The 136,354-nt window shown below is 35.1% G+C and overlaps 3 protein-coding genes across 6 annotated transcripts; all 3 read left to right on the forward strand.

The window, feature by feature from the left end:
- The first annotated feature begins 9,134 nt into the window (after window positions 1–9,134).
- LOC129265607 (protein PALS1-like) lies at window positions 9,135–40,636 on the forward strand. 3 transcript variants are annotated; one of them, XM_064101603.1, is made up of 17 exons: window positions 9,135–9,657; window positions 10,206–10,352; window positions 20,150–20,259; window positions 20,757–20,814; window positions 26,788–27,593; window positions 29,610–29,739; window positions 30,288–30,496; window positions 30,978–31,052; window positions 31,723–31,863; window positions 32,547–32,708; window positions 32,969–33,052; window positions 33,607–33,806; window positions 34,329–34,465; window positions 34,667–34,825; window positions 35,691–35,893; window positions 39,113–39,223; window positions 39,840–40,636. In XM_064101603.1, the coding sequence occupies exons 2-17, from the start codon at window positions 10,226–10,228 to the stop codon at window positions 40,014–40,016; spliced, it is 2,889 nt and encodes a 962-aa protein (XP_063957673.1). In that variant the 5' UTR covers window positions 9,135–9,657; window positions 10,206–10,225; the 3' UTR covers window positions 40,017–40,636. The 3 variants fall into 3 exon arrangements, with proteins under 3 accessions (XP_063957673.1, XP_063957675.1, XP_063957674.1); XM_064101605.1 differs by having other exon boundaries at window positions 9,178–9,598; window positions 10,159–10,352; XM_064101604.1 differs by having other exon boundaries at window positions 9,401–9,657; window positions 10,159–10,352.
- An 11,942-nt stretch (window positions 40,637–52,578) lies between these two features.
- On the forward strand, window positions 52,579–64,460 carry LOC129265152 (WD repeat-containing protein 20-like). 2 transcript variants are annotated; one of them, XR_008584919.2, is made up of 5 exons: window positions 52,579–52,861; window positions 56,029–56,214; window positions 57,670–58,821; window positions 60,423–60,513; window positions 61,761–64,460. XR_008584919.2 is itself a non-coding variant. In XM_054903150.2 (4 exons), exons 1-4 carry the CDS (start codon window positions 52,616–52,618, stop codon window positions 61,800–61,802), a joined length of 1,626 nt encoding a protein of 541 aa, XP_054759125.1. In that variant the 5' UTR covers window positions 52,579–52,615; the 3' UTR covers window positions 61,803–62,932. The 2 variants fall into 2 exon arrangements, 1 of the variants encoding a protein (XP_054759125.1); XM_054903150.2 differs by lacking the exon at window positions 60,423–60,513 and having other exon boundaries at window positions 61,761–62,932.
- A 12,049-nt stretch (window positions 64,461–76,509) lies between these two features.
- Window positions 76,510–117,644, forward strand: LOC129265151 (uncharacterized). Its single transcript, XM_054903148.2, has 18 exons — window positions 76,510–77,176; window positions 85,060–85,186; window positions 94,571–94,698; window positions 98,306–98,354; window positions 98,756–98,995; window positions 99,350–99,464; window positions 99,981–100,145; window positions 100,945–102,330; window positions 102,876–102,975; window positions 103,815–103,998; window positions 105,704–105,822; window positions 107,296–107,371; window positions 108,411–108,542; window positions 109,568–109,619; window positions 110,118–110,261; window positions 111,571–111,714; window positions 112,192–112,266; window positions 113,057–117,644. The coding sequence occupies exons 2-18, from the start codon at window positions 85,112–85,114 to the stop codon at window positions 113,191–113,193; spliced, it is 3,321 nt and encodes a 1,106-aa protein (XP_054759123.2). The 5' UTR covers window positions 76,510–77,176; window positions 85,060–85,111; the 3' UTR covers window positions 113,194–117,644.
- Window positions 117,645–136,354: the final 18,710 nt, after the last annotated feature.

The raw sequence follows: 136,354 nt of genomic DNA on the forward strand, positions 1-136,354 counted from the left end.
TTCCTCTTTATGTGAGTTTGATTCCTTCCTGAACATGTGGAATTGCCATGTTTTGTGATTCAAGGAAGAGTTTTCTATTTGGCAAATCTGCCACATTTTATAATCTATAATTCCATATAATATATAAAATACAAAAAGAGAGTGAGTGTGTGACATCATTGGCTCTCTCGTTTGCATCATGGAGGTAGACCTCCATGTTTGCATTATATATCTCCATGTATGTGATGTGCACATGTAGACCTACATGTTAGCCTAACTTTTGTGAAAAATATGTTAAACTTTTAAGTGTTACTTTTTGATGAAATTTCCAAAATTATACTTGTTGATTTTTCTCTATTCCAGGGCTCCACACTAACCCTTTTTTTTCTACTGGTCCAACTTGTTCATGTTGGACCAGTGAGTAGATACCCACTTTTTTCTATTTTTACTGGTCCAAACCTGAATTTTTCTTGTCCCGAAAAATAAAGAAAAGGATAAAAAAAGGACTTGAATTTAGTTTTTCTGTCTTTTATTGCTATTACCGGTATTGCCCCCTAAAAAACATACAAACATACAGTACACGCACAACATAATTCATGAGAGAAATCTAAGAGAGAAATTTTGTTAAGACACCAGAGCCATTTTGATAATTTACAAATGATGAGAAAATATCATTTGTATCAGTTTGATATATAAATAGATACTGAATTGAATTGAATATATATTTTACTGGTCATGTCGGACCAGCAAAGCTGGCTTTTTCTGAAAAAGTACTGACCCGGCAGCCATTTTTACTGGTCTGAGACCGTCAGACCAGTGCCAGTGTCGCGCACTGTCTATTCATTCAAATAAACTATTAGTAGGGTTGGACTTGACCTTTAATACACATTGCAAATCACATGAAGTAAGTTGTTAAAAATATGAAATGCTGTAACAATGACTATTATTAGTAAAGGGCTAAAGTGCGTATAAAAAAAAAGTTTACACTTAGAAAAAATCCTGTAAAATTATGCATTTGTAATATCCTGAAGATTTTTCCACATCTTAACATTGGTACAGATCCATGTAAGCAAATGGCGATATAACTGTTGAAAAATATTTCCGCTTAAGTGAGCACCACTTACTTTTGAAAAGTTAGTGAAAAATGATTTGCGCAGAACTTTGAAATAGTTAAGCGAATTAAAGTAGACCTTAATCATGAAGAACACGTGGAATTTAGCTAGCGAAATTGATATGAAGATATCTTTTACCTTTTTCAACTTTGCCCAAAACACTTCGAAGAGTGCATTGCGCCCCACACACCGAGGCCGTTGTGACGATATTTGCTTTACACTGAGCTGTCAATTACATGAAATGGCTTAGGCTTGATTTTCATTTTGTTAATCATTGTCAAGCTTGGGAAAAGTGTGGAGAAACGAGCATTAAATGAAAAATGAAATGTAAACCCACTTTTAATGACAAAAACTTAGTGAAAAAATGCTGGAGATGTCTGATATAAACTTTTGTTCAGATTCAGTTATGTCCTCAGATTCAGCTGGCACAAAAAGGGTAAAGGTTGTGCTTACTAAGTGTTGAAATTTCAATTTGGGTGGCAAAGTTGTTACAAAATGCTTGAATGTATCCGTTTTATTTCAAATGACTAAAAGTACAAGGGAAATGTATGAAAAATGTTTCGCAGGGTAAGTTTGATTTTGCCCTTTCCCCGTGACACAGCGTGAAAACAAGCATTTCTGCGCAAACAGATTTCTATAAAGAAAGCCAGTGAAAAATATTCAGCTCTTTATTGACTCTGAAAAAGATCGTTTTATGATGTAAAAAAAAATCAAAAGTGGATTGGTGCATCTTTAAATCCATGAAATGGTCATTTATTTTGCATATTTCCTGGAATTTTTTAAAAATTAGTTAAAAACTATCAAGAAAATTAAGAATATTCACCTCTCTCTTGTCTTTTCTTCATCATTTTATGATGTTACACTCGGTCAATATTTTTTTATCGTAGTCCCGCATGTAGACTTTCATGGGGTTTTTTCATGGTGTTGCAGCATTGATCGTTGATCGTATCATTTGATTGTTTTACACTTGGTCAACATGAAAGTCTACATGTGGGACCACAATAATGAAAAGCATTTACTGAGTACATCATCATAAATCAGAGTAAAGAAAGAGAGTCAAGAAAGAGCTTAATATTCTTCATTTTTTCAGTAGTTTCCAACTATCAAAACATTTTCAAGGTAATATGGAAAATAGATGGCCATTTCATGGATTTTTGCAAAATGTGAAATTTTAGCCACTTTTGGTGGGGTTTTTTGCAAATTGCTCAAGTAGCGCATGGGCAGTCATTGCACACATAGAACGTAAGATGCGATGGCACGGTTTTTCAAATGAGGTACCTGGCGATAAATTATTGGTAATTGGCGCTGTTTTTATATCAGTTTCCACTGTTTTTTTTACTGGTTTGACATAATCTGAGAGATAGTTGTGATTATCCAAATGATATTGAAATTTGAGGGTCTACTGATATTTTATTTCCAAAACAACCACTTGCCCGATCGGGCAATTGACTTTGAGAAATGCTTGCCCGCACGTCATTTTCACTTGCCCCGGGCAAGCGGTTTTGTCGCGCCCTGATTCTGTCAAAACTTTTACTTTTATTAAATAGATGAGACCCAAACCCAAGATTATATGTGAAAAAATTACCCACATGTTGTATATTTTTTAATTCCCAGGGCATTGTCAAAGTGTAAACTTTTTTTATATGCACTGTATAGGAAATTAAAGATAGATAAAGAAAGTGAATGAATTTGAACAAAGATACTGGGGAAAGTGTAATATAAACTACAAAATATTATTAACTTAAACTTTTTTTTTTATAATGATGGAGATACCAAGATTTATGATTTACACATGATGTGTACACATGTGAAACTATAGCAAGAATTTAAATGCCAAGATATTGAACTTACTGTGTATACATGTAGTTCTAAATGATAAGCAGCCTCCATAGCTGACATAATCTCACCCAGAAAGTCTTCTGTCAAATTGAGATTAAAATCTAAAGTAGACTCCACCCGAATTGTGATGAAAATTAACTGTCACTATCCAAACAAATCTGCAATAGAAGTGATTTTCTCTCTCTCTCTTTCTCTCATATTACTTGGGTAGATTTATTTGTTAGTTTGTTGCATCATGGTATTTATATTGAATACTTCCTTTCTAGGGGTAGAGATGATTTGCATGGAGGCTAAATGTCTCTTTTCATGAATGGAATTCATGCAGGAAACATATATGCACTATAAACACAAAAGCCCCTCTTAAAGAAAAAAATGAAGTGAAAAAAAGTATTAAAGAAGCTGAAAGAAGAAAATACTTGGTAGTCATAGCGAAATGGAAATTGGCATGTAAATTATAATTATTTAATGTTCAATATTGATAGTTTCACACTGTCTGATTTCCAATGGAAGGAAAGAAAGACAGGCTTGATTAAGAAATAACCTATTTTGCCAGTATTAAAGGGGAATCCAACACAAATAAAAACTTGTTTTTAGAGGAAAAGCAAAACCAGACAAGTTGGTAGGTTTGAACAATATCTGATACACAGTAAGAAAGTTCTAAATTTTAAAAGTTGTGATAATTGGTAATCACTATTTCCATGAAGACTTCAAATTGGCTGCTTATGTGATGTCATCTACATGTAGCAGCGTTGAAAATAGACGGGAGTGACAAGCGATTTCGCTCTCGCTCTCGCAACTGCCTAAAACTGTTTAAGTACCGAGCGACTCCCAACATGAAAATCACTCCCGCCCATCCAGTCTCCCATCCACGCCTGCATAGTAGCCAGGCCAGTGCAGCTGCAGTTTTTACTTCCATGCATCACCGCTTTCTGACGTGTTACTGAGAAAATTCCTATCCAGTTCATTGAAACTCCAATATCCCTGGGTACTATTTTTTAAAATGCTGCGATGTAAACATTGATAGTGAAAAATTGGCTCTTTTCTTGCTTTTTGAAGATACCATCCTGAATTTGCTATAGAAAATAAGTTTGTGAACTCAGGACAAAATCACAGATTTTTGTCTCACCTTCAAAGCAGAGTGAGACTACAGTGCGTATAAAAAAACGGGACAGTTTTGAAAAGTCTATAAAAAATTTGTTTCAAATCATTATATCTATATTTTGATGTTAATAAATGCTCTGAGATCTTATCTTTGAAATGCCATTAAAAAAAATAAATTCTGTTCATGCTTGAGCAAACACGGGACGTTTTTGTCGGGGGTTCAAAAAGAGGCTTGTGCCAAAATGGCAGAAATGAGAAATTTGATGATTAGACCTTTTGCTAATCAGCAGACTTCCTTTTAATCTTTTCATTACTTTTGCCATAATGTTCGAATTATGCTGTCAAATTTCATTTACAAATTTATTTATTTACCTGAATTTTTTTTTTCATTTTTACTTCTTTTACCTTGGAATTTCCTTAATAAGTAAGAAAAGAAGACTTTTCGTCAACCAAAGTACGAAGATTTGCATTTTTAATTGGGAGAATTTGTAATTATTCAAACCCTTTTATTATGTGAAACAAATTATGTTATTGTACCTATAAAAGACATGAATCCTATATTCAAGGGGTTATTGAATCTTTCACCAAGTTTAATTATGTGCTTGACAGGACAAACCGGAAAGGATTCAGGTCTTTCAATGGCAATGGTGTATTGAGTCAATTTGAAGAAGCAAGATATGGCAGATCTGGTAAAATGTATTAAAAAGTTGTGAAGGGAGCAAGCAAAAATTTCCACTTTTTTATCAAAATCTCATTTTTTTAATGCAGTAAATGATATCATATTTCACTTTCTATTTTTTCTGTTATTTTCCTTTCCACTTTTTTTTTCTTGGTCATGATTTTTCTGGGTTTTTTTTGGTTTTTTTTTTTGGGGGGAGGGGGGGAGCACCCCGAGCCCCCAACCATCAGTATGCCACTGTTCAAAGGCACCATAACCCTTGTAGCACACAATGAAAGGATTTGAAGAAATAACACGCTCTCCCATACTTCGGTTAACAAAAAATTGTTCTTGTCTAAAGAAGGAATATTCAAAGCTAAAAGAGAACATATTAAAAAGGAACAACAACAGAACAATTCAAGCAAATAAGTAGATTTGGGAATGAATTTTAACCGCATAATTCAAAAATTATGGCAAAGATAATGAAAAGGTTAAGAGGAAGTCTGCCGATTAGCAAGAAGTCCAACCATCATATTTATCATTTTATGCCATTTTGGCGCAAGCCTCCTTTTTAACCCCAGACAAAAACATTCCGTGTTCGCTCAAGCATGAACAAAACTAAATTATTTTTTATAGCATTTGAAGGATAAGACTTCAGAGCACCTATTGACACCAAAATAAAGAGATCATAATTCGAAACAAAAAATTTATAGACTTTTTATACGCACTGTATAGGCGCCGCTTTTCTGACGGCGGCAGCGGCGTCAACACCAAATCTTAACCAAAGGTTAAGTTTTTGAAATGACAGCATAACTTAGAAAGTATATAGACCTAGTTCATGAAACTTGGCCATAAGGTTAATGAAGTATTACTGAATATCCTGCCTGAGTTTTGGGTCGCATGACCAAGGTCAGAGGTCATTTAGGGTCAATGAACTAAGACCATGTTTGGGGAATCAACATCAAAATCTTAACCTAAGGTTAATTCTTGAAATGTCATCATAACTTAAAAAATATATGGACCTAGTTCATGAAACTTGGACATAAGTTTATTCAAGTATTACTGAACATCCTGCCTGATTTTCAAGTCACATGACCAAGGTCAAAGGTCATTTAGGGTCAATGAACTTTGGCCAAGTTGGGGGTATCTGTCGAATTACCATCATAACTTTGAAAGTAAATTTATGGATCTGATTCATGAAACTTGGACATAAGAGTAATCAAGTATCTTTGAACATCCTGTGCGAGTTTCAGGTCACATGACCAAAGTCAAAGGTCATTGAATTTTTGCCATTTTGAAGGTAATTATTAGATTGCTGTCATAACTTTCAAAGTTTATGAAATGTGGATATAGGGGTAATCAAGTATCAGTGACAAGTCTTAGGTCGCATGATCAAGGTCAAATGTCATTTATTGTCAATGAATGTAGTATTGTATCATTATATATGAATGTTTTTTTTTGTGAATAATTATTTTATAGTAGTAGTAGCACTGCTGCTATATTGAATCGCGCGATGCATGTGAGACTGCCAGAGGCGCTCCACTTGTTTAATTTTAGCGTATATTTTGGCGACCCCACTTCCTAAATCTGAACAAAGCCACTGGGTGCTCTGGAAATATGGCGCAATTTGAAGGGCGAAATTAGGATTTTTAGCCGGGATTTTTGGTAACAGTCAGTGCCTGAGCATATGCATGTAATGGCGCTAATACGTTTGCATACCTTCCTGTGTTGCAGTGATGGTTGGCTGTGACCTGTGCTGTGTTCAGTGGCTGCACAGGCATAGGCCTTGATTAGCTTGTGAAGTAAGTTGAGGTGAAACATGTTTTCTTCCTCCATGATTATCGACAATTGGAATTGTTTTAACATGTTATGGTTCAGTCAAGCAGGTTCATATTGTCAAATCTGTAAAAAAATAAATATTGGAGAATTCGAACAATAAAAAACAAAAGAAATAGTGAGTGATGGACATCATCGACTCTCTGATTTGCATGTTGCCGAGTTGTGCATGTAACTGTTTTTGGAAAAATAAGCGAAACTTTGAAATGTCATAACTTTCTTATTTTACATCCAATTTTGATGAAATTTTCAGCGTAATTCTTGTTTGATTTTTCTCTATTGATTCAAATCAACATTTTTCTGGGGTGGACTTGACCTTTGATAATGAAATAAGTTGCAGAATTGCAGCAATGAATATCTAATGCATTAAATCACTTGTCAATCCAATTTTTCAGTTCTTTAGAATAAAATTGAATAAACCTAATTTCATATTTCATAATAAAATACAAAAAAAACAAGTGAGGATATGACATCAGCAATTTGCTCATTGAATATTCATGAAGACATGCGGTGATGGCTTGAACCGGAATAATTCAAATCATTAAAATGCCATAACTTTCTTATTTCTTGTCTGATTTGATCAAATTTTTAGTGTTTTGTTTGTCTGATTTTTCTTTATCTGTTTATATTATATTATTTTCAGCCTGGAGCATCCCTTTAAGGATCTAAATTTTAAAGCAGCCATAACCTTATTCCTTGTCCTATTTCTAAACAAACTTTCACCACTCTGTTTTATTTATTTTTCTCCTTTCCAACACAACATGTTATGACCAAGGCTGGATTCCCCTGAAAATTCCCTGGTTTTGCTGAAAGGGTGTGTAGGATGCATTATTTGGGGGCGTCGTGGTCTAGTGGTTATGACTTGTTTTTCACTTTGAGGGACGTGGTTCGAAAGAGATTTACCCACATTGTGCTGCACTCAACCCAGGTGAGGTGAATGGGTACCCGGTAGGAAGATATTCCTGGAATGCTTGAGCGCCTATATGGTGGCTCGGCTACAGTCGAGGTGATAATTATGATACCAAGTGTTAAACGCAGTAGAGTATTTATATAGTAATATAACTGGGCTATATAAATGGTCCATATTACTATAGTATTGTATTGTATTTATTTTCCGTCAATTAAAACAATAATGATATATATTTACAATCATAAAGAAAAGATCTATAAAAAGACAGAGGGATTGCCCTCCTCAGCGTTGATAATACATCAATGCTGTTCTACAGAGTACAGAGGGGTCCCTAACAAATATAAACATGTAAACATATAAGCAGGATAGGAAAAACTTAGTTGACTTACAATGAAGACATTAGTATTATTAATATGTTGAATTAATCTATCTCATGGCTCCCTCACAGGCCCCTGAACATACCCCAAATGTTATGAAATTACTGGACTTCTGCCTTCTGGGCTTAATATAAAATATTTATATTGCTCTTATAGGTTTCTCATGACAATATGAATCCCAATTACTCAATATGAATACTGTGTCTTGCTCTCATATTGTTATCACATAATATACAAATAATAAATGTTTATGAGTGCAATGGACAGAATACTTCATGAGGTGAAAGATGAAATGATCATGCAATCATCATCTGAATGGATCATTATTTCATCTTTCACCGAATGAAGTATTCTGTCCGTTGCACGAATGAAAAAAAAAATCATTATTTGGTTTATATGACACCTAAATTTGTTTAGAATAATAGTATTACGTGCAAATAATAATATTTGTAAATGTTAGACATGTATATTTTTGTAGAGAGAACAAATTGTCATTCATTTCTCATAAAAGGTCAAGACAAACTAATTCAACACCAGCTGAAACTGAACTTTACGTCAGTGGCTAATTTTGTCGAAGGCATCTTGGTAAAGGGTCACACTCTCACATTTTAGTCAAGATTAGAAAAGTGTAGTGGCCATATTTTATTTATTTTTTGTCATTGATTCTTTTTAAAAATGTGATTTTTGAGCATTTTTCTTACTAATTAAGTGCTTGGATTTTAGGAAGCCATATTAGACAAAGAATATTCTTAAGCTTTAGCCTATTCTATCCTTGCATCCTTGAGAACTGCTTTAATAATGAAAAAAATGCAAATAGTTTTTTTTTTGACACCCAATCAAAGTACATTGTAAATGTCACATTTCCAAATTCCAACGAATGTATATTCCCCTCATCATACTTCATCGCTGTTTTCATGCATACACATTCTTATCATCTAGTATCGAATTGGAACAGTATATGCACTGACATGTACATGTAGGGGGGGGGATTTACCAGACATTATAAGAGGCTTTAATATGTGATAAAGTTGCATGTAAGTTAATCCCACTGAAAATCATCTGGAAAGTAAACAGGAACAAAGCTGTTTCTGTTTCCTTGCTACCTGTAGCCTGGCCTATATACACATCCAAGCCAGATTGATGCAACACTCAACAGGCCAGGGGGAGGGGCTTGCGAACTAATATCAAGAGTCCTTATGAGTGTATGCATATCGTATCTCGCGGGTGTATGGAGGGAGATTGTGGTTCCATACTGTGAGTGTATCTTTACGTTCCCAAGTCAGACTCATAAAAGCTGGCAGTGTCACTGAAGAGGTCATTCTGCCCATTCTACAGAAATATTTTCTATACTGATGGATAAACTTTGTTTGTTGATGAGTTTCTGTTGGTTGAAAAAGGATCCTGCGCATTCCTTGGAGTTTTTGCAAACAATAGTGGTGGTGGTACTGGACCATAGCTAAACTCTGATTATTCTTTTCTTATCATATTGTTTGCCATCCCATTCCTTATTTTGGGGAGTATCATAAAGTCTTCAATCATAGTAGAGAGTGTCACTGTAAATGATCTTTCTGTAAATACATCTACCAACATTCCAGCTCTACATATTAGAGGAGTGATGTTCCATTGATTAGATAGACCTGCATCCGATGTGAAAGATGTACAGGAGTTTTGAACCTGAGATAGCCTAATAATGCTTTCTTCTTCTTAGTGTGCTCAATTGCTGCTTGACCTTGTTATTTGCTCAAACAGCGCTGATCATTTGGGAAGACATATCTTGAGACTGAGGGTAGGAATCAATATCCTGTCAGCCGGTGCAAGTTCATGGTTGAATGATGGACAAAATAAGTATATCCTCAAATTACGTGCTTAATTTCTGCTCAGACCTTGGTGCTTGTGCAGCTGGCGATGTATAGTTCAATGAGAATCTTCCTGACAGGACACTTGATTAATTTCTGTTCTAGCTTTATTAATCATGTTAATTAGGTTACATATTGGCTGTGCTCTATCTACATGGTAGGAATACATCTTTATCAGGATATACATGGAGCTTCATCTTATTTGACCAATGATAATACTCTAGTCTTCAGTGGATTGCCATTTGTCAAGTGTGCTCCTATCTATAAAACTGCTCTGTGTTGCATAAGTTTTTTTTAATTGTCTATTGAGGGATTTAATTTAACGCAAAGACGACCATGGATTTACATGTATTTTGATTTTGTAATCATTTTGGATTTTGTTCAGTGTACTCTTTCATTGTGTGGGTGCTGTAATTGTTGGCAATAACAAGAATAGATTCAAGCCTACTCTGCAGTACTTACTACAATTCTCTTGGAGATATTTTTGCAGTGTTGATGAAATAGACTCTGATAATCAGAGGAATATTAATTTTGAAGTTTCTGAGGAGTATAATTGAATGATGGGTGTGCCCATAGAATCCAGTTCCCCACCCACCAATCAAAACCACAGGAAGAAAATGATGGACATAGGAGGATACATGATCATGCTGGCTGAAATGAAGAACAAAAAGATCAAACTTTATGGTAAGCCCATTATAGTGGTCTAGACTTAAGTGGTTTATGTTTATCTCTTGGAGTTTACTTCTTTACTTTTTTTTTTTTTGGGGGGGGGTCTCATTAGCACAGGAGAAGAAGCAAGCAATAGATGGACACTGCATTTGAACAATAATTAAAAAAAATATTTGATCACCATCAAATGGTAATTAGATTATCATTTAAAAGTTACTAATGTCAAAATTGACTCCAATTGAGATTAAAAGTTATTCCAGGTCAAGTGTTAGGATACATGGATGAGAATAGTGTTGATGTCCACTGATCAATAATGCATGTCAAAATCATTGATTTTTCACTTGAACATGAAACATACACTGCATGAATTATGTCAATGCAAATAAGTTTCACTTCATTTTACAAAGTCTTGGCCTGTATGGAATTAATGATGCTGACGTCACACACTATTTGTCTTATAACTTTTGTATTTTATTACAGTTCATTCCTCTTTTTCCTTTTCACATGTTTCCCCTTTTCTGTATCCAAATTAAAATCAAACTTTGATCTTTTATTTATGAAATTAGATCCATCTTCCACCCTTAATAATTTCATTAGGGCCTACAGTTTTACAAGTTTGCTTATGGATGTCCCATCATATTTCTCTGACTTCAGTTAAGCTATATAATTAGTTTACTTGACCGAATGTATAGCTACAGGTGTATGGTGCTTGTTTACTTTTTATTCGTTTGTGATTTCATTATTATGCATTTATTCTAGTGGGGTTTTTGTATGTGAAAGAAATAAATGTCAAATGAGAAATATGAAAATAAATGAAATGAAATGATCATGTAGTCAGGTATTTCATTTTTTTTTACAAACCAAGTTAATTATTGGATGCACATGCAAAATAGAATCATTTCAAATTATAAAATACAAATGATACAGTGACTGTTTGACACCATTGGTGAGACAAACAGTCATTATTTACCTCCAAGTGAACTCTACATACCCAGACAATTGATTTATTTTGTTTTGCGCAAACAGTCAAAAAGTCAGGGAAGTTCATGCAAACTCACTTGAGCATGTCAACTGAACTTTCAAAACTATTTTTTGTATTTTTTTCTATTCACTCATATCTGAATATTTTACTTACAAAAGGGATTTGTGTATTTTCGTAAAGGCTTCTGTATGTAAGACGTTTATAATTATTTATTATCATAAATGAGTATTTGACAGGGAATGGGGGCATTTGTTCAATAGTCTCACTCAAAGGTCAGTCAAATCTTTGATGATATGGTAGTACTGTAACTCTTTCATGAATTCAAATAGTCCGGATTGAATACAGATCAGAATAATGCGGCTCAGCGATATGTCTGTCTTGCATTTATGAAGTCAGAAATAGTGTGCATTATTTTTTTAGTGCAGCAAGGGAAAGAAGTGTGGCTTACAATAATACCCCTTTCAAACTGGCCTCTTCATTTTTCCCCGGCGAACTTCTCCGGCACGCATTCCTCACTTCCCCGGCGAAGAAAAAAATGTACCCTTTCGCACTGACATCTCTTCCCCGGCGAAAGTGGATGGGTGATTTCCTCGGGCGGAAGTAAGTGCTAATGAAAGCGCGCGCTTTTTTTAATTTGAATTTTAATCGTACTCTTTCTTTATCAATTGCAGATACCTAATTCATTTTAACACTGAAGTTTTGAAGATGACGGCTGGTTAACACTTCTCAGCAGCTGCTGCTGATCAGCTCACTCAGCATGTCCATGCAGAATTAGAACGAACGAAAAGAAAATTGTAAACATTGCTTCTTACTGATTACAAATGGTGTTTTAAAAATTACAACATATTCTAGAAATATTAGAAGCAAAAAAAAAAAAGAATCAAAGTATTTTGATATTTTAAGCGCATTTTCAGCATATAATATAATGCTCTTATGATAAATATCGTTAGTGAAAAAAAACAGACTGTATGTTCGAGGGTATTTAACTCTATGGAATGATCGAAACACTCATAAAGCGTGGCCTTCTACATTTAGCCACGGAAATAATAGCTAGCGCGCGGAATCTCAGTTCAGGGCATTTCGGGGAGGGAAAAAATGACCCCTGACGTCATTAAAGAGGAGAAGTTCTCTGGTTTGCTTTCATACTGGCTGTTTCACCGGCGAACTTCGCCGGGGAAACAGTTTCACCGGCGAAGTTCTCCACCTGTAGAGGTGGAGAAGTTCGCGAAGTTCTCCTGTGTACCTTTCATACTGGACACTTTCCCCTTCGCTGACGAACTTCGCCGGCGAAAAGCACAATATGAAAGGGGTATAAGTCTTTGATGCATAATAACCAACCCCCAAGAACCTTACGATCCTCATCATCTAATCTCTAACAAATTCCAGTTGCTAAGAAATCATGGGGGGGGGGGGGAACGGGCCTTTGCTCACGCAGGGCCTAACCTGTGGAATTCTCTTCCACAGAGTTTGAAAACACAGACTTCAGTGACCACCTTCAAGGGCAACCTGAAAACATACCTGTTTAAGAGTGCTTTTTGATTGACATTGACTTATTGTTCAGACATGTATGTAAATAGCTTTTGTTGTTTTTCTGTTCTGAAGTGCCGTGAGCATCTAAATCAAGATGGAAAGTGAGCTATACAAATCTCATGTATTATTATTATCATCATGGTAAATCAGTGCAGTGCCTGCATATTGGAAACAAGACACAGAATAAGTGACATAATTTGAGAATCCCATTCATGAATTATTAAAGAAATCAGGTGAAATGCATATTTTTTTCATTTTTTGATTTGATTTGATTTGATTTCTGCATTCATGATGAATATGCAACATAATACCCCCATCTCACTCGGAAGGCGATCGTGGCGACCATGGCGATCTGTGTAAATCCCGCAAATCGTAGCAGAATCTTCCTCGAATTCTATTTTTAGCCTGCGAGACGATTGCACTGCAACTTCTATGCGACCGACCTGCGCTGAAGGCGATGGTAATACGCTGAAAGTACGACGATGCCACTTTCTTGCGACGATTCGAGGCAGATCGTACAACGAGGCTCATACGCTAATTAGGACCTCGGTACGGTGGTGCTACGAATGAAGCGATTATATTACGTTCATGATGGGCTCTTGAAACGATTTCAAGCAGTCGGCATAGTAATCGCGGCACATGACACATTTTTCAGTCAATTGCCAACCTCCGACCAACATGGATGTCCAGAATTTGGTTGGACTTATACATCTTGGCATTCTAAAAGAACATCAGTTAAAAGTTGAATGCGAGGACGGGAGAAGGAGGAGGCCAAAAAGATACAGGGTCCGATCCTGGCTGTCACCTAAGTCATAATATACAATATTTCTAAAATTTCATTCAAAAGATGTCGATGAGCCTAATAGTTAATATGAGGGATGCATCAAGAATTTCATAAAAGAGCATAAAAATCTTTGATATTCTGTTTATTTTTTTCCACAAAGTTTGTCACTCAAAAATATTTGGTAAATTCCTTTCAAATTTGCTGACAAGAAGTAGTCTACTGATGTGAGAGCACTCATAAAAAGGGAGGGGGAGGGGGGCACAATGCCAGAATCTCCCTAAAGATTGCCTTTCCCAATCAATACATTAGTGATCAAATCATTAACAAAATTTGATGTTGTCTACTGTCACTGGTTAGAATTCAATTTATTTTCAAAACATAATCAATTTATTTATTTCTGCAGAGGTAACCCATTTCGTCATCAAGACATGTGAGCGTCTTTTTTCTCTTTCCAGCTGGCTCAGCAGTAAGATTTTCATCCTCCTCCTGTACCCCCTCCTCTTCCTCCTCTACATCCTCCTCCTCTACCACTACCATAACCCCTTGATCTTCCTCTTCGACCGCCAGCCTAAGAGGGGTAGCTTGGGCAGCTTTCCCTTTTCTGGTCCTTTTTCTGGGAGGTATGTTTGAAAACGCCGTGGTATCGCCTCGTAATCTGTTGCAAATATGATAATCCGCCACAATCGGCACGGCGTTTTATAGCAGCGCGGACGGTTGTTGCGCAATCGCTGCCCAGTCATCAGCGGCGCAGCAAAAGCGCAACGCAAACGCCTGTAGCGGGCTGAGAACGTGTGCCACATGCCACCCAAAGAAGGAAGCGTCGTGGTGGAAGCTGTGAGAAGCGTATCGAGCGCAAGGCAGTCGCCTTGTAAACGGAAGCAGCGTAGCAGAATTGTCTTGGGAACGGGCCTGAAAACCACAAGCGATCGGTGCCGCTTTTAATGCGCTTATACTACGCTTTATGCGTTGGGGCTCCGTTACAGCTACGAATATGTCGTTTGTAATACGCTCATGACTCGATTGTGATGCGCTTTAGCACCTCCGCGATCTCGCTACATAAGTTTTGAACATGTTCAAAATTTTGTGGCGACCATAAAGATGGTGGCGATCCTTGCCGCTTCAGAAAAGATCAAGGTACGACGGAGAAGATTGAAAAGATCAAGGCACGATCAAGCTACGTTATACCACGCTTTGTCGATTTTTGACGATCGCAGTGGAATCGCCATCTAGTGAGATGGGGGTATAACAAAGGTAATGCATATTTAACAAAACAAAACAATAATACAAACAATATTGAGTCCTTTTAAAAGCAAAACCCAAGTAATGTGACATTTTCGGGTCCCTTAACCTTTCTTGAATTGAATTAAGCTGCATCTGATGCACATCTGCAAATTCATGAAATAGGCATTATTGAGAAATACTTTTATGCAACAACTCAGTAGATTATTACATAATCCCCTGTTACAAATATCATAATGCACACACAATTCACACATCATTTTTTGTCTCGGTGAGACAGCAAAAGTAAGACATAGTGCTGATTTTCCAACCAGTGACAGTAGCATTATCAACATCAATATCATAACCAAGGTTAAGATTTTGAAATGTCTATCCATATTCCATTTAAACTTATTTTTTCTTTGGTAAGCTGGATACTATTGCTGATTGTTGTAGAAATTCAAGAAAAATACAAATTGAAATTTTATTATCAATGCTTGACAGAGTCTTATCATAAATGCCTATAAAAATAATGGACTTTGGAGTCGCTGACATTTGGACATTTCAAGAATGATTAATTGATTGCATGATACAGATGAGATTGTGGGGGATGTTCCACTTGTTTTTTTTTGTATTGTGTTGATCTTCTTCATCATCTTCTTTGTCTTCTTCACTTTGTCACTCAAAAATATTTGGTAAATTCCTTTCAAATTTGCTGACAAGAAGTAGTCTACTGATGTGAGAGCACTCATAAAAAGGGAGGGGGAGGGGGGCACAATGCCAGAATCTCCCTAAAGATTGCCTTTCCCAATCAATACATTAGTGATCGAATCATTAACAAAATTTGATGTTGTCTTCTTCTTTTCCTTCTTGGTTGTCTTCCCCTTTCTCTTTTTTTCTCTTATGTTTTTCTCCCTCTCTGGTTTTCTTCTTGTATTTCACCTCATCAGCTGTTTGATGCTTCAATGATATTAATAGCAGCAGTTGCAGGAGTAGTAGTACATGTAGCATTCCGATATAGTTGCATTACAAAGTCTTCACAGAAATGATATATGTACTATTGTACTGTACATGTATATGATTACACAGATCTAACCATACTTAACAAAAAAATAATGTCCTTGTCTCTTCCAATCCCTTCTGTTTGGTCTCCTAAATGGTTTGCTCATTAGTGTCACCAATTACAGCTTTAATTGCATACATGAGGGTTAATTATTGACTGGGGTAATATCCTGACCAAACATATGCTCATAAGTCCCTTTTAAATCAGTTCTTGATTTTTGGAAATAGTATTATTTAGATATATTTTGCATGGAATGTATCTTATCAAAACCTGGTTAAAGCTTTGATACATGTAAAAGGTCAGTTAGGTGAATTATGCCGAGTATCATCTAACATGATAATCTTTAATAGCAATTTGTGATGCTCTTTTATCAACTATCAAGATATCTTTTTTCAACTTTTCATTCTCTGTAAAAATTCAAATATTCAGATCTTGGATATCTAGCACCCTCAGCATTTTTTTTATACGCCCGTCCTAGACGGGACGTATTACAGACCTGCCAACCAGTACGTTTTTGCCGTATTTAGTACGTTTTTGCAACCAAAATACGGCAGTATGTTTTTTCTTAGAAAAATAAGTTTTTTTAATTTTTATTTTTCACTAAATCGTAATTTATTGAGAAAAATAATCTCTATATGTCTCTATTTTATAAAACGTACACAAATATGGTTATTAGATCAATGTAATTTCAGGTAACTTATTTTTTTTTCAATCATTTTGTTAAAACCAGGGTGAAGATATACACATGTTTTAATGGTTTTTTTTTCCATCTGCAAGAGCAGTGCGCATTTTAGCTTGCATGCAGCTTGAGCGCCGTGATGAGCGAGTGCGCCAAGCATTTTATTATTAAATACACTTTTTTTGGGAAAAATACAGTTTTTCATTCCCAGAGGTTGGCAGGTCTGCATATTTATCTCACATGGTAAAAATACTGATTTTTTGTCAAAATACTGATTTTGGGGGATAAGAATACTGAAAATGCAAAATACAACTTGGCAGCTCTGGTATTATGGTATCACGCTCGGTGTCCGTCCGTCCGTTAACTTTTCCTTGTAAACGCGATAACTTCAGTTTGACTTAACCTAGGCTCATATAATTTGGTGTGTATAATACTAGCATGGATCCCAGAAAGCCTATTGATTTTGAGGTCAAAAGGTCAAGGTCACAGTGACATATTTTCATCTTACCCTTCTGCAGTCCTTGTAAACACGATAACTTCAGTTTAATCTAACCTAGGATCATATAATTTAATTTGGTGTGTATGATACTAGCATGGATCCCAGAAAGCCTATTGATTTTGAGGTCAAAAGGTCAAGGTCACAGTGACATATTTTCATCTTACCCTTCTGCAGTCCTTGTAAACATAATAACTTCAGTTTAACTTAACCTAGGCTTCTATAATTTGGTGTGTATGATACTAGCCTGGATCCCAGGAAGCCTATTGTTTTTTAGGTCAGAAGGTCAAAGGTGAAGTCGCCACCTTCCACTTTTCTTGCTTGACCAATAACTCCATTTTCCGCATTGCAGGCGGGCGTATTATGTGCTCACCTTAGCGACACTCATGTTCTTTTATTAAAGAGGCTTTTATTGCACTTTCTTACAAATATAGTGACTGGAAATGAGAAAGCTTTACAATTTTATTATCAGCTTCGTCTATAACTTTGTAAGGCATCCCCATTCATAATCAAGTAATGAATGTGAATAGTGCACTGTAACATTGTTTAAGCCTGTCACTCAAACAACTACTGTTTGAACTTTTTAAACAACTGTTTAAACTTTATATAAACATCTGTTTAAACAAGTTGTTGAAAAAGTTTAACCAATTACAAAAATGTTTAAACAACTTGTTAGAGTGACAGGCTTTCATTTGGGTGAATTTACCTAACTAAAGACAGGCTTTAAAAACTGCCTGTCAACCCCCATACAGAGCCCAGTTAGTTGGGGGTTTGAAGTTGGGGGGTTTCATATACCTATCCTCCAATTAGCCGCCTAATAGTAATGCGGATAATTCAATAAATATTGCGTTCACAAACTCCGAAAATTATCCGCATTATTTTTACGAGCGCCCGTCCTGAAAAAGGCGGATAATCGTCATGACAACTGGACACGCCCCCTCCGATGCGGTTGTGTTGGAAAAGGGTGACCTTGTGACCGCACCATGGCAATTATCCGCATTATTTGGAAATATGTTCATAAACTCAAAATCTTGTCCCGATGCTGCTATTATGCGGATAATTGCAGCATCAAAATAATGCGGATAACTCTGGTCCTCCTCCGATTTTACGACCAAATTATGCTGCTATTAGCCGCATAATTGGGTTTATGAAAGGGGTATATGTCTGGCTTGCCATGTCAAGTGGCTGAACCTGGTAGCCTGGTATTTGGTGCTGTGTATTATTGGAAACAAAAGTTAGGGAATTAGGCATGATGAATCATATTTTAGTAATAACTGCAGAATAGGAAGGACAGGCGGTATCTCCCTTGTTTCTAATGTAATTTTCTGTAAACTTTTCCTTGCTCAGCTCTGTCCTTTAATGCTCCTAAAACCCTGTGCACAAAATGTGATGTGATTGCACTAAGATCCGATTGGAACAATTTGCCAATTGCATCTCGGTGCATTTGCATTGCAGGCCAGCTCTGCAACGCCCTGCATCTCCATGGTGCCTCCTCCATGCACTGATGCAAGGCCAATTCGATGAACATTTTTTTTCTGTCTCGGATTTGCAATTTCGCCCCAGATTTTGGGTTACAACATGCTTATTTCAGATTTTTAGACTTGAATATCAAATTAAATTCAAAATTTGAGATCTACGTGTATACTTGACCGATAAGCATTGTTCAACCTCAGCTCTGAAGCAGTTACACCAATCAGGCCAGTCGAATAAGACGTCATTTTCCAATTTACTATAGGTGGTTTCAAACCGCCTCGATCATAAGAATCCCCGTTAAATTACGAGAACTTTTTAAGGCCAAAAAATACCCATTAATTATTCCTGCATTCACACCGCCCCGAAACATACCCTTCGGGATAAGTTCCTGAAGTTACGAGCATTCGCAGTATGGTCTGATAAGCAAGCGAGGCGCGATATTCAAAATCACTAGCTCAGCAGCCACCCAAGGCGCCTGCGCCCAACTACACGCTGGGCTAAAAGTTCCCGTAAATTGCTATCACATTGCCAAAATACCTGCGACCTTGGATAAATCCCCGCGAAAGTTCTAGTAATTTTGACAAGTACCTACTATTTAGTGGGTATTTTCTTTCGGGGAGATTACGCGTAATTTGCTTTCACATTTCCAATATTACCTGGTATTTTAAATACCTGGAACTGACAAGGTCAGGTCCGAGCTGGTAAGCGATATGTCTTAACTGCAGTTAAATTAGTTCAGTAAGAAATTGGTGGTGTAGTGCTGTTGTGAATTTGTTTTAAACCTGATTGTGGAGATTGAAAACTGGTGCTGATGTTTTATTTTTGCCCCAAAACTTTTGGATGGTTCACGGTCAGCTCCACTAGTACCATACAAGAAAATCTTTGCTATATGTGCTATTACTCCTATGTATTTTGACTTTTAATTATTTTAGAGTATAATGCACATGAATATGATTATTTTTCCATCTCAAATCGATGCTACAACATGAATCTCATTTAAATCCAAAGAAACATACTAATTTTGGTGCTACCAGATTCTGACTATACTTTATGAACAGCATGTTTGAAGCAGAATTGTTTCATTTCTTTCAGTATTTAAAGAGAAATTCCAGTAGTTGCAGTAAACACTGATTTCATGAGAAAGTCTGCAAAACCAGGCTTAATTGTCAGTATATCATCGAGGATCTAGATCCCAACACAGATAAGCGCGCGTGTATAATTGTAGCTTTGAGCGTCGGGCCCGACGCTCTACCCGAATCCTGTGCTTATTTGCTGATTTCTCAGCAATTACACAATTTCTTCCAGAATCCTTTGGCACATGCGTTTTATTTATACAAACAGACACTTTGGTGGTAATTTCATTGGATTCTGTACGAACTCATTTTGATATCGTTACCAAAACTAGCATTTACCTTTAATGTGACCATTTCAGGATGCTTGATCTAGCAGAAAACATTGAAGATTGAGTTTATTTACATATATAGACAGACATCAAATTTTGATATTTTGTTGGTCCAGATTGATGGTGGGTGAGAATTTTATTAGCCCCTAGCCTAGGCTTGATATGAGTTTTCCTTTATTTTACAGGTTCTCCAGCTGATCGAGCAGATCTTGAAATTGGAGATGAAATCTTAGAGGTTAATGGAAGATCATTAGAAAATGCAACCCATGAAGAAGTTATTGCACATATTCATCAGGTAAGTTTAGTCTTTTTTTCCACTTCTGATCAACACTGAAATAGTCCTCAAAGCTCCCCCCAGAAATTCCTAATATCAAGTATGGTAGTTTGGAATTATACACCATATACCAGTAAGTTGCATGCATACAATACCATTTGTCACAATTTTTACTAGATCACCAATTAAAATGCTGATAGTCTATAGTGAATTCAATTTTAAAACAGCCATAACTCCTTTTCTTTCAAACATTTATCATGGTACTTTTCTTTTTCTTTTAATATTTTTCTCCTTTAGACGAATCATGTTATTACCAAGGTTGGATTCTACTTTAAAATATTTTCTCTTGAAATTATTGATCATTGCAACTACTCAAATCTTGCTTTTAATAAAAGTTCATGAATTCAGTGTGATGTTCCCATGTGTGTAAGATCACAAAAAGATTTGATGTTCATTTGGGGTTAATTTTAAGAATATAATTATGTTTGTATTATTCCTCTTACTTGTATGTTTTACAGTGTGTAAAATCAAGAACAATAAATCTGCGAGTTAAAAGGAGGACCATAAGAGATGGAGGTAAGCTAAACATGATTTGTTTATTAATTTGCAATGAATGTTTTTAACATGGATAAAATTGTTGTCAAATATTCCATTGCATTGCATGATATACAAGATGAACATTGTGGTTTGTTGAGCTGAATGAATTGAATAGTTGAATCTGATACCCACATACCAGTATCCTCAATATTTATGCCCTCTACCACTTTTTGAATCAGTACCTCACTTTGCACCTCATTGAAGCCCAAGGGTCCCATTTCATAAAGATTTACAACTATTGTAACTTTTTATGAAATGGGTTCCAGATTTGAATTTCTATTGAACTTGGGACATCAGGTCAAAGTCATGGTCAGTAAAACTTGGCACTTGTCCAAATATCCCCAAACAGCTAGATTTGGAACTTGTTCACATGGTTAGAGGCATTAAAGCACATAATAAATTTTGTAAAAACTTATTGACTCAGGATCCTCACTGAAGGAACCTGCAAACGGGAATATAAAATAGCTACAGAGGGGGTACTTTACAATCAGTAGAAGGACATAGTTATCATGAAATGTGTGGTTTCCTGTTTGATAACAGTGTAATGGCTTGTTGTACAAAGAGTTGTAATTAAATGCAACTAAAACATCAAACAAACTTCTATTGCAACCAATCAAGACCATGTACTGTATTTGTGACTTGCTTGTAATATTTTGAGTTTTTGTAAGTGCAACTTTCTACAGCCCCCCCCCCCCCTTCCTCCCTCCCCTCCTGGGGGGGGGGGTGTCACTCTCCACATGGCCTGCTACGCACCCGCATCCAGAAAAAGCGTCGAAAAGGGTCCCGTTTCAGGCACTCAGGCGTTGTCGACGTCTTTGGCAAAAAGGGTGGCATTTCAGCACCATTTGCTGGTAAATCGCCTTTTAGGGTAGCCTTTTCTCTCTCTCTTCACGCCATTTAGGGTTGCTAATTTGGTTATGAAGATGACGCCATTGAGGGGTGTAAATATGGATAGATCTACGCCATTTAAGGATGCAAATTTGAGAAGATTCGGGAGCAGACCTAAGCCATAAACACCATGAAGGGTGTGATTTCAAGGGATATAAAATAATTCTCGCACACGCCGGCCAGCGTATCACTTATGAGAGAATACCCCCATACAGTATATAGTCTCTAGTCTTACACTCTGCTCTATACTATAGGCAGCACGCCTAGGGTTTAGGCCTTTAGTCTGTACCATTTTGTTTGATTCATACCGGGGATTCCTATGATTTTTTTTTAATTATCAATTTAAAAAAAAAGAAGACATATATAGAGGTTTACTTAATGTATGTATTTTCAAACACATTAACTGGTATGGATTCCATTTTTTCAAGTTTTGATGAAACTGGTAAAACGAATGGTAATAAGTGATGCATCAGTCAGTCAAGGCAAACAACATTTTTCACTTGCATTCATGAATTTAGGCTAAAAGATGGCTATTCAAAGTGGCTAAGAGAGGTGTCATTGAGAGTAAATTATGCTGGCCTTACTTGCAATAATTTAAAAAAAATGCCTGGAATTTATACCTGTTGTATGTAACATCAATTTAACATCAGTAATCAGTATGGTATCAAATTAATCAATTTCGATGTGTTTACGCCACTTAGGGTATCGAATTAGGGGCTTTTCCCTGTTAACGCCACTTAGGGTGGCTTTTCTCATGGGTTACGCCATTTAGGGTTGCAAATCTAGTTAATGTAGTTACGCCGTTTAGGGTGCATTCCTGAGCTTGTCGGACACGGGTGGGTAGCAGTTCATTCGGAGAGGGCCCCCCCCCCCCCCCCCCCCGGGCCTCCCTGCCCATGGACTCTTGCTTGTGCATAAAGAAAGATAATTGTCCTTGTCAAATCATGTCCAAAAAATATGAGGAATTTGATACATGTAAGTTTGCTTTAATAGATAAATAATAAATGGTATTCATGTAAATGCATTATGATATCACAAACTCTTGTTCCCTTTCTTTTCATACTTAAGAGGCAGTTTAGTACCCGTTTATGCAATTTACATAATGCATTTAAGTGGTAAAAAAGAGAAAGCTTAAAAAAAAAATCTTTTATGGTTATTTGATAATGAAAAAGAGTAACACTAACATTAATTAAATGAATTAGATGTTTTCACTTCATTAATATTAAACAGGTTCAATTTTATATCATAACTTGAACATGGGATGCTGAGTGATATGCATTGGCACTCGCAAAACAATTAGATAAAATGTAAATGAAATACAGCTGCTTGCAGTGCACATATAGATATGTATCTTTGGCATAATGCACTTGACATTATGATTACACATAGGACACTCCCTGCAGTAATCACATTTAAAATAGCAACATAATGTTATATCAGCTGTACTAGCATTCTACTCTCACTAGTACGGTATAGTGTGTAGCAAGCAGTGGTAACAATGAAGACACAAATTTGGCAGTCTTCATTTGCTGAAACACTGCCTTGGAAAATTACATAAAAGCATTAATTTTTTTGTTTGAGATATGATGATCCCGGGGTTTGGAGATATTATAAAATGAAATTCTGAGTATTATCGGGGGGGGGGGGGGGGGGGGGAATTGAGGGGTATAATTTACATGTATAAATATAGGATTAAATATAAGATCATATTTGGTCTTGAAAGTTGCGCGAGACTTGAGGGAATAAAGTCATGAAACGTCGCAGCGCGATCTTTTGGCATTACAGAGTTATCATGACAATGCAATGTGGAGGGGGGGGGGGGCTGGATAGGGTTAAACCTCATCACCTACGTTGCTTTAGATATGTTTGGAGTACTTTGGTTGCAGCCTGCCTCCCGAGAAAAAAATTAATGAAAACACCCCATCATATTTTCATGTTATGCTTGATATTTATTCATCTGCCAAAGGTTAGAAATGTGAATTATGTCTATTAATGCTCATTTCTGGTAACAAGCCTTTATTTAAAAGAATAATAAAGTACCGGTAATTGTATTGTAATGATATTATCAATTATAATGATAATGATGGCAAATTATGATAATTTAATGATAATAGTGATGAAAATAATAATAATGATAATAATTATAATAATTAAAGTACCGGTACTTGTATCGTAATGATATTATCAATTATAATGATAATGATGGTAAATGATGATAATAATAATAATGATAATAAGAATAATGATGATAATGATTATGTTGATGATATTAATAATAATAATGATTATAATAATAATTATATTAATGTAATAGTAATAATGATAACAATAATAATAATATTAAAATAATTTTTATTAGGCCTACCATTTCCCATTCTAAATGCTCAGCAAGATAGTAGTTCCATTTTTTATACACGAGTCTATATACTAGTATAGGGATAATTAAAGGTGTGCACCCAAAAAGCAACCAATTCAAAATAAAGTTTTTTATTAAGTGATCGGACCATGGACCTATGCAGACTATGGTCCGTGAACAGACAAAAGTAAATATATTCTCCCCCTCATGATACAAATGGAGTAGTCCTTGTCACAAAGGAATGTAAAGAATGCAGGTCTAGAAGGAAGGTCAAATGAGTAAGGAGCTGAGATTTTCACAATGTAGTCTTTGTATTAGCCTTTTTTTATGAAATTATGTATAAATCAGCATGGATCAGATATTTTAGCGTATCATGCAGCTCATACAAGCTGATTAGTTTGTGTTATATTTTACCACACCTGTATACTGAATCTTGATCATGGTCTACTGCTCAGCGACGTACAGTTAGTGAAGTGTATGATTGTCACTAAAGTGTGAATTGTAGACTGTGATTGTGACTGCTCTGATCTCTGAATTACAAGTAATGTATGGGTATGGTGTAAATAGACACTGAGTAGCAGGGAGTGAAATCATGCATACGCTGCCACCTCCACTAAATTTTGTAGCGGAACAACTGGTGTGTTATTGTGTGCATGTTCAGTCATAATAGGACGCTGCACTGGAGCTATCATTTATTTTTATTTACTACATGCTACTTCTGTAGACAATACATGCATACTACTCTCTTTTTTGGATATATTTGAATGATCTTTGTTGTAATTGAGTAAAGTAGCACATATAAAGTCCGGCAGTATTGCAGTTCTTGTTATGGATTTATGGTCATGCACAAAGAGCTACTGGTGGTTGTGATACGTGCTTGTGTGTACTATGTCTAGTGTCAGAAAGGTTAGTATGCATGATGTATTGCTGTAAGTCTGCCCAGCTTGCCTGTGCATTTATCTTCACAATTCTATTCCATCAGGACATCATGGACATGTATGCAAACGAAGCAAAGGCTCAAACATGTCAAAGTCTTATAAAAATTTTGAGGTTTGACAACAATTGTGCAGACAAGGGGCACCATTACGTAAAAGGGTACCCCTAGCCCATTTAATACCAGAATTAGATGTTCTCCCAAACATTTCAATTTTCTACAATTTCATGTAAATGCTACCTTTTATCTCAATTCCCCAATTCCCAATTCCTAAAAAAAAACCTGGAAAAGGTCAAGTCCACCTCAGAAAATTGTTGATTTGAATTAATATTTAGAGAAAAATTAGAGAAGCATAATGCTGAAAATTTCATCAAAATCGGATGTAAAATAAGGAAGTTGTGACATTTTAAAGTTTCGCTTATTTTTCAAAATAGTTGTATGCACAATTTAGTCACATGCAAATGAGAGAATCGATGACGTCCCTCACTATTTATTTTGTTTTTTATTGTTTGAATTATTCAATATTTCAATTTTTACAGATTTGACAATATAATAAGGAGCAACTTGACTGAACCATAAAATGTTAAACAATGGTAAATCCACATGTTCAGGGCGAAATAAAACTTTGTTTCACAGGACAATGAGGAGAAAATTAGAATATTTCATATTTCATATAATATAATACAAAAGAAATAGTGAGTGATGTCATCAGTTCTCTCATTTGCATACAGACTGAGATGTGCATATAACTATTTTGTGAAATTAAGCGAAACTTTAAAATGTCATAACTTTCTTATTTTACATCCGATTTTGATGAAATTTTCAGTGTTGTGCTCGTTGGATTTTTCTCTTTTTATCCAAATCAACTTTTTGTTGGAGTGGACTTGTCCTTTAAACATTAATTTAATGTAAAGTACAAGGATGTTTTATTTTCATTTATTCAGAATGAGTTTTCATGTAAAATCAAAAATTCATCTTCTAAATCACTATTGGAGCATACACATTCATTACCTATTAGTATTAGTGATTGTAATGGTGAAGCACTGGGGGAAAAGTTACCTTTGCTTTTAAGAAAAGAAAAGTTTATTTCTTCATCTTTAACATTTGAAAAAAAAAACACACAATTAACCAATTTTTGAAGCCTCCTGTGTCAAATTCTCCAGTCCTATAAGTATTTTCTTGAGAGATAAATGTTGTGGCTAGGGTTGTTCCTCAGGGCCAGGTTGCCCTACAGTGTATCTCTGTTTTATACAGGTCGTATAATTTTAGCATGGAGTAGTATAAGACACTGTTCTCGTTCTCACTGCCGTTCTAAAAGTAGTTTACTGGAAACTAGTTTTACGTGTAATGAGAACGGTCAAAGCGATCTTCCAAAGCGGTTCAGAAAACCACCTCGCGAATAGTTTTGAAGATCGCTTTGCCTCGTTAAACTGGTTTTAGTGTAAGTGAGGACACAACCGTTCTTCCACTCACTGTATGTGGAATGCCTACACTGTGGTTTCAAATTTCTTGTGAAACATGATACCCCTCTGAGAGTGTTCCCATCCCATAGCAACAAGACCGCTTTAGTGGTTTTGAAAACCACTTTCTTGTGATCAAATGGGTACACTAGCAAAGCGAAAAAAAGGAATTCTTAATCTGGAAATCAAGAAAATAATTATAGTATATATTCTTTTATCAATACAATTATTAAACAAATTATTTCATGATATATCCTGACATCAACCTGATGTTAATCATGACATTTGATCTGATTTTTTCTCTATACATAAAGGTATCGATGATCTAGAGAAAAAGCGATTACAGCAAGCTTATGTGATTGCAGTTGAGCAACAGACAAGGGATAAGATTGCCCAGATTGCTGCTGATAATAATGTGGAGCCTGTAGATCTTACAACTCTCAACAACTCAAATCATCCAGTAGACTTCAACAATACTCATGTAGAACTCCATACTCATAGCAATGGATACGATGAACCCGAGAACAGTGAATCTTATGTGGAACCTCCACTAACAGCAACCTCTGCCAAGGCATCCAACGATGGCAACAGCCATGACCAGTTGAATCAACTGTTTGGTGAAGACTTTCAGGCAGTGAACAAACCGGAAGGGCATGACAACCTAGCCTTCAGTTTAGAATTCCAATCAGATATTAGTGTCCCTGAGACAGAATCTCCACATCATGAAACATCTCCTCCTGTCCAGGAACCTTTAGTCCAACCAAAAGTGCTCAACGGCGAGGAAGCGCCCCCTTTGGACCTTGCTACACTTGATGTCCAATCTAATGTACAAAGTGCCTCATTGCCAACTAACAGAACTTGGCAAAAGAACACAATGCCAGAACCAAGTGCGGCTGTCCATGTCGGATCACGCCCCCAACGTGAGATGGGGGTGGACTGTCCAGCAGATTTTGTGGCAGCAAGTGGCATGAAAGATCCACCTGTTCAATCAACAGCCAGTGTAAAAGTTAATGGACATACTTTGACCAATGGCACAGACTTGATCCCAAACTCCAAACAGAACAATAACCTGAGTTATAAGCAAACAGGAACAAGCAAATATGGTGTTACAATACAACAGGTAAGAGCATATTTTGATAATAAAATTTCTGCCTTGCATGTACACAGTGTAGAACAATTTATATGAAAATTTATGGGGCTACTTCTTTTAAGCTCACCAGCCAAAATTTACTACATTGTATTTCAGTTGACATTCGATCCCAGGTGAATACCAGGGGCTTTTAAAAGCTTTTCTCTGGCTCTTGGAGGCATTTTGGGGAAAATTAGCCATGATTGAGCCTCTGCTTAAGTTTTACCCTGGTGTGTCCACTTTCTTTGCTCTGTATTAAATTTGCACTGGCAGTGAATTGACTACAGTCTAATTCATGACCTACATTCCACTTCTAAAGGGGAAACATCATTGTATCATTAAATGAAATGCAAATGATTGACCGTGTATAAATGTTCATAAGTAGTGTCTTCATTTTGGCCATTCATGGTATAAGTGACACACACTGATCAGTCCTTCACGTTTATAATTTTGTGGAGCTCAATAAATCGCTCTCCTTGAGGAGCTCAAATCAATTCAATACATGTCTGCATGTATGATAAATTGTAGACTTTTCTTACCATCGTATATACAATAGCTGTGTAGCTATTAATGGTGAAAGTAGGCCTGGGTCAATACGTTTACAAAATATCGCGCTCCAGCTCAAATTTTTTTTTTCTTCACATTTTACATCTTTAAATCCATGAAATGGCCATCTATTTTCCATAATTTCTTGAAATTATTTTGATTTAGTTGAAAACTATCACAAAAATGAAGAATATTCACCTCTTTCCCGACTCTGATTTGAATTTAAACTCGGTAAATATTGTAGTCCCATATCTAGATTTTCATGGCAACACCATGGAAGTCTACATGTGGGACTACAATATTTCAGTTCAAATCAGAGTCAGGAAAGAGGTGAATATTCTTCATTTTTGTGATAGTTTTCAACTAAATCAAAATAATTTCAAGGAATTATGGAAAACAGATGGCCATTTCATGGATTTAAAGATGTAAAATGTGAAATTTTAGCAATTTTTATTTTATTTTTAGGAGCGCGGTAGAAGCGCCGGCGCGATCGCGCTCCTCAAAAATGAAGGTCTGATTAAAGGTCATATAGAAGTCAAAACAACTATTGGAAAGCTGTAAAGATTCAGAATTCAAAATTTTTAAATTTTGCTTCAGTATACTCAAATTTATAATTCCTGATAACGGGCTTTTCTTGGCCTTACAATTACCTGAATTATAAGACATCATTCTATGTGGATGGAATTGAGTTTGAATGTGTTCTTTTGTAGACAAGACTTTATTTTATTGTTTTCCAAATTACAAATTCAAAATTTCAAAAACAGTTTGCACAACTGATGATGATTGCTTATGATCTAATAACCCCCAAATATAAGGGTTCAACTTCAATCTTGGGTCTATGTATGCAGATAGAATGTATGATGATCTAAAAGGTTCATGAAGTCAAAGGCAGAAGGTCACAGTGGTCATATGAAAAATGAAATTATTTCTTATTGGCGTTAAATGAAGATTTGTGTGAAGGAACAAAGTTCATTTATGCATCTATGAGTGTGATTGATCTGGATAGATTTGGAATCACAAGGTTAAAGGTCACAGAGGTCATTTGATACCTGAAATTATTTCTTATTGGTGATATCTGATGATTTATGTGAAGGAACAATGTTCATTTATGCATCTATGAGTGTGATTGATCTGGATAGATTTGGAATCACAAAGTTAAAGGTCACAGAGGTCATTTGATACCTGAAATTATTTCTTATTGGTGATATCTGATGATTTATGTGAAGGAACAATGTTCATTTATGCATCTATGAGTGTGATTGATCTGGATAGATTTGGAATCACAAAGTTAAAGGTCACAGAGGTCATTTGAAAATTTAAGATGTTATTTGTGTAATATATTCTTGATCTCAAAATTGTGGAGGCATACATTTTTTCTGTTTGTGGTAGAAAATCCACAGCACACAAGGAATCACCCTTTTGAAATGATTTTCTTTATTTTATCTTGCTTTTGATTTGCAGAACTCCAGTCAGAATAACAGCCAGGGCAGCATTTCATTTGAGCCAGTCAGTGATAGTCCACTTTTTGAAGATGCAGGCACTTCCAGACAGTACTCTACACCAGGACAGCCTCCTACAAAAAAAATATTGAGTGAGTATGCAGGATCAGGTTTAGGGTTTCTATAGGTCAGGAGCAATGATTGAAATGCCAGTTCACTTCTACTTTTCAATTCACATGCAATGATCCGTCACTCAATAAAAAATACTCGCAATTATGCTGATTTGTGAATGTCTGTGATATTTTATCATCCAAATGACCATTTTGATAATTGGTCAATTATCAATTGTCCTTACCATGTATTTGTTTTCATTTGCTTTGTATTTGATGTATTGTTTAAATGAACTGAACTCAATTAAAATAATTTCTTGGGTGTTATCCTGATGAGTGTTACTTTTTTTGTTCAGTGAAAGCATTTCCTGAAAGATGTTTAGCTTTCCTAATGACCTCTTTACAAGAGTCAGCAGGGTCACAAGAGCTCATTATAACCTACACAAAAGAAAACAAGGCTAAGCAGTTGTTGCATCAAAAGGCAAAATATTCTTGACCAACTTGTCTAATTCTTATACCTTTCAATGCAATACCTGCCCTGGTGTAGTCTTATGAATCATTACATTACTCTTTTTTATTTTTTATTCTAGACCTCCAAGATCTCTTTGCTACTCTAGCCATTGCACAGAGTAAGCTTGGTAGTCCTCAGGATAGGGAGGATTTAAACTTTATTCAACAGTTCTTCCACAACTCAGATGTACAGCATGCAGTTGGTATCCAACATACAGTAGGAGAATTACAATTATCAAAGTCACCCCCTCTGCCAGTTGCAGCCAACAGTGAAACACTAGCGGTAGAGGTAGTTACAGCATGTATTAACATTTTATCAAATCTTAAGTTTTATTTTGTCTCATCTATTAGTGTGTTATGCTTGGATATAATGGTTAACTGTAACAGGTACCACAAATTAGATGAGCACTTGACACTGCTTCTGTATTGAATTGCATAATGCAGACAAGACTGCTAGAGGCTTTCCACTTGTGAAAGTTTTAATTCCCTGTCAAATGTAATGAAAGATCATAAATTTATAATGAAATATATCATATAACAATAGATACATGTATCTCCCGGTTTTCCCTGAGTTCCTGACTTCTCAAGTCATACATAGTCTCAGATTTTCATCCCTAAACCGCGAGCCCTGACTCCCCTATAAACCTGTGCAAATATTGATTTCTTCTGATGATTTATCTTTTACTTTGATGGTTTATCTATTTTGAATAAATATTTTAGATATGTTTTTTAAATCTAATCAGTTTTCTTTTTGGTGTATCTATAAATAGATTGCATACAGTGCAAGGGGTTCTAAAGGAGAAGCTGATGAGCTCAGGAGATTGCTTTCCAATCCTCTTCTAAGGGTAATATCACTCACTCCCTCTTATTTCTTTATTATACATGGACCCAATAAAAAATAATATGTAAATTTATAGCCAAATTTGAATACTTCCAGTTAAAATGATTTCAAGAGAAAGTCTAGATTAATTGCTTTCATATCACAGAGAAAGATGACATATTATAGGTTAAGTAGGCTAAACATTGTGAAATGATCAAGTATGCTAACAAATCTACCAATGAAAATAAGAGCAAGTGTACACATGCATGATTCGTTGCTTGGGAAGACTCATCTACTTACTGAATGCCTTGCTTACTTTGCCCGTTACAGAGCAATTACTAATATCTCCAGGAATCATTTGTCATTTTAGGTGATGTGCTAATTCATATTTATTTTTATTATGGTTTATGATTTGGTAAATATTTACCACTATTCATCATAAATTGATGGTTACTTTGGTTTAGTTTAATTTATTTGGGAAATATGCTACCTTTTATTCCTACAAAGTATAATTTGATTGTTCCCTGTGTGAAATATCAAGTATATAATTACCTTACGCTTGTGGTGTCATTGGATGAAACAAACTATCACTTTTCTCTGTGAAGTGATCCATTTGTCCTATCCCTTTCACTGACTGCATATATTTATAAGGGTCTGAAATGAATGGTTTTCATATTTATATATTTTGTTTGTAGGGTCTTTTGCGAGCACATGACAATGTAGCCAACCCTGACCCTGGTGAATTACCTAATGATGTATATCATGATATTGAGCTACCTGATGATGCTGAAGATTCAGTTAAGATAGTCAGGATTGAGAAGACAGGTGAACCATTGGTAAGTACAGACATCAACTAATTATAAGATGACTTTGTATTGCTTCTTGTTACTGTGTTTAATTATTTTTCTCCTCCTGTAGCTTGATTGAAAGCTAGGGATATAGTATGAGGTGGTAGATTGAATCTTGATATGACACTCTTTGCTTTACAACTTCTGAATAATCTGTTGGAGCTTTTTTATTATTTTTATGTGATAATTAATAGAACAAGTTCTTGTGCACATATCCTTTGAAAAAATCAATGTAAATTGACTGATATTGATAGACTGTAGTGAAGAGATAAGTGGTTAAGGGCATGTCTCATAGTAGTTCTGTGCTGGTTCATAATTGCTGCATTACTTTCATCATTACCACACCGACCATTGTCACTCTTACTGTCACCACCACCATTATTACCTTCATTTTTGTTACCCTCATCTTCATCATCACCATCACAGCTACCATTATCATCAACATCATCACCATCAATATTACTATCATCACCATGATCACCACCACCATCTGTATCATCATCATCGTTATCGCCATCATCACCATTATCCCTTGCCATTATTTAATTACTACACTGTACACATGAAATGAGTGTCAAATAAGGATAGTGATACACATTCATTTTCTTAGTTGGGAGGAGAGAAAAAGTGAATAAATATGTTGTGTCTTCTTGTAATTTGTTTATATTTAGGGTGCAACAATCCTGAATGAGAATGAATGTATCATTATTGGTCGTATCATCAAAGGTGGAATGGCAGAGAAGAGTGGTCTACTACATGAAGGAGATGAGATCTTACAGATCAATAATGATATCGTCACTGGCAAATCAGTTAATGAACTATCAGACCTCATGGTATGTCATTCATAATTATATGATAATAATATTCATAATAAATGAGATATCTATTCCATCATTGCTATTCTGATCAAATGCTTAAATTGCTTCATGACATGATAAAGATGTTTTTTTTCAATTGGCCAAATCAATAGTTGTGCACAGGGTAAGCCTGGCTACCACAAGTTTGTTCATGTACAAAAAGAATATTAATACTATTTCTATCGACCGTTGACTTGAAGAGTAAGAGGTGAATGGTTATCATTTGTTTTTAACAGGCGAATCAAACTGGTACCATGACATTCCTTATAGTGCCATCACAAGCCGATGTGGCCCATCCACCAACTGCTAATACTGTACTGGTAAGAAATATCATCATTCATTAATATGCATGGCTGCCATCTTACAAGCTTACAACATATATCTAATGTTTCCCAACTCTGAATTCTAGATTTTCATTTCATCATACTCTACACTGTCAAAAAAAAAAGACTTTCATAATTATGTACTTTTCAAAGTGTAGAGGTGATTTTGTTTTTTAATAGATAATGTCTTTCAAGAAGTCTTTATAAAACGACTTGTGTTGTTTGCCAGAATTAGTTATGAAGTTCTCTTCATATATTGCCTGTCTTTTAATTCTAAGGATCTGCCACTACTTCAATCAATTGAGTATTTGGTATAATTATAATGGTTTCTTTATCATGGTTTAATTGGTTAATTATCTTTAGCTGTATTATGTGCCGTTTATCTGTAGATGCATATGATATAATTTGTTTATCTTGAGATGCATATGACACAATTTGTTGTTTATCTTTAGATGCATATGATGCAATTTGTTGTTTATCTTTAGATGCATATGACACAATTTGTTGTTTATCTTTAGATGCATATGACACAATTTGTTGTTTATTTGTAGATGCATATGAGAGCCAACTTTGACTATGATCCTGAGGATGATATGTACATTCCATGTCGTGAGCTTGGTTTATCATTCATCAAAGGTGATATCTTACACATTATTAATGCTGATGATTCTAACTGGTGGCAAGCATTTAGAGAAGGTGATGAAGACCAATCATTGGCTGGCCTTGTACCAAGCAAAGCTTTCCAAAACCAGTGAGTTTATCAACAATGTACCTTATTACTATGATTGATTAGATTTGGTTTGTTTTTTACTGAGGTTAGGGGGGGCAAAGATTTTTACTCCACCACTGATTGATTAGCTAGCTGTATATTTTACCTGATCTGCTACTTGCATTCTAATTGCACATTTGATATTTTTAAATGAAATCAATCATTTGAAAAAGGGTACAAAATCCTGTTTTAATGCCTCTACCCACTATGGGTAGTTGTCTACAGGAGGCATTGTGTTTTATGTTTGTCCCATTGCCATTCTTGCAGTAAGTGAATGTTTGACGGATCAAGTACAAGCTTGACCCAACTATGCATAGAGGAGTGACAAGGATTGGTATAGATTCTTGAGTATCAACTGCAAAAGTTAAAGGTCATTATATACTTTTCAATCATTTTGTTCTTTTGGTAACTAAAGATTAATTTGAGGGATCAACATTAAATATGCAAAATGTATTAAAGGACAATTTTTCATTATCCTAACTAAGTTAATTATTTGTTTCACAGACGAGAAGCAATGAAGGAACCATCAAATGATGATGAAGATCAAAAACCACAAAAAGCATCTCTCCTTTGTAGCTGTAGAGGGAAAAATAACAAGAAAAAGAAGAAGAAGAAAAATATGTACAACAACGACCGAAATGGTAAGTTTCAAAACATTACATGTACTATTTTCTTACCTAATAAATAATCTCTTCAGTGTGTTTGCAATTTGTAAATGTTGGCTCTCTCTCTCTTTCTTTCAGCAAAATACTCTATCTGTAAATCAAACATTTTGTTCATTTCATTATCAGAGTTGTGAATAAATTTCATTTCTTTTCCCAATTGTATTTGTAATGATGTAGATATTGATGAGCCACTAACATATGAGGAGGTAGGCATGTATCAACCTGAACCTCATAGAAAGAGACCCATTGTACTGATTGGACCTCCACATGTTGGAAGACAAGAACTCAAACAAAGATTATTGGAATCAGATAGAAGATTCAAAGCAGCTGTACCTCGTAAGTAAAAATCAACGAAAATCAGATCATTGGGGGTAAAAAAGAACTTTAAACATTATGATTACATCACTTATATGATAGGTCCACTGAGGGTTATTAGTTGTATGAATGAGACATGTAACCTGCAAGGGACCATGCATAAGGCACATTGACAGAGTATATAAGACCTGCTTTTACAAACTTTGCTCATTCTCCTGAAGATGACAAGAACACAGTTGTCGAAACGTCGAATTTGGATTGTCCTTTTCAGGACCAACAATTTCTCAAGAAAGACACATGGTGTACCGTGAAACCTACTACAATGTTTGAATGAATTTCTAGTATGTATATCATATCTAATTCATCTTATTTACTTTGTTGAAATCTCCCTGTCATGCTCAATTTCCTCAGATGTGGCTTTCACTAATAATAAGTCTACTCAAACTTTGCTCACATACTCATCACTCACCAGCAGTCCTCCAATTGCACTTAGCAGTCAGTACAAATGACCAATTCCTCTTTTATTTGGGAGTTTTTATAACAGCTACGTAGATGCTTTGTGGAACATAGAGAAACATATACTCTTCATGACAGTCAAGTGTCTTTGTCTAGGGTCAGTGAATTGAAATGACAGTTTTATCTGTGACTCTGGACTCATGACATATTTGCAATTTTTCTTCAGCTCTGATATGTCAGATTGTGCAATCATTTATTTCATGCTAGGGGATGGGTCACAAGCGCCCCTCCCCATCCATTTGATTTAGGGTCCAAACCTTGATATCAGATTACATTGTGTTTTTTTCAGTCAATAAATTCATGCATGTAATTGGTCTGCATTTGTGTATGTGCTACATTTGTATTTCTCTGCATGAATCTCTCTTTCCAGATACTACAAGAGTGATGAAAGAGCATGAAATAAATGGTGTTGACTACCACTTCATCAGTAAAACACGTTTTGAACAGGATGTTGCTGCTAATAAGTTTGTAGAGTATGGAGATTATGAAGGAAACCTCTATGGTACATCATTGGATTCTATTCAAGCTGTTATTGACGAGTCTAAGATCTGTCTTCTAAATCTTCATGCTCAGGTAAAATTTACAGAATCAAAAAGTACTCTATAATTTGAGATACATGTAGCTCTTGGATTTTGGTGTGTGTGTGTTTTTGTTGTAATGACTCATTTAAAAAAATGAATGTGGATACATCAAGATGCACAGAGAAAGTCCTTTGCTTCCGAACCCTTAGTTAGAGATGGTTAGTATAATGTCACCACACCTGCATGTTACATTCATGAGAGAACATCTTTGTGTTTGTTCAATAAAAGTTAATGTAGAGATTTAATATCATTTAAGCACAAAATTACTTGTTTTTATGCATGTTATGGTACCATACCAAACACTTGATTCACTACTCCAACACTAATACCTTTTCAGTAGAGACATATTACCAATAATACACAAATTAACTTGCAAAGATGCTTAATCATTGCTTCATTCTGAAAGCATATTGTGAGTGGAAAAGAACAGTTTAACCTCTCTCGTCCAGTTGTATGTGTTGCAATACACTTTTGGGAAGTATGGATATTAATGGCTATTAAAAACCCATTTAGAAAACATATCAACCAAAATGCTTTAATAACATATTTCTATGTATGACTAATTTCTTCCAACTGCATGTTTGTGTTAATGATTAAATTCTGTATAAACATGATGTAATACTTCGCCACCCAGTCCATCATTATTAACATCAATAATATTTTGTTTTTTCATTCTCTCTGCCACCAGCCTACGGAAATTAGAGAATGCATGTACAGGCGAGGGCCTGTCCAACGGGTGTGTGTATTCAAAGTTTACTCATATGCATCTGCCATTTTGTTTTTTCTTGTATTGGCCTGTGTATGCTCTCTTGTCTAGCAATTTTGTCAAATAAAAATAAAAAAGGCTTGTAATGTTGTTGAGGTTGGTTGGAATGGACTTCATGCAGCAGCAGAATATTCATATATGATTGATAAAAAGCACCTTATCAAATGTCTATGCCATGTCTATTAGCAGAAATCCTGCCATAAAGTCACTATTCATATCTCAGAGCAGCTTTCCTGTGTCATTCATTTGTTTTTTAAAATAATCCTGTTATGAAATATGGATTTCTGAATCTATGAAGTATGCACAAGATATTGAAATGGTTAAGTTGTGAGATTTCATTTATTAGATTAGAACGCATGTGAAATGAAAGCTCTTGTTAATCATTTTTTAATAAGTCAAGCATTTTTGTCCATATTTGTCTGCAAGTATCTGCATGCTGTCATATGTATGTGATTGAATTTTGACTCAAGATGAAATGCATGTGAATCTTTATATAGCCACTTCAAAGCATTTTCTCAAGTTAACAGACCACTGAGATTAAGTTATTAATGTGTACCCTTTGTTGGTTTTTATGTTTGAGAATCAGTAGAGTCTATTGACATTTTTAGTTTGATGTCTTTCAGCAAAGTGGAACTCTCTCAGACATGCACTAAAGCCATGATTCTTCTCTGAGAACAAGCAAACAAAATTCATGTCTTGGATGTGGCCCCTCCCACCCCTACCATTTTCTCAGCTTCCATTCACATTAATTTCAAATTTGTAATGCTCCCAGTGGCATTTCTGCATACTCTCTTTTCAACAAATGAAGTAAATGCATTCTGTCCATTTCCTAAATACATGAAAATGGGGCAGATATTAAGTATCACAGCAAGAGATAGAACTTTCACAATAAAATTAGGGTTCATATACTCTGTGGATAATATAAATGCAATGCAATACCAATCCCCTCACACCCTCTTTTAAGTGGTCATCTGTACCGTATGCACATTTACAAATTTTCAGGAAATTATGTATGTTTCAGGGACTAAGTTCCTGGAAAAAAAAAATCATCAATGTGGAGGCCATTGAGCATTTTTTATCCTTGAAAACAATTCAAATTAGGGGGGATTTTCTTTCTTTCCTGAAAAATCCTGAAAAAGTTTAGTTTCAAACCATGTTCCAACCCCCCCCCCCCATAGAATTCCAAAATGGGCAACTAGTGTGACTTTTTGGTGTTTGGCATGCTATGTTGTTATAGTCAAATGTTTTACCAAGCATGATTTTCTATGAGGGTCGGAACAACTCGGCCCAGCTTTCATGCTTGGGCCAAGTTGTTATGAGTTGTTCCAGCTATTTCAACTAGCTCAATGTTTGTGAAAGTGATTTATTTGAATTTGTGTTAATTTTTGATAGTTCAATATTTTATGGCATTGTGTCGAGTAATAGTTTTCAAGATAATGTGAAACATTTTAGGGGGAGTAAAGTGTTAATTTTAGATGTTTATCTCACAGCTGGAAAACTTCATTGATGTACATATATATTAGAAAATGAGTTTGAGTTTTAATCAGTCCAATTCATTTGACTTGTGCTATAAAATCAATCCAAATACCAGGTTCATCTTTGAAAACGATATATTTTGGGTTCATAAAAACGGTATTTCAACACAGGAAGAATAGCTACTTTCTAATGTGTCAGGTACTGCCCGGCCTGGTATTATGAAAATCAGAAAAATTGAAAGCAAACTACTTCCTCAGCCTATGCCCAATGTTATGATATTTATCATGTATTAAAGAAGCAAGACACATTATTTGTATGTGTCAGAAACTCTGTGACCATGTTCAAAGTCATGCTGTTCCCATTGTATATGTTCCTCACATTCAGTTGTATTTTTGTCTTGCTCACCAGAGGTGAAGGCGAGACTAAGGGATCCAAATGTTGTCTGTCCGTCACAAATATTATGACACATAACCCTGCAACCGTAAGTCACTTTTCACCCAAACTTGGGTTGTAGAGGTTCTTATGAGACCTGCATGTTATGCTGCAGTCGGAGGTGACATGGTAAGGGTAAAAATGTCATTTTGAGGTCAACATTAATGTTTATGTGCAAGACTCTCTTATGACACATAACTCTGCAACCGTAAGTCACTTTCAAACCAAACTTGGGTGGTAGACATGTTTAGGAGACCCGAGTGACATGGTGCAGTCGGAGGTAACATGGTAAGGTCAAAGGTTATTTTGAGGTCAACGTTAAAGTAAATGTGCAAGACTCTCTTATGATGCGATATTTCTAGTTATTTTCACAAGTGGGCGAGACACAAAATAGCTAATGCATTCTTTGTTTTTTGTTATGTTTAGTTTTGTTATTTAGAAAATTAATTCATGCATTGTCATGTACACGTAAAAGGCATTTGATAAAACTTCTCCAGTATACATTCAAATGAAATGATTGATGTATTGTCTTTACAGGCACTGAAGATGCTGAAGAAGTCTTGTTTGAAGCCTTATTTCATCTTCATCTGTCCACCTTCCATTGATAGATTAAGACAGCAGAGAACAGAAGCAGGTCAACTTCTTAAGGTAATTAAACCTTCTCTCTGTAGATTCTTTCAGATTTATTATGATCCCTACCAGGAGGCTTTTCATATATCTTTAGATAACTTACAAATATTTGGTGACCCTCGATTGGTTATCTGTTTTTGTGCTGAATGAGATACCCAAGATTCTATCTGTTCTGACATAATAACCCTAATCAAATCTTTACAAAAGTACAACTTTAAGTTTAGTCTAAAGTGATCAGAATATAATGATAAAAGTTTACAATTTCCAGAGCAGTTTGTTGTGCTGATCCAAGATAAAAGCCCTTTAACTTTAATGGCAAGTCCATTCCAAGAAAAAGTTTATTTGAATAAATAGAGAAAAATCTAAGAAGCATTAAGTTAAGGCAACACAATGGAAACAAAATCACCGTTTAAGAATGCAATTTGGGAACTTTTTGTAAACATTTAACATTCATTATTCATTTTGATTTGTGTTATCTCAATATATTTTTTCAATGCATGACAATAAATAGAAAATGAAGAATTGTTGCTTAATTAAGGAGCAGATTAATCTTTATGGTATGAAAGTTATGGTGTTGACCTCTATGGGTTGATTAAGAACAATAATTGTATCTTCTTTTGATTTATCCTGATAGGAGCAAGAGCTGAGAGAAATCATTGACACTGGACGAGGGATGGAAGATATGTATGGACATTATTTTGATCATGTGATCATACATCATGATCATGACCGTGCCTATAATGATTTGATCTCTGAAATAGACAGGATACAAATACAACCTCAGTGGGTACCACTTCACTGGTTAAGCTAATCATCTGCCTTCAATTCAGTCTGGACAATGACAAACTTCCTAAAAGTCTTCAAATCACTTAAGGAAAGCTCCTCAGTATTGCACAAGATTTGAAAAGGATGATACTTCGATCTAAGACATTTTGTTTAGTTTTGGTAATATCAGAATAACCACTTATGAAGCCATTTTATTTTTGTTGTAATATGAGTTACAATGCCATGTTGTCTGACTGAGAATGCTTCAGGCATGTCAAAGATAAGAGGTGTGTTTTCATGCTCAATGAAACCACAGCTCAACTATAAGGCCAAGCCCTTTGGTGTGGCAACTGAAAGTCTAAATACAGTAATACACTATTTTATCTTGACTAAAAAAGTGATTAATGATTCTTTAATATGCCTACTCTAGATCTACTAAGAAATGACATCTTACTTTGTCATTTTCCCCCTGAGTCAAAAACTATGAGAATTCCTGATTTGTCTTCAAAAGTTGCCTGAATTTCATTTGCATCACATAAACTGCTATATTTTATTCACTCTCACACAAAGCAACTTCATGAGATTTTTCAAAAATTTGATAAGTTTTGTAGATTATGCCATGGGTAAAATGCATACTGATTTTTATCTTGATTATGCGGTCAACGTTCAAGTTCATGGGGGGGGGGGGGGCCTGAATCATTCAGCTCTCCCACCCCAAGTTTTCTAAGGCATCAAATTAGCCCAATCTTTTTAGGGTTAAGTAAATAGAAAATGGAAAATAGACAATTTCACTAGGTTACCCCTATATGATGTTTTAACTACAAGAATCTCAGATTTTCATCAACTGTGATTTCATTCTTCAATGTTAATTATACTCTTAAATGAAATGTCATAAAACAAGGGTCTAGACCTTAAAATCAGAAGTAATATGACTTACTATCGAGCCTACCTGTCCCTGAATATATTCTCAATTGAATTTGATTTGATTTGAGAAGCAAGTCCTGTCTGTATTATTAAGAATCCCTGGCTGGTCGGCCCGGGTCAGCAAAGCAGAGTTCATAAGTTAGCACAGAGCTCTATGACATGCAACCCTGTATCATCTATCATACAACACAAATGATTAAATGTCAACATCCTTAACATAATGACCCAATATAACTTTGACAAGGTCAAATATCTAAGTTATTAGATGTCATTCATGACATGGCTTGTTCTGCAAATTGCTTATAGATCCAGTAACCAAATCAAATTGTACTTTGTTTCATGTCGGCTCCTATGCAAATGTGAGAAGAAATGTGACAAGATTATGAAATATATGAAAATTTTAGAAATTAAATGTGCAATACGGATTCTAGATGCATCAATTATGATTTCTAGTTCAGATAGTGATGAATTAAAAAAAAAAATCATCTGCCCTTTTTAGGTCATATTAAAATTTGTAACCATCTTTTTAATTTTGGTAGCAAATTCCTCTTTTTAAAAATGAATTTATTACAAAAATACATCGGAAAAATAAATGATCTTTAGATTATGATTAGTATAACTTTTTTTTTTTAATGCCATGTTTGTTAAACTCTACACTCAGTAATGACTAGGAAATTCTAGAACCGAGGCATTATGATCAGCAGAACTAGGACAGATTCCCCAGAGAATAGCTCCTCTGGATGATAGTTCCTTAGAACAACTTTCCTGGATGAAAGTTCTTCCAGAGGACAACTCCTCTGGATGAAAGTTCTTCCAGATGACAACTCCTCTGGAGGACAGTTCTTCCAGAGACTAACATCTTTGGAGGAAGTTCTTCCAGAGACTAACATCTTTGGAGGAAGTTCTTCCAGAGAATAACCCTCCAGTTCTTCCAGAGAATAACATACCTGGAGGACAGTTCTTCCAGAGAATAACATACCTGGAGGACAGTTCTTCCAGAGAATAACATACCTGGAGGACAGTTCTTCCAGAGCGTAACATACCTGGAGGACAGTTCTTCCAGAGAATAACATACCTGGAGGACAGTTCTTCCAGAGAATAACATACCTGGAGGACAATTCTTCCAGAGAATAACATACCTGGAGGACAGTTCTTCCAGAGAATAACATACCTGGAGGACAGTTCTTCCAGAGAATAACATACCTGGAGGACAGTTCTTCCAGAGAATAACATACCTGGAGGACAGTTCTTCCAGAGCGTAACATACCTGGAGGACAGTTCTTCCAGAGAATAACATACCTGGAGGACAGTTCTTCCAGAGAATAACATCCCTAGGGGGACAGTTCTTCCAGAGAATAAATCCATGAAGGACAGTTCTTCCAAAGGAAAACTCCTGGAAGACATTTCCTCAGGAGGACACCTCCCTAGAGGACAGTTTCCCAGGGGGGGTCAAATCTTCTAGAGGACCACTGCATTTCTTTATGTTACATATCCCAGAAAGTTAAAAATCCATTCATTGGACAGTCCTAGAGAAAAGTCTGGTCAAAACACACTGACTCACAAACATGTAACATTGAGGTTGGTTGCTGTAGGCAATTACATGTAGAACTGAACATTCCCTCTTATTTCCTTGATTTTCCAATTTATGTTCATTCCTATTTGTATTTTTACAGGAGATAATAGCAATCGTATGATTGAAGAACTCACTGCTTTTTATCATTTGATTACACGGCGGTTATCAATATACTAGCAATATGAAATGAGTCAACTCTCGCCAGAGAGAAGAGAAATACTCCTAAATCTTCCCAAAAGATTTAGGAGATGTATCATGAAACAAGAAATGAGCTGTGATTTAGTCTTCCATGCAGTTCTCATATAATATAAAATCAGATCTCAACTTTTATTTCTGGGGTAAGCCAAGATTATTTCTATGTATATGTCTTATCACCTATGTTTGCTATTCAACATATTCATTTGTGGTTTTTATGTAAATACCTATACATTTCCTGTTTTCTCAATCTAAATTTCCTTTAATTCCCAGTTATATTGTTATTCCATTATTTACCTTGGCCTGTACAGAAATCAAATATATTTTGAATAACAGCATGTAAATAATAACGTGAAAGTAATTTGCATCAAGAGGGTTGAGTTGGGAACCAATGAATGTATCAGATACGAAATGGCACATTTATCACTTTCTAATACTTTATCAATCTCTGAAAGAATAATCATTGCCAATTTGAAGATTCAAATCATATCAAATAAGGCTTGAAATTATTCATTCTTGTGTTTGGATACAGCGGTTCTGACTCACATCAGAGGGTCAGGGTTTCAAATCCCACCAAGGTACTAGCATTCTTTGGCAAGGTTGGTATTCATACCTTGCCAATCTCCACCTAGTTGTTAAGTGGATACCCTGTACGATGCAAATATCATTCAGCACTACAAAGCTCATCTCCTTCATTTCTTTGGCTATCAAATAATTCTTCAGATTTTTCAAAATATTTTATTTTATTTAGTAAATTTAATTTTGCTGTCATGCTTTTATTTCTCCATTCATTGTCTTCATGTGTATATATGATTTCAAATGCCCTCCCTAAACTTCTATATAACTTGTCCATTGTGGTTTATTATCTACATGATATGTATCATCTGAAGGTAGGAGAGAGAGGAGGATAGATATTTACTTTGATTGTAACATATGTGAATACTTCTTGTAATGTTCAATAATTTTATAGGTTTTATATATATAAATATATACATAAATATATTATACATTTTCTATTCTATTGATATGAAACTCAATAAAGATGTGTTGTTTGGTACTATTAGATATGGACCAGTACGAGATTGAATAGGGAAATCTACATGATGATTACAATTAGTGATTGGGGATTATCATATATTTGCATTTTTGAACAGTTTGGGGGTTGTATGAAAAAATTCATCTATATGCAAGATTATACACATCAAGGAACTCTTATACACAAGATAATTTTTTCTTGTTCCATAGCAACAAAGATTACATTATGTATCTCCCCTTTTTCTTTTTTTGATATATATATATATTTTTTGTTGCTTTTGTGTGTATTAGCTTCAACTTATTGGCTACTGGTACCCAATCATGTTATCTACAGGTTTTGGAATAGGAAAATGAAGTATTCAGGATTAAGCACCCAAAAAAAAGGAATGAAGAATTTGTTGATACTGTAAATGCTTTTTTGCTACAAAAAGAGGGTTTCTTTGTGAAGTGCCTGAGTAGGAATGAAAATTGTATATCAAAGTGCATCATCAGATCTATTACTTTTATAACGGAAGCTTTTCACTAAAACGTATTCAAAGTTCATAAATATTCTATCAAAATTATTTCTGTAAGTTATTTTCTCTTTTAATTTGCCCTGGTATACTGCCCTCATGAATAAAACTTCACTTACAATACTATCAATTCAATCAAAGTACACCCTAACATTAGGCTCAATTGAATGTGTGAAATGATTTTTTTTTAATTACTCTCACTTATTTAAAACACACAATGTAGTTTGTATTCAAACCTGTTTGGTTTTCTCTTCCATTTTTATTTCATTTTCTGGAAATTCAAAACACAGTGTATTCTACTTTTGCAGCAATATCCAAAATCATCTTTGTAACTTAATGGAGAGATTTTATCATCTTACATTTAAATTTGAATACATTGAAATGTTTGCTGGTTTGGGTTTTTTCATATTTTGTTCAATGTTCTTATTGTTTGGGTGGTCTTGATTTTTAAGGGAAGTCCTCTTGATCTCAAGTTGGTGCTCATGTAAGCAGTAAAATGAGAGAAACACATTATTTTATGTTTGACAAAAAATACATCATGCAGTAACAGTAAGGCATATGAAATTTATGATTTGTGATTTCACATGCTGGCTGCTCTCCTACATTATGTGTACCATAAATTACTAAAAGTGCCATTAGTTTTTTTTTTACCTGTGCATGAATGTTTAATCAGGCACGTTATTTCATATATATCTCTAAAAAATATGTATTCATTATGTACTGAATAAAAAACACCATTCATGTGCTTTATATGGCATAGGAGAAAAGCTCACATGTGATTTATTATACTTTGATCAATTTATGTCAATCTTTTAGAATTATTTTTCTCAAAATTTTCTGCCATTATTTTTTATTGAGGGCAAGCTTCTTTAGCAGTATGATTTCTGTTCGTCTAATTATCTTATGAACTATTTATTCATATTTTTTAGACTTCAGTATTTAATGATTAGCATACTTTCTCTGATGTAATCAGAAGGTTCTAATAATTTTCAATCATTATGTGCCCAGCTTTTAATAATTCATTTCATCTGTAAAAAAATGGTAAAGAAATTGAAAATGGTATGAATTTGTGAAAATTTGACTTCCAATTCTTGTGTCTTAAAGGTCTGGGTATCTGATTAATATTCAGCTTGTATTTAAATATCCATATGACTTTATTCAATTCCAGAAATTGTTATGATTTTTAAGGGAAGAACAGTGGTATAACATTTCACTTAGAATTTTGTTATTTTACTTCTGTTACAAAAAAAATCTTACATAATTTGTTTTTATTTCTATTGAAGGAAAAAAGTCCAGTGTAGGCCCTAAATGTTGAATATGTTTGAGTTTTTAACACAATTTGCAAGCATATTCTGCATAAAATTAAAACCATGTATAATGATCTATTCAGCCTGTGAATACATTATCTCAACACTTTGTATGAATTATGAATGATGTGTTTTAAATAGCTCTGTTCAAAATATAATCATGAGAACACTCCTCTTGGTACAATATTACAAGATGTTAAATATATTTCATAAATAGGCTTGCCTTTATCACTTGATCCTCTTAATTTATTCATTTTAAAGAAAATATTCCCCACTTTTTGTTCAGACATTAATTCAAAATTATCTTTTTCAGTTCTGATTCAATTTTGTGGTCAGACATCTTGATATTATGCACTAATAAGCTTTTCAGACATTAAAAAGACTAACTATTTGGTTGTTTATCCTTACACTCCTGACATTAATTGATATATTCAGTTTATCATAGGTTTAATGCTGCAATAAGGAGGAAAATGCTTATTTATAATTCTGACATATTTTTATTTCTGTGAATTACTTAGAAATTAATTACTATTAAAATAAAGATTAAATAATGAAACAATCTGTTTCTTTGAAGAAAAAAAATTGTGCCCACCCTCACTTTGCTTTTTATGTTTCAGCAACAAGATATATTCACATATAATGCATATACAACGCATTTGTAACCCCCAAATTAGATATACCTTTACCTTTTCTGTATTCATTTATTTTGATATCATTACCTGTACTGTATTCATCTATTTTTCATATTTTAATTTCTTTATAACTGTTCATACATTAAATAAGATGATTTTATTATATGTTTTAGCCAGCTGTCCTAACCAGAATGTATTGATTCTTCTGCCACAAGTCATTATGTATTCAAGCTTAAATTCGTTGAAAATTGAAAAAAAGAAGATCACTAGTAAAAAATATACATATTAGAATGTGCCATTCTTCAAAGCTTGTTGCATTGCCTGTAATTCTACTTTAAGGTTTTTAATGAAGAAAGAGTTTCCAGTAAGTTTTAGTAAATAACATTTCTCATGATTTTAAAAAAGCAAAAACAAACACATGTACATACATATTATTTGATTTTTAAACCTGGAGAGTCATTTAACAAATTATTACGATTTTATGCTTACTTTCAAATGGTGATTGTGATGTGACAATTATGTGTAAGACTTAGATCATTCTGTTATCTTTGGGAGTTTCTTAGACTTAATTTCAAGGAAAAGCATAACTTAGTTGCTGGTTTTTCATATTACACCTGAATCCGGAATTTTATGTCATGACATTTTCAGAAAGGAAAAAAAATGTGAAAATGTTATTGATTGTATTGAGTTGACAAAATATTTGATGCATAGATCATTGTCAATGTGATGGAGTGAGTCAAATTGTTGATTTAACTCTGAGGTATCAACAAGCTACTAGATGAAATGTCATATTTGATAAATTGTGTTGAACAGCAAGTTTATTATGTACTAAGCAGAACTAAAATGATTTCTCATTTAGGTGTCATATGAAAGGACAAAACAATGAACTTTATGGTTTTCACTCTTCAGATTTTAACCCACTCTTGCCTTATATGCACTATACATTATACAAGTATATGTTAAGGTGTGAGTGTGTTTGTAGGGATGCAGTTCAATCCTTGGGATTTATAATGATTCAAGAAGTAAATGTATAAGGATAACGAGGATAACTGAGAGTGTTTTAGCTCAACATTATAATTAATATTCCTGAGATATCTGCATCACCACTAGCATCGCAATGTTAACCTGTGCATTATTTCTGTTAAAAAACTGGTCTGGAATATGGATAAATGGCCCCTTAACTAGTTACAAACTTGATTGATTGTTAAGATTCAAATAAAGCAAGGTCACATACATCCTCAGTGACATGATTAATACTACAGTGTAGCAATAGATATATTGCATGTACCATCAGTTACTTGCCTTTGGTGGACACTTAATGCACTCTGATGCATGTTAGTGCAGAAATAAAGAAGGTGAACAAGTGATGCAAGTGACCTAATAAGCACAGGTGATTGGCTACAATCTTTAGTTCATTTTAGTAATACTGTAATATTTCATTCAAAATTTATCTGGACAAAAACTAAAACTATGTATTCCTAATTACTTGTCCTTGATGACTTCAAGGAGATTAAGCCTTGTATCTGGTAGAACTGCAGTCAGCGTTATCCATGCATCAGAATTAAATCTAGCACATAAATACAAAAAAATAGTTGTATAATTCTTGGATTATCTAGTGGTCACATTCTTGATGTGGTTTACCAACCAGCATGTAAGAAAATACACAGAGTAAACTATTACTTGCCCTATACTTGATTTGTTCTGAGTTTTTTTTATGTTTTAAAACACTGAAGCTATTTTGCACAACTTGATTTTTACAGTTCTTATTCATTCCCTGCATGTGAATCTGTCATAAACTGGCTAAATAAACTAAAATGTTTTAAATTGTTTTCATAACACTGTATAAACCTTCATATGAAATATAAAAGAAAATGATTCATGATAAGCCATTCATCTTTGTGCAGACATTATTGTGAAGCATTGACAAAAGTGTGTAAAAAAGAAGATCCTATGTGTATATATATATATTGTTGGTATGATACTTTATATGGAACTGTTAGTATGCACACATTTTCCTATTATCTGATAATAAATCATTGACTCATATATAATAAAATTTTGTGTATTTCTGATGTGATTTGTAAATAGAGCTTGTCTTTCGTTTTCAATTTAAGCCTTTTTCTTACATGATAAATAAAAAGCAAAAATAGGCATTAATGGGACATAATAAGTACCCTTTTCATCTTTTTTTTTCAGGTCATCCCAAACTAACGAGAAAAGGGGGAACCATGAAAGAGGGGTAAAAGAAAAGTCAATCTCTTTAACCATTTGGACTCAGTAAAGAAATTCAGTATGAATCAAACCAGACTTGTATTTACCTATTCACAACAATGCATTCTACAGGCTTGCTTTTCAAGTTCTTACATGTGTCAAGCCATAAAGAAAAATGTGATTGGTGGATACAATATCACAAATTTAAGACTTAAACTATACAGATTATTATTTCTGATGGCTTCTTTAAAAATTTATGGAAAATTCTGTATACATTAATCATTCCAAATGATATTTTCAACTACCAACAAATAGCAATGGAAAGGAACAATATTTTTACCACTGAAAATATTTCAAAACATTTCATGACTTTTTTTCAATTGTTCTAAGCTGTTTATTTGTTATTTTTTACTAATGTGATATCCTAGATGTAATTCAAAAGAATTTTTTTAAGTGTGTATGTGTGTTGTTGGTGTGTTTCTTTTATTTTTTTTTACTTCCCTCCTCTGTAGAAATAATAGGGTTCAAGTTTTAGCCTCAACCATTCCTAGAAGCCGATTTGGGAGTGTCACATTGGCCTAGTAGTGAAAAATTCAGTTCTTCAGTCCATTATTATTATTATTGGCATAATTCTTTGAAGAAAAAATATTAACAAAGTTCCTTTGCAAAAAAAAAGGTTTCAAAATACAGGGGAAAATTTCTTGTGTTAAAATCATGATGAATTATGTATTTTATGAAATTTCCATTAATAACTACAAAAGAGGGCACCAAAAATATATCTTAAATATCAACTTATTGTCACCACAAATGTGTAGATAAATCACCCCAGATAAGAGTACCAACAATGTTGGTAGGGGATGCTGGCAGATGCTCTTTTCCTCTACTGAATAGTAAAATGATAAAAACTTGCACATTTTGCTGTAAACTTACAATATTATCACCAAAATTGTGTATCAAATTATGTTGTTTTAACTATAAAAAATGCAGAAGTTTCTTGTAATAAGCTTGGTCACTTTGTTCAGATTTCTTTGAAATACATTAAAAATCTGCACCCCGAAAAAGTCTGTGTACGGCTCTACTTTCCTCCGAAAACTGTAATATGGGCCCAAAATATAGGCCCGCTGGGGTGTGCCCCCAACCTCCCCCCCCCAAAAAAAAAAATAATAATAATAATATAATTATTAATAATAAAAATAAATAAACAAAACATAAATAAATAAAACTCCAAGATTGCTTAGGGATTAGGCGTAATATGAGTGATTGCGAGACCATTAAAAATAAACTTTTCAATAACATTATTTTTTTTGGTTGAAGGAAGTTGGACCCACTCCGACGTCTGAATTGCATCAAGATATCAACACTATGTGACAAGATGCCTTTCATTCATTCATTTTTCATTTAAAAAATGAAAATGATAAAAGAGTGCTTGAAATGTCCAGTTTTCAGGTCAGCAGGACTTCATCAAATTGAATCTCAGCTCATGCTCGCATTAATATTTGACGACATACGGATTGAAGTTATGATAACAAAAAGTGTTCCTTAAGTTTTCAGCTGGCATTTCGCTCTTATCATTTCTTTAATGATAATAATGATGATAACGTTCAGGGTAGCCACTTCAGTTAGGAAACTGCTCTACCAGCGGGCCCTGCTTAACCCCCCCCCCCCCCCCCCGGGGGGGGGGGGGCAGTCAAATGTATTGCTGAACACACGCGTGGCCAAATTATTTCCAAACATCCCCTAAACAAATTTTTCGCGGGCGTTATTTACACATTTTGGCCTCTAAACAAGTTGTCGACAGAATATGACCCCGGGGAAAAAGCTTGGGAAAAAAAAAACATACCCTGAACACATTTGGCTAGTATTAAAAAAAAAAAGCTTTGGAAAAAACATATCCTAAATACGTTTGACCTTTGCGTTTGACCCTGCGATTGACCATTTTTTTTCAAAACTATAACCCTCTTTAAAAAAATCGGTGTTTTTGATACGCACGGCCCTATATATATAATTATATAGTTCACGTTAGGGGTATAACATGTTTGTCAGGAGCCACGGAACAGGGGGGGGGGGGCTTCAGCCAAGATGTGTTCACGTTGGTCGAGAGCTCTACTTTTATAAATACAAGGGAGAGCTGAAGTCTACCCCACACTTTTTTTCCAAAACCATGTATAAAAACGTAAAAATGACTGCAAGTATCTGATATGGGATGTTTGCATGGTCATCCCCCCCCCCCCGGCCCCCTCCACTTTCAAAACCGTTCCACTGCCCCTGTTTGTTTACTACTTGAGTAAACGTGGCAGATGAGTTTTTGCAGGGTTACTTTCATTGAAAAATTGGCGGAGATCCTCTTAACTTAAGTGTATTAAACTTGAACAGAAATTGGTTTGGCGGCAAGTCACAACATAATCACAATTTTCACATATCATAAATAAATTTAAAAAAAGGTTTGAACCTAATTGGCCGAGTTGGAAACAATACCATTTACTTAAAGAGTAATTGATATTTTTTTTTCAAAATCAAGATATTTACAAGTGATCTGAAGATCTGAAGTGTGCTTTAAAAAAAATCATCCTTCAGGAAAACCATAACAGTCAATTTCCTTCTCATCCTATACTAGTATAATGAAACTACTTATACCAAGTGATGCGAGAAACTAGTCGCCACTAAGTCCTCTCCCTGTTTACCGAAGAGGACCTACTGATCTACAAAGTTTTTGCAAATGTTTTCAATATTTTTTTTGTAAAATTGTGCTGTCCGTTAAAATAATATATAGGAATAGAATTTATACCAATTATTATCGTTGCTCATTTTCCCAGAATTGCCTCCCGGGGCCCCATCCCGCCCCCTCCTGTTAGACTCATACTGTACACTCTTAGTGGTGATCATATTATGGTTAGAACTTAGAACCTTTCTTTGGGAGAGCGGGGCAAGTTTGCTCACCACTTGATTTTCCACTTTGTTGTGACTGGTAGTTTTGTTGATGATGTAATGTTAACCTGCCCAAGGTAGCAACATACCTTGGCGAGAGGTCATCTGCTTGGAATTCCAGAAAATTACGGCGACTCGTCCATTTCGAGGCCATTTTGTAAAAAATAATTTTTTCAAATTTCTTGTATCTTTTAATAGACACTCATGAATGCAGTTATGATATTTCTTTGTTAGAAATGTGTGATAACTGCTTACTGAAATATGCCTTTAATACTTCAAAATATGTTGTACATTTTGCGTAAAACAATTAAGAGAAAAGAAAACGGCTGCCCGGGGTCTTGCGACGGGGCAGGTCCGCCCTACTTTTATCTACATATAGACCCATAGGCCTACAAAAAATATCCTTATAATCATGACACGGAATGCAAGTATGTCGGTATGTGGGCGAACTCTCCCCGCCTAACCGGCCAAGGTGGGGCAGGTTCGCCCTGCATCGAAAAAAATTCTTTATATGGCCCATTTTTGCCAAAACCGTATGCATGTCCTCGCCTAAAATAATATTAGGAATTAGGTAGATAGACCTTTATACATCCTAAAGCACGACCTTCCTGCTAAAGAAATTACGATTCTAGAAGATCGTGAAAAAAGGGGCGGACTCGCCCCGCTCTCCCCTATCGTATTTGAAACCTTTTAAGGTTCTTGAAAGAAGCAGACAATAATTATTAACAGTCCTTTAATACCATTATAATAAGAAACCCGTCGATCAGTCCCAATTGGTTCTTGATGGTGTAAACTTATAAGAACGTGACACGTGGGTAATCATCAAGACCTGCAAAATTTGTTGTTTTTTCCACACCATAACAAATCCAAACGTTGTATAAAGAACCTTGTAGAACCGAAAATAGTTCTAAAGGACTATTAAGAAAAATTTTGGATTCTTTAAGGAACCTTAATAAGAGTCCCATAAGAATATACAAGACAAGAGCTTCAAAATTCGGGAAAGAGTGTAGCCAAAGAAAACTTGCTTAATTGCAAAATTTCTCTAAAATGAGGGTTGGGGAATTCTGTGCATTAACACAATGTCAAATTTGCGATTCTTTCTCAATATGGGCCCCTTATGGGCCCGGAGATATATATGCCGATGTTGTCATTCTGCTATATGGGTTGGGGGAGGGGGTTAATAAACCCCAACCAGGATCGGAGTCTCTGCCGAGAGGGGCGTGTAGACCAAGACCAAACTGCTTGAATTAGCCGCCGCCCGTGCATATTATAGCCAGTGCAGCGCCACCGTGCGCCGCTCACATCCGGGATTCTGTTCAGCTTCCAAAAACATGGCGACTGCTGAAGGAGGAGGAAAAGACGAGGTGAAAACACAATTCACCACTCGAGAGGGGACTTATAAACTCATGACCTTGTCTGAGTATTCCAGACCTACCAGGCAACCGTACAGTGTCCAGTGCTGCCATCCCGTAAAAGTGTCATTTACCAGTATCAATGAGACTGGGGTGTGTAATGACAAGATATGTTTCAACGTTGGTCGAGAGCTTTACTTTTATCCATACAAGGGAGTGCGGAAGGTAAGTGGATGAGGGGAATCCGAGCGAGTGCGATCGCGAATGGCAGAATTCACAGAAGCAAGGCCTTATTTAAATGTTAGACAAGAATATTGGAGACTTTTTCTGGATTACCATAAAATAAGAAAACCAGCATGTACATGGCTGATAAGCGCATATAAAATCAAGACTAAACATGCAGGCCTAGTTTTTGCCATTATGGTAGATCTATAAAATTAAAAAGAAATAACCACCTTTTCGTTTTCTGGGATTTAAATAATTTCTGACATTTGACTCGTCCCCACCAGAGCCAGGCATGTGAGTTTATGATGTAAACAAGGCCAACATGGCCGGCTAAAAAAGGCTGGATGAAAAAAAATGCCCAAACAAAAAATCGAAATCAGAAAAAGAAAGGTGATAGTCTACTAGTACTACATGTAGTTTGTAGAGTTCTCCTATTTTTAATGGAAGTTTATTGTAATGCTAGACATTGGAAACATCTAGTCTTGAGGACTCCATAATGATGTTTTTTAAAAATATTTTGACATATATTTCTTCATCATGGAGTCTTGAATCCCTGTCCATATAGCCAGGCGGCTTCTAGAGAGTAAAAATAATTTACTAACGTAAGGTCACTCTCATGAAGCCAGGCCTTGTATCCCATAGACCCACACAATGGAAGCCAAAACCTGAAACTTTCACCCCCGACATTTCTACGCTCTCATTGTTATTTTTAAAACAAGAATTCATCAAAAAAATTAAAAAATATTGTGAAAAGACGGAAGAGACTTGCCCGATGTTTACGCCGCCATCTTGTTTCTTATTGTACTTCCCCATCGTTACGGACGCGAGCGTACTACTAATTATTTATAATCACGTATTAAATTTTAGTATTTGAAGGAGAACACATGTAAAATGAAGCCAAAGAATTTAGGGGAGTTGTGGAACACTTGTGAGGCCGTCTTTAATGCCATTCAAGCTCACATCAACCAACTGTATGACTCCCTCCTAAGACATATGGCAGACTGTTATCAAGGCCAAAAGGAAGTCACATCAGATGCTTTAGTGATTATTCCTGGTGTTGCAGTCAGCTTGATGTTGATACATGTCAGAATTTTTTCAGTAATTTTCTACCATTGTGCAAATTCATGTTGGCAACACCCCCTGGATTGACAAGACTAAAAAACCCAGGGACTTCATGTACATGAATGAGGAATAAACTTATAGAATGTCAACTTACTTTAGTGTTCTTTTTTATTCAAGCATTCAATTTCCATTATTTATTGATTTTGGGGAAATATGAACTTTTCTGTTGGAAATTCAGTTTTAAAAAAATTGTACCGGTAGTCATCTCTAACTTAGTTGCATGTACTCCAAATATGTATTTAGAACCTCAAGAGCTTAAATCATACTGTATAGTTTAATTGATTTACAGAAAATTGCATAATTTGTTGAAATTTTTTTTTTATAAATGTTTTGAAAAAAAAAAAAAGTTTTTTTTAAACAAATTTTTTTTATAATCACAACCTGATCAATCATAAGAAGCCAGAATGCATTGGACAGTGAAAATTATTAATATTATGCGAGTTTACTCTCCAAGTAGACTGAAAGCTTCAATCTGTTTTGTTGGTTCCCCTGGACAATGTCTTGCTAAACTACACCTCTTCCATAGACTGAAGTCATTCTTCCACTCTGTACAGGGAACCTATGATGCAAAATTAATAATTGATTTTACTGCTATTACAACTTTATTAAAACCAAATATAGGTCTATGAGGTGATATTTATGTGATCAATCATCAACCTTTCATCAGATATTCAACTTTGATTCAGAGTGCATATCAATTTCATGAGACCATTGAGGTATCCAAACTATCCATGATCAGACACCGTGCCACCGTTTTCTCATTATTCTCACAAAGCGATCGATCATCCTTGCTTCCTAAATTGAATCAACATTTAATAATAATGATAAGAAATCAGTGACCCAAGCTCTGATATTGAATGCCTAGGCCCCATCATGGTTGATTCCGACATTAAAACGTAATTCAGATTACAAATATTCGTTCCCTTCATCTTCTTAAAAAGATAGAACATTAATCTCTAAGTCTTACATGTAGCTTTGTCGTAGAATTCATAGAATATACATTTTATAAAGAAACTTTGAGGTGTAAAAATAGATGTATGATTATTATCCTTTTCGTCAAAAATACATAAGTCACATCCATGCCATTGAAGTGCCCAGCATGTTTTGAAGATTCGTTATATAAAATATCAATCTTAAAATAGTTGATGATTTACAGCATTTCGTCAAGAGTTTGAAGGTGCCATTATAACATATCTTCACGTTACAAAATCGTTATCTTATGAAGTATGGCATGTCATTTTCGGTATGAAAAACACAACCTTGCCCCATGTCTGCAAATTTTGCATGAGTATTCAGAGGTTATTAGAGACGTCTAGCATAAAATGCATGAAATTTATGATGATAGTTATGATTCTGATTATTTAGATGTAAGTATAGCTGCAGAGAACAAACTTAAATTTTAGACAGCAACATAAACTCATAGGCCTAAAAGGCTTCAAACTTAAAATATGTTGAAAAGGGCAATCTGAATTACAACTTTAAAAACCTGCAGAGAGGGCAAATTCAACATATATATCCATCAAGTCTTACTTGTGTACATGTACATGAGAATTGTTCAATGCCACTCATGTATTCTATTAACGTATCAGAATTATTCATTATGAAAAGTTTGTCAGTATCAAGTCGGCCCGTGATGTACATTGTATGTAACTACTGCAAGAATGTTTTTTTCAGATTTTCTGAATATCAATACCGGTATTATGTTTCTATCTTCGTATTCACAAATTAAAATTTGTACAAATGCTAGGTTCCCCTTTAAATTGCACACTGTGTGTCACTGTTTTGTTTTTGTTTTTTTATAGCAAAATAGATTTGTATGGAATTTGAGATTTTGTCATGAATATTGAAATATTGATGGACATGCTCCTTCTGAAGATGAATTGAAGGAAACTTTTGCATGGATGAATATTCATTTTGTAATCTTGCTTGTTTTTCATGTAGGCAAGCATTCAGTCTGTATAGTATGTACATCAGTCAGTGGAGCAAATAATTTCTTTAAAAATCTTATCTAACCATTGTCCAAACATAATGATTTGTATTTTCAGGCAGCTGATTTGACCAAGCCATTAGATAAGAGGACATACAAGGGAGGGACACTACCAACATGTCATGATTTCAACCAGCTCACTGCCAATGCTAAGGGTGTATCTGTTATTGTAGGCTTCTCAGCTGGCCAAGTTCAACTTATTGATCCCATCAGAAAAGATATTAGCAGGATATACAATGAAGAGGCAAGTCTTCTCTTGTTTTGTGTTCTAACATTACCAATGTTTAGGTTTTAGACTTGACATTAAACATTGATGTAATAGGTTCAGAAATAGATGTCAGACCAACATTATAATGCTGTTTTTGTAAGTTTTGGTGACCTGATTGTAGAACTTGAATTTCTTAATCTATATTTTGCCCGTATGTACCTATTTAATTAAAAGAGAGAACAATCTGTCAGCTGGGGCATGATACTTTGAATTCATTTTAACTACTTACATGTACCTGTAGTATGTAATGTTAGGGCCTATACAGACCTTCATTTTTGAGGAGCGCGATCGCGCTGGTGCTCCTACCGCTCTGCTTAAAAAAAAATAAGAACAAAATATCGCGCTCCTAAAAAAAAAAAAAAAAAAAAAACCTTCACAAAAAGTGGCTGAAATTTCACATTTTACATCTTTACATTCACGAAATAGGCATCTGTTTTCCATAATTTCTTGAAATTATTTTGATTTAGTTGGAAACTACCGAAAAAAAATGAAGAATATTCACCTGTTTCCCGACTCTGATTTGATTTTAAACTCGGTAAATATTGTAGTCCCATATGTAGACTTTCATGGTAACACCATGGAAGTCTACATGTGGGACTACAATATTTACCGAGTGTAAATCAGAGTCGGGGAAAGAGATGAAAACTCTTCATTTTTCTGATAGTTTTCAACTAAATCAAAATAATTTCAAGGAATTATGGAAATTAGATGGCTATTTCATGGATTTAAAGATGTAAAATGTGAAATTTAAGAAATTTTTTGTACAGTTTTTTTTTTTTTTTTTTTTTTTTAGCAGGAGCGCGATATTTTGTAAACGTATTGACCCAGGCCTAGTTTCACCACAGATTAATTAATAGCTACACAGCTATTGCATATATGATGTTAAGAAAAATCTACAATTTATCATACATTGTATTAAATATATTTGAGCTCCTCAAGGAGAGCGATTCTGAGGAGCTCAATTGAGCTCCTCAAAAAATTAGGAGAGCGATTTATTGAGCTCCTCGAAATTATAAACGTAAAGGACTGCCTATAAATGTACATGTAGTTGGGAATAAACCCTACTTAGAGGGAATATGCATTCTTTCTCTGTTTTATTGTATGAAGAGACAAAATTGCTTCTCTTATCTTTGTATTTGTCATCAGACTTACATGTACATGTAGGAGGTACATGTATATTCCCTTTTCAAAATATATTCTTTTAAAGTGAATTGCTGAGCAAGATACCCATGAAACTGATAAGTACACATTCTACACAAGCAACAGACTAAATAATGAAAGAAATCCCTGTGGTATTCTGACTCCAAATATAGACAAATATTGCATGTTTAGGCGTGTCAAGGTTGATGTGATTTTGATACTCGTCATAGTCCTCAGAACTAATTCCCTGTATTTTCTTTTTGTTTCTTTTTTAATCATTGTCATTTTCAGAGAATGATCGACAAAAGCAAAGTAATGTGCCTAAAGTGGGTTCCTGGAACCGAGCACATGTTCATTGCATCACATCAGAGTGGATTTATGTATGTATACAATGAGACTGTAGTACCAGTGAACACACCTCCTCACTACCAGCTTGTAAAGCAGGGAGAAGGATATGCTGTCTTCACATGTAAGAGTAAAATGCCAAGGAACCCCGTCTACAGATGGGCAGTTGGTGAGGGTTCTGCCAATGAGTTTGCCTTTTCTCCAGATGCTAATTATTTAGCATGTGTTTCACAGGATGGTTTCCTCCGAGTGTTCAACTATGACACAATGGAACTCCATGGGATGATGAAGAGTTACTTTGGTGGTTTGATATGTGTTTGTTGGAGTCCTGATGGAAAGTACATTGTAGTAGGTGGAGAGGATGATCTTGTTACTGTATGGTCATTCTTTGAACAAAGGGTCATAGCGAGGGGTAGGGGTCATAGTTCTTGGGTCAGTGTAGTGACCTTTGATCACTATACGACAGGGATGATGAATGTGGATGGCACAGACTTTGGTAGCGATGATGACTTTGGTTCTCAGAATAATGACATGAGTAATAACAGGGAACGTTCATTCAGCAACTACTCAAGAAACTCTATACGCAGTACAAGTGACCTCCCTCCACCACACCTATACAGGTTTGGCTCTATCGGTCAAGATACTCAGTTGTGCCTATGGGAACTTACAGAGGACATGATCCAACAGTTCCAACCCCCTGCAAGAACTCGCACCAACACTCAGCTGTCTGCATCCCATTGCAATAACATCTCACACAAAAGCAATGCCAGCTCTAACCATCCTGATGGAACCCACTCAAAGTTCTCTACTCTTTCGTTGTCAGACAAACACAAGGAGAAGAACAAGAAGGACAGTGTATCAAGTAAGAGTAGCGTGCATTCACATTTGAATAAGATGCACCTGAGGATCTTTGAGGAAGCATCAAAAGCTATTGGTACTCAGCTATGTCCAAGGTTGGATGAAGTTCTCACATTAGAACCAATTGTGGCTAAAAAGGTTGCACATGAGAGACTCACTTCATTGCTCTTCAGAGAAGACTGTCTTGTAACAGCGTGTCAAGAAGGGTTTGTCAGTACATGGGCTAGGCCAGGGAAAGTGGTAAGTATTTTTTTTAAAGTCATTTTTATATCTGTTGGCAAATCTTATCTAAAAAAGTTTGGTGAACAGACCTTTTTCCTCTGCAAGAAGACGTAAGGTGAAGGTTGGGATTTGGTAAGGTTGTACATTTATTTTATGTAGATTTTCTATCGGAACAGTTTGTTGCCAGAGCAAATATTGTATGAGCCATACTATGTGAGCAAAACAAATAGTCTTTGTCATTTTGTTCATTTCCCTTTGGCTCGAATCTAATGTAAAATTTTTGTTGAATTAAATTACTCTATAAAAAAAACAAGGACAAAAGTTGCAAACATGGATCAATGCGTTTCTAATACAAGTTAAAATATTCAGTAGAGTACATGCAAACAATTACAAGTGCAGTAAAATACTCAAAAACATATGATATAGAAGGAGGATGAGACTGGGGTAACAAAATGGAAAGAAATAACCCTCCTTTTGTAAATGAAAAATGAGATTCCCAAATCCACCCATGCAAAGATTTTATAGGCAAACAAATGTACCTACAGAGCTACAAAATCTATCAAAATGAAACTTTTCATGGAAAACTTTTATCGGAAGATTTTAAGAGAACTTATCATTTGAAATGTAGCTGTTGTTTTAAAATGTAATTTTGTAGGGATGAATTGCATGCCAGCCTCACCCTTTCCTTCTCACTCCCTTACTCTGAAACTTCAGTCAGTTTTTATCATGAGCTTAATCTTTAATTTTTTTCTTGTACTGCAGTCACATTTGCACCTCAAATATTGATCTATACAGGCTCTCATGTATTTTTTGTTAAACATTACTCTAAAGATAATGGTACATTCTCATAATATTTCTATTCTGTTTCCATGTTGCTCCTCCATTCCCTGCATTGCCATTCTTTGTATAATCCCCTTCCTCGATTTTAAAATCCCTTGTTAATGCTTTACTTTCCCTAATTACTTAAAATTTTTCCCACTCTACCCCATCTATTCACTTATCGACCCCTGTTTTTTTATTCCCCTTATTTCCTCATTCCCTTCATTTCTCTGTTTGCTTCATGTGCCTTTACATTTATTTATCCCTTATTATATTCCCCAACCCTCTCCCCTCCCTCTTATTACTTCTTCCACCCATACCTTTCATTCCATTCATGCACTATTTCCCTCTTCTCTATTTTTTTCTATTTGTATACTTCATCTCCCCATTTTTTTTCACTATTCTTTGTATTTATCTATCCACCCCATCTATGTTATCCTTTATTTACATGTATCTCCTTGCTCTATTCCACCCATCACTTTCATCATCCTTCATCAACATTCCCTTCCTTCCTCCTTTCTTAAATATTTGCCTTGGTCATATACTGTATCACATGCAATATTTCTCCTAATATTCCACTACATTTTGATAATTATCATTGTTTGATTTATACCCTTTTGTTCATTCTCATCCTTTCCCTATTCTCTATCTCAATTTCCCCCTCTTTGATTTTTTATCTTCCAAATATCCCCCTCCTTGATTTCTTATAAAATGTATCCCTGTCACCCCATTCCTATATATTTTTTTTCTGTTCTTCATCCCCTGTCCATCCGTTTTGTCCCCTCCGTCTTGCACCACAGGGTCTGAGTGGTACTTCAAGAGAGTTATTGTCACGGTGAATGTTTCGTCATTGTCAGTCAGTCAGTCATTGCCTGAGCCTAGTTCAAACCAGTTAGTGCTTGCTTTATTTACCTCTTCATGGCTTCATGTTATTATGTTATTATTTTGTGCCTGTTCTTAAGTTAAGTAGTAAAAAGATATAATTGTGAAAAAGAAGAAAAATTGGATGGTGAATGATTGAAGAAAAAATGGGACAGGGTAAAGTTTGGATGTTTGATGTCCTAGATCACTTATTTTCAACATTTAAAGCAACCTCAGTTTTCCTTACAAAGGTTATGCGCATTAGAAGCGAAGGTCCACATTAAAATGTTTTACCAATATTTTGCTATGATATGATGGTATCACTTTTTGAAAATTTATTTTCAGTTTAATAATTCTTTAACCACGGTTTTTCATTTCAATTTTCATTTCATTTTCAATGATATAAACAATGACAACAAGAAAATATCAGAGAGAAATAATTTCAAAAGAAAAAAAAAAATTACCGAACGATACAAATGGATGTTAATAAGTGGAATACATTGTTCACTATTCTTGGAGATCATTATGGGAATTTAAAAAAAAATATTACTTTTGGCACCCCCAGTGGGTCTACTATTTGTTGGGTCAAAACTTTTGTACTGTAGTTGCCTTTCTCTTCTGAAAGGGAGCCAACTATCTAGGTACCGTACATGTAATTGCACACTCCTGCACCATTTCGATGAATATGTGACATCATTCTCCAGTTCACACAATTAAGTGAATCATTTTCATGTAACTGCGTGAGAAGCAAGATTTTGTACACATGCTCGTCAAGTGACCTTTGGCCCATTTTGTCCTAGATTTATATGCTGAAAACCTTTCAGTTATTTCCTGCCTGTTCTAAAAGCAGCTCTGAATTAGTGCAAATTAACTCTGATCTGACCCTTTCAGCAATTCAAAATTTGTAATGATATACATGTAAGACTTGTAAATACTTATATTCAGCTATTAAAATGTATGAATAAACTAATTTTCACAAAGTTTGGATCCTGACTATGTCATATAGTGGTGAATTTCATACCATATATTGTAAATGTTAAATTAGATGTACAATATTAGGTACATGTACAAGTGCTGATGTGTGCTCATGATAGATGTATATTTTATTTATCTCACATGAATGAATAAAATTTGTTTGAAATATGTTGTCTTTACATGTACATTTCCAAAAATTAGTGCAGACTTTGATGATTTTGAAATTACAGTACATGTATTATATTGATTTAAACAGTTTTTACCTGAATCTCCCATCCTCTTTCCTTATTTCTCTTATCCAGGGAATGACTCAGCAAGTAACAATGGGAGGCACAGTGGTATGAAATTAGCACCTTGGTTCAAAGCTTTGTCAGACCTGCATCCACTGCTCTTATTCTTCTATTACTGTACTACTTATGTGTAAGGCAATATCTGTGATCATGTACATTTAAATTAATGTGTGTTCATCCTGGGCGAATAATCTATTATTCACTTGCTGTCCTTATTGCCACTGCAGATTGTTGAACAAATATATTAAAGTCATATTTGACTTTGACCTATGCTATTTCATCGAGTGAAAAAGTCCCCCTTAATTGTTTTTAATTTTATAATAAGAATGATAACCCATAAAATGAGTTGCTAAATGTTGTCATAGCATGTGTTTGTGTTTTCTATCAGGTAAAAATCAGGCTTTTCTTATCCTAATATGATTTGTATCCTATGTAATTATTGCTGATTTTAAGCACAAGCAGGTGTATTCACAATTGGCATTTCTCAGAAAGGGACGGTTTGTCGGTAATCATAAATGGATAATCAATTCTAAACTTGTCATTATAAATGCATTTTTGATTTGATCAATATTGCAACACAAAGACAAAATCTCATTAAAAAACATGAGCATGAACTTGACCTCTACTCCTAACATAAACAACAACAATTGAAAGTATTTACCTAGTATCTGAAATGAGCTATGATTATGAAATAAGATTCTAGTATTTTTAGTTGTAAATATGTGGAACATGGAATGCAGGAGACCGCCATCATTTAGCATGAGCCTGAAACAACAAAGTATCAACAGTACTACATGGAATGGAACTGCGCTTATGCAAGCACACACTACATGCTTATACATCCTTCTAGCTGAGGCAGGTTACCAATAGGCAAAGTCATGTCTTCCCTGTAGAAATCATGCAGGCTTCTTTCATTTCTAATCCTCCCAATCATTATTAATAGTCAGTACAATGTGGAAAGCTACAGTGAAAGGCTTTAAAATTCTAAGACACTATTTGTTTCCCTGCTTGTTTTGTTTTATGAATATGAGGATGAACAGATATATATGCTTGCTAGATTTCTTCACAAAAAATTGTGGCTTTGACTTTTGATGCGTAATAGCCATCCCTAGTGAGTTCTACAGATAAATCAAATCTCAGAAAAATTTGTATGTTTTGCAAAAACATGGTATGGCTGCATTGTCAACATTAAAGAAGATAAATAACTTTATCTGTGGGTGATTATTATGATTTTATTGGTTCTTATGTAATGAAACTTAAACATAAAAGTTGCCAAATATCATGTGTAATGTGAAAAGATTTTAGGCCTTAACTTTAAAGATATCATTATAGGTCAACTATTACTGTTGTAAATATCCAATCAATGAGTAAAATTTTCCCATTATATTTTAGATATGGGATTTCTCGAATTTAAGAACTTCCTGATTCATGATTTTTTTTACATTTATTGTAAGAAGTTAAAAAATACAAAATTTACCAGTAATTTCCAAAGGTTTTTTTCTTTTTCTATGAAGCTTGTACATGTACATAAGGATTTACTAATATTATATATCATGTCCCAGAATTTCAAGTCAATTTTGAAATAGAGACAATGCGATGGATCTTTTACCCCAATTTTCATAGTATTTGTAAAACATAGTTAAATTTAATTTTAGCTCTTGCATAAAGAGTTTCAAATACTGAAGAATCTTGAGATATTTTTGTATTAGAAAATTAATGGGATGGATGTTTTCTCCGTCTTAATGAGGTTATTTCTTGGTATCTTCAAGCTCATATTACCATTCTATCATGAGTATGAGTATTGGTCTATCTCTTGGGTACGTCATTTCCCATGCTATCCAATTATGGAAAAATTCAAAGTCTATAAGAAAAAGGTAAATGACCTTGGCTATAATGGTTCACATGGACTAAAGTATTTGTGAAAAGTATGGTGAAAATGACATTGACTTCATTTGAACTGCAGAACATCCTTAAAATGATAATTCAAACTCACTTATTTATTGAACATTCCATTAAGGTGTCAAGAATGTTCGAACACAGCATATGGATATAACAACTTTTTTGTCTGTATCACAAAAGTGTGATAGGTTTGTAACTTTTACAAAAGAACTTTTTAAAGAAGTGATTATTTTCATTTATTATCATAGGCGCCACTTTTGAACTAACTTGGTTGTATCAGAAAGGGGGGTGATGGTAATGTCATAAGGTCATTAAGAGGTTGCATCTTGTCAATAATTCATAGATCCTTTGGATAAATCAGAACTAACCTGAAAAGGACTTGGAGGGGGGGGGGGCAAGATAGTCCCTCTTGATATTTTACCAGAATGCACAAGGTTACAGTCAGCAAATATAACTTTTTTTTCTATATTGAGGTCTCCTGCAATTTTAAGACCAAATTTGTGACATAATGGGTATAGCTTTGCATTACCTTGTGACTAAGGCAAATATATATGCAGAAAATGGCAGGGGGGATGTACAAAATCACTGGAAGATGATATTGTTGATAATGTGATTTTCATTCTAATTTGTCTGCTTGATTTATTAAGGATTAAATATACTTTTTGAATATGTGTAATGATTTCCACTGGAAAAGCAATGAAAAACAAAAGATAGAAAACTACAAAATCAGGAAAAACTATAAATACACAGAAATGTTAAAGATGATTTTGGTATAGCCACATTTTTTGTTGGAAAATCTTTCTATAAGATGTGAAAAATGATATTTTAAAAAAAATTTAAGTGAGGTGTGCATGCCAAATTTTGGCATGGATGCATGGATAGCAGAATAGATATATGGATCAGAAAAGCCCCCCCCCCCTCCCCACCATCCTTATATCTAATCTAGCCAATTAATTTTAGGGTTAAAATTTGGTTCATTCATGCATTTTAAAAGGTTGTTGACAAGTATAGTTCAGTTTAAAGTTTCAAATCTATGAATTCAAATACATAATTTTCATACAATAAAATCAAATTGAAATAGTATGTAATGTCATTTACATATCACTTGTATTATACATATCAAACCATTTTGTGAATTAAGCAACAATTGTCATAACTCTATCATTTTACAACATGGTCATCACACCCTTTGCTACTTGTATCCCTTTTTTATATGTCCAGCAGCATTACAGTGTCTTTGTTCTGTATATTTTTTCATGAGCCAATTATAATTTTGTGCTCCTTTTGGGCAGGGATTGGGTCTACATTACACAAGCAATGCTTTTAGTAGACCCTCCATTTTCGCCCAGGTATCTAAACTTGTGTTTTTCAATGTATTGTACGTATTTACCAAGGGTTGTTTACAATGTATGTATACATGTATCTGTAATTCAAGTATGTATTATGCCTTTTCTGTTTTCTGTTGGAAATGTTTGAATATACATTTGAATTTGAATAAATTTCATTGATAAATGATTTCAAATTGAAAAAGGGTGGTGATTTTAAATTTTGGTCATAACAATGTTTAAAAAAAATTGGTGTGAGGGAGTGCATTGTGGTGAAACATGAACCAAATGCAGAATATGTTGACCCTTGTTACTTAAAAGTTTTTTTTATTTTTATTGAAACACATACCTTCACATTTTTTCATTGAAAAGTTTCACTATTATAGAATTACTCTTTTTGTTGTGTTGAGATATAATGGAATCATTTGGCATAGTTCATTTGCTACATGTAATGTATATTTTTTTAATATTCTTTTTTGTTCTTTTCATTGCTTTACTTGTTGATCCAAAAGTGTGAATATTGCCATTACAAATAATGTAAGTCTCTTTTTTTATGCTTTGTTGCTGGGTCGTCTGTCCATTCATCCCGTTCTCATGAACAGTTATAACAGTTTGATGGATCAAATTCAAACTTACTGTAGTGTGAATCAGGTCCTTAGAGTCATGAGTTTAAGATTAAGGACACAGAGGTCATTGTATTTATGAAAGTGACTGCTAATTCTTGCAATGAATGAAGATCCCTTCAACTTAAATATTACTCAATCAATTATATGGCAGTGACAATCATCTCTTCAGATATTGGGTTATGAAGTTCAAATGTCATTATATACAGTAAATGAAAATAGCTTGCTCTCACGATAGACAAGAAAACTGTAGGATGGAATCATTTCAAAGTTGGCTCATGTTTGTTGGCCTTTTCAAGTGAATTGATCCGATAGTTTTTTTTTTTTTTTTTTTTGGGGGGGTGGTCACCGAGTCAAAGGTTCTGTGTGTTATGGCTTGTCAAATTTAATTATATATCCGATAGATAGATCAGAGTTTAACCTTTTTTTTCTCGAAATCATATGGGAGTGATTTAATTAAAGATTATCAAAGTTTTTGAAAATTTTAGAAGTGTGCAATATATATTCCTGATTTGGTAATGGCAGAGGCGTAATTTGCAGTCTGAGAATCCAAGTTTATTTCATGAAAGACTTGTAGTCATTTTTAATATATGTTATTCATTAAGACCTTCCAGAGAAGAGTATATGGACCAATATGCAATCTCATTGACTATAATTATTGATTGTTTATGGTAAGATTTAGAAATTGTTGTGATGACGTACCAAGAAGAAGAATGTTTATTTGGTTTATCTTTATATGATCTAAATTTGTTGAAGTTCCATAAGACAATGATGTAGATACTGTAAGTAGTTTTAAATATGATTTTATGAATTGGCATTTCCTCATGTCTGAGATTAAATTATATTAATTCTGTCTTTCACATCATTAGGGCCATACCCAACAAACTTAATTATCTAACAAGTTTATTTCAATCCTACAGCATTAAATCATAATTAATATTTGATTTTAAGTCAAATTAAAACACAATCTGAACTGGTCAACCAAAAAATATTTGTTGCAAAAGACTGGAATCCAAGATGGCATTTAACATGCCCCCCTCCCATTTTAGGTTCATTCAATGTAAACAAGTTATTAAAAAAAAATAGAATTGAAAATACTGAAATCTAGATTATGGAGCAAAATTTTTTTTTTAATAACCCCCCCTCAAAAAAATAATGGAATCATTAAATCAGATGAATTATGATGAATAAATCATCAGAAGTGGAATTGACTTGTTCTTCTAGAAAACTTGATTAATATGCACTGTACTTAACATTTTGGAAAATGTCATAACGCAAGAACACAATTTAAATTACAAGGTCCCACACTTTTTAATGCATGTGTGAAGTCCAATAACTGCAAAGCATTATCCACCAGTGTGCATGCTGTGATATGTGATTGCAGTAAAAATGAAAAAAAAAATGCTTAACATGGTTTTTCAAATGAAGAAAAAATGCAATTAGATGACCATTAAATCAACTTATATGTACTAATCCATGGCTAAGTTAAGGCTTCGTATGAGCAATATTGCTCTTTATGCTAATATGTTCTTGAATGAACATGTTTTTCATTATTTTACTTTTATCTGTAAAGCATATAGGTATCAGGCAAGCATCTTTTGTGTAAATGACACTATATGTAAAATGTTTTTAAAGATTTTAGTTCAACATATCTATTTTAAGCATTTCTATAGTACATAGATTATGTTCAAAATCTATTCTGACTACATTATATAATGTCTTTTAGAAAAAATTGTGTAGCATCACAAGACATTTAGCTTTCTATCACCTTTCCGGTATCCCGGGGGGGCCACTTACATTGACGAGTGGATACCATGTGCGACCAAAAAAACACGTAAAAAGGATGTCTTTTTCAAGATAGGGCACGTTACGTACGTAACGTGATAAGGGTGTCAAAAACACAAAAATATTGAAAAAAGGGTATCTATTTCGCTCGGAAAAATATATGTGTTTAGGGTCAAATATGCGGGGATGATAAAAAAAAATCAAAATGTTTTATAAAGGATGTCCTTTTTGCCCCAACACTGCGTGTTTAGAGTCCGATTTGCGCGAGGTGTGGAAGGTGGGGCCGTACTAAACCAAAATAATGGTGTCTAAAGGTAAAACCGACGACCGATGGACGCGTGACATAACAATAAAATATCTCTGTACTTGTTTAGGGGTTCATTTCAGGGAATACTTGCTAAGAGTGTCGTTGTGTTTCCAATACTTGTTAAGGGGTGCATTTTCAGAATATGGAAAATACATCGCTGTACTTGTTTAGGGGCTCAGTTCTGGGAATACTTTCCAATAGTATTTGTTTCCAATACTTGTTAAGGGTAGGGTTATACACGCCAATACTTGTTCAGGGGTGCATTTTTAGAATATGGAAAATACGTGTTAAGGGTGCTTTTCAAGACCCCGTGGTCGCGCATGGTATCCACTCGTCAATGGAAGTGGCCCCCCCCGGGTCCGGTATCCATTGTTTCATATATTTCATTGGTATTGTAGGGACTGGTTTTGGTAGTAGGCCACTTTGTATTCTTGAAATAACCCAAAACATTGGAAAAGGGTTCAAGAAAATATTGCATTTCTATATTTGTAGCCATACAGTATAATTAACATTTGATGCAACTATTTTCTATATGTATTTAAAAAAAAAGAAAGGTCTATTAAATTATGCATGATATATTCTATATATCTTGTGTCTGTCTTATGCTCTGATCAATGCCTTTATAGGTGATAGTCAAGTGATATAGATTACATTACTTTAGGATAAATTTCTTATCATTTATTTATTATCCTATTTTGATCAAATTTTTCATTGTCTCTTTGTTGAATGTTTTCAATAATCGTGCATAATAAAAAAAATGATTTTGAAATCTATGAATACATTCATACTGTAAATATTTACAGGCATATATATGTATGTACATGTACTGTATGTATATACATATATATATATTATAATACCAAAATATTAATAAAGATTACTGAACAAGGATCAATAATGTATACATTCATTTCTTTTCTGTGTTTTCGAAAATTAGTTTAAAATTAAAGGTCAAGCACACCCCAGATATTATGAATAAATATAGAAAAATCAAACTAGCATAATGCTGAAAAAAAAAAATCAAATGTAATATAAGAAAGTTATGACATTTAAAATTTCTGCTTATTTTTAACAAAACAGTGACATGCAAATGAGACAGTCAATGTCCTTCACTCACTATTTCTTTGTTTTTTATTGTTTGAATTACACAATATTTCGTTTTTTCACTGATTTGACAATAAGGACCAACTTGACTGAACTATAATAGTATTAAACAATGCTAATTCCACATGTTCAGGGAGGAATTAATCATTGTTTCACTTGACAATGAGGAGAAAATTCGATTAAAATACAAAAGAAACAGTGAATGGATGATGTCATCTGTCTCCTCATTTGCATACTGACCAGGATGTGCATAATGAGAACTGTTTATATGAAATTAAGCAATAATTTAAAATGTCAACTTTTTTATTTTACATCCGATTTTGATGAAATTTTCAGTTGTGCTTGTTGGATTTTTCTTTTTTTTAATTTAAATCAACTTATTGTTGGGGTGGACTTGTCCTTTAAATGAAACTAGAGTTTTTAAAGATACATGTATTTTAACATAAAAAAATAAAAATATTCCTTAAACAGAAAGAGACCCCAAAAGAGAATATCGTACATGAATATTTTTACTAGTTCATGTAGGTAAAACTACCTTGAGAAAAAAAATACATAAAAACATTTGTGGGTGAGGGTAAATTTACAAAGGAGATTTTGATATCTGCTAAAGACAAAGGTAGAAGGGAACAAATTATGTACAAAAGGGTGGAGAGAGGAGATGACAAAGAATAAAATAAAAAAAAGCCCCATGTAGGGGGCATTGCAAGAAAGAAAAAGTGAAAAAATAATTGAAAAGAGAAAATAAAGTGGGCGAATAAATGGAGAAGTAGAGAGCGGCCAGCCTGGAAGGGGTAGTCTACGGTGCTAAGAAAAAAAATTACTTAATGGGTCATGATATCATACTATATATACACTCCCCTCCAAAAGTTTGGGAACACCTGCCTTCAGTGTGTGTTTTTCGAACTTTGGTAAACTTTACTGAGGTTAAGCCTCATAGTACAGCTGTATTTTTATTTTAAAGTGAAGGCTACACACCAGTGTACATTTTATCATTGATTCAAACAAATTCAAAGCTCTTAAGGGACGTGCAGCTGCCAAAGAGGGCAGGCTACCAGTCAAGATGGCATTCTCTAAAAAATACTTATTTCTTTTAACATTGTTCTGTTTGGGGTTCTTTTCTGAAATTCTTCCCATTATTTTGTGAATGTTTCAGCAGATGTCCTCAGAATTTGTTACTCAGTATTGTTCATAAGACAGTTAATTTATGGAAATCTGCATCTTTATCCTGGAAAACATCTGAACTTGACAAATGCCTAATCCTTCTTTAAAGAAAATACATGGAAGTGGAGTAGACATCAGTGCAATTTGAAATTCATGAATTCAAAAGTTATTCAAAGTTTTTTACACTTATTCCAGTGCACCTTCACTCATTTTGCCTATTCAGTTTTCTTAGTCAGAAGTCAGTCACAAAATTAAAATGGCTAAGACAAGACAGCTTTGTTTGGAAACACGTCAGTCAATTGTAGTTTTGAGGAAAGAAGGCTACTCCGTGCAAGAAATAGCCATGAAACTCAAGATCAGTATCCATGCGGCTCACTACAGCCTGAAACGCAAAGAGGCCACTGGGTCTAATGGGAACAGGAGACGAAGTGGTAGGCCAAAAACAACATCTCCTGCTGAAGATAAATACATTCGGGTGAGCAGTCTGCGCAACCGTTGTCTGACTTGCCCACAAATTACAGCTGACCTCAACAACACCCGTGAGATGCCTGTATGTTCTTCAACTGTTAGAAGACGTCTCTGTGGAGCAGGGCTGATGGGCTGTGTAACTTCAAGGAAACCACTCCTCAAAGAAAAGAACCGGAAGAAAAGGCTTGCTTGGGCTAGGAAGCATAAAGACTGGTCTTTGGAGCAGTGGCAGAAGGTTCTTTGGTCTGATGAATCAAAGTTCGAGGTGTTTGGCAGCAAGCAACGTACCTATGTGAGACGGCGAAAGAGAGAAAAGATGCTACCCCGGTGCATCAAGCCAACTGTGAAACATGGTGGTGGTAATGTCATGGTTTGGGGTTGCTTTGGTGCAGGAAAGGTAGGCAGCTTGCACAGAGTAGAGGGTATCCTCAACCAGCATGGCTATCATTCAATCCTACAGTGGAAGGCCATCCCTTCAGGGAAACGCCTGATCAGAGAAGGATTTGTTTTCCAGCAGGACAATGACCCAAAACACATGTCAAGACTATGCAAAGACTACTTGAAGAAAAAGGAAGAGAAGCAAGTCCTGGAAATCATGGATTGGCCACCCCAGTCCCCAGATCTCAATCCCATCGAGTATTCCATCAAATTTTCCATATCAGTGAAACACTGAGTATTGTTTAATTTTATTTGTGTGTCTGACTTCTGACTAGGAAAAGGAAAAATGAATGAAGTTGCACATGTTTTAGTGTAAAAGCTCTGAATAACTACAATAACTGCATGTAATAAAAGAAGTTAGCATTTTGAGAGAATGCCATCTTGACTGGTAGCCAGCCATTTAAGAGAGTATAAATTTGTTTGAATCAATACCAAAATTTACACTGCTGTATAATCTTCACTTTAAAACAAAAATTCAACTATGCTATGAGCCTCAATATCAATAAAGTCTACCAAGTATATAAAAGCACATACTGAATGCAGGTGTTCCCAAACTTTTGGAGGGGAGTGTACATTAAATATTTTCAACTAATTGCTCGGTAGAAGCAATTTCAATTTGCGTTTATAAACAGAGACACTGGCAGAACAAGTTAAATCAATAGCGAATTCCAAAATTTGGGGAAAATATATGCAAGTGTATTCAGAGCAAAAGCGGTTCTTACAAGTGGTATATGAAGTGCAGATGCCTGCTTTAATTGTAACTGAACTTACATTAGCCCTAATGCATATTCGGGAGTGAACCACTTCATGACACGTCATGAGTAAGCCTAACTGTAAAGGCTTATTATAATCACTCGGGTCGCGTTCGCGTTCGAAATCACTCGGGTCGCGTTCGAAATCACTCGGGTTTTGGATTTTTGGCGATTTTTTTTATTTCGATGCAATTTTTTTTCTAACGGTGTCTTCAATGGGACAAACACGCTGGGAAAATAAAATGAAATTGAAATTCTAGTTTCGTTTTAAGCCGGCAAGTGCCTTAGATAAAATGCACTCGCCTACTGCTTAACATAACAAAGAAACAAATCAGCCATGTGGCTCAACTATCCTAGAATACATCCAGACTTCTACTGTTTTTATACGAGGACTCCGAGTCGGAACTTGCCATATCTGCCACATCGATATGACATCGTCATTCCCATGTGCGGACATGCATGCCTGCATGCAATGGCCCCAAGGCGGGACCCGGCCACGGTCGGACACGGCGTGCATCGGTAGCATGGAGCAAGGTAACGTGAGTCGAGCCGAGTTAGATCCCACGTTACAGTGCCAGTCAGTCCGCAGCTCGTCCGAAAGTATTTTATTCAGCGGTATGCATAGCCAGCCATCCGTGGTTTAATGCATATATACGTAATTAGACCAAAAGCTTCGGTCTCTGTAATGTTCGTTGTTCCGCTGAACTCCGTTAGCTCCACTCACCAATACAGAGACCGAAGTTCTAGCTCGATCTGTACAGGGACTCAATGGCCATATGTTTATGCATTAAGTTCCAATAAAACGGGGAAGTGAAGTTGCGCGACAGCCGAAGCAATTAGTTTCTGTTTTTTCCCCTTTTAAGTTTATTTTCCCTTTTTTGTGCATTTTAGGACAAAACGGAATAATAAAATTTATTTGATACAGTTCTTTTCGTCTGGGGGATTTTGCATTGTTAACCCCGTAATGATGGTTGCACCATAGCGAGCCGTCTGTGTACGAGGAGAAATAAAAATGTTTAAAAACTCGAAACAGACGGCTGCCAGCTGTCTAATACGTAATGAGCTTTGAGGACGATCTTTCCGATAGGCGTTTTAAAATTCTGCTCTTAATTATTGTCCATTTCTCATAAAATTTGTCTTATTTTATAGATAAAATGGCCATATCATGTTTTAAGTAACTGGAGACCTAAAAAATTCCCTTATTCTCGAAACATTGCATCAGGTGATGTGCTTAATTGATCTTTTTTGTGCTCGCGTGCCAAACGTATACGTTGAGCTGAACGGGGATCAGTCTTTCTCTCTCTCTCTCTCTCTCTCTCTGTCTCTCCTACCTTTCCGAAATTAAAACGGTCCCTCGATCGGACATAGTTATTTAGACGCAGGACAAATAATGCTCTGACAACCAAACTAACTTTTCGTCAGCATCAGTAAAAATGTGAATGGGCTTTTAAAAACTAATACTAAAACTGATCTAAAATTGATCTTAGATCGATTTTAAAATTGATTTTGGAAATCGATTTTAGATTAATTTTAAAATCGTAATTGTATGTCCTGTTCTAATTAACCGATTTTAAATTTTTTTACCACAATCGGCGCGATCACCTGCCAATCTTCGATCATGCCCCTTGAAGGAAAAATCGGATATAAAATATCGGCGTAGTTCTAGTTACAGTGCGTGATCGTTCAGAACATATTTCAAGATTTTTTTGAGGTGCTAGCTATTTAGAGGTCGCATTAATCAGGGAGAAAGACGCGGTATTATCTCTGACGATGTTTACGAGGATAGATATCTTCTCTTCAACCTCGTGGTGATAGCGGACGCCGCCGTGAACTTTTAAAGGTCGTATTACCGACGGACATCACTGCACTGCTCTCTTACCTCCTTTATGATGATAGACACTTCTCTTCAACCTCGTGGTGATAGCGGACCCCGCTACTTTTATATTTCTTCTTGGTTATCAAAATTAAGTTAATTTCTGACGATAGTAATAAATTGATTTGAAAACACTAGCTCCCCAAAGCATTTTAATAACATGTTCCGAATCATCGCGCTGATGCACCGATGCACGCCGTGTCCGACCGTGGCCGGGTCCCGCCTTGGGGCCATTGCATGCAGGCATGCATGTCCGCACATGGGAATGACGATGTCATATCGATGTGGCAGATATGGCAAGTTCCGACTCGGAGTCCTCGTATAAAAACAGTAGAAGTCTGGATGTATTCTAGGATAGATGAGCCACATTGCTGATTTGCTTGTTTGTTATGTTAAGCAGTAGGCGAGTGCATTTTATTTAAGGCACTTGCCGGCTTAAAACGAAACTAGAATTTCAATTTCATTTTATTTTCCCAGTGTGTTTGTCCTATTGAAGACACCGTTAGAAAAAAAATTGCATCGAAATAAAAAAAATTGCCAAAAATCCAAAACCCGAGTGATTTCGAACGCGACCCGAGTGATTTCGAACGCGAACGCGACCCGAGTGATTATAATAAGCCACTGTAAAAGACAAATATTCTACCGGCCGTTCCACAGAGAGCAAGACCTCTGAAAAACTGTTGTAAGACCATGAAACTTGCATGACCTTTCAAATGTCTTTCAACGATCTTTCAAAGGTCTTTCAATGAACTTTCAAAGATCTCTCAGGTCTTTCACGATTCCTGATGGATCTTTCAGTGGTCTTTGTGGTCTCCATGAAAAACTTTTCGAAACGGTTCAAGACAGTCTTTCAGAGGTGTTACAGGAAAATGTTGTGATGGTCTTTCAGTGGTCTCTCGATTAACTGTCAAAGTTTTTATTAGTCTGTCCATGATCTTTCGACAGTCTCTCAAGTTTTTTGCGGAGATCACTGTAAGACTTGTGAGAAATTGTTGAAAGATCCTGGGAAAGATCATCGAAAGATCATTGAAAGACCAGCAAAGTCCAAGGTAAGAATTCTGAAAGATCACTTGTCAGTTGCATAAAAAGTCTCTGAAAGACCATTGAAAGATCTCTATGGGACAAGACAAGATGTGCCAATCACCTTTTTTGAATTCCACAGAGATTACAAATTTCAGTGATCTTGGAGACTGCTGTAAGACCTTGCAAATTTTTGGTTATCTACAATATTTTAATTTCTCTTTCTTTTCTACAGATTTAACTTCAGGCATTTAGATCAAGAGCCAGAAAAGAACAACTTTTTGGGAGCTGCTATGCGGCAGCTAGCTCCCCCGATCCCCCATGCATTTATACGGACCCAATTAGCAGGCGCGTAGCCAGGGGGGGCGGTGGGGGCGGTCGCCCCCCCAAAAAAAAAACGTCCCCAAAAAGAAAAAAAGGAAGGGAAAAAAGAGAGGAGGAAAGGAAAAGGGAAGGGAGGAAAGGGAAGAAAGGTAGCTTTGTGTTTTTTTTCTTCTTTTTATTCTTTATTTTTTTTCTCAAAAGAGAAACTCCTTCACCCTTGCTCTAAATTTATATATGAATTTTGCTTCCGCGCTGCGCGCGGTTTAATGACAATACTGAAGTACTCCATTGTTTCCCAACCCTGTTTTTCCACCTCAGCTATATGTGTTTCTTGCCAGTTAAAGTTCAAATGTATACATTAGGGCATGGAATTAGAGTAAGGTTAGGCCGAAGTATATGAAGTCGGTTCGGCTCCGGGCGGGTAAAATCTTTATATCAATTTCTGCCGTCACCTCCATTAAGTCAACTTCTCCCGCTTTTCAGCTCATTTCTAAACATCCATAATTTGGGGGCAAACAGGTTCCTAATTTTAAAAGAGGAAGGTATAAAATTCGTGTCGTATTAAATAAAAAAGTACAATATTTTTTATCAAATTCTATTAAACTTCATGTCATTTCCCTGCACATTCATCTCCTGTCCTGTTTTGCGCCCTCAGTTTGAAATTTTGAATGACACTTAAATTTCTTTATAATTCAAAATGAAGCGCTTCAGGATAAGTCAAAGAAATTAGGCATCCTTTTTTATGTAATTTCAATAAATCACAGAAGTTTCAACTTTTTGCGCACTATTTTCCTTGTAATGAAGTTCAATAATCTTAGAAAATCAATTGAATTAGAGCCGATGGGGTATTATAGATATCTGCATATGATGAAACGTCCGCTCTTTGAAATTTCAGAGTTTCATTGCTCTGCGCGGGGAGGAATATCTTCCTCCCGGCATATACACTTCTTTTCCTCTGTTTTGCGACTTAAAGATATGCACTGTCGCTAAATTGTTTGTAATCAAATCTGATCTTTCCAAGGGAAGTATTCAATACATCATTGAGAATACATCATTGGGCATTTAAGAAATGCCCAATCCGAATCCTCATTTAGTCTTTTATTTTGGCGTTATAATAATCTTAATTTATAAACTGGCCCTTATGTGTTGTTCTTTTCTTTACAGTTTGTTCGTTTCAACTTACATTGTACACTATTTTACTCATGTTTGTTATATGTTTGTATTTTTGTTGTAGGGCCTCCAAGGACAACAGTATACCAATTACTGATGGAGCCACCCTACTAAAAAAAGACTTATAAATAAATAAATAAATAAAATAAATAAATACCCTTTTCTCGGGACCCTTTTCATGGCGGGGTTCTTATTATATTAATTTTCTCCATTGTATTCCTTTTTTGTGCGTTCACAATCACTTTTGAAAACAAGGTTCATGAAAACAAGGTTCAAAATCACAATATAGTCAACTGTATTGGAGCTGATATAGGTACTAGAGACAAGAGAGACGGCTCCTTTTCATTTTAATTGATAAAACACCAAAAGCTTCGCGCTTCGCAAGGGAGGGGGAAACTCCCCCTCCCTGCACCCACCCCCTAGGGAGCGCGCTTCGCGCGCTCTGTAAGTGTTGGCACGCTTCGCGTGCATTTACCGCCCCTAGGCCCTCCAAAATGAGATCCTGGCTACGCGGTTGCCAATTAGCGCGTTCCAGCATGCAGGGGTGCCGCTTTTTTGCAATGACCTTTTCCGACATTTTCCTATTTATGATTTGCTTTCTTGCCGATACCATAATTTGTCGAAGAAGTTTAATTTGAGCGAGTAAACAGTGGAGCCGCCCCAAAGCTGCATGCAGCGTATACCAAGCAAGCCTCGTACGACCAAACGCCCAGCGGCCAGCGCCATGCCACGTCCGCGGCCCACACTACTTACTATACTAGCAACACAGTTGGCCGGTCTTCGCGGATCGCGATCAGTAAAACCGGTTAACTTTGATGGGTGCTGACAAAGACTACCGAGCTGTCTACGTCTGTGGATGAATCTATCGTCAAATGCAACAAAACAAGTCATAACAGTGGGGATACATACAGGGACGATACCGGTACACAGAGAAAGAGAGAGAGTCTGACACCCTTTTTGTTCGGAAAAAAGGATTTGTGTGTGTTGCCTTAGCTTGGTCAGCGTATTTATTCTAAAAACTTTGTCTTGGATAATCTACCGGAGTACCGACATCATCTGTCATTTCAATGTCATCATGTCGGTTCAACTCACCTGGTTTCTCACTAACCACGCTCCGCAAGGTGTCTGACTCAGCTTCAGGCTTTCATCTCATCAAATACGATAAAGGCAAGGCACTCGGTAGGTCAGCTAACTTAGCAATAGCATGATTATTATTTATTGATGTAGATCTAGTTTGAACTTGAACATGTTGAACTTGATAAGTTAAGGGTTACTTTAAAGTTTAAAAAAATGAAGGGTTGATTGATTAGACTTTATAATTATAGTGATTGGGTTTGAAAGATTATTAAAAGACAGGAATGCATCCCATATCCATTAGAAATTAAAATAGGTCTAACTTTCTTTTCTGGGGATTTGTCTTGTCTTGGACTTGGGTTAAGTTAGCATTAGACAAATTATTTAGACTGAATAATCCGCTGTTAATAGTAGGATTTTTTTTCAGTCAGGACTACACTACAACTACAAGTCTACAGAGTCAGAAGACTCCATTATGGTGGCAGTTTGCGCGAGGCTTAACTACACTACTTACATGTAGACAGCTGGCAGCCGTCTGTTTCCAGGAGTTTTTTTAACATTTAAAATATTTTTAAAAATCCTCGTACACAGATGGCTCGCGATTGTGCAGCCGCCATTAGAGGGTTAACAATGCAAAATCCCCCTGACGGTGCTCATCGATCGTATTTTGTCTTTATTTCATGAAAATATATAAAAAGAACTGGTCCAAAATATTAAATAAAGCTTATTCCGTTTTGGCCTGAATTGGCTGAAATGCACCAAAACGGGAAAAAATAAACTTAAAAGGAAAAAACAGTGACTTCAGCTGTCGTGCAACTCCCACTTCCTAGGTTTATCCAAACTTTGTACATAAACATATGGCCATTGATTCCTTGTACAGATCGAGTTAAGAACTTCGGTCTCTGTAATTGGTGAGTGGAGACAACGGAGTTCAGCGGAACAACCAATATAACAGAGACCGAAGCTTTTGATGCGAGAGCAAAATGCGAGTAAAAAATGTGTGATATTCCAACCTGATAACTGGACATTCTAAGTATTTTTGTAACCATGAACAGGATGAGCACCTTACCAAACACTACTTTCATACTGACAGCCGAAGTGGAGTTACTCCGGAGACCCGAAGGAGTTACTCCATTTTGGAGGGCAGTATGAAAATTCAAGGATTATTTCGATTTTCGATCCAGATTCAAAGCAGAGTACTCAACCCACTTCAAGAAGAGGGTTACAAACAGAGTAAGTCCACACCGGAAGTGCGGTATCGCCTGTCTCGCGCGTAACTTCATTCATTTCTGCATGGGGGAGTTTTTGCGTGCCACACATACATGTATGGCGCGAACTCGCTTGGAAACCATGGAAATGACTGCGGATACACAGCTGCGGAGCTTGCCAGTGTAATGTCGGTCCGCAGTACAAGCGTATCAACTCAATCCAGAGTTACTCTGGAGTAACTCCACTTTGCCTTCAGTATGAAAACATCTTTATTGATGCGAGCATGAAGCATGAGCCAAAAAATTTGTAATTTTCTAACCCAGAATGTATTAAGTTTTATTTCAAACAGGATATTTTATTTTGAAAAAGGGCACATTTCATTTTGAAAAAAGGGCATTATCCATTTTGAATTTTTTTTTTCTCTCCTATGGGGATTTTTTTTTTGGCAAATCCCCCTGCCCCCCCCCCCCCCTGTTCTGCCGCTCCTTAAGGAAAGGGTCTAAAGTTAGGGTTGGTTGGTGATGGAGCTCTTCAATCTGTGTAGATTATCTGTGCCATGTAGATTCCAAATTCCAGATTTTCATAGATGTGGATAGATGTGATTATTCCTGTTTCAATGTCCTCTTCATTAGAGTTGTCTGACTTGTTCAGTAGCGAAGTGCAATAATCATGATTTAATGATCCACAATCATTTTGCATGTTTGTACTTCATTGTATGCAAACTTAGTTGAATAAAGAAGACAGTTTTGTGAATTTATATGATTTTAAGATTCAAGAACTGATGCTCATAAATGAAATACAATCTCAATTTTCTCCATCCTGGTAGGTGTTTCACAAAGCTATTCATAAGTTACAAGTGAATTTACGAGCAACTGGTGATCCTTTCTTAAGAAAATGAAAATTTGGTGTGTATCGTTTACCACAAGAAAGGAACACCAGTCGTTTTTGAAGTTGCTCATAACTTATGAACAGCTTTTATGTAACACCCACCAGGTACACTCTTGCAGCGCATTTGATGTCCTATGTTTTACTTGATGATGTACAAATGTATGTCATCTTTACATAGGCCTACAATGTATATGGTTACTTAAGGCCTATGCAAAACCAATAAAGGATATCACTCAATCATATTGTAATAATTCATATTAATTTTCAGGAAATGGAGACCACTCTAATGAGTATGAACATAAAGAGCATTGTGTATCTTGTAATAATATGGTATCGATATATTTTTGTTAGTTTTGGTTTCAGAATACAGTATGTCATCATGTGGGAGTATAACACTTATATTTCCTTGGCAGTCTTTTTATGTTACATTCAGCCTTGTGTTAAGTAGCTTTTACTCTACTGGTATCCTTCATGTACATCAATGACACTTTCTCTTTTTCTGTCATACTCATTTCTTCTTTGTGTTCTTTATCCCTATATGTATATCTCCCTGGTTCTTAATTATTTGTCACTGAGAGCCAGAAAATTGGGGGAAAAAAGAACTTGAGCCACTGACTGTACAAACAAAAATCAGTAGATTTTAATTACTCAAATGATTAGTGAGCATGCATATTATCAGCCAAAAGTTTTGAGAGATAGAACATGGCGCATTGGGCAAAATTCCTCTAAAGTTTTGACCTTTTTAAATGAAAATATCATTTTGTAATAGATTTTGACATGATTTTCAGAAATTGATGACACATTTCACCATTTTTGTCTTCCTTTCCTTTTCTCTGTTTCCTCCTTTTTTCTTAATAATAATGATAAAAATGACAATATTTGAAATTTATATAGCGCATAATAGTCAAAAGACTATGCACTTTACAGAATATATTAAGAATAGATGTAAATATGGAGGATGGTGCAGTTCTAAAACTGTAGAGAATTTCAGAGCACAGGGGCAGATAGGGAGAGGGCTCTTTGACCATATATATTTGTATTTGGGGAGGATCTTTTGAATGGTCCTATAAGCCCACAATCTACATGCCTGTGCAAATGATAAAACAGACAGTTGAGATTTTTTTATAGACAAGAACATTATCATGATGGTTCTATGGGAGTTTAACCAAAGTCAGAAAGAACTAATTCTAGTTTCTTGAAGATTCATTGGAGATAATCGGGTCAAACTGAAGAAGTTAAGCATCATGAAGGACTATAATTCAGTGTGATACAGGTTCTCAGAAGTATCAGTTAAAGTTCAGACATTACTTAAATGTGATTACTTATCCACTTGTGACTGTATCTTTGTGAAAAGGTTGCATTTACACAACCAGATCTATCATAATTTTGTTTGTAATCACTCTGGTTTATGTGAGAATTAATTCAAAATGATTTTCAGTATGTTTCAACTAAAAAAATAGGGTGAATTATCCTATCCAGGTTTGAATCCAAGACCTTGCATTGTATTTCTATAATGCCAAGTTTGTTCTACTGTATGACTTATAACAAATTAGATTTGATTTTGTGTCTTGAGCTTGATTGCAGAAGAGTATTGTGTGTGTGTGTGTCTATGATTGAGATTCTTGGTTGTGTTCAAGGGCACTTTTAGTCAAGAGGAAGTGATAGTCTTAAGTTAAAGGGAAGTCCTCCCTGGCTACAGAATGCTTTTAAAATTCTGAACATCAATTAGAGAATGTAATAATAATAATTCAGTTTAGAAAATATTGAAAATATCTTATCTACAGTACATGTATTTATAAGCATATCAATGAGGAAGACATAAAAAATAATGAAAAATATTGAAGAAAACACCAGTTTGAGAAATGGAACATTTTAATAAAGGAGATCGAACTCCATACTTGGCCTATAAATGCTATACAGAGATATGGGATACAAAATATCAAAAATGTTGCTGGTACTGTGTGAATTTCTAATAGGAATTGAAGTATGAACTGTTATCATCAACAGTTGTTTGATCATTCTGGCAATTTGGGAGGGGGGGGGGGAGAGTTGATGGGGGAGTAATCCCTACATATATATGTATACATGGCTGCGTTTATGCGACCTCAAGCCAGAATCATGATTTGAATCATGATTTGAATCATGATTCAAAACACAAACATGAATCACAATATCACAGAATCAGCGTTTAGACGACCTTCATTCCAATGCTGTTTCTCCTCAGATTCGGGCCAATCCAGTGCGCATCACTAGTGCGCAGTTTGACAGAGGAAGTTTTTCGCACGTGTTTCGGCTCTCGAAAATTCTTTTGCTTCCATCAGAATTCAGTCTATACCTCATTTTGTTTACTTCTATCATAAAGGGTCCATATGCTTCTATTCATCTTGTTAGTTTATCCAAAATGGTGTTCGGAAGTGAATTTCAGCGTAGATCCAATTTGATATTGATACTGTATACTCAACAACAACTGAGATCATTGTCTGTCCAGTTAATTCATTTACTAGAACTTGAAGTTGAAGACATGACCAAAAAATGAAAAGTAGTGGACGATGCGATGACCAACACAGAACTTGAACATGACAAGAAATGAATTCATAGTACATAGTCATGTACATACAATGAGCATATAGAGCGCCTTGAGCTTGGCAAGAGTCAAACCGAAAGTAGCCCGACACAACAGTGAGGTCATATAATCATGATTGTAATCACGATATCGTTTATTCGAACATTTTCGTACCTGATTCTGCAGAAACGTCTTTCCAAACGCCCCTTTTTTCGTGTTTCATGTTTGTGATTCTAATCATGATTATATTCAATTTCGACTAAACGCAATCGTGATTCTGCAGAATCATGATTTGAATCAAGATTCAAATCATGATTCTAGGGTAAAAAAGTGGCGGATAAACGCACCCTTAGGCTGCGTTTATGCGACCTCAAGCCAGAATCATGATTTGAATCATGATTTGAATCATGATTCAAAACACAAACATGAATCACGATATCACAGAATCAGCGTTTAGACGACCTTCATTCCAAAGCTGTTTCTCCTCAGATTCGGGCCAATCCAGTGCGCATCACTAGTGCGCAGTTTGACAGAGGAAGTTTTTCGCACGTGTTTCGGCTCTCGAAAAATATTTTGCTTCCAGAATTCAACCTAAGTTTACTTCTATCATATAGGGTCCATATGCTTCTATTCATCTTGTTAGTTAATCCAAAATGGTGTTCGGAAGTGAATTTCAGCGTAGATCCAATTTAATATTGACACTCTATACTCAACAACAACTGAGATCATTGTCTGTCCAGTTAATTCATTTACTAGAACTTGAAGTTGAAGACATGACCAAAAAATGAAAAGTAGTGGACGATGCGAAGACCAACACAGAATTTGAACATGACAAGAAATGCATGCAGAGTAATCATGTACATACAATGAGCATATAGAGAGCCTTGAGCTTGGCAAGAGTCAAACCGAAAGCCGTAGCCCGACACAGTGAGGTCATATAATCATGATTCAAATCACGATATCGTTTATTCGAACATTTTCGTACGTGATTCTGCAGAAACGTCTTTCCAAACGCCCCTTTTTTCGTGTTTCATGTTTGTGATTCTAATCATGATTATATTCAATTTCGACTAAACGCAATCGTGATTCTGCAGAATCATGATTTGAATCATGATTCGAATCATGATTATAGGGTAAAAAAGTGGCGGATAAACGCACCCCATGTATGTCAGCTTACACTGTAACATGGTAATTACTGTGCACACCTGTTAGTTTAGTTGGGGCTTCGTCCATGTGATGAAAAACACTACACTACTTTGATCTTCAGTTGAAAGTTAATTTGAGCAGCATCATCAATTTTGACATGGTGGATATTGCATCCATGCTCTGCAGGCTGAGAATGAGGTTTTTGATCACCAAGAACTTAGAAATATATATTTAAATGTCTTTCATTATTTGAAGTAAGTATCAAATAAAAAATGAGTAGGCTTGACCAGAAAACCCAAGGGAAAGCTTGAGAGGTAATAGTATGGTTATACATGTAGATGCTCATCATACTATCAGGATGATGAAGATCTTGAAAAGAGGAATAAGAAGAGGAAAAGACAAGGAATTATAGAGTGGAAAAGAAGTAAAGGAAGAAGATATCGATTTCAACTGGGAATAAGGAAGGGAGAAATAATAATCATTTAAATTTTTAATCACTCTGTCATACATGCAATATTCTTCGATGTATTTTCTCCAAACCTAATGTTTTTCCTTGTATTATTGCATTATCAAAAGTTTCAAAACCTAGTGTCCGCCATGGTGAGGTATCCCTTTAAATCATTGTGTTGACATACACTACATACTGCCTTTCTTTGTATGAGAAAATTTGAGTCTATTTGCTCTTGACATTATAATGCATCATGTGACTGAATCATACATGTTTCTTGTCTGCACAGCTAGGGTAACTAGTATGCTTTTCACACTGTACTTTTTTTCCCTAACCCCGGGAAATTGGTGGGGCTAAGGTGGGGCCTTAGCCCCACCAATTTTTTTAGCCCCACCAATTTCCCGGGGTTAAGCTTAGCCCACTTTGTTTTCACACTATGTTTTAGCAAAGTGGGCTAGCACAGTAAATAGTACGGTACTATCTGGCCCTGCAAAAAAGCAGGGTTAGCCGGCTTATTGTGGTGCTAGCACCATAATTGCGGTGCTAAGAGATGCAGTGTGAAACGAAACTGGGCTAAGGAAAAGTGGGGCTAAGCAATAGCCAATCACAGAAGTTGAAATTGCACGTTAATCACGCTCTGTATGGTAAAATCATCAATATTCATGAGCTGTGGGATAGTCCGGGGTTAAGGCGTTCACCCCGGCTAAGCTAAGCAGATAGTATGGGGTTAAGAAAGACAGTGTGATTCCAAAAAAAGATAGTATGGGGTTAAGGATAGTCTGGGGTCAAGGATAGTATGGGGTTAAGGATAGTCCGGGGTAAAGGATAGTATGGGGTTAAGGAAATGCAATGTGAAAAGCATAATCTGATGCATAGCATGGTACAAACAATGGGGAAAATTGTGTCAAATTCCTTATTTTCATATACCCTATATATAAATTATTACCATTTTACATACCAACAGCTATGCCATTTTGGAAGCCATCTTTAGATATTTGGATATAAAAGACATGACTATGACTAGTCGACTACTACATGTAGGATCCTTGTTACTTGTCCCGCAGTATTATTTTCCCTTAGTTAAAAATCATTCAACATAAACCAATTCAAAATATCTAATATCTAAAGTAGGTTATAAGTGATGTGCGAAAGTTTTTCTTTTTAGATTATGGCAGTCATTTTGGATGCCACCTTGGATTTTCAGGTATCCTTGCATACTCTTGTTTACTCTAATCTGTCTCAGCAGATTTTTGACCCTCTAAACCATGGGAGGCACTGAAATTGAATCTCAAGGGTGGATTGTAAATGAATTTTGGCCTTGTTGGATGCCATCTTGAAAATCACCACTTTCCCAGCCACAGATTTCTTAGATTTTAAAGAGTGTCTGGGTCCTTGTGTTGGAGGGGGCATGTTGTTGGAGTCTACTGGCAACAGTGGCAAGTTAAAGAAATTCAGGAAGATTGCAATGTCTTATTGCTGAGAATATTCAAATCATATACCTCACCTTTTTTGTCAGAAATGGGGAATTTGATATTTGCAACATGACCAAATGTTCAAATCAATTACATATCAGCCTATTTTAGGCCTATAATGTAATTGTTTGAACATTTGATCACATTGCAAATTTTATACTTTTTATATTGTATACCATCTATGAGTCTGTTACCTATGGGTGTTATGTAGCTTGTTGACAGATGTGTTTTTAATACTTTCTTTGTTTTATTTTTCTTGTAGGGATTTGATACCATTTGGATGACTTAACAAGGAGTTTCAGTTGGGAGTTCCAATGACATTTATTGGAAAGATGGATTCCTTTCAACAGGATAGTGAGAAACGTGCCAAGAGATCAAGCTATTTTGAGGTAATAAATTCAGTTTCTGTAGAGGCTGTCTTGTTTCATTTCTTCCATATCAATATCTCAATACCGTTAAAATCAAGGCTCTGACTCTCATAATCCATTTTAATATACATGTATACATCAGCTTTCCACAAATGGCAGCAATTGTTGGAGTACGAATGTATTCATTATGCTATTAACAGGAGTCAGTGAATATTTATTTATGGTAAGCAAACTCTTTTTACGTATAGCATGATACAGCAAATTTTGGAGCGTTTTTTGCCGATGAACATATTATGGCTCACGATGGTCTTGTTAACAACTGGTGATTCAGGTATAATTCCTCTTGGTTCCCCTATTTTTTTCTAATTAAGAGTTAAAAAAAATGTGTGTGGATATGATGTATTGACCAGAAAGTAAAGTACTGACTGATTCAGAGTTCTTGAATGGTGGAGAGTGAGGTATACAACCACAGGTTTTTTTCTTAAATCACTTCTTAACATAATTTTATTGAAATTAACTTATCGTTTGTGATGCAATGCAGTTCTTGTATAGCGCATATCACATTATATAACATCCTTATGAGCTTCCAAACGTCTTGGATATTATTACCCTAGCTGTAGCTATGCAGCCTTTTACAGCGCGGTGGCATTTCAAGGAATAAATTCCTGCCAGGTACCCATTTACCTCACCTGGGTTGAGAGCAGTACAATGTGGATGAATTTCTTGCTGAAGGAAATTATGCTATGGCTGGGATTCAAACACATTGACCCTCTATTTTAAAGTCAGAAAACTAATCTATTAGACCACAATACTCCACATACCTGATTCATGAATCAGGTATAATATGACGATGTCATCAAGGGCTTTAGGTCACATGACAGTCCAGACCAATATAGGAATATACCAACACATAAATGGCTAGTTTGTAACTTCGCGAAGTTTCAGGCTTGAAAATGAAAGTCAGAAATTTATTTTTTTCTATTTTTTGTTTATTTGTTTGGACCTTACACTGACTCTTATCCAGAGGATGAGAGCAAGGTTTCTTCAATAGGCTCTGTCAAATGGGGGGGGGGGGGGGGGGGGATGGCGAACCCGAGCACGGCCAGGTCTGTCACTGGATGTGTGCATAAACTCTGTAAAATGTTTCTCCCCTTTTCCTTCATTACTCTCTTCTCTCATCTTTCTCTTCATACATGTGTCTCCCTCTATCCTTTCTATCTGTCTTTATTACCCCCGGGGGGGGGGGGGGGGCACTCAGTATATAATGCATAGTGGGTATGTGCCGCGGAGGGGACCCCCATTTTTACACTCAAATTTCCGTTCCAAGGCATATCATTTTTGTCTTATTGAGAAAAAGAACAAAGAAAGCCGCTCCAAAGCATACATGTAGCATTTTCTTCTTATCGAGAAAAAAGAACAAAGAAATCCGCTCCAAAGCTTCGCATATACGACGTTCCAGCCGTATTGATCTGCTGCAATGAGCCGCAATTTTGGTGAAAAGCGGCCGCAGAGCGCTGTCCGACCATCGCATCTGCGCTAGTGCACCCGGCGCCCGTGCCAGCTGCATGCACGTATGCCCGTTCCATAGGGATGAATACGCAATCACACGCAGGCGACCCGTTCCAAGGACCCCCGTTTTCACAAACATTTGTCTTTCCGAAGTCCGTTCTGAGGACCCTCCTTTTTACAATAAGCCCGCTCCAAGGCCCCCGTTTTTTGTCTCGCCCGCGGCACATACCCACTACTTTTTTGGTCGAGTGCCCCCCCCCCCCCCCCCCCCCGGGTTATTACCCTTCTCTCTGGTTCTCTTTCTTACTCTCTTTCCCACTCTCTTTTGCATGACTACACTTTGCACTTTAACTTTGAATTCATTTGTTTCCTATGCTTTCTGCTTGGTGTACTGTGTTTCTATGATGCTTTATAGATTCACTGAATTTAATATTTCCTGATGAAGCCTTGTGGACTCATTTATTCATATTCAGACTCATTTATTGGTCCACATTAAAAAACTTAGAAATTTGTCTTCCACTGGCAGTACATTATAATATGAAATACATATTGATGTATAATTTTACAAATATTTAACATTGAAGGAATATAAATGAACATGTATTGCAATACAATAAAAAGGAATTAGCAATTAGGCCTACTCATACGACAGAATGAATAACTGGTGGAGATAGATAACCAAGGAAAAAGGATGGAAGAGACCATGTAAAAGCAAAAAGAAAGAAGTCAACTGGATAGAAAAATTGAGACAGAGAGTGGCAAATAAAGAAAGGGAAGAAAGAAAAGGGAGAAAGGGCAAAAGAGGGGAGAAGGGAGAAGGGAAAAAATACAACATGGAGAGAAGATACACAGCTGCACTTAAAGTAATTGGGCAATTCCACAGGTTGATGGACATGAGCTTAAAAATTCAAATTCAATATTTTCTTGAATTTTTTAATACTTTAAGTCCTTCATGCTTGATAGTTTCAGGAACAAGAAATAAAAAGTTTATTTTCATATGGGCATTTTCACGGTAACTGACATTACACGGCACAATGTTTCCACACCTTTCATTGTGTGTATCTCTAAAACAACAAATGATGGGAGTTTGCTTTTGATAGAGTTAATAAAGTGAACCTTGCTGTATACTCTGATACTAAGTTTTTCTATGTAACCACATTTTTTTACGCATCAGCAAGCAAAAATGTGTCGGTAACTGACATTACGAAAAAGGACATGCAATTTTAGGGTGTTCATTAAAATTGGAATATCTCATGTCCCTGAGTAGATAGAGTAATAATTTGAATATGTAAATATACCTCCGTTACTAGGTTAAGATGTGTCAAAATATTAAACAATTTGTTTTTGTCTTTTGGGGGCTATGATAATTTTTCCGCAACCATGCTGGTAACTGACATTACGGTAACTGACATTACACTTAATTTGCCATAGAGATAACACATGGAAGTCAAATGTGTGGAATCATTGCATTGTATCTTCTGTGCAGGGCTTCACATGAAAGTGAGCTTGGTGTGGAAGTATACTCGAGTTTCTAGGAACATTTCAATGAAATTTTTTTTTTTTTTTCTTAATTCCTTTCTTTGATTTGAACATTTTTATCATTACTTGTCGGTAACTGACAATACACATTAACACTTACCAGTGCTATATGATTTTCAAAGGCATAATTTTCTTCGTACTTATATGTGAGGCTTTTTAAAATCATAAAAGTTTCATAATACTTCACATTTTGAATTATCAAAAGATAAGAAATGTATGTTTTACTTACTCGGGGGGGGGGGGGGTCATAGCAGCTACATGTTTTCCTTTAGTAATTTAATATTGCATTGACTGTACACATGGATTTTTCTGACTATACACCCATAATATATTCATCAGTTTTATATTGAATTTTTAAACCTTTTCCTTCTCCAACCTCCCCCTCCCCTCAAAAATGGCAAAATGAATAAGGGTCTCCTCCCCTAGGCTACACGTACCCCTCCCCCGAATCTCATGCAGCCATGTAGTTTTATTGATTTCTATTCTGGTCAGTGCAAGCAATGCTTGTTCATATCTGTCAGATTTCTATTCTCTTCATAATTTGTTTAATCATTTTCTTTGCTAATTTCTTTTTTAAGCTGTCAACAAAAAATAAACTCCAGCTTCTAAACTGAAACTGAACTATTTGTAAATTAGAAGAAAAAAACACAGTTTTAGTAGATCCATGCAACATTGATCAGAACTGTCAAATTTCACTTTTCATCTATACTTGTATATAATTGTATCACACATCCACACTACTAACAGGCATAAAAACCAGGGGTGGTATTCTGAGATCCATTTTATCTCAGATAAAATAAAACATTTTATCTCCGTTAAAATCAGTGAGATAAAATACCCTTAAAATCTCTCCGAATTGCTATTCTGAGAACAATTTTATCTTCATTTTATCTCTGTATAAGACACACCTATTTTTTAATCAATATCCAATTAGAAATGCGCTTTTATAACTCTCTCATTTCACTCAACCAATGGAAATCCATTCCGCTAGGAGGTGTGGCGAAGGAGTGAGATTGCGTCAAATTTGTTGACTTCAATACCCTTGCACTATACGCTTGCGCATCTTTACAGAGATTTCTTTTTAACAAAAATGGCAATACTCTCATCTTTTTTTCGAAGTCTATATCGCATCTTTTCAAGCATCATTTCAAAGCGCAAGCACATCACCCGCGTTGCAATGGCCAGATACGCGATGGGTATGTCTACGCAGCCACTGCTCTGTTGCGTGTCATCATAAATACGCAAGATAAAATTTTGGATTTTATCTGAGAGATAAAATGTCATCTCAGAATACCAATTTCATTTTAAGAGATAAAATAAAATATTTTAAAGATAAAATGACCTCAGAATACCGCCCCAGGAATTTACTTTTAGCGAGGCAATGCTCAAAAGAATCCTAGAAACTAAAAAAGGGACCCTGGAAATCCCCTTCATCACAATGTTAAGCTTAAAAAAATATTGCAGATTTAGGCAATACAATAGCAAGCTCCTTCTAGTGTGACTTGACTTGAATAACAAGTATACAATACTTCTTCACCATAAAATTGACCACATATTTGCATTTCAATATTGGTAACCAACGTTTTATCATGGTAACTGACATTACATCTCGGTAACTGACATTACATTTTCCACTTGGTAACTGACATTACATATATTCAATGGTACCCTATGGCTTCATTGTTAATTGGTAATCTTTAATTTTGGTGTAGAAGGGAGGGGTGTTACCTAGAGAGGAAATCTACCAAGTTTCATATAATTTATCCTCTTTTCCAAGAAAAGAGAAAAAAAAGTTCATGTTTTCGGTAACTGACATTACATACCATATCACATATTTCATCAATGTTTTTTTATCAGATGAATGAATTACTGGTGTTTCTTTCTGTGGGATTTTAAAAAGTGTTATAATAGCAAGCTAAATCACAGGCGAAAACATCATGATCAAACCTGTTCTTTAAAAATCTGTCAAAACAAATTATGTATCAATATACTATTTTCAGCACTAATTTGTATCCATACTTTGGCAGCCATTTTGAAATAAAAAATGGCTGCCAGAGTCGGAAAAAAATTTTGTCTCAGAAACTTCAGGTCTTGTATTATTAAAAAACATAAAGCATTTGACATGAATATCAACTTGATTTTTTTGCCTCTGTGTCCATCTGTGGTGAAAATGCCCCTATGTATACTTTGGAAAAAAATGGTCAAAAGTTGTGTCTTCCATTCTGTACCAAAATACAAGAAAAATAGTGAAAAATGAAATATGCCTTATTACCATTTTGTTATTGCAACAACATACCACTTTATATATTTCTGAAGTTTAGAAGAGTCAAATTACCTAAAATACACAACAGCTTTTCAAGTAAATTTGTAGTACTCATTAAAAAATGAATATTGCAACTTGCTCAGGTGATGTAACGTGAGTAACCGAAAAAACTGACTTTGTTTTCTGAGAGAAAAATTCTTCACAGTTAATTGGTGGGATTTTAAATTCTCTTCCTTCAAACAATCTTTGACACAGTGATGACTAACAAAATCATTAAAAAGTACAATTTTTTATAAAAATGATGAAGAAAAACTGTAACGTGAGTAACTTTGTAACGTGAGTAACCATCATGTAATGTGAGTAACCTGTAAAAATTATGCAGTTAGGTAACATTTTCTGTGGGATGTCAAGTTTTCATGATCTTCATTTACTTACTTTGTCTGATTTAAATAGGTTTAACATCGCAATATTTATGTATCTTTGTTCTAAATCACTTATTCCTGATTCCATTATGTCTAAATTTTGCCTTAATTTTTCGATTCATCAACACAATACCCGCAGTCTATTTAATTATCATTTACCACGAGTACGTACCTCAGTTTCTCATAACTCAATTTATTTTCAAGGACCTATTCTTTGGAATAATTTACCACATTCTATTAAAACATGCCGAACCCTCAATTCTTTCAAACGTTATTATAAATTACATCTTTTGAGTTTGTATTCTTAATTTGCTTGTATAACTACGCTATATATTTTGAATGTATGTGTTAATATATGTTTTCATTTATGTTATCTTTTTTTTTTAATATTTATTGATTTTGTCTTATAGTTGTTGGGTCAACGCTCAATAAGGCTATCTGCTCTTTTTTGTTGGCCCCTCATTCTCATAAATATGTTTTTTGTATGTTGTCACAATGTTTTACTTATGTACCTTATGTATGTTGTTCATGTTTTTATTGAGAGTGTAAATAAATTGAATTGAATTGAATTGAAGTCTCATGGTGAGTTGTGAAGTTATTTTTGATTAATTAAAAGCAAAATGAGGGTACACCTCTTTGATGTGACTCTTTGTTCATCAAAATATCAGTGGTCATACAATCACTCAAAAAATTGAATATTAGTAGAAGTATTCACAATGCGAGAGTGCATTAGTAAGACTTGGTTTCAATTAACCAAACTTTAAAGAGTGTTCGAACAACACATTGAATGTCCTTACCTGTAACCCTATCTAGGCTGGGGTATTTTGGGAGTTAATATGGCCCAAGGGGGGGGGGGCCTCCTAGGCCCCCCTTGAGATCTCGGCCTTTGGCCGCCCGATCACGCCGAAAATTTGCACGCAGGTTGTCTTGGACATAATCTACAATAATATCAGTAATTTATTTCATGCAAATTGGTATTAAGCAATTATGCTAATTTATGCATAATTAGTAAGCAAAATCATACTTTTCCCTCTTACTCCCTAATAAAGCTCCAATTTTTTGTATAAAATCTCTTTTTGATGTTCCTAGCAATGAATTTTACACACATTATTGAATTTTTAATGACATTTGTGTTAACCATACATGGACAAAATGTAATGTGAGTAACTGTAACGTGAGTAACCATATTATCTGCACCCCAAGTAAAAACCATGTGTTCTTTATTTTTTTTAATTATGTACAAAGTTTGTCTCCCTAATATACTTCTTTGAAATGGATATAATCAACTTTCATAAAAGCCTTGTATGAGGAGACTTTTCACTTATGTCGACTTTTCATTTTATGCATGTCCAAATCATGTAACGTGAGTAACCGACACATTCCAAAGATTTGCCAGGAGCATAATAAAATTTCCCAAGTTTTGTTTTTATACAGAGGATAGTCAGACTGTGTACTTTGTTGTGTTAAAGAGATGTTTGGTTCCTATCAATAATAATGGAGTTACAGCTCCAAGTTAGTATGAGTCAAGGTGTCTCCAAATGTAACGTGAGTAACCGTGGAATAGCCCAATTGCATTTAAAAATCAGCTTTGTGTTGCGTGAATGGAAATGACAGAGGCAAGAATATTGTTTTATTCTTGTCTCATATACTCTTGTCTTTTTAATTTTGTGCTTTGATTATTTCACCTGCAACTGACATTAGACCAATATTATTATTTTTTTTTATTTATATACATGTATATAATTATATATTTATTTATAGATGTATGTGTTCATTCACTTATGAAGTTCATGATGAGTTGAGTAATATATACCGGAAGGAAATGGATGTGTACACCCATTGAGAGGTGCTGGATATGGCCTTTAAACGTTTGATACCAGATCAACTTCCACTCTCTGGTATTTCTTACTCATAACTGAACCTCCCTCAGACTGGATGGAGTGATAGTGCTACCATGGCATGGTTTACAGCTACCAGTATTCAATAGTGTTTCCCTGCATGCTAGATGGCTGGAGCTAAAAAAAGGAAAGCCAATGATTTGCATTGAGTGATTCTGTACATTTGTATTCTATCATGGATCGTAATGATATCTTTTGATGATGTGAGCCTTGTGTTTATAATGGTTTTCTACTTGAAACCATGGACCTACTACGTTGAAACAAAGGATTGTGGTTTATTTTTACTTTGTACTTCAGTAGAACACATTGAGTTGATGTGCTTTTCACCTTTCCCTATCCTGCTGAACTTTTGTCTTGAAATATAACATCAAAGAAAACAATGAGGACACAAGCTTATTTTTCCAGCAAATGCCATAATTTCAACAGCCTGAAATTGAATTTTGGGGCCAAGGAATTAAAAAAATATATATATAGTTGCTTTATAGTGGATGACCATCCTGTTTCTTCATGAAGACTGATCAATGTTTCATTGAATTAATGACATTCTAGACATTTAATGAGACCCTTTTTGATAAGCAGTAATATTCTGCACATTGGAACAATGCTATAAGCGTTATACAGACATCCAGTCATTGGATTCCGACTTGCCCACATACAATGTATGCAGAATCTGTGATTCTCTGATTTTGGATTATAATATACACTATACAATCTATTTTCACAATGTCTGTGACAAGAAAGATGAGGAATTCAAACCTTGGACCTGGCTTCTCCAAGTGGCCTAGTGATAACCGCTGTTTTAAGATACAGTTGCAATCTATTGAAGATGTATGTTTGTTATGTTATGTTTATTGACTTGAATTTCCATACATGTATACTCATTTGTAAACTCCATGATGGGTAAAGGATTATTACCAAACCACAATTCTTAATCTTTTATTTTTCTGTTTTTTTGGTAACCAATCAGTGTGACCTTCCTTTTAGTAGGGTTGTAATCTTTGTCTAATTGCAACAAGGAGTAAAGAGTTTCCCCATAAAAATCATTTAAACTAAAGATGCCGAAATTCCTTGACAAGTGAAAACAAAAGGTGACACATTCACAAAGACACATAGCACTTTCAAAATTGATCTGACAAGCAAAAGAAAAAGGGCTATCAAATATTGCAACCACTGGATGATGAAAGTATTTAGCATTGGATGATTTATTACTTACTGAGAGGTTGAAAAAAAGACATTTGCTACATGTACATGTATGCTGTCGAGCAACTAACAGTGTCTCTCAGAAAAATGAAACCAAGAATTGTTGATGTTTTACTTTTAGAATAACTTAATCACAAATATGATCAATAGATTATATACATGTATCATTGTAAAAAAAATATTTTCATATGACACATTATTCCTGCTAATGAGTGAATTAAAAACAATTTAAAGAAAGGATACATCTTTAGTGGATGGTATCTGAATCTGAAAAACAGAATTACATATCTTAAAAATTTCAATATGTACTCCTTAATATGATACCTCGATCAAAGAAAATAACAAAGGAATAAGAAAGATCTGTTTCATTGAAATAATACTTTCATACCCATAATATCATTAAACAAATGTGCATTTACATTTTTTCACTGCTTGCCTACCATAGCAATGGCATGGTTAACAAAGGACATTGCTGATCATCAACAAAACAGAATGGTGAGTAAAAATGACAGCCATCCTGTAACTTTGTTTGTCATAGCTTAGAATCCATCTTTTTTTTCTCTCTTTCTTTCAGATGTTATCTAGTATCTCTAGTGAATTGGATTTAATGTTGAATGATCTGAAAAAGAATGAGTCTTTTGATCCTACATCTCCAAGATCACCGCGTACTGTTTCTTATGTGGCATCTGAAACAAAAGACAGGTAAGAAGGATTTCATTGAAAAAATATTGATTCTTTAAGTCCTAAGAAGGGGCAAAGGTTACAATGTATACAAGATAAAAATCAATTATACAATAGTTAAGTGACTAGTTAAAATATTAATGATATAGATAAATTAGGAGAGTGGTTAGGATAGTTAAAAACTTAAAATAGAATCCAACCCTAGTGGAAAGTTGTTCTAATTTACAAAATAGAAGGAAACTCAAAGAAGCATGTCCGCGGGTGAAAGTTTTAACAATTAAAGTTGTGAGTTCTAAAAGTTGTATGAAGCAATAAACTCTGGGGACTTTGAAGTAGTCACATATTATTGTGAAGAGTAGGTACAACTTACTCTGCAGGCACAGACCTTTGGTCTTTGCAGACTGCTGTGGCCGCTGACACATACAGAGGCCTATAGCTCAAAAGAGGTTTTTAATTGTACCATCGTACAAAACCATGGTTTATGCAGATTTAATGTAATATTGCATTAGGCGCCTTTTTCCATAAGCACACATTGGACTTTTCTTAATGTATGCAATCAAATAAGTGTAATTGTGGGGGGGGGGGGTGGGGGGCACATTCATTGACGAGTGGATACCATGTGTGACCAATAAAACATGTAAAAAGGATCTCTTTTTCAAGATAGGGCATGTTACACACTTGTACGTAACGTAATAAGAGTGTAAAAAATAATGAAAAAAGTATATATTTAACTAGGAAAACTGTGTTTACGGTCCAATTTGCAAGGGTATAAAAAGACTAAAATACTTTATAAAGGATGTACTTTTTGCCCCAACATTACCTGTTTAGGGTCTGATTTGAGGGAGGTGTGTGGGGTGGTACTAAACACAATGAAAGTAAAGGTAAAGCCGACGTCCATAACATAACAAGATATCGTTGTACTTGTTAAAGTACCCGTTCCACTATCACGATCTGAAACCTTGATCTATCCCGATTATTAGATCGGCGGAGAGCGGGATAGGAATCAGTTGAAATCTGTAGCAGCGTAATACAGTCAGACCTCTCTTATCCGGACACATTGGGACCAGCACCAATCCGGATAAGGGGTTTATCCGGATCTGGGAGACCCAATATTAAATACACGCAGCTGCTGCCTCAGCTCCCCAACGGTGGTAGCTACACGTTAATCTATTGTAGTGGGCGCACGTACCGACAGTATTCACTGCAGTGTCAGTGCAAATTATATTTTTATGAAAATGAAATCGATCGATGGCCAAAACTGTTGGATAATTTACCTGCTAAAATGGTTAAGGTATACCTCGAAAGAAAGAGAATGACTCGATGAAACAAAGTTTTACAATTAGATCATCGCGGCGGGTATCGCAGCTTCGCAGTGTCAGCCATTGTTATACTGACTGTAGGCTCAAACATGATAGATGGCGCTGTCCGTATTGAGGCCTAGTGTTAGCTAGCGAGACATGTGATGTTTTTCTTGGGAAACAAAAAGAGAAGGTGATGAAATGTTTGCGCTGCGCCATGATTTACTGGAAAATTATCCTGCCTAAGTCCTTTCGGTGATTTGGGTGAGATATTTTCATGAAAAATAATGCTGTATGTAGACTATATTGGAAGATATATGTAATCAAAGTGAGTTTGTGTATAGGATTGAGTTTAGATTGAAATCTCATTTCCTCACGTACTAGATTGAATTGAAAAAAAAATCTTGGCAAGTGTGCGTCCGGATAATAGAGAGATCCGGATAAAGGGAGGCCGGATAACAGAGGTCGGACTGTAACAACATTTTGAAGATGGGGTAACAGCGGGCACTTTATTCAGATCGGCGTGATCGGCTAGAAATTTTTAACATACTCAAAATTTGATGTCGATCTTCCTGATCAGAAAACACACATTTTGAATCGTGGGGGAAGCTGGAAAAGCGTACATGTAAGCAACATGGCGCACAGTCGTGGGATGAGCGTAATCAGGTCTTTCCTGGCATACTAACAGCGGCATGCGAATGTAATGAATCCCCTGTTCCTTTGGAAAACTTATATTACTGCAAATTATTTTTCGCTGACACCCGGTAAAATGGTTCATTTTCCCCCGATCCTACCCGATCTGAAGGTTTTTTCAAATCGTAGCAACATCGGCATAGTGGAACAGGGGCTTTAGGGGGTCAATTCAGGGAATATTTATCAAGGGTACCATTTTGTTTCCTGGTTTGTTTCCAATACTTATTTAGGGCAGGGTTTTGCACGCCAATACTCGTTTTTCAGAACATGCAAAATACTTGTTTAGGATGCTTTTCGAAACCCCATGGTCATGCATGGTATCCACCGGTCAATGGAAGTGGCCCCCCGTGACAGATCTGCATACATGTAGTCCATGGTTTTGTACCATGGTACGATTGAAACCTCGTTTGAGAATATATACATGCCACAGAGTTTGGAATGTAGTCTTTACTCAAGTACAGTATATTTTGTTAAATAATCAATTTGAGTCTGTGCTTGCAGACTAGGAACAACTTTTTTAATTTGCTTCAATACTCATCAAAATTTGTACTCAGAATGATATTTTCCTTTCATGAAGACATGCAACGAACAATATGCTCTATATATTATGTTTTTATTATGGCCCTGATATGAGGGTGATGAAGAAAACCACACATTCTTGATTGTTAACTATATTACAAATGAGGGAGTTATCATACCACCTGTCATATAGTACTCAGCAGTTTTTCAAGTAAAAATTTAGGTAGTCTAATCTCATTTTTCAAACGGCCTTAACTTTCTTATTCCTCATCCAAATTTCATTCAAATCTCCTCCATTTTTATTCTTTTATTTTTCTCCTTCCACGCATATATTTTATCGCCAAGGTTGGATTCTCCTTTTCTACATTGACTCTGATAACTATGAAAAATCAATAAGTATGAGTGAGTTGAAATAATCAGAGAGATTGAAATTAACAAATCATGCAAATTGGGTTTTTATACCACCAGGCAGAAAATTCGGAAACTGGCTGTCTTACATCATTAAATGGTTGCGTGTATACTATAAAGAAAAAGTAATTAAATTCCAAAGTGGTAAAAATTCACATTGGAGTCACAACCATTTATCATATTTGATTGAAATTAATATCTATTCATAATTAAACATTGAGGAATAATGAAATGTTTCTTTTTTTCTCAGTATTATAAAGAAAAACTCTGCTGAATGGACATCAACCCCATAATGAGAAATATTTTGGTTAAGCCCTTATCAAATAAATATAACATATAGATTGAGAAGTAACTGCAATGAAAATATGTTAATAACTTACTGTATTCATAGGACTTTGACTTGGTACATATTGGTCTCTGAATGATGTCATCAAAACAGACATTTTTGCCTGAGAAATACAGTACATGTATGTATTTTATGAAATTCATTATTATTGTAAAGGAAATGAATAGTCATCAAAGTCAGGATTAAGATTAGAACTTCTTTACCTCAGATATCCTGTTAATATGATTTGTATGTAAATCTAATAGCTGTGTAATTTATCAACTATCTGAAAAATTGATTTGATGTGTTCTATACCCTTTCTTCTGAAGCACTGGAATTAGATTGTATTAAATGTGAATACATTTTCATTTTGCTCTGTTTGTAGGAACTTACCCAGAAGTAGTAAGAGTCTTTCTACTTCAGACATAGATGAGGTGAAGTATATTATGTTCCTTTTGTGTAATGACACAGCAATTAATCTCCCTGTACAGAAGCATAATATCAATACCCCATGATGATGTAGCTATATACCCTTATGTTACAGTCATACCAATGAAACTGACTCCAAACAGGCCAATAGTTGGTTATTTACTCAGTCTGGAGTCTGTTCCGCCAAGGTGACTGTGGGGTATTACCCCGCTTTCAGACAAGCCTGACGTATTATCAAGATAGATATTGGACATATGGATAGAGGACCCTTTCTTGTGTCTGAATACTGATATACAAGAATATAAATAACTTAAATACTGTATAGGAAATAAAATGAGAAATACATATTTGCATTATCTGTGTGATTTTAGATGATAATTTTGGGCATTACATCTGTTTATTTTAGTTTTGTTCAACTGGTGTGTCATCATCATCAGGCAGTAATCACATCTCCGCTCCAGAGCCATTGATTCTATTGGACCCTATCATTCATAATAAATCAGAATACAAGGCTTCTCTAAGCCATTCTATGCCTGATAATACCCTGACGATGATGACTCGTTTAGTCCATACTAAACCAATTTGGTATTTACCACACACTCAAAGGGCTGCAGCAGCACATTATCTACAGGGTCAACCTGTTGGGGTGAGTACTTCCATTCTAATTACGTTCTTTGATCATCTAATTTGCCAACACTGACAAGTTGACATAATCTGACAGTTACCATAGTAACAATCAGATACTACATTTGCTTCTCTGCCAATCAAAATAAAGGAAAGATTTCATTAAAGCCCTATTTTAATTTTCAATTGGTTTAATAAAAACAAAATATTCTTGTCCTCAGAATTATATTAGAAAACATACATTTGTTTTTTTACCACCATTTGATATCCCATTCAGATTTTGTGGGGTAAAAGTTTTCAGGTTGGTGGTACTTTACGAAGCAATGTAATTGGTGTTCTTGAATAGCAGAATCTCAATGTTATAATTTTTTTGCAGACGTTTGTGGTGCGACAGGCAAGGCAGAAAGATAAACTGTCTTTGACTATGAAGCATCCTGGTTCAGGAAAGGGTCCATATATTGAGAGTTACCCCATTGAAACCACAGTGCAAGGTAATTAAATCACAGTTTTAGTCAGAGTTGAGTGTCTGTTTATCCCTAATTGTCTCTATTTTAATGCAATTATGTGACATTATTCTTTGCCAGGAGGGTTTGATTACATAGTTTTGTACTTAGGAAAGATTGAAATCCAGATTATGAATTCCATTTTTTTTTTTAATTTGCTGAGGAAAAATACACTGACAGAATTTAGTGCATAAATAGATGGAGACTTTCAGCTCTTAACAATGTTTTTGTGATTTCTTTGTTTGGCATTAAGTTGGCCAAGATTGTTATGTCAGGAAAAGCTGTTATACCCCATCTGAATGCAGATAATTAAACTTGTCCAGAGATGTATAGGTTTCATCAATTTCATGATATCTCAATGTGTTTGTATTGAAGAAGATCATGTACATTGTGTGGATAAAAAAATTAAGAATTTCAAAAGTACTCACCTCTGGTAGAAGACTATTTTCATATTATACTAAAAAGTGATTGACTTCAGGACCATGTTCTTTGTTGTCATTGCAGGAGTTAAGTTGTCCAAGGGAGACATGGTGTTTCCTCTGTTGGATAACCTTATAGCATACCACATGCAAACTGAGGCTCAATTACCATGCCTACTGACTCTTCCCAAAGCAGTTATGGCAGCAAGGAATTTGAGAGAAATTCAGTCTTTGGCACTACTTGAGGAAGGTATTAATCATCAACCCTGATACTTTTTGGCAATTTTTTCAATTTGTTTTCATTCATGAATGCTTGGAACGTGCAGTTGCATCACACGAAAGACATATTATTAGTTGTGATAGTAAAATTTTTATATAAAAAAAATGACAAATGTTACTTTTCTAGAACAACTATATTCATATAAATATGGTTCAAAATTTTCTGCTGTCTCAGATGACACTATGGATGTTAATGCTCTATTATACATGTATAATGTTTCAGTCTACATGGGGAGGGGTTATCCCCCTCCCCCTATGATATTTTAAGCAGTCAAACAAAAAATATGAGAAAAGATAAAAGGATTATTGAATTTGAGAGAGGGAAAAAAAGAGAACATCGAAAGAGTGGTATAGGTCATGTAACTCTATATTACCCCTGTAGTTGCTTTGAGAAAAATTAGATAATAATAATAATAGGCAATGATATAGCGCCATCTATCTAGAAATATTATATTCCGAGGTGCACAAGAAAAGAAAGAATGAGAAAGTTTGGATGAGTGTTAAAGTGCCAATAACTAATACTGTTAGAAAAGATAAGACTTCAGTTTAGATTTTAAGGTCTCCAGTGATGGTATAGTTCTTAAATTCAATGGCAAATTATTCCAGAGAGAAGGTGCTGAGGCAGAGAAAGCTCACACACCATATTCTACACGTGTCCTGGGGGTCTGAAGATTAAGTTTTAAAATTAAGTTTTCTTACAACCCTTTTAAAATACTGTGGTGCTGCTTTGGTCAGTTTATCACTAGTGTTTACCATGTTTTGTTTTTCAGATTTCTGGAAGTCATTACACAGCAGACCACCAACACCAAAAGATTTATTCAATAATGTTTCTTTGATGCATCTTTCGCCAACATTATCAAAACCGAGTATGTCAGTAACCAGCTCTATGAATAAGCAACAAGATCAGTCAAACATAACATATCCTGCCGACAGGCTGTCAAGTAAGGCAGATGTTCCAGGCATGTATGGTATCATTAATACTACACCTCCTGCTATTTATGCTAATACCAATGACAATAAGGATTCAATGAAACCTATAAGGAACTCAATCCATGATTTATCAACACATGGAAGAAGTAGCTTCAATCCACTTGCAAGCTTACAGAGACCATCTTCAGAATTTGATCGTCAAGATATGCGTTTTAGCAGTGCTAGTGAGTTTGAATTTGTAACATCTACAAGTGAACAGCGATACCCTCCACCTAGATGTGCACCCCCTCCTCCACCACGTGGAGAGGAACCCTTCAAAATGCCACCCTCTTCAAGATATACTTGGTCACTTTCTTCAGACAATGTCCAGTATTGTTTGCCACATGACCAGCCTTATTTGCCACCTAAGCAAAAATCACAAGAGAAATCAGTGCTCCAGAATACAGGTCAGGATGCTTATAGAACACCGGCTTTTGATAGGACAAGAAAGAATCCTAGTGTTACCTCATTGATTACTCAGCAACATGGTAATTACAGAACCCCTCCCACACCTGCTAGTTGTAGACAATCTAAATCCCATTATGACTCACAGGAGCCTCTAAATGCCTCAAGGGCAACAGAACAAATTCAAAACATCCTGCAGCCGTTAACTACATGCAGCAACAGCAGCAGCAGCAGTACTGAACCCGTACCATGGCATGCCCTTCCAGAATTTGACCCACTGTTTTGCACAAGTGAAAACAGGGAGATATCTCAACACACAGATATTGCTTCAGATCTTATGAGAGACTGCTTGCTTGGAGATATTCAATATGAGATCGAGGAATTAGCAGACAGCACTAACAACAATAGAAACTCAGATCAAATGGCACCTATGTCTAATTATCCAGTAAGGACTACATGTGAAATACCTAATCTCATTAAAGTGAATGATGAGGATTCAGAAGAGGGAGGAACAGCTTCTGATCAGGAAATTGAAGACATTCTTAAGAATGAATCTTTGGACAGTTCTTACCAATCAGACTCTGAATTGAATCCATCAAGTTCATTTAGTGAGGGTGTAGCTTTCACAGAGAATGAGAATGGTAATCATCTCTTACTCAGTCAATCATTGGAATTTAGTACAGCAGAAAGAAGTGAGGTGGAACAGTCTGGTGAAGAAGATAAGAAGGATGATAAGAGGATTAAATCCGGACTTTCACATTTCAAGAAGCTCAGATTACTTGGTAAGTTTACATTCATTTCTATTACTAAAATAAATCAAAATTTAAGGTTAAAGTGCAGGATTCAACTATTTTCGTCCTAATGAGATTTCAATCACGATCTTTATTAAAAAGATTTTTATGCAATAACTTATTCATCCAAAATACAACATGGATTGACAATTTGACTTTTTTCAATGAGTGAGGCATAGATGTCCATAAATGGTGAAACGCAAGGTGAAAACTGAGAGCAGTTTCCTTCTTAACAGCAACTTATCGGCTTAATATGTATCCTTCTCTAATTTTAATCCTGTTCAGAATTTCCCTGTAACAAGAAAAACTGTTTGCGACAATAAAGATTGTTTCAAGAACTTCCTGGCAACATTTAACAAACATTTTGGTATCTTTTACAGATCCTAGCAAAATCCCAAATTCCAAATGTTTGCAAACATTTGCCACTTAGTGATCTGCCCCCTTGACTTCCATGGATGATATTTGTCCACAATTATTTACCTTTGATTTAACTTGTTTTCATGTTCAAAACTGTATGTATCTCCTCCGTATCACAGCTAAGAAAAGTTCGCGTGGAGCTACTAAGAAACTGCATAGGATATCAGGGAAGAGCAAGAAGAGAGATGCTAGTACTGACATTCAAGAAGCAATACTAAGGTAACATGTAGACGAATGCTCAATATAACCATATTGACCTATTTTCTGAAGTCCAGTCCAGTTTAACTCCAACCACGGTCTTATTCTGAGCTAAGATTATGGGAAGCCAAAAATGTCAAATTTGTATGTACTTTATATTTTTTATAATCTTTACTGTGCTCTTTCCCCATGCTTTGATGGTGAAGAAAACTATTTTTGTATTCCCAGATAGAATGATGTGTAAGAAGGAATAGTCTGATTTGTTAGACCCCTATTATTTTAACTTAAGTAATGATAGAGATAATAGATGTTGTTACTCTGGTCAGAAAATATTTTCTTTGGAAATAAGTGTATTGACCTATACTACATGTATACAGATATAAATAATTATCATGAAGATGTTGTTTGTTAGTGGGAGAGATAGCACTTTGGATGTTAAACTACTTAGTTAGATGTAAATGACTTTATTAATTGATGCTAGATTATATGTTACAAACACAGGCAACATTTGCTTGAGCAATATTGGTTAAAAAATGGCTGAAATTGGTGAAATACAAACAGTGAATCTTGTATGTGGATATCATGTGTGAAGAACCAATGAGATCTCTGTTGCTGCGAAAAGGTGTGCGATCTGTGTGCGCATTTCATGCAGGAATATCTAAGCAGAAATCATTGGAGCTTGGTGTATTTTTTAATTCTTAATATGTGAAATTTGAATCATTTACTTTAAAGTTTTCAGATTATATGAATATAATGTCAAATGGTGTCTCGCTTGAATGATTTTATGAAATTTGGACAAGTTTTTATCATTTTGTCATGATAGCCTTTAACAGTGATGTTTGGATTGTTTTTATGTATAGAGTGGCCGGAAATAAAAGCATTGGTCTTGGAGCTCTGTTACATGGATTTATCAGGACACAGGAAGAGAAATGTGAGAGTGATAAACCTGACATTGTACTAAGAAGCATCAGACAATTTATGAGTGGAACAAAGAATTATCTTCTCAACAAAAGAGAACCAGAAATTGATGTTGTCATTGACAGGGTGAGTAAATATAATCAACAAAAGTAATGATTTGCTCTCTCATAACAATTTTCATCACAGTCCATATGGGTCGGGAGATTTTTTAATTTCTTCTTGAAAATCTAATAAGATGCCCTTTAGAGGAAATCTTCAGCCATATTCAGACTGTATATTGGCAAAGATCTACTCAAATCTTTTCCATGAAATTGCAAGATTACCACTGCAGTATTATAACTATAAACACTTAAATTTAACATGACATGTTCCTAAATTATCTCATAGCAAAGAAATGTACATGTAAATAATGCATTTAAATATTACTTTAAAGGACCCCTTCAACCCAAATTCAAGTTGATTCCTATTGATCTACAGATCTTAATACAATAGTCCCTTAAATATCCAAGTTTTCATAGATCAAATAATTACAATAGTTAGAAAAGGAGCTACCCCTTTAAAAAGTATCAATATGATTTATGATAGAGAATGTTATGTAACTTTCCACAACCCAGCACATGCTCACAATTAAATCCCATGGTTAATACTATACACCACCTTTCTGTTGCTTGTCATGCTATGGTATGTACGTATTACATTGCACCTGTTATGTTGACAGGCGGACAGTTCTGTCCAAGCTTCATACCCTTGCTGTCCCTTTGTTAGCCCACTTCATGATGTAATATTTGGCTGATGATGTTACTATGAAGCATGTTAGAACTGTTTCAAGGGTACTACAACCTGTACCTTGTATTTGAAATTTGTACTCATGCCCTCTACTCATGTGGAGTATTTGTATAAGTGTTCATTCATTTAAATGCTCATGTACTACACATTTGTATACTTATAAATTTGTATAATATGTTCATGTACTTATATATTTGTAAACTCATATAATTGTATACTCATTTATTTGTATATTCATTCATTTCTAATGAATTATTTACTCATTTTTGTAGATGTATTAAAATCAGTTGTCTCCAGGTACCTCTTATGGGGTGCCTGGATACAGTACCTATTTTACTATTTTCTCTGTACCAAACTCACGTGCACTGAGAAAATGACCTTGATGTCCAATGTATGCCTTGTGATTCTTTTTATTTCTATTGTAATTTATGTTCATTTCAATAATAGAATCGGTTTACCAACCCTCAAGAACCTTACGATCCTCATCATCTAATCTCTTACAAATTCCAGTTGCTAAGAAATCATGCGGGGAAATGGGCCTTTGCTCATGCAGGGCCTAACCTGTGGAATTCTCTTCCACAGAGTTTGAAAACCCAGACTTCAGCAACCACCTTCAAAGGCAGCCTGAAAACATACCTGTTTAAGAGTGCTTTGTGATAGACATTGACTTATTGTTCAGACATATATGTAAATAGCTTTTGTTGTTGTTGTGCTCTGAAGTGCCTTGAGCATCTCATCAAGATGGAAAGTGCGCTATACAAACCTCATGTATTATTTACTTATTGTTATTTTTTCCACTTATTTATTTTGTATACCCATTTATATGTTTACTCATTTAGTAATATATAATTCATTTGATCAGTCTTGTAAACTTCTCTGACTGCTCCCCCCCCCCCTTCCTCCTGGTGTTTCTTGAGAAAATACTTTCAAATATGTATTTGTAGGAATCCATGAAATATAAATGTATGTTCATGTATACACAAACATATTTTTAAAGATAACATGTTTGAGTATTGTATTGCATATTAATCTATTCTTTATACAGCACATGGATGAGTTGGATCTAGCAAGTTTGGAAGCCATTGTTGAGAGTGCTCTGTATCAATGTGTCCTGGAACCTTTGAAATCAGATATAGGAATGAGCTGCATCAATGAATATAACAGGTCAGATAATAATTTGATATATCACCCATACATAGGAATGAGCTGCATCAATGAATATTACAGGTTTATAGACAATAGTTTTATATATAACCCATACATAGGAATGAGCTGCATCAATGAATATAACAGGTTAGACAATAGTTTTATATATCATCCATATGTAGGAATAAGCTGCATCAATCAATATAACAGGTCAGATAATAGTTTTATATATCACCCATACATTGGAATGAGCTGCATCAATGAATATAACAGGTCAGATAATAGTTTTATATATCATCTATATGTAGGAATAAGCTGCATCAATCAATAAAACGGGTTAGACCATAGTTTTATGTTTAATTTCAGTTCAAGTTTATTTTTCTCTCTGCATAAAATAATAAAGTATATGACAAACAAAGTATACATAACATCAAAGACATACAAGTTTACAAGAAATAAAAAAAAGCATTGAGAGAGAAGCAGCCAAAAAGGAGAAAATTTCCTTATAATGCGGCGACCCAACTTACTTTATAAAGAATTACAATTATTATTGACAATATCAAAAGTTACAAAATATATTAAACAATTAGAAAACATTACAGAGACATAGAGACACAAGTGGTATGATTTAAATTATATATAAAAATATTTACAAACGGGTTTAATTATCATTTAAGAAATTTCTAAAGTTATGATTGAAAATGAACAAGATGTTTTCACATTAAACGGCAAAGAATTCCAAAGTACTGGGTCATGAAAGAAAATAGATTTATGCGAAAGGCAAGTTCTTATTTTAGGAAAGTGAAAGTTTGCATTATTTCTAGAAGGATATTCATGAATATTACAATTTGATTTTAAACATTTCAATAAAATGATGGTAAAAGTCCTTTAGAACATAGACACATAAAAAGTCCCATTTCATACTTGTACATATCATAAATATTTTAAATTTTAAGTGAATGAAAAATAAGATAAGAATGGGCATAAAAAGGGGAGTTGTTTATAATTCTGACGGCTTATTTTTGAAGTTTATGTAATCTCTCTAAATGAATATTCGCAGCGCTTCCCAAGCAAGAATGCCATCATTTAAAAAAGGTGATATTATAACATAATACAGCATTTTATGGTGGAAAATAATGCAATTTGTACATTACCCCTATATTCTTAGATATCTTGTGGCAGATGGCATCAATGTTATTATCATTTACAACATAAAGAAACTTTTTAAATGAAACTTCTTTTATTATTGAACCAAACTATTTTATATGGATATCATTAGAATTTATTTCTTTAGTTGTAATTATCATAAAGTTAGTTTTAGAAGCATTGAGGGATAATTTGTTAAAGTATAACCAATTGATAACCTATAATTCACCCAGATAGAGGAATGAGCTGCATCAATGAATATAACGGGTCAGATATATAAAAAAGATATATTTATTAAATTAAATTAATAATTACAGTGAGCTCTTCTTGATTTCTTCTGATTAGGAATGGATCAATGGCCTTAATGGATCACAATATCATGCAAGCAAAGAAAAGAACACCAGAGGAACTAGGAATAAAGGTATTATCAATATCTCATTTCATTTTGGGATTGTTTATATAGATCAAAAGCACTCAGTATATGCATAAAATATGTGTGTATGTGTAAAAGTAATTGAAAATATTATTTGCACTGGCTCTGGTATTGAAGATCAGGGCACCATTTCTCTAAGAGAACAATAAGTCAGTTCACAATAAATGATGTCTTCAATGATTTTGAATACATCCACAGATATTTCAAACACAGAAAGGTTCAATTGTTTGCACTTAGAATAATCTCTCCCAAAAAAGACTGTGCGATGGCCGCGTTTTTCTCACAGTTTCAATTACTTGGTCAGGGGTATTAACTCAAGTTAACTTTAACAGATTTGTCTTTCCATATTAATTACCGGTATATAACTTTAACAGCATCATGCAACTAATTAAACTGCTATTCTTCTTCTCTGTTGAATTCCACCGTTCACCGGAATTCTCCTGGTGTTTATAAGAAATGTCCAATATGTATTGTTGCATTACTTACCTGTATTTATTTTTCCGTGATAAATTTGTCATATATTATTCTAAATATAAGCCGCAAGGTAAATTTTATGTACTTGTGTTTATGCAGTGAAGAATACTTCTAGTGGTAAATTTATATGAAATGGGTATATTAATTTTTCCTCTCATAATGTTAAAAACATGGCTTGATTCTACATAGAAAATTTTTCTAATATAGTATTAAATACCCATTGAGTGGCATCAATTTCTACAATTTTGAATTGCAATAACACATTAATTTAGGTTTTTAGTAAAGTGATAATTTTTTGTAGTTATGTATTTATTGAATATAGCATATTTACAATATAGTTACAAAGATCTTCATGAAAAGGTATAAAAGGTTTATGTAACTTACACAAAATGATATAACACGGTCACAATACAAGACAACGCATCACAACTAACCTACATTGACAGCACCAGACAGTACAAGACAACACAAGACGTCGTTTCTCTAAAAAGTAAGACATTGATATATACATGTAAATGATTGTCATTATTCCAAATAATTTGATTGATTGCAGGCAAACTACATTCCACCTGAAGGAGAAGATCTAGATATGATTAGACAACTCTTTTCACAACTTCAAGAGGCTTATTCTCCAATCAATAAAATGGATTTACTTTTAAACATTGTATCTGCAATATACAAATCAGTAAGTAAACAAATTATTAACCATTTTTAATATCATACAGTACTTCCACCACCCTCCTTTTTAATTATTGTGAATTGAGGTAAAGTAGTGACTTTATAATGTTCTTATATTTATATTGTGGAATTTCTATAAAATAATTTCTTCAGCTGTGCATTCCATAATGAAGAGAGCAATGTTTGATTTATTATTAATTGATAGTGTAAATTATTGTTACTTTGTTGAATATGTAAATCGAAATTCAAGGATGAGTCTGTGGAATGCCTTGTCATTCAAAGATGTTTTAGGGGGACTTTTGAAAATGTTAACTGATCACATATCTTACTTTAAAGGTCAAGTCACCCCAGAAAAATGTTGATTTGAATAAATAGAGAAAAATAAAACTAGCATAATGGTGAAAATTCGATCAAAATTGGATGTAAAATAAGAAAGTTATGACATTTTAAAGTTTCGCTCATTTTTTACAAAACAGTTATATGCACAACTCAGTGGTATGCAAATAAGAGAGTCGATGATGTACATCACTCACTATTTCTTTTGTTTTTTAATGTTTGAATTATACAATATTTCAATTTTTACCAATTTGACCTCAAGGACCAACTTAACTGAACCATAAAATGTTATAACAATGGTAATGCCGCATGTTCAGGGAGGAATAAAACTTGGTTTCACATGACAATGAGGAGAAAATTAGAATATTTCATATAATAAATACAAAAGAAATAGTGAGTGAGTAATGTCATCAGTTCCCTCATTTGCATACCGACCAGGATGTGCATATAACTGTTTTGTGAAATGAAGCGAAAAGTTTAAAATGTCATAACTTTCTTATTCAAAATCAGATTTTGATGAAATTTTCAGTGCTGTGCTTGTTGGAATTTTCTCTCTTTATTCAAATCAACTATTTGTTGGGGTGGACTTGTCCTTTAGTTACACATCTTACAACGGATCAAAACTTTCAATATGAATAATCTTTGCATTCCCCAAAATTTAATTGAGGCTTTAACCCCCCCCCCCCTTTTTTGCAGGTCCAAGATAGAACCAGTGGAGAATCAGTAACAAACTCAATGGGAGCTGATGGTATGTATGAATCATTGACTCATCTTTTATGGTTGTCTTTATCTATTTCTCTTTTGTTTTTGTCTGTACAGTAAATGTCCACTTGGTTTGCAACCATTTTGTCTTTCTGTTTGGTTTCATCCTAGTTCATATACAACCATTAACTTTTTACAAAAAGATTTTGAGAATGATAGCTTGGCTACAAGTCATTTCATGTCCAAAACTTGGATAAAAATTAATATTTTGTCATAGTTTCTGAACTAAATTGTCATATCCATTCATTTCCTTATTCCTTGAAGCTTGGATATACAATTATGTGAAATGTATTAAGTTTCCAAGTTAAGGTCCAATGTCATCTGAGGTCAATGACTTTTGATTTTGTTATCAAATTAATGGGTTGTTATTTTTCTTATTTTGAAATATTATTCATCAGCAATACTTACTTTGCCAGTTAGACTGACAAAGAAATTTAACTTTGTAACACTTTTGTTAAAGTCCCTGTTTCTTTTTTTTCTTCAGATTTCCTTCCAATGCTAATTTATGTATTAGTACAATGTGAGATGATAAGCATAGAGATAGAGGCAGACTACATGTGGGGTCTTCTTGACCCTTCTATGTTATCAGGAGAGGGTGGATATTATCTGACAACACTCAGTAGTGCAAGTGAGTATATTCAGTTACTCATCATCAGTTTGAACAAACACCGCTTCACCTGATTTCTTCAAAATATTCCTGAGGTAGAATGGTCTGTGAAAGCATCTAAATTGTTATTTTGCTGGTCCCCAATGGCTTAATAGTTGTATTTTCTTGGAATATTTTCACAGAGCCCACCATCTAACGAAATACGGACAGGAAGAATTGCTCCTTAGAAAAATACTTCTTAGTTGTTATCGTTAAAGCAGTTGAATGTTTCATTAAAATGCAAATAGGCAGATATCATTTGATCAAAGAAAGAAGGCATTGAGTGCCTGTCCGTAGTGTAATGTAGTATGCTTAGTGTTTGAGTTTGTAAGTTTTTACTGGAATGCTCCCAAGGGAATGGGAAAGTACACACTTAGTGTGCAGACAAATTAGGATCAGATGACATGGGTAGAAATATATCTTTAGAATGTGCAGATGTGTTCTTAACAAACATGTGAAGCACTGTGAAATATGAACTTTCTTCCTATTTCTCTGCATGTTTTGGCACGGCTCTGTACATAAAATATGTCCTGATACTTATTTGTAAATTGGAGTATTGCTTCCTAGTTCCTTCTTAATGTTGGCACTAATCTTATGTCCATGTTTTCCTTCACATGCATGCTAGAAACATATAATATCACACATTCATTGCCTTTCTTCATCTTTTATTTTTTTCCTTTCATATATTTCTGTGGGGATGCAGTGAAAATATACAACAAAGTCTGGTCATGGTGTACTGTGTCCAAATAGCCCTTATAATTTACCATTTACCACCATCAGCTTAATAATAAAAAACAGCTTTGATTGGGTGTAATTGGCCTTTACTTATATTGAACTTTGAAGATAACTTTTCAGATACATGTACATGCATGCATATTTGCATGGTTCTCACCCCAAATCCTAAACAAAAGATCTATATAACTGTTTTAGGGAGATACCAGCTCCTCTACTCAGTTGCTCCACCTGTCACCCTGCTTGGTCGCCCCACTACCTCACATTGTACTTTGACCTGTATTTCGGAAATCTGGATGTGATGACCTGAGGCGGTTTCACATAAGTGCTTAAAAACTTTTAATTTTGATGGTATATACTAATGTAATAATAAAGTTATAACTAAATATCTGTGAATGTCTTGTGCTACCATAATGGTACTGTACTGCAGGTTTTTTTTTTTACATTTTATTTATGACATTTGCAGGTGATATTCCAGGGTTCATCTTTAAACTGTATTTTACATACCCTCCCAATGGTAGATCCCTTTATAATGGTTTAAATCAAATTCTGTTTACAGTCTGTGTATTGAAGCAGTTTGAAGAGGATTTTGAAGGAGAGAGACATGGTTTCTTAACAGTTCTGGTAGCAGTAAGTCAAGATCCAGTCTGTATTAGTCTCAAGACATTACCTGTATCACCTGATATGCAAGCTACTCAAATATGTAAGTATATCTAGTTCAATGATTAGGTGTATCTAACTGTTATACTATATTCCCCAATCTGGCTTATCCTGAATTATTTTACTCAAAAATCACTCCCTTCATGGAGTTCCTGTTGAGATCATGATGATCCCATTGCAGTGGGAACACAGAGGCTGCTGTCTTTATACAGTTAACAATGATTTGAACACAGTTTATTCAAATAACCAAGACCTCTATTAAAAAGCTTGAACATGTTTTTATATAGGGGGGGGGGGGGTCGTCATTCCCTATTGTTCTCACGGTTCTTGTTGGATGGCTAGGGTCTGGATATGGATTCAGCAGATTTTTTTTGCAGAGAATGATGAATTCGCTGAACCACAAATTTTATTTGCTTTTTTCTGATGTATTTGCCCATGAACTGCAATTTTATTTGCCCATGTGTAATTTCTTCTAAATTTTGTTCATTGTTCTAATAATGTGTGTTATTTCCCTCTGCAGGTGAAATGTTAGCTCATCGAATGGATCTAGAAGATACTCAAGACTATAGGCTATATTTACTAAGAGACTCAGAAGGTGAGTAACTTATAGTATCTCTTAAACCATTTGTATATTTACTAATTCCTTGTGAAATCCACCTGAACAAAAAGATGGTTTGAATAAAAAGAGAAAAATCAAACAAGCATAACACTGAAAATTTCATCAAAATCGTATGTAAAAAAAGAAAGATATGATCTTTCAAAGTTTCGTTTCATTTCACAAAATAGTTATATTCACATCCTGGTCTTATGCAAATGAGGAGACTGATGACATCATCAACTCACTATTTTTTTTGTATTTCATTACATGGAATATGAAATATTCTGATTTTCTCCTCATTGTCATAAGAAACAAAGTTTTATTCCTCCATGAACATGTATAATTATCATTGTAAAATTTTGTGGTTTAAACAAGAGAGTCTTTATTGTCTAATCTGTAAAATTTAAAAATTTGTATAGTTCAAACAATAAAAAACAATAGTGAGTAGAGAACATCATCGAATCATTCATTTGCATATCACTGAGTTGTGCATAAAACTGTTTTGTGAAAAATAAGTGAAACTTTAAAGTGTCACAACTTTCTTATTTTACACCCGATTTTCATAAAATTTTCAGTGTTAGGCTACTTTGATTTTTCTCTTTTAATTCGAATCAACATTTTGTTTGGGTGGACTTGACCTCTAAGTAAGAGATAAAAGAAAAAAAAATCAATTTTTCTGCTTGCTCACACGGAATTTGTGTAAAATCAGTAAAATCATTAATGAAAACAAAACCCTTTTACAAAAAGAGATATAATCAGAGTAAATTAAATCTCTTTTATCTTTCAGAGATTGGAGTAGAAGATTGTGAATGTCCATTGGATATCAAGAATGAAGAAGAATCAGATGGAAGGAGAAGCTGTCGTTTTGTATTCAGACCAGTACATACAGAAGTTAATTGGCCTCGTACTAGTGGATTGAGATAGATGATGCTTCACAATTATTTATATTATAGTTATTTTCAACCTTATTTAAACTAGTGCCATAATCATAAACATTTTGGTCATTTTGCTTGATCAGGAACAAAATAATATGTGGACTTCTGGAGATATATAGTATTTTTAAAAATTTGTTGCAAATTACTTCATAGTGATTATACAACCTTTTATGGTTTGATTTGATTTTTAGGCATCCACAGATTTTTATTTGATGGAGTAAGTTTAAATCAGGCTCATAGAAGTGAAAGATATGTTTTGGGGTTTCAAGGACCAAAATCAAAGGAAGTCATTATGTACCTAAAGTGTGTTTTCTTTCATGATAAATAAAGAAGCGCTTCACAAAGTAACTTCAAAATTGATTGATATATGGGCAATTCTATAAAATGATAAACCTTTTTGTACGTCCGGCCCCCATTTTCTCAAGTCTTACTTCACATAAACTGTGCAAGTCATTGTCCTTTGAGAACATTACAGACTGTCAAAAGAAAAAGGAAATCAGAGACAGAAAAGTTCATGAAGGTCCACACACATAGGAGATCGCACGTGCACATTTTATGGAATTGCCCTTGTGTATATTGGAGTAACAATCTGATTAAGCATGAAATACATTATTCTTGACATTAGAAATATCAAATATTTCCAATTTTTCATTTTATGGCATTGTCAGTGACAAGGCATACATTTTGACTACACATACTGGAGAATCCATCTAGTTTACAGAAAAAAAAAATCCTTTATAAATTTTGTTCATTGTAATAATATACTGTAGTACTATTGTTGGTGCCTTAGAAAATTACTTACATATTACCAAGTAGCAAGTATCAGGTGATTTCATAAAAGGGCAATACAAATGCCTTGGCCTATCCATTTATACTCACAAATGTGATTAGCCTTTAATGAAATTTTTCATAAATGTTCCAATGTCAACTAAATCCTGTTCTCTGAATTAAGCCTTGTTCTTTTTTTTTATATCATTGACACCCCCCAAAAAAATAATTGCAAGTGAAATTGATGGTCAGTAGATTTTCAAAATTATGCTGATAGTCGGGATTATGCTTATTGTTTTCAAATATGATAACCAAAATTAATTTTAATGAAAGGTCATAATCTGCCCCCTCTTTTAATACTTTTAAAGATTTTCGCAAATTTAGTGGATAAATTGACATTTGGCAACCAGAATTTTACTTATCTCTAGATGAAAAGTCCTGAAATTTCCAACTAGAATTATTAAATTGGAGACTAATAGTTGTGAAATTAATAACCAAAATCATGAATTTGACACTGAGTTTGAAGGTTGTGAAATTGACAAGTCACAAAATACAAGACAGTAAGTCATGTGATTGTCCATTCTTAAAAGTCATCATACTTTTGGATATGCAGATAAAGAGATATCATAGAGGTATTTGAAGAACAATTTTGAGGATAATGTGTGCAACCTTTATAGTGATTAAACTGTAGGCCTGTCTATCTTCTTCCTTTGCTGTTGATGCAAAGAATATCTTCTACACTCATACAGATACACTAGCTACAGCAGCACAGCAATGCAAAAAAGTAACAAAATCTGTCTGCATGCATGCTCGCTTTCATGTAGTGCCATCTTGTGGCCATAACAACACATACTAAACACATCTATTTTAATCTAATATTGCTTCCTATTTCCCACAATATTGCCATGATTTTTAATGTGGTATTCATGAGATAGCAAATTAAATAAATGCTTTTATAGGGATTATCCTAACAAGGTTGACAGCGTTTTGCAGCATAATGGTGTTTAGAAAGGATATTATTTGTAAATCGATACAGGTTTTGAAAGTTTGTTGCAGTACTTTCTTGTGAGCTGCTGTGTAGGCCTACAATAATGTGTGTATCTGAATATTTGTCCATATTATTGAACTGGGAGCCGTTTCATAACTGTTCGCAAGTTAAGAGTGACTTTAAGAACGACTGGTGATCCTATCTTGTGGTAAATGATAATTCACCATTAAATGTTCATCGGTGATTATTTAGTGCATAAGAAAGGATCACCAGTCATTCTTAAAGTTGCTCTTAACTTACTAACAGCTTTATTAGAAAACCCAATAGGTGCACTATTAGTCTCTCTCTGAAAAAAGGGGCAACAAGCAATTTTGTAAATAAGTTCATAAGTTCATTTTATTTGTCTTCCAACTTTGAGTCTGAATACATGACAAACATACAAGTGTGTATGAAACAATAAGCAGAGTACATGATAAAACATACAAGTATACATAAAACAGAGTATGCAGAAAACATTGTTTTTAAATACATTATACAGCTTAAGACAGAAAAGAAATAATTTTAAAGGAAGACGAGGAGACCTAAGTGAAGCAATGCTTGTAAATTAAGGTTCCTCATTACGAATTCAAAGAACATTGGATAAACAACACAGAAATGGCAATATAATATAATATGATAACTAAAGAGAGAGGCGGGAGAGAAGAGGGACACATTTATGTACAAAAGGGACAAAAAAGGGACATGAGGACAGAGACCAGCCAGGCCCGGGAAAGGGGGGGGGGGGGTGAAACGTATTGATAATTTAGCATTAACTGATAAATAGGCCTTGTACAGTGTGATTGCAAACATGATAATCTCTCCTCTTAGCCAGGCAAAATTACATTTAAAAAATGAAATAAAAAGTAGTTTCAACACAATTTCCCCTTGACACTATGTCATCTTGTTTCTATTTTTAGAAATAATAATTTGATGTTAATAATATTGGGTATGTTGGTAGATTATTCCTTATTCAGGTTTAATATTGAATATGCAGTTCAAAGCTTATTTCAATATGCAATCAATGAAAAAGTATTTCTAAACTTATCAATTGCGTAAAATATTGATAATAAACCAATAGTTATATCATGTTTTTAAATGTACAGGCAAATTTTTAAGTGTGAATTAAGCATGGTAAATTTCAAGGGCCTTGTGTCAGTCAATATATAAAGATTTGGTTTCTAAAATTCAGACAAATAACATATACTTGTACACAATTCTTGCATACTCATGTACATGAATCTATAATATATATATATTTAGGTAAAGTGGAAAGTTTTATCCAAGAATTGAAGGTTGAAAAGGAAGCTCACTATATAGCATAGAGAACCAAAGAAAATGTCTTTCATATTTTTAAGCATATCAGTAAGATAAATTAATGTACAGAACTACTTCTTCAATGGCATTACATGTAGATAAAGTGAGTGTACTGGTTATTTTTGTATGAGACTTCCATGAAGTTAGAAGTTTGTACAGTTATTGATATTCTTGGAGTGCACACTGTTTTGTTTTGGATCAAGATGTAGACTACCTGACAGACATTCATCTCAATAGTCAAGATTGATAGAAAAAAAATAATTGTTAAAAATTATGAAAGCAATGTATTCTGATAATAAGGTATGGTGTTTGAAAGAGAAGACTGTTCAGACTGCAGCCATGATAGCTAAAACAAACAGTGCAATACAGCTGTGTAGTGACAATGCTGGTTTTTCAACTGTACAATGAGTTGATAAAAGCAGCTATTTTTAATTGGCAAGTCCCCTCCAACAAAGACCTGATTTGAATAAAAAGGGAAAACTTAGACCAGCTTAATGCTGAAAATTGTTGTAACCTACTGTGATTGTTAACAAAGTCTCAAATCTACAAAATATTAAATATTGTATAATTCAATCAATAATATACAGAAGAAACAAAAAGATTGAGGGACATCATGGAATATCTCATTTCTATGTAACTGTGGTGTGCATATAGTTGTTTTGGGGAAAGTACGCTAATTTTTAAAATGTCATAACTTATGATGATGTCATAACATCTGAATTTCATAACATCTGATGTCATAACATATGAACAATCAGATGTCATAACATCTGAATGATGTCATAACATCTGAACTTATAATGATGTCATAACATCTGAATTTTGATATTTTCAGTGTTGTGCCGAGTTGCTTTTTCTCTTGTAATTCAAATAAATTTTTGTTTGAAACCATATCAAACGTTTCTCTCTGTAAAAATATGATAAACAGCCTAAGATTAATACAAATGTCTATACCAGGAATATAGCACTCTTGTAATAGATTTTGGATGTCTGCACCTGTAAACTTATTTGCATTTGCAAAAGAGATATCCTTCACTATTCAACTTTCTATTGATAAATAAAGTTGTATTTTAAAGAGATGGGGGTAATTTCCATGCAAATGTGAGAAATGCATCTCAGCAACTTGATTAATTTATCCTTAGATATTTAATGTTTATTTCAATCATATTTGATTTATAAATATTTATCATATATTGTATCATACTTGTAACATTTGGAATGATTCTTTTGAATGAATTTATCAGTTCATTTATCTTCTGGATAATGATTTATTTGTGTATCATATGATATTAATATGTATTAGTGAAATAAATTCACAATTTTGAACAATCAAGAAAATTTTTCCTTTATGTTTTGAATAGTGAGACAATATTTAATGAGTATCTAATGAATGAGAAACCTGAATTGATATGACAATGATAGGGTTAAAGTTAGGGTTGACCATGCTGATTATAGAGATGATTAGTAAACATGGTCATAATGATTATAGCGAGTTTGTTCTCGAATAGTGTTCATATCAGATAACTTATGACACTCCTCATACTCTTAAATTGTTACCCTGATGCACTGGCGTAAATCCCGGGGGGGATGGGGGGGATATATCCCCCCAACTTTTCGAGGAGGGGGGGATGGCCTGTACAAACATCCCCCCCACTTTTTACGAAAGAAATAAAAAAAAAATCACAAGAGATAATTGTTTTATTGGTGAAAATTCTTCCTAAAATACCGCTTAACAAATAAAACAATATTATTGAATCATAAAATGCAAATAAAGAGCCAGTTCACCATTTCCAAACGAAATACTTATGTCCTTATTATAACATTGAAGAGAAATCCCTGTTTCCAATCCATCAATGTTGGGGTCTTTGGGAAGGGATTAAGATGGAATGTCATTTTTTTTTCAATGTAATCTCTAATAAAACAATTAAACCATCATGGGGTAAAAAGATAATAATATTGGAGGGGTATTTGCCATATGGACATACAGTGGCGTAACTACGGGGGGGGGGGGGGGGGGGGGCATGGGGGGCACATGCTCCCCCCCCCCCCCATCGGCTGACCAAAACAAAAACGGGGAAATGGGGAAAAATAGAAAAGAGGGAGAAAGGAAGAGAAACGTAGTGGGAAAGAAGAAAATATTATTCATTATAATGTATTATAATTATGTTATGTTACATTACATAAGAAATATTTTTATCATAACTTCATGAAACATAATTTGCCCAGGGCCTACGTCTTCATAGTTCCTGGTGCTCGCATTGTCTGTTCAACGAGATATATAATCCTGTTGTACTAAAACATCCCGTTTTCAAGTCAATATAAACTAAATATATTTCCTAGCACTTGAGTTATCATTGTTTTATGTAGTGACATGAGCTTCTTTTACATGATTAAAAAGGTGATTGCCCAATGTTAAGGTCTTCGTATATATAAAAACATTTCCTTCCGTGATTACGTTCGCATTAGTGGATTGGTGAGATATGTCTGCTCTTCATGAATTCCTAAAATCAGTCCTTGAAATGTCTCTTCTTCTGATCTGAATATCAAAAATTTTCAGCTCGCGCTTCGCGCTCGCATCATTTGGTTAATGAAATACGTATGGTCCTAGTTAATTCCTACAAAGAAACCTTAGAATGCCCCACTTCAGGTCTTAATTATCTAAATTTTCAGCTCGCGCTTCGCGCTCGCATTATTTGATCAGTGAGATACATATCCGTTCAATGACATTGTCCTTAAAATGTCTCTATTAGGTCAGAATAACTAGCAACCGAGCGCGCTTCGCGCGCTCACTCAGTGATTCGAAAATTTTGCTGGTGCCCCCACAATGCCGTGACCCACGGTATGCCACTGTGGACATATCAATTACAATTCCTTGCATATCTAAAAACATGATAACAAAAAAAAAGCCAAAATATTTCAGTCATCCCCCCCACCCCTCAACACGGATTTACGCCAGTGCCCTGATGTAAACATAGCTGCCACTATAGTAATGGAGTCACCTCGCCTAGGTCCAGATAGAGAATTTTTTAATTGCATATTCATTTCTAGACTACTACATAAATACCTTCAAAATAGCCTGCTTTGTGTTAAAGGCATATAAAGAAGGTGGAGTGTAGCACTGTAGCATGTGCAAGCACACATTGTCATGAACATTTGATATGTTTACCACATATATTCAACTGTGAATATTAGCAAAGACAGTATAGGTTTATTGATATTTCCCCAAACAACATATAATATGACATTATTGAATAGGTCACAAAAGTTGTTACTGGAAAAAGAATCGTCTCATTTTACAATTGGACCTAAAAAATATAGTCCTCTAGATTTAACCTTTCTTGCATTATTTTATTGTTGAACACATTGTGTTAATGGGGACATACTGAAAATAATTTTATGATTGAAATTATGCGAATATGAAATACACATACTGCTCACTGCACATAAAATATTTCAGCTTTGGGGGAAAAAATAATTTCAAAGAAAACTATGATCATCAAAATTCTATAAAACCCTGATGAAACCAATCTTCTGTCCCTTTGATGTAATTTTGTACAATTGGGCTAACCTAAGTTACAACAGTCATAATATTTTGATGATCCTGACTAACGCTTCACCCAATTTTGTAACCTGTAGAATGATACTGATATTCACGTATGTGTCTCCCCCCCCCCCCCCCCCAAAAAAAAAGTGGAAACCTGTTTCCAGAGATGCAGTTGATATCACAATCAAATGTTTTGATTATGAATTTGTCACTAATAGGAATAATGAGATCAGTTTGTTGATATAAGATTACTGGCAATAACGTGACACAACATTTGCTCCTGCGACAATTGCTCCGCGGGCTTAAATTCGTCTGATACCCTTTTTACACACGCTAAAATTTCCTTAACCCCGTACTATAGGTGGGGCTAAATTGCCATTTAGCCCCACCTATAGTACGGGGTTAAGCTTAGCCCACTTTCTTTTTACACAGCATTTTTGCAAAGTGGGCTAACCCCACCTTTAGTACGGGATTATTTGGCCCTGCAAAAAAGCAGGGTTATCCCAGCAATTGCGGTGCTAAGAGCGATAGTACGGGGTTAAGATCGCTAGTGTAAAACGAAAGTGGGCTAAGCTTAACCCCGTACTATAGGTGGGCTTAGCCCCACCTATAGTACGGGGTTAAGGAAATTTTAGCGTGTGTAAAAATGTACGAGTGAAGTACTTGTACTACGAATGATCGACAAAAACCACTAGTCCGGGCCGGTTAGCGAGTTTCGTGTGTGAAAAGCAAGCATTCCTTATCCGGGGTTAGCGATAACAATTTGGCATGTTTGAAAAGGAAAAAAAATAGTACGGGGTTAAGGATAGTACGGGGTTAGCGATAGTCCGGGGTTAAGAAAATCCTGTGTAAAAAGGGTATGAGATGTAGGGTTACAGTTGCAATAGGGTTTTATGTTAGGTTTAGGTTTAGGGTATTGTGTTAAACCCAGGGTTGAAGTTGGTCATTCATTTAGTGTGTTGAATTTAGAGCAGAGCAATTGTCGCCGGAGCAAATGTCATGGAACAATCTGAAGCATGATAGAAACAATTTGGCCAAAAACCCATGTACGAATCTTAATATTTTGGTAAAAACTATGAGAAAAAATAAATAATTGCATTCTACTGAGAATTCCGGTTACTTGTTTCTGGGACGCACTGCAATAGTTAACATGGCATAATCAAAACCTTCACTTTTGTTCCTAGTCACTTCGGTATACGGGTTCTTAAGGATGGATAGAACCAGTCTGAACTTGATGACATCACAGTTGCCCGTGACAATGGCAAAATGTGATAGACCTGTTTGTATTAACCCAATTTTCTTGATACTATATTGGAGTTTAGAACTCTTGAGTACTTCGCTCGCTGTGAAAGATACAGAAATAATGCCGGAAAGATGATAATCTTCAACCCACTCCCACAATGATTTGCTTGTTTATGGGAAGAGAAAATCTAAAAGTACCATTGTTTAGAAACCTAGTCGAAGAAAACTAAAGGGACGTTTAGCAGGGGCCGCGGAAGCGGGGGGGGGGGGGGGGGCTTCAGCCCCCTTTTTTCAAAAACCGTGTACAAAAACGTAAAAATGACCATATATGAATGTGATTTTTTGCATGGTCAGCCCCCCCCCCCCCCACTTTGAAAACCGTTCCGCGGCACCTGTTATCTTGTCTACTTTTTACTGGGGTGGGACAATAATCCCCCTCCCCTCTTCCCCGACATTTCGCGCGATATGTCTGAGAAACCATTGATTATATAGCTTTCCATGACATTTTTCAACCTAATTCGTATCGGTTTGTAATAACGCCGCACTTTCAGCCCTTGCCTGCTTTGTGCATTGAGTCAAGTAAACATTTGTCTTTAAAATATGATGCTTTTCAAGTTATTTGAATCGTCTAATTTTCAAATTATAAATCAACGATATAAAAGACATTTTATTATCTCATTTGATCTGAAACAGTACAAATCATGCCAACTGATGAGTTAGAATTTACAGTCAATTCAACTTCCTGATAAAATTTTGGACTTTGAACGGTTGTCGACTGAAATTCTTGTAATCCTATCTATAAATACCGGTATAATAATTTCTAATAGGAGTCTTAGAGAAATTTGTAATACAAAATTCATGATCTTTCAATTTGAATTAACACGATTAAGAAATGTCTGTCAGTATCATTACTGAGACGAACTCGGGTGGTTTAATTTAAGCCTGGCGTAGGTTCGTGACCTCAAACTAGACAGAAAGCAGGGTCAAAGAGGAAAGAATACCTCGCTCGAATTTCCCTGTATATATTATTCGTTTCTATGACAACCTTGGCTGTAAACTAAACAGAATACATAAAAGTATATTCATGTAAACCTTTTCAAAATTTCATTATAACTAAATTGGGCTGGAGGCTTTGGGGAGAAGCCGGGCACCAACAACAAGTGATAAGACAATTTTGAATTAAAAAAAATAAAAAGGTGTCAAAAAGCAGCAATATTAATATGTAATATTAATCTATCCTTGTCGGCTTTAATTTCTACACTTTACACTTTTTAGCATGCCTAAAAAGTTGCAGGTAAATGATAACAGTAGCGCACGCAGGATTTTTTTTAAAGGAGGGGGGTTCAGTCGACTGAAATTGTGACAACCAAAAAAAAAAAGGTCTTAACCACCAATTTTTGGTCGTTCTCCTACCCCAAACAAAATTGACAAGCAAAAAAAAAAAGGTCTTCAAAAAATTTTAGGGGAAGTTTTGAATTCTTAGGGGTTGGGTTGGGTATACAACAAAGTAGGGGGGTTGAACCCCTGTAACCATCCCCCTGCGTACTTCACTGGATAATAAAAATAGGATATTTAAAAAGAAAACTACCTTTTAATAATTTGCAAAGTTCCTGCGAGCACGCGAAACGAGCGAAGAAACGAAACATTTTATGATAAGAGAAAATAGAGAAAATTATGCACTTCTTAAGCTATAGAAGCGGCATTTTTAAAAAGGGAAAATAATATAATTAGGCCCGTAGATATGAAATGGGTTCCTCGTCTAAAAGGAAAATCCATTGGCGAAAATTGCACGATCAAGAGAAAATAAGACATGTCATCATGTAAGTTTCAAATAAAGCTTTAAAAGGACATTTTACAAAAGGTCAAGCAACATCACAAGTATGTATTCAAACATCACAAATATTCGATATTCCGATCTGAAACGAGTCAATTCAAATGCTATTTCAAGCACTGTGTAGGAAAATTTTGAAGTGGATGTGGATCGCACTTAATAAATGAGTGCGAGCGCAACGCACAAGCTGATATATATTTTTTAAATTGTCATTTTGACCTAGGACCGGGACATTCTAAAAACATCACCATATGGAAATGATAATCTTCCTATATAAGTGCGACTTGAAAACTTGTTGATATTCCATTCTGAAAAGGGGACAATAAGGAATTCATGAACATTTTATCTTATTTATTAATCTAATAAGCCTAATGAGAACACAAAATTTGTTGATATTAAGGCCTGAAAACTTGAAATTTCAAGCACTTTTGTAATTAAGAATATGACGTATGGGTTGATATAATTTTCAACAATTAATGCGAGCGCAAATCGCGAGACAAAATTGGTGATGAACTGTCATAGAGAGGGGTTTTAAGTAGTTTGTTATAAAATTAATATAGAGGTATACATAACTTATCAATGAAAATATGAGCGCGCTGCGCTAGCTGATACGTTTTGACAATCAGACCTGAAAAAGGATATTTTGAAATTTTTATGGAATATACACGAAGACAATAAGGTACTTGGCAAACTAAATAATGCGAACGCGCAGCGCGAGCTAAAAATGTTGATATTCAGGCCATAAAACGGTCGATTTACAGTGCACTTTTAAAAAATCAATTTGTAAATCAAACAAAATAGTGGAAATTCGATGTCCGAGCTGAAATATGCCTATGTTTTGTAAATTGACTTTAAAACTTGATATTTCAAGCTCCATATCAGCAGATTGAACAAGAATATCATCGAACAAAGAATGCCTCACCTTATTTTGTTCCCTATTCATTCGTCTTCCTCCTCTCTTTCCCTGCAGCATGTTCAGGAAGGGAGAGTGGGGAAAAAAGGAGGGGGTCACCGGCCCCTCGGCCTCCTGGATCTGCCTATGTTGCCAATAAAATGTTGTTTCACAACTAATTTAAGGATCTTACAAAAAATGACATATATTTTTTTCTGTTTGATATAAAACCACCTTTCAAGTCAAGATACATTACTGTACGTATTATCTTGTATATAGTCATGTGATAGGTGACACATTCACACCCCGGATTCACACATGATGTAAGAAAAGTGCCCAAAATACCCATTTGAAGAACTTAAAGAGAGAAACAGTAACAAGAGAAGCGCCAGAAAGAAACAAAATAAATATGAAAATATTTACAAAGAACCAAGTCAACGGCTGAAAAAAAATAGACTGAAAGGCTACCGGACTTTTGGAATGATACTTGAGGGCAGTGGCGTACCGTGGGTCACGGCATTGGGGGGGCACCAGCAAAAAACTTGAGTCACTAAGTGAGCGCGCAAAGCGCGCCCAGTTGCCAGGTAAACTGACCTAATAATAGACATTTAAGGACAGTGCCATTAAACGGATATGTCTCTAACTGGTCAAATAATGCGAGCGCGAAGCGCGAGCTTAAAATTTTTGATATTCAGACATAAAAAGGGACATTATAATCAATCTTTTGTAATCATGATACGTACCTGTCTCGCTACATAATGCGAGCGCGAGCGCGAAGCGCGAGCTGAAATTTTTTTAAATATTGACCCCAAAACAGGAAGATTTTAAGGACTACATTTTAGGAATCCATTAAGAGTATACACATCTAACCATAGTCATCCAATGCGAGTGCCAATAAGCGCTTGCTGATTTTGTTAGAATTCCATCTAAACATGCACATAAAGAACTTGTAATCATGATTAACATACCCATCTCACTAATCAAATCTTGCGAGCGCGAAGCCTGAGCTGAAAATTTAGGAAATTCAGACCTGAAGAGGGGCATTTTAAGGCTTGTTTGTAGGAATTCACGAAGACAATACGTAGTTAACTAAACAAATGATGCGAGCGCGAAGCGCGAGCTGAAAATTTTTGATATTCAGATTAGAAAAAGGGACATTTTAAGGACTGATTCTAGGAATTCATGGAGAGCAGACATTATTTCACCAATCCACTACTGCGAACGTAAGCACCCACTGGGCATTTTACCCGATATTACCCGGGTTGTAACAGGTAATAACGTAGTTATTACCACGGTAACACCAGTGGGTAGTAACGGGGAAATAGTAGACCAATCTTTCCCCGTTATTACCCGGACCCGATATTACTCCATTTACCCAATATTACCCAGTATGATGTAACCGATATTTCCAGCATTTTAATGATATCACCACCTCATATTACTCTGTTTACCCAATATTACCCAATTAATGTCGGCTCATTAAAAAAACAATTAGTGTCATTAGGGTCATTGAAGCACATTTTTACAACTCCATACTCTAAGCCATATCATCTTATCCTATCCTAAAATCCTACATCCTAATCCTAATCCTAATCCTATCCTACACCTATCCACCAAACCCTGTCATTTACTTCTATATATTGAGCGAGTTTACAACACTTGACAAATTATGGTTAACAATTATTCAACCCTAAAACATTTTTCTAAAATTAATGTCATGATTATGACTAATATGATATATAAACTACACATTTTTCTGAAAATTTTCTGGGTGGAATAATTGCATAAACATAAACACATTAATTATTACAGCTATATTAGCTAAATTTTTGGCCATTTATTGTAGTAATGAATATTCATGAGTAACTAATATTCCCAGCATTTTCCTGATATTACCATCTGATATTACTCCATTTACCCAATATTAATGGGTTCCGCATGGGTTGGAGGTCTCGTTTCCATCTGAGTCCTATCTGGGCACCATGTGGGTTCAAGTATATGTTTTCATCTGGGTTCCATGTGGGCCCATATGGGACCCAGATATCCCAGATAAGAACCGTATGTGATCCAGATACTTTGCTGTCTGGGAATGGAAGCGTTTCAACATTACCCATTACCCCTTATCAACCTGTTTGTAACTGGGTAAAATGTTGGTTTCATCAGGGTGATAACAGTAATTTTTTGGACTTTGAAAATTTCGCTGGGATTGCTGTAAGATTGCTCTTATTACTAAAGTTTGCAATGTTATAACCAATCAAAGTCATTCAACATTACCCTTATTACCCCTCATCACCCTGTTGTAACTAGGTAAATGTAGGTTTCATCAGGGTGATAACAGTAACAGGTATCAACAGGAATTATAATTTCGGTAATAACATGGTAATAACGGTAATATTTGGTGTTACTCAAATTTCCGGGTGATATTACCGGTAATAACCGGTAAAATTGGTAATCGGTAACAAATTGCCCAGTGGGCACGGACAGGAAATGTTTTATATTAAGACCTTAAAATGGGGCAATCACTTTAAGTAGTCATGAAAAAGAAGCATACTATTGTACATAAAACAATAATAACTCGAAGTGCGAGGAAATATATTTGGCAGTTTGGTGTATATTGACTTGAAAACGGGAGGTTTTCATTATAATGAACAATAATGTCTTCTTTCCCATTTAGTTTCTCTTCCTTTCTCCCTCTTTTTCTCCTTTACCCCGTTTTTTTTTTTTTTTTTTTTTTGTCAGCCGATTGGGGGGGCACGTGCCCCCTCATGCCCCCCCGTAGTTACGCCACTGCTTGAGGATGAATAAAATTTGAATGTTAACTGGTCATTAATGACTCTCGGAACATGAAAGGGCCGGAACACTGTTGCTAGAAAAACAAGAGGGGGATTGCTGAAGCCAAGTCCTCAGCCACCCCCCCCCCCCTCACCGGTTTGGTGACCTCTGCTCTTTATCTTAGCGGGCGGTTATCGTTGTTATAGTTTTTAGCACCTGCGATCCCGGAGTTGACAACCCATCCTCAAGATTTTCGACCACGCCCATAACCGAATCCAGTAGCCCTGCGTGACCGAGATACGGGGTCGATTCCATAATTATTCCCGACCGTTCAACCTTCATTGTCTTCCAAACATTGACCGTGAAATCATCGATCTCTCTACCGGTTCGAACACCGACTCATCTATCAGACGTGTAAGCTCAATCATGAGTAATACTATCGAACTTCTATGATCTCGTGCAGTGCTCAACACAATCATAGTGAAAGTAATAATGGAATCCAATGCAACAAGCGACAGCATCATCTGTCCGTAGCTGGAGACCGTCGCGTCCGTGGCCGGTAGAAGGAACGGCATCTTACTCGACAGTGCGCATCCAGCTCGCATCAATTGACTCATTTGACTGGAGCCTACAATTTGTTAATATTAATCACGGATATGTGCAAAAATGGATGGAAACGCATATAATTTTAACTATGCCAATGCTAATGGTGGGAGTGGATTGGGTAAGTATAATATTAAGAATATACCAGAGCTGAGATAAGCACATGGATGCACGATGCAGTGGTGTTGTGCAGATTTTGTATCCATCACATTCAACAGGCAATATCACCAACTCAAGAGTATGAATAAGCTACTCGTATGTGGACTACAATTACCATTGTGTTGCAATATTGTCAGTTAATGATGATGAATGGGCTGTACTTGTGTGTGTGTGTGCGTTGTACGTGAGTGTGGTGGGTCAAGGAAGGGATGGAGGGACTCTGGAGGTTCCTTACTCCATGTAGGGCTACTGCACCATAATATGCCCATGCTTTTCTTGTGGTAGGGGGGAGGGTGGACGGGTGGCCGTGGAATGGAGCGTTATCAATTGTTCTAGCAATTGTTTTTTTAATCAATGATCTTTTATTTTGTATAATTAGATGCTTGAGTGATCACAGCCGGGAGGGGGGGGGGGGGTACTCGACAAAAAAGTGGTAGGTATGTGCCGTGGGAGAGACAAAAACAGGGGCTTTGGAGCGGGCTTATTGTAAAAAGGAGGGTCCTCGGAACGGGCTTCGGAACTACAAATGTTTGTGAAAACGGGGGTCCTTGGAATGGGTCGCCTGCATGTGAGTGCGTATGCATCCCTATGGAACGGGCATACGTGCATGCAGCTATAGCCCGGCAGCACGGGCGCCGGGTGCCGCTTTTCACCAAAATTGCAGCTCATTGTAGTGGATCGATGCAGCCGTAACGGCGTAATGAAAAAATATGCAAAGCTTTGGAACGTATTTCTTCTTTTTTTATCGATAAGAAAATGCTATGCCTTGGAGCGGCTTTCTTGTTCTTTTTTTCAATAAGATTAAAATGCTATGCCTTGGAACGGAAATTTGAGTGTAAAAATGGGGGTCCCCTCCGCGGCACATACCCACCACGCTTATGTACTGAGTGCCCCCCCCTGGGGATCACAGGCCTTTATATTGAATATGAACTTACATTTACAGGCTTGTTCAGATCTGAAACGGGTATGTATTTGGATATCGTCTGTGGGACGTTAAGACTTTATATCTCAAGTATCTTTTCAAATTGCTTAAGCTACCAAGATTATCAGCTGATGATATCTTGCCCAAATATCATCTTTTGATTTCACAAAATCATTCATGAACGGAAAGACAATCTCATTCAGCACAGTGTAATTACAAGCATGTTCTCTCTCTTTCCCCTGTGGGATTGGCAATCATAAATGTAATATCTTGAGGTATGAAGGTTTCTAACCCCAGTAGCAATACCCATATACATGTACTGATGCGTAGTGACCTTCATAGATATTGTAATTGCTTCCATAATGCTGGTTAAAACTGAATGTGCTTGGTCGTTGTCTCTTTATTATTATTTTAATACTCTCCGTAATGTTAACAGTATTAATTTGTGAATAAATTGATAATGATAGCACTAACAGATCATTGAACACGCTTCATACTGACACTCATTAGATGTGTACTGTTAAATACTAGAGTAGCAAAGGGTGACATAAAAACATTTGCATTTCATAATTTCTTCGCAGGGGCATGATGAATAATATCCACAGCCCAAATTTTGATAGGATTTGGTTCAACACAGCTAGGTATATGACCACATCAATAATAGCCCCCCCCCCCTTTGCCTCCTGAAACAATTCAGTGCATTATGATAAGCCTACATGTATCATTAAGTGTTTGATTGTCATTGAAAACTGTAATGAGCCTTTCGAGGGCTACTTTTCATCAATTTACTGCCATAATCTTCAACACTGGATAAGATGGGTCCTAAACTATGGATTTCTTTTACAAATGATATAAAACAATGCAATTCTATACAAATTTGAAAAAAAAAAGATTTAAAACATTTCTTCTGAGTGATTACTAGATAATTTAATTCATCAATTATAAATTAAGCCTTCAGTGCTAATTATAGGAAACCTTAATTATTTGTATCCGCTCTATATGATTTTTGTTTAATATTACGCAAAATGATTTTTATTATAATGTACATATACCATAACTGTAAATATTGTGTTTTTTTTTGTATAAAACAACAATTCAGTTGCTATGAACATGTTATTGCAACATCAGGGGGCCTACATTATACAAGCTCTTTTCAGTTGGTCCTCCCTCCCTTTCAATATTTAATTTGATAATTGTCTATTGTAATGTTATGTTATTAATCTTTGTATATATATATGCTTCAAATGTGATTATATGTTACTATGTCAATTGTATAATAATTGTAATTATGAAATTGAAAGTGGAAAAATAAACCAATTGAAGATTTACATTGCCATGAATGGGAATCTTCTAGGGCTATTTGTTCAAGTTTTCAGGGCTGTTTTGAGCATTTTGGGGAAGAAATCTCCCCTAGCCCCCATGTAGTTTGTTCCTGCATTGTAATCATCACAAATTACTTCCTTCATCCATAGATCAGCTGTAGCCAGGGCAGAGCGTATTGTATTTAAGTTTATTTAATTAATCACTGTAACATTTTCTTTACTGAAATTTAGTATAATATTGTTTTTTCACTGAAATACATATTAATGAGATCTCCACGTATTGATGTTAAATTCTAAACTTTGATTTCTCCTATCTTGCATGGCTAGATTTTCAGTGAAATTTTATTGTGTATTTATAGTTGACTGAGCATTACAAAATCTAAGTAGATTTATACATAAGGTAGCACATGGACTTTGTTCTTTTGATACTTTATGTTTGGTTTGGGAATTGTCAAAGTTCTTTTTCTAGACAATGCAAAGCTAAGCTCGAAGGGGGATATTGTTTAACCTGTCTTTAACATGTGTTCTATTGTCTGAAAATAAATGCACTTGGCGAAAATAATGTGTCCCTCAAAATGATTGATAACTGACTGTTAACCCACTTAATTGTAACATTTAAGTTCCTGTCAATCCCATCCTAGCTTAAATGAATATGTTTTGAATTATTTGGTCAATAATAATAACAGGATTATAATGATCGAAAAAAGTAAGACTATACAAGCTGTGAAGTGTGAACCCCCTGTCCCCTTCCTTCTCTTCATTCCTGATGAACTCCCTGTTTGGTAGGTAGCAGACCTGTCTGAGAAGGAGTTCACCATCCCATTGACTGACCTGTCGTTTCCACTCAGCATTCAAATTTGTACCCATAAGCGTTTCTTCATTGTCAAGTGTATAGTGTGTTAGACCCCTTGACCCTCAACTCCCTTTGCTTTTGTTGCAAAACTCCTTCAAATCTCTCCCCCAAACCAGTAGCTACAACTAAAAGACAGAGAGTGATCGATGGAAGAAAATGGAGAGGAAATTCATTGTAAAGACAAGGTTCTTTTATTGAAGTGAAAAGACAGCTGGTGCTCCTTTGATTAAATTGATTATTTAGTCTGTTAAGCTCATGAGATGAAGGTAAAGGTTTGTCAAAATGATTTTGTATGACCCATCTCATGATCTGTATACAGTAATAGACATTTTCAAAGGTTTTAAGTCAATTTGCTTCATAAAGTATTCCAGAAAAACACCTTTGAAGAATAGACATTCAGGGAGTTCTAAATCAAGATACTAGTATGTAGTAAGCAATATGGCATGGAAAATAATTCAAATAATGATATTTCAGATTGAAAAGGTGGTTTCAATAGACCATTTTGTAAAAGCGGTTAGGATATGGTTCATTTTCAATGATAAGTAATGCAGGATGACTACATTATTACTTATGTACACGTAATGGCATGAAAAAGATATATATTTTGCAGTTTATATCACATAATGACACAAAATTTTGATGTGTAATTTTATTCATGTTATTTTGATGTAGCTTTATCTTAAAGTCAGTGGCATGCTATTTAAGTGTCTGCAGTAAGTAACTCTAAATTTGTCATTTTCAATTTTATGATGAAATACTAACAGCCATCATGCACTGTAGACCATCAGTATATGATTGTCTTTCTTCATTTTCTTGAATGTTTTCTGCCTTTCCAGATTGTTATAAACTAAGAATTGCTTTTATTTTCTCTCTATCTATGACACTGTATCTGAAAGAGATATATGTATTTAAAAAGATATTTGTAAGTGTAATTGATGATTTTTCTTCAAAAATTAATGACTCTAAATTCATTCGTACTGAATTGTGTAATTCTCCTATGTGTGTAACAGTAAGTTAACCTTCTTTTGCAAACCTATTATAAGAGAAATTTTGGTTCTGTTACTATGGTGATTCATATTCTCTTATAACTAACATTAGCACTTTAGGATTTGATTATTTTTGTAATAATTTGTACATTATTCTTTGTGGACATCAACAGAAATACAACATTTTCAGTGTTTTTTGTTTGTTTGTTTAATTGTGAGTGTAATTGCAAGATCAATTTTGAAACATATTTAATTACATGCATGTCAATTCATCATTTTCATTGAACCTGTTAACAGGTCCAGTATTAGTTTTGTATTCAGGGTAAAAAGCCATATAGAAATGAACAAATATTTACCATTCTCTTACTTTAGGAAAGTTCTGATATTGATAGAGCTGAGAATTTTATAGAGTACTAATAAATATTTGCTTAGTCATAACACATCACTCATCATTATAATTTCTGTGCAATCATATCTACCTGTCAATATCTGCCCAATAAAGCAATGACTATTTACATTTGGGTAGGGTTGTGTCCATAACACTCAGCATTTATTGTTGCCATACTAATGCTTACCATATTTAGTTATGAATAGTGGTGAGTGTGGGTGGGGCGGCCGCGGAGGTGGGAATATTAGGGGTCCAAAACAGTCCGGACTGACACATACAAAGTTTACAGAATAGAGAAAGATACATGAATTTTAATTAGAACCATCAAAATCATGAAGAAAGTAACAAAAGAGTACAATTACATGTAGATTCGCAATTCAGGTTTATATACGTTAGCCTACAGGTACATCATTAAGGGCAAAAGCAAATTAATGCAATAAAGAATATAAAGTGAAAAACAAAATGACCGAAATATTTGTTGTGGTTTGCATTGACACAAGAAAGGAAACTATGCATAATTACAGGCATTCTTAAGTTTTTACACGTAAGTCAAATATATACATTTTGAAAATAATGGATGATGATCCAAAGCACAATAACTAAGAACGCAATGGAGGATATAAATCTGTACTCCTCTTAATCAGCCATGATGGGCATGTCAGGATGAGTCTGGAATCTGGATTACATGCAAATGTAGAAGAACTAAGGATATAAAACTGTCTAGTCTTTTGTAGTTTACTGTTTATTCCAGTACTGACCGCGCTGAAACGTTGTTAGCGCTAACAGAGGCCCTGTTACAACCGGTAATGTGGCAGTAATGCCTAATGTCACAACAATGCATTCCTTACACATTGAAATGAATGTTTTAAATTCACAATCCAAAAGATGTGACTGGCTTATACTGATAGAGCTCTGTTAGGCTAACAATGTTTCTGTGCCGGCTGCACAGATTTATAACTGCCTAATAAAAGGGATCAAGAATTTCACCCAATTGAATAGGTCTACTTTATTAGTGAAAGGGGATTTGCAACAGAAGGATTATTCTTTGTAAGGAGTGACCATGAATTAGAGAAAGAGAGGTGAATAGATCAGCCAATGCTGTTTTTGAGTGACCATGAATTAGAGAAAGAGAGGTGAATAGATCAGCCAATAAGGAGTGACCATGAATTAGAGAAAGAGAGGTGAATAGATCAGCCAATAAGGAGTGACCATGAATTAGAGAAAGAGAGGTGAATAGATCAGCCAATAAGGAGTGACCAAGAATTAGAGAAAGAGAGGTGAATAGATCAGCCAATAAGGAGTGACCATGAATTAGAGAAAGAGAGGTGAATAGATCAGCCAATAAGGAGTGACCATGAATTAGAGAAAGAGAGGTGAATAGATCAGCCAATGCTGTTTTTGAGTGACCATGAATTAGAGAAAGAGAGGTGAATAGATCAGCCAATAAGGAGTGACCATGAATTAGAGAAAGAGAGGTGAATAGATCAGCCAATAAGGAGTGACCATGAATTAGAGAAAGAGAGGTGAATAGATCAGCCAATAAGGAGTGACCAAGAATTAGAGAAAGAGAGGTGAATAGATCAGCCAATAAGGAGTGACCATGAATTAGAGAAAGAGAGGTGAATAGATCAGCCAATAAGGAGTGACCATGAATTAGAGAAAGAGAGGTGAATAGATCAGCCAATAAGGAGTGACCATGAATTAGAGAAAGAGAGGTGAATAGATCAGCCAATAAGGAGTGACCATGAATTAGAGAAAGAGAGGTGAATAGATCAGCCAATAAGGAGTGACCATGAATTAGAGAAAGAGAGGTGAATAGATCAGCCAATAAGGAGTGACCATGAATTAGAGAAAGAGAGGTGAATAGATCAGCCAATAAGGAGTGACCATGAATTAGAGAAAGAGAGGTGAATAGATCAGCCAATAAGGAGTGACCATGAATTAGAGAAAGAGAGGTGAATAGATCAGCCAATAAGGAGTGACCATGAATTAGAGAAAGAGAGGTGAATAGATCAGCCAATAAGGAGTGACCATGAATTAGAGAAAGAGAGGTGAATAGATCAGCCAATAAGGAGTGACCATGAATTAGAGAAAGAGAGGTGAATAGATCAGCCAATGCTGTTTTTCTTGTAGTTTGTAAACCAGGAGCAGAAATCATAGGAAAGAATTTAATCAATACATACTGGCATACAAAGAGAATGATTAGTTGGGACAATCTCAGGACAGATCAGCAGTACAATAGATAGGGATTTAGACTATTTTACAGCTTCTTGAGCTCTCAGAGCAAACCAAGCTCACTGAAAATATAGCTATTGAAATGAATACTTTAATTTTTTTGGCCTTATAATATGTAGACATAAATAGTCCCACTATTCATCTTACTTCTTTACCATAAGTTTAAACCCCAAACCAAATCATGTTAAATTTCTTTAAGCTACATATTAGGAAAATAAGTGAAGTCATGTTAAAGCGATATGTTCATAACATTGTCTTTTCCACATAATGTAGGCCTAAAGTCTTACTCTCATGCATTCAAAGAGATTAGAAATGTATTAATTGATGTTATTTGTATTATTGCAGCAAGATTTGATTCTGAAACAGTCTTGTATGAATATAGGGAATCAATGTTGAAGACGCTGCTGCCGTCGAAAAAAGCAATGCCAGTAGTCCTGCATTGCAGCTATGCATGCAAAATGAAAAAACCAAAGGGGAAAATGTACAATTCCTTGGTGAGACCATGGACCTAGAGTAGGTCCATGGTGAGAGTATAGGCCACCATGGACTATGAATTAATACTCTAGCCAGCTGTGACATTGGTCATTTAGATGGAAGGGGATACCATTGATGCTGTCAATGACCTCAGTGCTTGGTCCTCATATTCATAACATCTTTTGTCACCATTTGGTGTTCATGCTTTCTTAGATGTAGAATGTAGATTGAAAACAAACTCTGAAAGTTCAGCAGGAGGGATTGAAACTGAAAAATGTTGAGAAGTATGATGTACATATAGTGACCCATGCAATATTCTCATCTGTTGATATGATAGACTCGTTTTCAGACCCTTTTGCCTGGTCTGGGTCCCGTAACACAAAAGTTATTGATTTAATAAAATAACCGAGCCAGATAATTGTTTCATGCACATTTTGCCCTGTAGACTAACGGCGAACCAATCAGAATTGTTCTTTCAAATTAGCGATTACTTGCTAATCTTTGTTGGTAGTGTGTATTGGCATCCACCATATGCATGGTGTGGAGAGGGATAAATATAATATCAATTCATTTGTGTATTGATATATGAAATTCCTACTCAAGGAAATTAAAGTGAAGAGAATAGTATTGTGTTAGACATATTATGGAGAAGAGTGATGAAATGAACTGATAGTGACAATTTGCGCCATGACAATTTACACTGTGACAGGAACTAAATCCAAAACATAGCTTGCACTCTTGCTACATTATGCCGATGTCTTAGCACTCACAAATTGATATGATCGAAACTGGCAGATAAGACTAGTATTGTTGAACACTGTGACTATCATTATACTACAAGTATTCAATTGGCTCAAAAGATTACCAGTTAGTGCACCTTTTCAACTTGATACAATAGATAGATACATAAGATCATATCATTGTCATTCAGGGTACAATGACAAATTTCTGATTTCAGATTTGAGGGGATAATGCTGACTAAAGACTGACAGTTATATGTCCTCATTGCATTTGGCTGTTTTGTTTGGGACTAAGCTGGAGCTACAAAAAAAGTATTTTAACATTGTCCATGACCGAACCTCTCCCAAATTGAATTGAAGGGTCTGTGATAGGGAATTGGAAATGTGCATTGAGAGGGGGGGGGGGTGAATCCCACTGATTATACGACTGTCGCAAAAATTGGCTTGATAGTAGTGTGCAATGTAATCTTCAAGGCTGTTGGTTCATTTCTCTGAACTAATTATTTCTTATATTAATTGATTATGCTAATTATGCATAAATCATATCTTTTGTTGTAATTCACTTAATATAGCTCCAACTCTGCTAATTTCTGGTGTAAATACTCAAGTAGCATTCCTAACAATTGCATTAATTTTTATTTTAAGATTGATATCTTAAATAAATCTTATTGTTTTATGAATTTTGTTTTACCTTTTGTCTTTTTAAGATTAAAGGAAGTACCTATAGGTAAAAATAAGTGATTAATTTGTAAATGGATCCTTCAATAATCAAATTTGAGTGAATATATAATTGACTGAACAAGTGGATACAAACAAATGGTTAATCAGTACATGAATAAATCAATCAATCATTGAATAATGAGTGAGTGAATGAGTGAATGAATGAGTGAGTGAGTGAATGGGTGAGTGATATAATTAATTATTAATTACTGTAATTAATTTAATTGATTAATTAAGAAAAATAAGATGTGATGGCTGTAACCAATATTCACAAGCTCACAGAAATACCTGTTGATAGCAACAGAAAAATAGATGTTCAGGAGACCAGATTCCATGCACTTGCTTGTTTGTGTCAGCA

The sequence above is a fragment of the Lytechinus pictus genome, chromosome 7 (genome assembly GCF_037042905.1).
Source record: "Lytechinus pictus isolate F3 Inbred chromosome 7, Lp3.0, whole genome shotgun sequence".
Classification (NCBI taxonomy): domain Eukaryota; kingdom Metazoa; phylum Echinodermata; class Echinoidea; order Temnopleuroida; family Toxopneustidae; genus Lytechinus; species Lytechinus pictus.

What these genes read in the sequence shown, in the direction of transcription:
- LOC129265607 (XM_064101603.1), top strand. Translation starts at nt 10,226, where the DNA reads ATGATGGGTGTGCCCATAGAATCCAGTTCCCCACCCACCAATCAAAAC. An exon ending in AGCAAAGCTTTCCAAAACCA is followed by an intron (nt 33,807 to 34,328) that starts GTGAGTTTATCA and finishes TTTGTTTCACAG; the next exon opens with ACGAGAAGCAATGAAGGAAC. An exon ending in ATTCAAAGCAGCTGTACCTC is followed by an intron (nt 34,826 to 35,690) that starts GTAAGTAAAAAT and finishes CTCTCTTTCCAG; the next exon opens with ATACTACAAGAGTGATGAAA.
- LOC129265152 (XM_054903150.2), top strand. Translation starts at nt 52,616, where the DNA reads ATGGCGACTGCTGAAGGAGGAGGAAAAGACGAGGTGAAAACACAATTC. An exon ending in CATACAAGGGAGTGCGGAAG is followed by an intron (nt 52,862 to 56,028) that starts GTAAGTGGATGA and finishes TTGTATTTTCAG; the next exon opens with GCAGCTGATTTGACCAAGCC. An exon ending in GCAGGATATACAATGAAGAG is followed by an intron (nt 56,215 to 57,669) that starts GCAAGTCTTCTC and finishes TGTCATTTTCAG; the next exon opens with AGAATGATCGACAAAAGCAA.
- LOC129265151 (XM_054903148.2), top strand. Translation starts at nt 85,112, where the DNA reads ATGACATTTATTGGAAAGATGGATTCCTTTCAACAGGATAGTGAGAAA. An exon ending in CAAGAAGCTCAGATTACTTG is followed by an intron (nt 102,331 to 102,875) that starts GTAAGTTTACAT and finishes TCCGTATCACAG; the next exon opens with CTAAGAAAAGTTCGCGTGGA. An exon ending in TGCATCAATGAATATAACAG is followed by an intron (nt 105,823 to 107,295) that starts GTCAGATAATAA and finishes TCTTCTGATTAG; the next exon opens with GAATGGATCAATGGCCTTAA.